This window comes from Vidua chalybeata, chromosome 3, assembly GCF_026979565.1.
Source record: "Vidua chalybeata isolate OUT-0048 chromosome 3, bVidCha1 merged haplotype, whole genome shotgun sequence".
Lineage (NCBI taxonomy): Eukaryota > Metazoa > Chordata > Aves > Passeriformes > Viduidae > Vidua > Vidua chalybeata.
The window spans coordinates 46,510,237-46,632,132 of record NC_071532.1 but is presented as its reverse complement, the minus strand read 5'-3'; the positions used below and the strand labels follow the sequence as shown (position 1 = coordinate 46,632,132).

General features: G+C 38.3%; 2 protein-coding genes across 6 annotated transcripts; one reads left to right on the top strand and one right to left on the bottom strand.

Moving 5' to 3' along the window:
• Positions 1 to 676: 676 nt before the first annotated feature.
• On the bottom strand, positions 677 to 67,413 carry WDR64 (WD repeat domain 64). Of its 5 annotated transcripts, none has more exons than XM_053938654.1 (30): positions 66,845 to 66,928; positions 59,073 to 59,228; positions 57,926 to 58,074; positions 57,121 to 57,251; positions 54,179 to 54,278; positions 53,456 to 53,559; positions 50,901 to 50,930; positions 48,562 to 48,669; positions 46,741 to 46,955; positions 46,088 to 46,222; positions 43,893 to 43,972; positions 37,445 to 37,584; positions 24,238 to 24,364; positions 22,094 to 22,242; positions 20,970 to 21,093; positions 19,456 to 19,625; positions 17,461 to 17,637; positions 16,428 to 16,558; positions 15,106 to 15,183; positions 13,312 to 13,402; positions 11,829 to 11,871; positions 10,421 to 10,554; positions 8,870 to 8,975; positions 7,162 to 7,223; positions 6,652 to 6,761; positions 5,673 to 5,858; positions 2,454 to 2,553; positions 1,803 to 1,877; positions 1,588 to 1,621; positions 677 to 871 (listed from the first exon to the last, which is right to left on the bottom strand). In XM_053938654.1, exons 3-30 carry the CDS (start codon positions 58,071 to 58,073, stop codon positions 783 to 785), a joined length of 3,177 nt encoding a protein of 1,058 aa, XP_053794629.1. In that variant the 5' UTR covers position 58,074; positions 59,073 to 59,228; positions 66,845 to 66,928; the 3' UTR covers positions 677 to 782. The 5 variants fall into 5 exon arrangements, with proteins under 5 accessions (XP_053794629.1, XP_053794630.1, XP_053794628.1 ...); XM_053938655.1 differs by having other exon boundaries at positions 10,421 to 10,551; XM_053938653.1 differs by lacking the exons at positions 677 to 871; positions 66,845 to 66,928 and adding exons at positions 65,981 to 66,037; positions 67,324 to 67,387 and having other exon boundaries at positions 914 to 1,621; positions 10,421 to 10,551.
• OPN3 (opsin 3) lies at positions 66,996 to 82,675 on the top strand. The gene is made up of 4 exons (XM_053938656.1): positions 66,996 to 67,403; positions 78,030 to 78,349; positions 79,270 to 79,521; positions 82,086 to 82,675. Exons 1-4 carry the CDS (start codon positions 67,052 to 67,054, stop codon positions 82,353 to 82,355), a joined length of 1,194 nt encoding a protein of 397 aa, XP_053794631.1. The 5' UTR covers positions 66,996 to 67,051; the 3' UTR covers positions 82,356 to 82,675.
• The last annotated feature ends 39,221 nt before the right edge of the window (positions 82,676 to 121,896 follow it).

Sequence of the window (121,896 nt, the reverse complement as noted above, 5' to 3'; positions counted from 1 at the left end):
TATTCAGTTCTTGAGAAGAATGTCTTTTCAAGAAAGCCAGCAGGTCAAACACCATTCAATACCAGTGATATAGAAAACCTGCTATTTTCCCCAAAATAATAGGAAATAATATCACTAGTTATATGCATTATCACTAGATATACACATTATTATATGCATATGCAATTACCTTTTTTCTCACTAAGGTGAGATACTTGGCACCTTTTGTATGCTTAGCCAAAGGATGAAAATGTGTTCTGTGTTCTGATGTTATGACAGTGTTATGACTTTGTCCTAGAATGCTGAAATGCAAGAAAAGATTTGTGGAATCGTGATGGATAATGAATTGAATATGAGTTCAGCAGGCACTTTTCTGGCTTAGAGGATGAATACAGTCTTTGAAAGCATAAGCAAGGAACAAACAGGCAGAAACAGCAGGGCATATTAGCTCTTTGTTGACTTTATGATTAATCTGGCAGGAAAAACAGCAGTGTAATATTCAATATTCAGAAGTTCAAACTGGACAAATTAAAGCAGAGAGGAAATCAGTAGTTTTCACATAGAGAGTAACTGTCAGCAAATATACATAAAGTCAAATGGGCTTTTCAATATCTAGTTATAATCATACACTGGCTTTCTTGGAATTTATTCTTTGCATGAAGGATTGGAATAGAAGTAAAGATCTGTTTTCTATATGTTCTACTTAATAATGAAATATATTTAAAAGTAATTGAAAAGAAAAACAGAGAAAAAATAACAAAAGAAATCTGCTAATCCACTTAAATGAAGAATTGAAACTACATTTATGTGTCTTGTCTCAAGTCTTCAATGGAATCTGGATCCTTTTCCCGTCCCTTGTGACCGGACTTCTCAGCTTTGATCCTTTGAAGACCTTTAAAAAATTTCAAGAACTAATTAACACACTAAGGTGAATAGACCAGATTGATAGCATTTTGTAACAGGACAGACAAAAAATATTTTTTTATGCACATAGCTTACAGAAAAGTCTGATTTAATTTTGTTGTAAATCCACTGCAATGCCATTGGCTTCAGAGTATTTTATTTTCTTTTTCAGGAAGAAAATGAAACACAGATTTCCAAAGTACATTAACGGTCAGAAAAGTAGCGTATGTGCCAACCATTTGAACACTGTGCTCCTGAGTTTTTTCTGACATGCTGTAATGCTGCATGTACAAGGTTTAGGTCATATGTATTGGACTGCAGAGCTGGAATGCAAAGTATCCTATTATCCCATCTAACGGGTCATGTAGGATCTAACTCTGATCCAAGTCAGTTCTCTAGGCACCCTCAACAGAAAGGTATCAGCACCTTTGCTAGGGGTGATTAATTTCATCCTATGATATGTGGGATAGACAAGCCTGTGGAATATTCTGATCTTGCTCCATAGAAGAAAAATCTAAGAAGCTTTGCTAGTCAACTTGCAATAGATCAGATCATTAATACCCATAAAATAGTACTACCTTAAAATACTCAAAGCTTTGGACAGATGGGTATCAGTAGGTTTGGGGCTGGTTAAAAGAATCCAGTCTGAGCAAAACATTACTGACATGAGGTTGAACAGGAGGAATAAACATCTGCAATACTCACTGTTTGGCATGCTCACTTCAATTGGATTCTCAAGCTTCCACCAAAGTTGGAGTTGGAGTTGGATAGGTAGTAATGCAAATCATGTTAGAAAATTAAATTGAAAAGCAGACAATTAACAGCAGAATGTCAGAGTATGTCACTGTAATAAAGTACAAGTGCTAATGGCTTCTGAGGTATGAACACCACCACAAAAGGTAAAAAACACTTGTGCTTACCTCATAGATCGGAAGAAACCCAAACACTGCACCAGCCTCTTTGCTTACAAACTCAAAAGTTTCCAAAGGTTGGAGCTGACCAAGGGAAGCCAAAGTCAGTGCATTAGTAGCTGAAGACAAAAGGTAATGAAGACATTCTTACTACAACTGCAAGAAAAGTTTTATATTCCCATGACTTTTAAGGTTAAAGCCAGGTAAAGACGGAAGAGCTTCCCTGATATTCAATTACAGTTGTAGAAAGTATATGTAATGAAATCTAACTCTCCTGGCTTCTGATTTCGTAGGAACCCTGAAAGAACTATTGTATGCAACAAGGAATTCACTGTTATTCTATTATTTTCACACATCCTTAGAGTAAACTTAAGATATTTAGGTTTTCTGATGAACCAAGGAAGGTTCTAGGGTTTCTTTTATATGTTTAAACCAGTTAATCAGTTTGTGCTACCTTCTAAACTGAAATTTGGAAATGTGAAAAATGAGAATGAAAACCACAGAGATTTCTTAGATCCTTCTGTTTTTGCATTTTTGTCTAGCTTGTCCATTGAATGAGAAAGATATGTAGGGTTATTTATGGATAATTTTAAAATGAGAAATACAGTTTAATTTCCTATATGTTGCACAGAACATAAATTTGTCATATAAATTAGCTACCTTTTCAGGAGCCAGAGCTCTGAAAAACTTGAAGCCATGAACTGCTTCCTCATGTCCAGCATTTTCTAAATCTGAAGGTGATCCGGTCAGTGACTTCAACCTGTATGTACAAGACAGAAAAAATCTGATGTTCCTATCAAAATGACAGTTATGAACACAATATTCATATATGACTCCAAAATGAAATTATTTTGAACTAGGCTCCAAAATGAAATTATTTTGAAGTATAAGTGATTTCATATATCTTCAAAATATAATTTATATTAGGACCTTCATAGGTGTCATGGAGTGCTTCACTAATATTTTGTCAATCCATATATGGCTGTCACCTGTAGAAGGCAGGAAATCTTAATATAAACACCATTTACAAGAGTCATGTGCTAACTCTCTGGTAATGGCTTTTCAGCATTTCTTTAAGTTCTGACCAGAACACCTAAATGTGACTTTCACAACAAAGGTGTCCTCTGCCACCATGGCCAGGTGCACTGTTTGCTGGGTAAAAAATGACTGGATGGCCAGGCCCAGAGAGTGGTGGTGAATGGAGTTAAATCCAGCTGGCACTCAGTCACAAGTGGTGCTCTCCAGGGCTTACTGATGGGCCCAGTTCTGTTTAATATCTTTATTAATGATCTGGAGGAGGTAAGTTCGCAGATCACAGGAAGTTGGATGGGAACGCTGATCTGCTGGACAGTGGAAAACCTCTGCAGAGGGACCTGGACAGGCTGGACTAATGGGCCAAGGCCAATGGTATGAGGTTCAACAAGGCCAGGTGCCAGGTCCTGCCCTTGGGTCACAACAACCCCTGATAGTGCTGCAGGCTGGGGCAGAGTGGCTGGAAATCTGCCTCGTGGAAAAGGGCCTGGAGGCACTGATCCACAGTGGCTGAACATGAGTCAGCTGTGCCCAGGTGGCCAAAAAGGACAATGGCACATAGTCACTAGCTCAGCTGGCTAAAGCATAGTGCTCATAATGCTAAAGCTGTGAGCTTGATCCCTGTAAAGGTCATTCACTTAAGAATTGGACTTGATGATCCTTGTGGGTCCCTTCCAACCCAGAATATTCTGGGATATTCAATCTGTGATATACAAATAGTGCAGCCAGCAGGACTATGGGTGATTGTCCTCCTATACTCGGCACTGGTAAGGGCACACTTCAAGTGCTGTGTCCAGTTCTGGGCACCTCAATTCAGGAAGAATGTTGAGGTACTGGAGTGAGTCCAGAGAAGGGCAACAGAAGTGGTGAAGGATTGAGAGGATAAGTCCTATGAGGAGCAGATGGGAGAGCTGAAGTTGTCTAGCCTGGAGAAAAGGAGGCTCAGGGGAGACCTTATTGAGATCTACAACTGCCTGAAAGGAGGCTGTAGCCAGGTGGGGGTTGGCCTCTTTTCCCAGATGACAACAGGACAAGAGTCTCAAGTTCCACCAGAGGATATTTAGATTAGATATCAGGAAAAGTTTGTTTGCTGAAAGGGTAATCAGGCATGGGAACAGGCTGCCCAGGGAGATGGTGGAGTTACTGTTTCTGAAAGTGTTCAAAAGGCATCTGGATGTAGCACTTGAGTGATATGGTTTAGAAGTGAATATGGTGGTCCTTGGTTAATGGTTGGACGCAATGATCTTAGAAATATTTTCCAACCTTAATGGTTCTATGATTCAATGAATATATATCTGTAAATAACACTTATAACATGATTTGTTAATTGAGATCCTAAACTGTTATCTTGTGATGAATATCATATGAGTTATCCAATAAATTAATTATACTAGCATGACAAAGATAAGTGACTTATCCCAAGACAATTGTCTGCATCCTGCAAAGTACAAAGCCTAGCATCCATAAGTAACACAGCCTTTTGGATGATGGTTGGCTAGCTCTCCATTACAATATTTTGTACAGTTAATCCAGAGGAACCAAGTCACTCTTAAGGTGACAGCACACAAAGTTTGTAGAAGGATAAGACTGAAACTTTCTATTGCACAGAGTGTGGCTGCTTTTTTTCTCCAGTTCTCTACACAGTTAAGAATTTCCTATTTTCTTGCTCTTTGTTTAGTTAATGTGTTTAAATATATGATAACCATTCTCCTTTACTGAAATATTTGAAGAAACCTCAAAAAGTTGTCATAGTTTGACACAGGCATGTAATTTATGGAAAGTTTCTTTCAGGTTAGCTGACTCAATGATAGTATCTTTGGTTCCAGAGGTTTCAAACTGGCTACTGACTATTCAGAGGAACTACAGGGGTCCTTCAAACACAGCCAAGCACTTCTCTGTATTGATGAGTTACTGTTCTAACTGCAGTGACACCACTCATATTAGTAAAAACTCCACAGAATAATAATTATTAGCAGGATACCAAATTAAATGGGGTAACAGTAAAGCATCTTAGATATTTTCCACTGTCCCAAATTGCTTTGCTTGAAAGGCAGCCTAAGAATGGACATGGTATATGAAAACTTACCACTAAACAATGCATGACATTTTAAGTCCTAAATAATTTTTTTCCATATTTGGACTCCTTTGTTACTTAAGACACTGTGTGTATTACCTCTGAAGATGCCCTCTTTGATATTTCTGTTCACTTGGTTAATCCACTAATTAATGAACCAGAGTGTTCCAGGACTAGAAATATGTACTTAAACTAACAGGCCAAGGTGCTCTGACTGGACCTGTAATTAATCCATCTCCCTTAAGAATTCTACCTAGAAGAAAAGTTTAACACTGCTATTGAACACACATTTATGCCAGTTTCAGAATGCCATGATCTGTGATTCCTCTACCCATGTATGTGAATGTATCCATAACATCCCAGCAAGTTTAAGATGACCATTTCTTAAACTGAAAGATTAAATTTGGTTTATTCTTCTAGAAGGATTTGTGTTTTGCTCAGAACTATTCACATTAAGCTGTTCAGGCAATAGGCTGCTAACATGAACAGCATATATAATATACAACCTCTAATTAGACTAAAAGCTGAGACAATTATCTAGTCATCACTATTACTGAGTTCAAACCTTGAACGTCACCTAATCCTGACTGTCACGAAGTCATAAAAAGGAAAAGATTTATCCATACTGGGCCAAAAAACATCTTTAAAAAGATTTTTCTGAATAACAAATAGTACTTTTTTCCCCCCTGACTTTCAGATGAAAGATGTTTTTAAAGCATATTTTCAAAACTGTTCCCCCAGTCATACATGTATGTAAACATATGAGATCTTACTTGTCTCTGTCCAGCATGAGAGGATATATAACCTTCTTCTTTTCCATATGTTTGCTCTCCTCTTTAATTATAGCAGAAAAATCATTAACATCAGAAGGCAAAATCAACCGACTGGTATCTGTTAATTCAAACTTCTTGGCCTGTCCAAAGTAACCAAAATAATATCCAGTCCTGGCATGCCAAAGCCTATAGACATAGTAGAAGCAGTGCAAAAGGACAGAAAAGAAAAGTGGATATTTTTAGAAGTGCAACAGAAGTGAGATAGTATTTGTGTACATTATCAAATTCTGCAGCACTGTTCTACAGTTCAGTGTGCTAGTCATAAAAAACATCAGTGAGATTGTTTTTATAATTCAAATCATTTGAGAGTGAAAAAAATTCAGAAGGTTGTTGTAAAAAGCAGAAAAAAAACCACTTCCATGTTTGTATTTACGAAAATGAAGAGTAAATGTACCAAAATCCTGAGTTGTTCCTGCAGTAAAGTCCACCACCAGAGCAGGATCTACACAAAACTTCTGCATTTAATACTTCCAAAAAACCAAGAGAAACCCCTTCAAAGTCACTTGTTAGCTGAGAAGGAATTATAGTTGTCTATGAAGTATCTTCAAGCTTCCATGGTCTAATTGCATACACATTGATTAGATGCCATGCTTAGGATCCATGTCAATTTAACAAGTACTGAAAGCTAAAATAGGATTAAAACAGTAGATAATTTAAAAAATTATGTAGCCATTACCTATGTGTAAATGTAAAGCAAGGGCTGAAAGAAAATGACAGTCTGCAAAAGATCTAACTTCTGGAGAAGTGTTACGTTAAAACCAGCTCTTTTGGGTGCAGAACAGAAAATGCACGGAGGGCATTTTATTTAAGTGCACTTTATTTAAAGTTCTAGCCTATATACAAGTGCAGCAAGAAAAGGAACTTTGAAGATAGCTCAACTGATTTGCCACAGCAGTAAGAAGTATTAGTCATTTTATACCTGACTGAACCATCAATGGATGCTGTCACTACCACATTTTTCTCCTCTTCAATAAATAAGTCAACCACTTCAGCAGCATGTGCCCTCCAGCAGAGCTCCTCCTTTATTTCCTGAGGGGAAAAAGGCAACATAACCACATTTGAGGTAGTTCTGTACCCGACCATGGTTGCTAGCTTAGTGGATTTATCAGCATGTCTTTCTGAAAATTAGAAGAGATGAAAAAAATAATCCCTTCATGAAACAGCCTGCAAATGGCATAAGGTAGAAACATCACCCAGGGGACATGGATAAATTCATTCTTAATATACCTTCTTTGAACATAATGAAATAATGCTAACACCATTTTACTTATGGTTTTTTTTCCCCACAGCATCAAGTTATTATTTCAAGCACAAAACACCATCTTTATATGCAGAAAACATTTTTACCCCTGTAGAGCTCTGCATTATTTTTTTTTCTGATTGTCTGGGTATACCGTTCAAAAAGAAGGTCTTAAAGATAATTCCTTACATTTTTTCTATTTCGCGAATCTTCTAAGAATGAGGTCATGTTCCAGCGAAAAATATATCCCTCTGTTGCAGAAAGGAGAAAGCAAAACACCAGTAAGTTTCTTTAGTGCTATACCTTCACTTGCTCCTGCTGTTTACTCTCAGTAGACTCTGGGCAGAATGAAGCAGAGAACACAGTTCAGTTCATTTACAGTGAATATAACTATCTTATTGTCAAGCTCAGAGTAGAAATAATGGACTGTTCATTAATATGCAAAGAAACACATATGCAAGTTTTGAACAATGTGCCATTAACTGGATAGGTTTGAAATGGAAGATAAAGCTTTTTCTTTAAATTATGAGTGAAAAACAAAAGTTATCTTGTCAAGAGAGTTGTCTATTGCACAGCCGAGGTATGAGAGCTTCCTGGGGATTACACTGGTTTTCAATCCTGGTAAAATGGACAAAGCTTAATTAATTGTATACATAATGACTGCTTAATGTTTAACAATCTTTTAGTGCACTCATGTGAAACTAGAATCAAATAACCACTTTCCTTATCACCCACAACTTTTCTGTTTCCTGCCTAGGCTCCCCCTCTCCTGATGAAGTTGCCTCCTACTTCTCATTTCTACTACAAGACAAAGGAGTATTTTGCGTAATTCCAACTTTCATACCAGTCACATTTGATTTCTAGGGCTGTACATTTGCAAGCAAGGGAGGAGGCAGGCAGAGAAGCTGACCTTTTTATAACAAGGAGAAGTCTGTAGAGGGGAAGGGAAATTGGTAGCAGCACTGCAGATAAAAGAGAAGAGTGTGGAAAGCATGAAAAGCAAATACACAGTGACACAAACACAAAAAGGCAAAGGGAGAGTATCAAATGAGTAGGCAGTAGAGTGGATGCTTTTCCACAATTAATTGAAATCTTGTTCAGTACATGCTGCCTTTCTGAACTCATTTACCCATTTGAATCAGAGAGGAGTGGAAACTCATCATCATTTTCAGTATAAAAGTCAAATTATTGCTCAATTTTGAAACAAAAGGAGAAAAATCCCTTGCTCCATCCAATATCTGACCACATAGAAGCAGGAAGCTGGCAGAAAACTTTTTAATATGTATTTTAAAAGAAAAGTGACACATTATGACAGACACAGAAATGGAAAATTGCCAGGGTGATTCCAAAGGTTTGAAGAACAATCACACAGCAGATAAACTTTTGAACATTCTGCCAAATGAAAGCCAGACTTCATGTGCAATTAAAGGTCCAGCAATGAGCTGCTAGTATTGACAAGTGCTTTTCCTATATAGCTGTCTACTGCTGCAGCCATTACTATGCACTCCACATCAGTGTTTGAATCACAGCTCTTGGTACAGCCCAAGTTGCAACTTTTTATTTACTATTATTGCCATGGAACTGAAATTTTTGCTTGTAATCTTTGCTCTTGGGATCAATATCACAATTTAGATGGAAAGTATATTCAGGGCATGTGAATGAAGAAAATTTTAATGTCTTTTATGAAAACAATTCTACTGATAACATGATAATACTGAACTTTAATCTACTATCCTTTTATAAAACAAAACATTTTTACAATTATTTAATTATATCTTTGATGGAGAAAACCTGACAGCACTTGGATCATCACTTCCACATTTCTGGCACATTTACACTATGATATTTTCTTGTCCTACTGACTGTCCTGAACAAAATGACTAACATGTTTACTCACCTTTACTGCCTGTCAAAAGAATTTTAGTGAAGATGTCTGTACACAGTACTGTCAGAGGACCTGAGGGATGTCCTGAAAATGGCAGAAGTTCTTTCATCAAGTTTCCCTAAAACAAACAAACAAGCAAACAAACAAACAAACTCCCACATATTTATCTTATAATACCTACATTGAAAACATTAACTCATCAGAATCTGAGTGCCATTTATTTTATATATTCAATGTTACTGAGCTCATATCTTTTCAGAAAACTGCAAAGAAGGTAAATTCCTAAATCTACCAAATGAGGAAGATAGTTGTGTATCCTTCTGGATTGCTGTCTCTTGTATGTTGAAAGGACAAGCTCTTTGATTTTTCAGGCAAGTCAGTCTAGTTGTACCTACCCCTACTTCACCACTTACCCCTCATTTGCTATGGAATAACATTAGAATGCCCCTCATTTGCTACTGAAATGTTTTTTTGCTGCAAATGGGCCCATAATGTCTCCTTCACCAACTTGTTCTCTTTTTCAAGTTAGCACCAGCAGACTTTCTCCATTATTGCCTCTTCAGGACTAGGAGGGTGTGAGGGAGAATGTCTTGCTGACAAGGAGATTCTTATTTTATCATCCATGTAATGATGATGACAATCAGTCCAGTGATGACACCACTGGCATATGAATTTGGAGATTCCTGTAGGAATCTAAGCACACTAATATATCAACTGTGAAGAATACAAAACCCAACGAAGCTTGGATACATTTATCATCCTTTTCTATTTTGCATAAAACATATGCTAAGTTACCTCACTATCTTTCTGAAAAATTCTTCCCATGACTTGCTTTAGCTGGGATTCCTGTTAAAGCCTTACATGGCTGACTTTTTATGATCAGTGTCTGCTACAATGAGCAATATTACCAATCAACCAATCATATCATGGTACTTTCCCTTCTTGCTGTATTTACTCTGTGTATCTTATTTAGAGTAACATGATGCCTGGAAAAGTCTTATAGATCTGAGGTGATATGACAAATAAGCCTTTGCCATTTCAAGCCCATAACAGTAGTTATTTTACCTTCCACCTTGAATCCTTGTATACTCCTATTTGAAAGTCAGAATTACTAGTGATAAGTATCTGCCAAACACTTTGATGTTATGTTATGTGTTAGGACACTATTCTCTCCTGGTTTGTTACCCTCCTAGTGCTAGCTGACATGTACAATTTTCCAGACATATTTAGCCTCTTCTTAGAGTAGGACACTCTACCTTGCCTATCATCCTTTTTTAGAAGGTAAATGTTGTGGGTGAAAAATCAAATTCTAGACTTTCACATAAATTTAGAGTCAGTTTGTTATAATTACTTCAAATCATATTTCCTTGTTTTCCACTTGCCATTAAGCCCTGCTGCAATTACTAAAGCAGAACTCATTTGTGTCCATAGAAGAAACTGATAACCAAAAGATGCAATAAATATTTGCTTCTGCAATTGCTAGTTAAAGAGAAATCTTCCAAAGATTAGTGGCATTATCTTCTCAATGTTCCAGCTCCTTCCCAAACACATTCAGTTGGCTACCTGAATACTCCATAGGCGGATACAGCTACTTTCATGAGCAGAAGCCAGTAGAGGTGATAGTCCTGCTCTAGCCTTCAACAACTGTTCATTCATCTTTGGATTTTGGGTGTCCGTACACCTAGTTGTTTCTTCTGCTTTGGAACAGAAATGATAATATATTTTCTCAAAAGGTTTTAGTATTGCTTTTCAATGCACAGAAATTACATAACATGAGAAAAAGAATTACATTTGAAAATAAAACCCATCATCAAGGTGGTGTTACTCTAAAAACATTAGAGTTATAGATAAAGATAACTGAAAAGAAATGGGAACAATCTCCACTATCTTAGCTAAACCAGCCAGAACTATTGCTCAGTGATGTAGGGGAACATTATTTAGAAGAGAGCCATAGATTTTACAGGAATGGCAAGCACAAGTGAGAGTGGAGGAGGAGTGCAGGACAGTGGTCATCAGGACAGCTACCAGGCAAATGTGCAGCCTCTGCATGAGGCTTCTAGAGATAACAATGAATTCAGCAATGAAATTTAATAACGAGATGACACTTAAAAATTCTGGAATCATAGATTTCTATACTCACTTCTCCAATTGAAAACTTTTGCTAAGCGCAAGGAGATGGTCACAGAGACCCATTCTGAGTTTCTGCTGTGACTTTTCCAGAGCTGGAGATGCTGGCAGGACTTTCACAGACATTCAGTGGATGCAAGACCTAACATCAGTGTATATTTCACTGGGCAACTACAAGGTTTAGGAATATTCTGGTTTTAGGGCATGCTTTTTTCCCCAAATAAATGGATCTTAAATCCATATTGCAGATGATCAAATTTCTTATTATTGGGAAATTCTGCTTTCCAGCAGAGGATTTCTAAGGGATTCAGAAGAACCTCTAGAGGATTTATTTCTTGCAAATTCACCAACTCATTTGCACAGCTTTAACTCTTAGGACTAGGCTCTCCCTTGATTATGATTTTTTAAGGACAGACACCATAGTGAAGAATTTTCTTTCTAAAATTTCACCTAGTTTCAAAGCTTTTGTCTGTGAGGCCATTTACTGATGCTTGACTCAAGTTGGCTCTTGCTATACTATTTCAATAATTCATTGCTTGAATATTTATGTAGAAGAAAAGTGTGTATAGCTGACATTTCCAAACTCTGAAAGTGTTATCATGTCAACTTAGAGAAAAAAAAAACAATTTAGGGCTTGCATATCCCGCATCCTGGTCTGGATTTTGGGAAATAACTGCAAATCAGGAGAGAGAAGAAGATGATGAGATCTGTCATTCACATACCAAAGGTATCCCAATTATTCTAAACAAAGTTTGCCAGACAAGCTGACAAACTCAGTTTCTACAATAATCTGAGCAGAACTCGTGGATCAACATCAAAAAGAATGAAAAACATCTTTCTGTACCTGTTTTTATTTCAGTATTAATTTCATCATTTTCTGCATTTTTCTAAAAGAAAGGAATTAAATGTAAGAGAATTAGGAAATGGAATTTGATTGTAACGACAGAACAGTTCATTAGTTGAAATTATTGTAAGAACTTATTTTTTTAGTTGGATTATTCAAATATTCCTCCAATTTTCACTGAGTATAAACAAGAAACACTTTATTTGAAGAGAATAAACAGATGAACAAATCAAAACCAAAATTAATAGGAATTGAGGAGCATGTTAAATGTAAATTTAGCTGAATAGCCTTAGTTTCTTAAGATAAGCAAAGTCAGTCACAATCGTAAATGCAACCTTTGAGATCTCTCTGAGAATGTCATTCAGAACACACATATAGTCTTGTTACTGCCTTGAGCAAAAATTAACAAAGTTTATAAATACCTTTATACATATATAAACATTTAATCATGTCTGCATTTTCAGTCAGGGAATTTTCAGAAATCCTCATTTGTGCCTTGCCACACAGGCTTCTGAGGATCCCCAAGGCTGACAGTAATCAGTATACTGATGCCAGAAATTGCCAAGTCAAATAAGGCAGGGAAAACTCTGCGGCCTCAAGTGTTTGAGGTATCTCAGAAGAGGACAAGTCACTTAAAACTTATCCTATACATTTATATGTAAGGCTTGATGTATGTAGCTTTCAGGGATCTTTTTAAAGGCTGAAAATCACTTTTCATTTGTTATTCTAATGAGGACACAGCACAGTGTGTTGGATGCTTTAGTTTGTAGATGGCAATTAAGACAGAGTTTGCTTGGGAATCCATCTAAGTGCCATGTTCTGCTGAAACAACATGCTGGTAAGAATCTGAGAGGTAGAAGGATTTTCCTCTTTTTGCCTACTTACTTTTTATTGCTCTGCAAGTATGGCATGTCCTTCTGGCATAGAAGGCCAAAATGTGTCACAAAACCCATGACATTATCCTTAGCAAAAATATACAAATTGAGACACTAATACAGTGATGGTAAAAAAAAAAAAAAAAAAAAAAAAAAAAAAAAGCTTTCATTTGAAAGAATGTATCCAAGCAAGTGTGGCTGCAATGTTGAAGTGGTTCTGCTCTTATTCACGTACTTAATAATTTTTCTATTTTATCTTCCCCCTTGAATCCTTGTATACTCCTATTTGAAAGTCAGAACTGTTAGTGATAAGTATCTGCCAAACACTTTGACAGTTAGCTATTCCATGTGTCACAGAACCAGCTGGCTAACAAAGGATTCTTAATGCACCATGACAGTCAGTTTAACAAAGCTAAACAAAGCTTTGTTAATTCTTCATAATTCTTCATAATTCTTAATTCTTAATTTCTTCATAATTCTTGATATTGAGTTTTGTGGATGGTGTTAGGGAGGCATTTTAGTAAGTTACAGTATTTTAAAATCAAAACTAAAAAGAAAACAGAAATTTGTTTTGAATGCCACCAAATCCATCAAACCACCATACCTACCTCATGTAGGTCCAAAGAACTCCCGTTATGCTCTGCAATGGCACTGGCATCACTCCTCACAGAAGGAGTAGGGGACAGGGAACTTCTTTTCCTGTGTGAAAGAAATTATTGAAGATCACTGACATTCTTGAAGATACTATTTGATACCTGGAAATCAATATCACCCAGCATTAAAAAACATAATAAAATAGTACTTAAACTGATTAGACTGATTAGACTAAGAGTTATTTGTTTTATATATTTTTTAAAGTAACTAGGCAATACTTGCGTATTACACAGCCAACCTCTCCTGGCAGGAGTTCTGAGCTAATGAAATCCATAGTAATTGAAAAGTAACATTGGCATTCTTCCTTAAGGCATGAAATGGAAAAATTAACTGCCTGCCAATGGCTTTTTCCCTTTCATTTTACCCAGTACTTTCTCTGCAAATAGTTTTCAATAAATCACAAAAACTTACTTTAAAATTGTTATGAAAACTCTCAATAATGCGGTTTTGTGGAAAAAAATAATGGCAAAAAATGGATGTGATCTTCAATGGTTTTGTTTCTGAGTCATGAAAAATTCTTACTGTGTTAATAAGTGGTTCTTGCCACATAACACACTAATGTCACTGCTTCTCTGCTTTTGGCAAGAGTATCTGAATAATTGGGATAGTTAGAAAGTATGCAGCTGGGGTAATCCACTTAAATTATCAGGTGGCCATAACTTTGCAATTTTCACTGTTTGATTTTACAGATTTGCTATCATGTTTGAACATTTTTGTGTGTGTGTGTATGATCACAGTCAAATTTATCCAGGTATCTTCCCAGTAAATACAAAACATCCTAAGACTGTATGATTTTCCAAGTTATTTTAGGATTCTCCTGTTTAATAATAGTAAATCCTGTAAATAATAGTAAAAGCTTATCTTAATTTATAAAAAAAATCTATTCATGAATTTTAATCACTCCTTTTTTTTTAAATTTAGCTAGGATTTCTTAAACTAATCATTAAGTTATCATGTAGTTATAAAAAGAGAATTTATCTTCAATTAAGTAGCGCTGATATCAAGTAGCATAAGCTACTTGAAGATTTTAAAGCAACATAAGACCATAAACCAGCTTTATGGTTCACATGAGCAAAAACACTGTCTAATTGCTTAATTGCCTAATTGCTAAAAACTTAAAGCTGCGTAAGTACTTAAGCCATACTGAATCCTTTTGGCTACCATTGCCTTTGCATATCCATTGGAACACAAGTGTTTCTGAAGTGATGTACAGGTGCAATGCCTTTCTTTCAAAATGAGCTTATTTGGCTAAAATTCTCTTATTCTTCCAACACGACCAACCTGTGGAAGCATCTAGCTTGTTTTAAGAGGAATCTTGTGGCTACACGCTTTGATGTGCTTTCCTCTTTGCTGAGAGTATCTAAATGCAGGAGGATTTTATCAGGTTTAAAATAAAGAAAAAGCCTGCTGCCACACAATTATCTCATAGAGATAGAAGTTATGGTACACTGGAAAACTGATACTGGGCAAAAGCTACCTTCTGTTGAATTCTTCAACATATTTGAGACTTAGGAGACCATTTAGAGGAAAAAGGGAGAGCTGACTGGAAAAAAATACGTATATTGTTTGACAAACATTATGGAAGTTTAAGACTGGGAAAGTTAATTAATTGTATGGACCTGAATTGATTAAATACAAACACAATCTCAATTCAAATAATCTATCTTGGAGAAACATTACATAATTTTACTACAACAAAATTCCAAGTGACTGTGCCTATCCCCAGGAAAGATAAAATGCACAGTTACCTGGAAGAGGAAACACTATGTACAAGAAATAATATGGCATTGACTCCAGAGCCCTGGTTGTCTTCAGTAGTTTTATGCCTGAAAACAAAGATATTTGTACAGGATATGTCAGATAGGTTGTGTATTTTTCCAGAAAATGTTTCACATTTAACTTGTAATTAAAAAAATTTAAACTTTTAATTTCCCAGAATGCATGCCACCTGAAGTTTTAGACAGTTTTTCAGAATCTGTTAATCAGTTATGATGGTTTAATGTCAGTGGTCAAGACATACAGAATGTGCAGGAAAAACAGGTACCTAATGGAATGATGAAAATTTCATTCAGCCAAGTATTTTCTTGAGGATTAGTATTTAAGAGGAAAGTGAAGTAACTTAATTAACTAAGTTAATGTTAGCAATGTTCCTTCTTCCTGGCACTCAAACAGAAATGTCAACCCTGTGTAAAGCACTCTACTATCATTGCCTTTCCTGTCTTCCATGCATCAATATGAATTAGCTGACTCATATATGGGGAAGCAAATATAAAGAAAGAGCCACTGTCTGAACTGCAGTAAAGTTTTGATTATTTTCCATGGTGCAGAAAACTCATCTCACTTTCTCACAAACCTGCCAATTTTACACATGAAGGATGAAGTGAAACGCTTGATTAGGATAGTTAAATACTGATTTTGTATGGTCCTAAAAGACACGTATTCCTTCACTAACAGAGGAATACTGCTATGCTGCTCCAGTCAGTCTAACCAGACATATTGTCATGGTTCAGTTTACTGAGGTAGCAGCTTAATGGGGATAAGAATATCTGGAAGAATATCTATGAACACTCTTTATCTCTTTCTCTGAAAGATCTTTACTTTCAAACCTCCAAAATCGCATCAGGTTTCTCCTCATTGAATGTGACTTTTAGTCTTCTAGGTATGGACAGTGATTGAGATACTGATAATGTAGAATTTCTGCAATTATCATCTGAAGTAATATTACTTCCAAATGTCCTCCCAAATACAAAACTTCCAAAATAAGGATGATTCTACAGCTCTGTAGCAGCCTCTAGTCAATGACTAGAGTGATTTATATAGTGAGTTTCCTTCAGTAGCAGTGCTGAGTTACGTTAAAACATTATTTTTAATTACATCATCCCTTCTCCAAGTCACTCTCCTATCACTTCTCCTACCTGCAACGTCAGGACTAGCTAGCAAAGTAATTTGAAGTGGGAGGGAGGAGGGCCCACATAAATTGCTACTTTTATATTTGGGCATATTTCTACTATGCCATTTGAAAAGTTTGTATGACATACTGGAGATCAAAAGGCATGAAAGTAATACTTACAGGCATTTCACAGAGGCAGATTCAAAATCCCACAAATTTATTTCACCATTTGCATTTCCTGTAGCTATCAATCCGCCTCCTTCTACTTTTAAAACATCAAAACACCTAATATCCACAGATGATAAAAAAGTCTACAAAGAAGATTAAAAGAAAAAATTGAGTAGGAGTAGACTGTGAAATATTTTAACTGTTAATCTAACAAAATGCCTAAAATGACAGCGTCTAGTGCATATGGGATGCTATTTTAATACGATTGTATTTGAACTACATAGAACACCAGAGGAAACAGGCAGTGAAAGTATTGGGAAACTCCCTGCTGCAGAGGACAGGGGCATCCAACCTGACCTGCTTTTTACAGCACAGTTGCAATTTGAGCATGTGAAAATAGATGTAAGGGCTGAAGATTAATCAAAAGTGGGTATCTGTGGAGATATTCTAATCAAGTTAAAGGAAGAAGTCTGAACAGAGATGTAATGACCTTTCCATAAACATCATCCACACCTGTTAGTGAAATTTTACAAGACAGAACTTAAGTGTTGTGGACTATTCCAGGTAAATTGAAACATAAATTTGTCATTTTATTTTACAGAAGCAGTAAGAGGAGAAAATGGAATCACTGTGATGATGAATCACTGTGATACTGAGCTTGATCTTTACATGCCACTAGCTATAAGAGGAAAGACACCTCATTTCTAGAGGTGTTTATGTGAGAACCTCAACTTACTATATTGTACAGGAATGTGAAGTTTATGTTCAGAGCAACTCCTTAATTATGGTGATAACCATGCAATTGACTTCTAGGAAGATACAGCCCTTAGAAACAGTCACTTTCTTACATGATTTATTCTGTGTATTTATTTCAGTGTACAGTAAAGTTTAGAATCAGAGAATGTGTAAGTTTGTAAGGGACCACAGTGTGGAATAATTATTTGGTTGTTTTCCTGTTGCTAAAACATGAAATCTTTGTGAGCACAGTAAACATTTTACTTTCTAATCTTCTATAAATGTTGTGAAACTTTGAAGTGTTTCTCACCTCTGTATCATTTTTCATGCAACTGGTATTACATAGAAGCCGAATCTCTGGGAAAAAATCTTGTGTTTTTAAGGAGGCAGGCTTCAGAGACAGATACACAACTGGATTCCTTCGTGGAAATGGCACTATCTCAGGAAGCACCCATGTGACATATAGATCTCTTTGAGCTGAGTCACCCTATTAAAATAACTGACTTAATGAAAGAGGAAGGAAAGGATTTCTCTATTCATAAAGAATTATAGCAAGTGTGTATCAAAATCTTGTTTTCTTTGACAAATTACAAAAACTGTTACAGGTATTAACTAGCATATGCCTAAACTGCAAACTGAAGTTTCATCTACACATATTCCAGCTCCCCTTAAATTACCTGCTGTTACATTAGAAGCTGCGCAGCTGTGGAATTCAGAGCTATTGATTTTACTAATTTTAACTACCTCTTTAAAGGAAGTTGTCTCCTTAGATTTAGCTGCTTATTTCACAAATGTTGTTACTCTCAATTTCATATCTACCAAAACATTCACCAAAATGATGGTTGTTCCAGTTGTGTGAGAAGAGAAGCTACAGCTCAGCTAAAGCCCTGAATCTCTGATTCCTCCCCATAACGCCTAGAGGCAGCTGGGAGTTACTTTGATGCTTTTCCATCTATAACAAATTCACTCCAGTATCTAGTTCCTGCTCTAACATTGACATTTCTGTCCATTTTGAGGAGTGTTACTGAAATCAGCTCCTTAGGTTTGCTACTGTTTTCACAGATGTATAGAGCTGAAGAATGAAGCAATAATTAAGATTTTAGTAAATCTTATGCTATTGAGTTAATCAAACAAGAAATACCTTTAGGAAAGGACTAAAAATTGAGAGATCTATAGTAGAGTCCTACAAAGGATGAACTGTTTTAGGCTGCTACTCCCATTTACCTTGCAAACTACTATATTTAAAGCCTTTAAAAAAGCTAATAACAAAACAACCTGTATTTCTCATTATCACAAAAATGTTTGTGGAAAAATGTAGTTCTGCAAGTTTGTGAAACAGTATTAATCTACTTAGCTTCATAAAGACTTGGAGGAGATTCAACTCCTCACCAATCTGTCTGTCAAGGGATACATTTACATCATTTACACTTAATGGATTGTTGAACTCAGTAATAACACTGAGGAGCAAGTAGTGTCATGTAGCATTTAAAAAAATTCTGAATAACAGAAGAAAATTCTGAATAACAGAAGAAAACCCTGTATAAAGCATCTTTTCATTAGCAGGCTTAAAAGAATGTATTATTTACTGAGATGAGAGCCTGTATATTTCTTTTATTTCTCAAATATATCATCTGTCTAAACTCACATTTTCTACCTTGCACACAGCAGCTTTAAAGTTTCAGAAGAATGTTGTTCCAAGTTAAACATTCCAACTTGAGGAAATTAATTCCACAGAAACATGGTTTGTCTGAGAAGTTAAGCCATAATTATTGAAAGCTGTGAATGCATTCTGTAGTTTTAGCTGAAGGGACCACAGAGTAGATGCTCAAAATCAAGCCAAGCAAGTCAATCTGATTTATTACTGCCTTGTTTCTTGGTATCAGTTCCTAAGAATCCAATGCCTTAATCTACTAATTTTAAACAAAAATAAAATAAAATAATCTTTTCATCAAAATATCATCTTAAGAAGCTCTTTAAATAGAATAAACACTATCTGTAGTAACAACACCAGTATTTTAAAGCCACTACCTCAAAGGATCTGTAACGACTGAAACCTCAATCACAAATGAAAAAACAAACTCGAGGAAAAAATTATGAGAATGCTGAAAACCAGTGATGGACTAATAAACATTTTAACACTATACAGAAGGTCAAAAAGCGAAGTTTATTATATTGAAAAAGCAGATTGTTCCTTGACAGTTTATAAAAGATTATCTACTAATTAATAAAAAAGTTCTTTTTTACCTCAGAAATGAGTGGCTACCAAATGAAATTAGTGGGGGAAAAGGAAGCATATTTGAAAAACCTGAATGATTTTTATCTTCCCTCTCTGCTCCAAAACAATAACTGCATGTTGACCTTCATCAGCCTTCAGATATACTATCTTCAGCACATGATGCTCATCATCGCCGTGTTGCGCTAAAGACAAGGCTTTAACTTCTTGCCCGCTTTCAAACTCCCAGATTTTCACTGTTCCTACACAGGGATGACAAAAATCAATTTCAATAGAAAAGGGAATGATTTTTAAGCAATAACCTGTGCTGCAAATCCAGAATCTTGAATAGAACCTAACAGGGAAAAGAGAAAGAGAAAATCCAATTTGAGGTCAAGAGCTAGGTCACTGGTCTTTCAAAAATTTTAACTGTGTGTTTCTTAGCAAAGCAGCTGTAGGGCCAGAAAAACTTAACAAAAAATATCACTACGCTCTCAATTTTTCCATCTTTTCTTTCACGTCTATTTTTTTTTTGTACAGCCCAAGATAAAAGATCTCTGCTTAGCTTACTTCTTATGGTTTCTGAATAACACTATCAGAGAGCAATCAGAGTGTGGGCTATCCAGCAGAAGACTTTGGGTTCTGAGCAACAGCAATGAGCTGAGGGACCTGATTTATCCCAGAGAGCTACAGGGGAGGAGGAGCTATGGAATTTTCTTAAGTAAAGCAATTAATTACGTGTGACTTTTCTTTTGTAAGACTTGACAACATTCACCTTTTGTTGTGGTCTTAAGATCCATAAAGGGTGCTGCTCCCAGGTAGGAACAAGAAATATTAGCCAATATATTGCATGGGAAAGGCCATCATTTCCTCTTCATGTGAAGTAATTTTCATAAGTGTCACATATTTTAGAAATTCAGGTGTGTATTTTTGAACATTTTAAGGTAAGAATTATTCTTTCATGTTAACAGATTATAAAATTATTAAAGCTTCTTTCACAATTTGATGTGCACTTGTGTATTGGAGAGGTCTTGTCATATTACCTAAAACTCATGTGCCCTTAATAACAGACATGAAAAATACAGGAAACATATATATGTATATTTATATCTATATTTATATCTCTATCTCTATCATCTCTATCTTTATCTCTATCTCTATCTATATCTATCTATCTGTCTATCTATATCTTCTAGTATTCAATGACTTCCAAAACTATAAAATTGAGCTTAGAGACTAGAAAATTTAAAAACTACCATTCTTCATCTGCAAACATTTAGTTATACATCTAGGTCCTAGGTATTACAAGGAAACAACTTTTCAGACCAAGATCTTTGAAGACAGTCTTTCAAAGAGTAATAGGCTAAAAAAGAACCAGAGCCCAAGCAGCCCAAAGTCATGTTTCTGTGAACCGCCTATAAAAAGAACCCAACCAAGACCCAACCCTGCCCTTCTACAGACTGACAGCTGTGCAATCAAAATTAATTCTGTCACTGAGGCAGTCAAGTCAAAGAGTTCTGTCTGCCAATGTAATATGCCATTTAAAAAATGGTAATAAAAAGTAGTAAAGGTAAAAAAAAAAGGTAGTAATGATTTAGTTGCTTTACCATCACATGCCCCAGTAGCAAGATAAACCCCATTTCTTTCAATGGCTGCACAGGTCACCTCAGTATTCAGCCCATGTGCATCTTCTATTTGATATATTTGAGATCCTGTTTCAAGGTCCCAGACCTACAAAAATAATATTAGTTATTTTTAATACATCCTCTAAAACTGGTTACACAATGTGTTCTACTGTAATAGGAGAAATTATAGCCAAAAGCAAAATTTTTTATTGAAACACCAGTATATTTTCTCTGAAAATGTCCCTTTCTCTGGGGAAGCCACCCAGGCAAGAGGAGACTCTATTTTTCATGTATGCTATGATAAAGACCCTAGTTAATTCAGAGAGACTGACATAAAATATAAAGTGTTTTTACAGTTTGAAAACAAAGAAATTTATCTGGAAAGAATAGTTTGAGTTGTAGTTTCTGTGCAGAATATACAAATGAGACTTTTCATAAACATTTGGGCCAAAAACATAGAAACAACTATCTCTGGTCATTATTGAATCCTTTTAGAAATTTAAGCAACACCTTTTAATGAAACACCGATACAAAACTTGGTCACTATAGTGGGATAGCTCAGATGCAACTGGATTTATCAAGTAGCCACTGTTTTCATATGCACTGGAATCTGATTTTCTGTAGCACCAAGTGCTCCAATTATCTTGTGATTGTAATAGTGTTGCAGCCATTGTGGTCTAAGGAAGGCAGGGTTTACAGTGACAAATAACATCTTTAGAGAGAGCATAAACTGAACAAACCATTACACAAGCCTTTCTCCCCAGGAATGCCATGCATCACCAACTGACCAAAAAAGATGCTACCTCTCCCTACAAATTTTGCCATCTAATGTACCAGCAGCTGGTGAAAAACTACACGTTCTCAGTACCTCTTCTGATTATTGTAGATTATTGTAGATTATTGTATTTATGTTAAAAAGTAAAAGTTGGATCTTCTGAACCCAAATGGGGTTCATGGCTACCACTTCTTTGGACCCCAAAATAGCCACAAAAACAACACTTTGAATAAAAAATATTAGTAACTTATCAAATTTCCTGATAACTTGTTCTGAATACAAAAGCTGAGACTTGTATTTTTCAGTATAAAGGGTGACAACTTACACTCACCTTTAGTATTGACTCAGTGCAAATGCTGAGAATCTGGTGAAAAGCCCTGTTGTAAAGCAGAACATTGAGGCTCTTCTCATGTGTCTGAGGTAACACTTTTGAATCTTGTATCACATTAGCTAGGGGATAAATATCAATGACATCTGAACCTGCATAAGGTGAGAGAAGTGAGAATACATACATTTTGTGCATAATTACTTTTCCTGGAAATGAAAAGATTTCACATAAACTTGTACATTGGTACAAGTTCTTCTGAAGAGGATACGGAATATTGTCTGTTTTCTGAAGACATATTCTCTGATGCAGAAAACATTCTCACACAGTCCCTGAAAAGTACCAATCAAACAATGGCCAAGCATTTACCTGCCTTACACAGTCCTCTGCCCACCTTTGATGAGATTGACATCCTGACTGCAAATTAGTAGAAGCCATAAATCCCCCAGTCACAGAGTTGGTTGGCATGAAATGGAATGTACCCAAATACATAAAACTCTAACTGGGAGATCTATCACTCAAATAAATTCTGGTTTCTGCTTTCTTAGAGATAAAGCAATTCTATCTGCAGGCAATGATTATGTCTTTCCAGTACCTTCTCTATACAGCACTGGAGCTCTGAATGGCGTTTTCCAAACACCTTCCAGTGCTCTCAGTTCAGGGGTTGCAAAGACAGAGGCAGACGGGACAAGGACAAGGTCAAGGACAAGAAAGGACAAGGTCTATACAGTGCTCTCAAGCCAGAGTGCATATGCAGTTTCCCATTGCAGCTCCAGTATCCCTGCCCCAGTATCCCTGCTGATCTACCAGTAGAGGAGCAGCAGTGAGCCCAGAGCAAAGGAGGAAATTGCCTAATCCTTGAAATAAATCCAGGTGCAGAGGCCAGCAGCTTGGAAACAGGCACAGAAGGAAAGCTATGGCAAAATTCAAATGAAGCATGAAGGTGAGCTGTGATTTATGAATGTTAGTGAATTACTAAGTGAAAATCTCCTCTGTGAAGCCAGGTACATAGCAATGAGGATGAATTCACTCATATACAGCCTCACTCTCTTGCCCTCTTCAGAGGCAAGGAAACATTCACTTAGGTTTTTAATGGAATCATTAACAGAATCTAGGACTAGCCTTTTACAAAGAACCATTGTTTATAAGGGTAAATTACCTAATTTTGTCAAGGAGTGACCTGTACTATTTCCCGACATTGCTAAGCCTTGAAAATCTCACCAGCATAAATTTGAAATGAAGACAGTATCTGTATCCTTCAGTGATTAAAAAATTCATTAGAAACTATCTGGTCACTGAAAACAAAATGTTTCACATTAATCTTCTCAGATCTGACAAACTTTGCAAGCTTTGTGCCTTGTTCCTAATCCAAGGACAGAAAAAGCTGTCTCCAAAGACAATTACTTTATTTGCCTGGTACATGTCAGGCCTCATAGCCTCAGAACATGTTCAAAGCTGTCTTTTTTGTGACTACATCTCTGGGGCAGATAAACTCTGCCAATTTCAAGAGTCTCTGCCTTAGATAAAAAAGGCTAACATCCTTTGTGACAAATGCAAAGTTCTGGTCCCTCAGAGGTGCCAGGCTCGCTGCTACAAAGTCAGGAAACAGAGCCCACAAATCCCAGGTTGAGTTCCCACAATAATTTATTCCTACTCATTTGGGAACTGTGACTGTTGATACCTCAGGTTGTAGGGCTGTCTTTACTACTGAGTTAAATAAAGAGTTTGAATATACTTGTGAGGGCTCCACAGAGATTGTATGCTCCTGACCCCAGGAGGTGGGTCCTAGAGGAATAGTTAGGGGGAGATAAATAACATAATAGCTTTCAAGAAATGACAAGTCTATGTAACAATCTGTGTAGTTTAATTTTGCTGTGGGAGGCTCACCTTGCCTTCAGAGAAGCCTTTTTCATTTCCTTTGGTTCCTGCTGTTAATTCCCATGCTGCATATTTTCATGCCATTTTCAATATTGAAATTATCACCATATATAACCCACTTCAAGACAATCTTAATGGGCAATACCCTCATCTCCCAGTATTCTGTATAGTCTCACGTATCTTACTCCTGTACTCCAGCTGTATGTAATCATAAAGAAAATTGGATTCTAGGAGAAAGGGCATGCTCTCACACACCAACTGCAATAACATACCTGTGAAAAGCAGGCCATGATCATTGTCAAATACCATAGGAAAGGCATTCATCTCTTCCGGAGTCCCATGATCTTCATAGAAGACCTGCAGCGGTGAAAGAGTCTGTATATCCCACACTCTAAAAACCTAGTGGGAGAGAGAGAGAAAGGAGAAAATCTAGTGCTGTATCCTGACTGGATTTTCAACTATTTTGTTTCTACGACAATACTATAGCCTCCAATGAAAATCACATTGATAAAAATGGTACTTCCCAAAATAAGCAAGAAAAATATCAAAGGTATCTTTATCCCCATTTTACTACGAATAAAATGCACAGAAAGGCTGAATTTTGTAGTCTTAACCTGAGAAGTCCACAGCAGAACCAGATCTCATAAAAACTGGTTCTACCCCTGAATGACAAGATGTCTCAATTGTGTGCCATACTTTTCTGTAACATACAGATAAATGCCACTTGTTTAAAGACTTGTATTTGAACTGGAGTATGAAATGATGTGCAACAGTACAAAGATAAATTTCAGGGAGCACTGGATAAAGAAATTCCTGAAGTCTTTGACTGACAGCAGATGTTGGACCAAATCAGGATCAGAACACACTGTAGGACACACTGTTTATTGTTATGCATATAAAGTTCTTGTGCTCTCCATAAGGAAATGCCATTGACCACAGTCAGGGTATTATCCTGTAAATAGCATTAGATGTTTTTAGATGTATTTGTTCTTACTTTCAGGTTCAATGGAAAACACAGCATCTGCTTCGAACTCTAGAATAATTGTTAGCAGCACTTTTCATCCTGCCTGATCAAAAGCTGTGTTGAACTTACTGCTATCGCATGCAAACTATTTTTAATACTTCAAGAAATCATGATTTAATTTCTCAGATCCCATGGCCTTTAGTGTGGTGCATTTCTCTGCAAGATACTTTTACTGTGCTCTCAAAAGTTATTCTGTCATCACATCTGCCTGCAATTCTTATTCAGCTGCCATAACTGGTGAGTCATATGTAGGCATTTGTGTAAGCTATTTTCATTCATTCAATTGTGCTATTATTATGGCTTCACTTTTAATTGGGATTTTAACACAAAGACACATGTCGGTACAACATCAACGCTCTCATCAGTACTCTGAGGGTTGTGGGCTTGACAAAACTCACAGCCTGATTTTAAAGGATGTTACAGTGGATCTGCCAGAATTCTGAAAAGGAAAGGAAGAAATGGAACAGACACATCAATCAGTGTTTAATCAAACCACCTCTGGCACTAGAGAGAAATTCATGCATGAGTGTTTCAGAATGTTAAGTAAAAGAAAGTTTCTCCTTAATATTTTGTTTGCTTTCAGGAAAACTCAAAAAGAAAGGACTCTAGTACTGAGAATAAATTTTCCCTGAGACAGTACTGATTCAAAAGAACCATGTCTATTACATTCCTGATTGACTTCTGATTACATTTCAGAGTTTACTCAAACATGCAATTTCTAAAGCCTATAAAGAGCAAACCAGTCATTGAGAAGCCTTGAAACAGGAAATCCATTTGAATAGGAAAAAAAATCATGAAGACCTTCATCCAACTGAACAGTAGACCAGCAAAAATTGAAAGAAGGATCGATGATGAGAACTGAGAAAGTTAGGACAATAACGTAGGTGGATCTCCAGGCTCAATTCTTGTACACTCACTATTAGAGCATGTAAAACAGGGGTAAGAACAGAAAATTAAATAAAAGTAGGTATCTGTGGAGATACTAGTCAGGTAAAATAATATGTCACTGAACAAAGATAAACCTTCCCATAAACATCACCCCAATCTGTTACAGTGTTAGTGTAATTACACAAAACAAAAATGAAGAAAGACAATTCTAATAGTCTAATGGACTATTCAATTGGTCAAAATGTGTGACATAGGTTTGACATAATATCAAGGCAATAAAAGGAGATGTTTTTATAGCACAAGAGAATATAAGTAAGGCCTTCCTGTGCTATTTCTTGCTGCTTTTTCAGCTGCTAAGTCCAGCAGCACATTCAGAAAATGCAGTCACTTAAAGTGACAGCAAAAACCTAGATACATCACAGCATTCATAAATCTCTTCCCTGCCTTATGGCTGCCTTCTTTTCCCAGCCTGCGGGCAGGGATGAGGAGATTACATAAACCACTGTTCCACATGAGTAACTCCCACACACGGCATCACCAGCGTGGCCACAAGACACAATGTCAGTGCTGCTCATCTGCATCAGCACACAGACTGTGCATGAATCCATGCATGAAGAGAGGCAACAAAAGGCATGCTTATTTAGAAATTAGGAAGAGGCTAGGGGGAGTTGCCTTAGGAGTGTTGCTTTAATACTAACTTTACTGTCCTACTTAGTTATTGAAGAATTTCCCACAGCAGCCTGAGAAATACCAGGAATCCCTGAAAACCTCTGACAGCATATTCTTTATGGCAAAGTGCTTTTGGACAATGTCTTCTGAAATGCAAAACACAGACTACATACAGGCAAACAAAACATACTAGGGAGGAGAAGGAATGTGGAAAGAAGGTGCTTCAAGAGCTGTTGGAAACAACTCACTGTTGCAACTTTATAGGGAAAGCTGAACTGTACTTCCATCAACATTATTGCTACAATAGTAGCTTACATTAATGAGAAACTTTGGTTTAGTTGTTGACAGAATTGGCTTTGACCCACAGAGAGACATTTTTAAGAGTTAGCAGAGCAGGGATACTTGACTGAGCTCCCATACTGTGACCAGCCTTCTCCACACAGCTGGTATCTGGGGCACAGGGGCATTCAAGGAATGCACACTGCATCTCTTTCCTCTATCTTGGCTGCAACAGCTCCAGAAAACTACCTTGTTATCCTCTCCAGGACTGCAATATGGAGCAGTTCTCTCTGTTCTGGGGGCTCTTCTTGCGTCATTCATTTTTCAACCCAATGGCAAAATCACATAGTTGCAGATGGAATTTCCACAGACACTGATAAAAAATTGGGAACCAAATCCCCCCAGAATTCAGTGGGACTTCTTGCCACTGAGACTCACCCCGAGCCTTCTGACATCCTCTGAAATTTTTAAATGTTTATATTTGCATTCATAAACATATTCCTCTTGAGCACGACCTTCCTTCAAGCCCTAAAACTCAGAACATAGAAAAAAGTCTGAACAATCTTTTCCATTGGCTCTGAAGCCTTTGCTTTATGAACACATAAAGCTAGCAATACACCTCTCTTCTATTTTACTCAATACACTCAAAGACAGACAGAAGGCAAAAGATTCATCTTAACAACTAAAATGTGGAGAGCAGAGGGAAATAGAAAAAAGATGGGAAATAAGGCCAGAAAAATGGTAAATAAATTTTTTGCTCTCAGTACAACAAAGTACAGACTTGGGAACACTTATCTCTTGCCAGGTTTCTATGAAGACACTACTGTGGAAACACGCTTTGACTTTGGAAGAAGCAAATCCTCTTCTCTTTTCTGTCTGTAAATAACTGAGACAGATAAGGACTAAAGAAGTTCAGGTTTTGCCCCTCCCCCTTCCCCCACCAAAACATAATCCCTTCCAATTTCTGCTAGTTAAGAATAAGTGACTTTAAAACCCTGTTCTATGGGAAATATCTCAATAACTCTCTAGAGAAAACAGTAACTTTCTTTTAGTTCTTCCAAACTCTCACATTCTGCCGATACTTTTTGAAAGTTAAAGAATATTTGTTTTTTGAAGAAGTCAACTTTCCTCAGTTTTACAGAATGATGATATTGCAAGTCTTTAAAAGGGCTTATGCAGGAAAATCCAAAATCCAACCACTCGTGGAGCAGAAAGAAGTTGTGCTAGCCACTGTAGGCATAGACAGGAAGAGTAAGGAACAATTGAGGTGGGTTTTTTTGTTGAAGCGTTTAGTTTATCTGCTCCTCTTTGCTACCCTGTTCACTTGTTTGAGAAGGTCATTTAAGACTCCATAGTCTAAATGAAAAAATTCACAAATTCATACAGAATGTCTGAGGCCTCAAAGACAAAAATCACCAAGCATGAATGTCTAACTGCAGTTCTGCTTACTGCATTACTTAAGTTACCTGCAGAGTGCCTATATGTGTCTTGTGATCCCTGAAGGTGATCCTGCAAAGTACTACAACCCCCAGTCACAGTAAGAAGACTTAGGAACAAATGGATGTCAATGGGATTACTTGTGAGGTTAAGGCAAGGAGGATTTAGTTCTAATCATATTAATGCAATGTGGTGCAGCAACCAGTATTATAGCCTTATTGACATAGCAACTTGACAAAGTTCAAAATTACGAGCATTTCAAATCACTTCCTCAGATAATACCAAGTGGTAGTATATAAAATTACCTACTTTTCCGAAACCCGAAGGGATGCTGGAAAGAAATCAAACTGTTGTATGCAGTAGTGAGTCTAATTACATAGTAATGAACCTGAAGGCTATTTACTGGGTGCTGTTATTGAGAGGGTGTAAATGCTCTGTAAATGCTCTTGTCTCTGTACTGTGTGCAGGATGTACTGACAATAGACATACCTGATCCCTGCTGCAAAGAGAAAATAACACTCGACACTTCTGGAGAACAGCTTCAGTGGACATGTAGATGGTGTAGGGGTCAGAAACAGGAAACTAGAGGTATAGAACAGAGATGGCTGCCCATGGATACCTGAATCAGAAGAGTTAAAAACCAGTCAGGTTCCTCCGGTCAATCTTCAACCAATCTTAGAATGATTCTCTCACCTTAGACAAAGTTTTTGAAGTAATTTTACTTTTCCATGGAATAACAACAGTTGTGGTTGGAATAGACCTTTGGAGATCACCTTGTCTTATATCATGGTTCAAGTTAGGCCACATAGAGCAGGGCCATGCCCAGATGGATTTGAAATATCTCCAAGGACAGAGATTCCACAGCCCCTCTGGGTGCCCTGTGTCTGTGCTTGGTCTCATTCACAGTGAAGAAATGTTTCCTGATGTTCACACAGAATCTCCTGTTTCAGTTCTCATTGTCTTTGTTCTGGTCACTGGGAGCCACTGAAAAGATCCTAGTACCATCTTTTTTACACTCTCCTTTCTAATATTTATCTACATGGATGAGATCTCCCTTGAGACTTCTGTAGGCTTTTGTACTGGTTTTTTTTTTTTTTTATTTGATATTTTTTTAGACTATCTAAGGCACAGAGTGATTTGAATATTAGAAAATGGGACAGGAAATTACAGAAAATTGAGTATCTTACATGAAAAGTCTGAAGAATATTCAATGTTATTGAAGGATTATGCAATATAAGAGGAGAATAAAATTCTTAATATCTGGGAGAAACAAACAAACCAAAGAGAATAAAGGCACCGCAGTAAGAGAACTTTGGTTTCAAAGCTGTAAACAAAAAATGTGTCTGATATAGATGTGGCCACATAATTTTTTTGAAGGATGACTGGAACAGATTTCCCAAATGTCTCTTTTGCAAATTATCTAGATTAAATTTAATATTGTTATACAGTACATTCCAGTAACGGCTCTGGTTAGCAATGGTTTGACATAAATTAAGCAGTGTGTTTCCAGCCGAGTTGCTCTCATTTTTCAGGAGGACAAATGACTGTATTATATCTTTATAACAATATCATGTGCTTTCAAAGCTGGTTAGACAGACTTTCACACTAACAGGCAGTGATACAATCACCTGCTCAGTTCCAGACTGACAAAGACACTTATGACTTCCCACAGGGATATTGCCCAGCTGATATTAGGCAGATCAGGAGAGAGAGGACAGGAGACTGATAACATCAAGGGTTGAGTAAATTTGCAAAAGTCAGAAAATGAAAAAACTAATAACATATCTTACCTCTCTTTATCTTCTCTGAAATGCTAAAAATCTACCCGTAGGTTGTGTAAAAGTAAAGCTAACATATGTAAAACAGAGTTACTTTAGGGTAGGCAAATTTTAGCAAGGAAATGTTTATGTGGTTGCATCATGTTGGCTGCATTAGATTTTGAAGAAGTTATGAATGGAATGAAACTCTCCCATGCCCCAGAAGGAACATATGAGAAATTCCTGCTTATTGCACTACTCTCCTGCCATGTGTAAATGTGTGTATTGCTCTTTAGTTACCAAAAATGAAATTACTTTTAAAATGAAAAAAACAAAAGAACAGTGACTTCACTTGTTTAAAACAAGGGGTTGTGTTTACAAATGATACTGTACAGTGGTTTAAAGACTGGGAATGTAGTCCTTATATTAGCCCTACTGATCATCAAACAAAACTTTATGAATTGAAGCCTGTAGGCTCAAATATTGTTCTGACTCACTCAGGCGGTCTAATTCAACCAAACCCACCATTGAGATGTTCTAGTAAATTCAATGAGACACCTGGTGAAGTAAATTTTGGGTTTCTGGTTTCCATTGACAACTCAGTTAAGCAAGACATGAAGTCGTAGCCTCCACTGTTCAAGTTGTGAATCACCACTCTGCACTGAGAGAGAGTGGCTGTCACTGCTCCACAGCCTTTCAGTACAAGAGGAATAGCTCTTGTCAGTCTGGAACAGCCAGTCAGGTCTGGTCTCTGCCATTAGCCTTAACCTCCTTGTTTCCACAGAGTGTAAGGTCATCTTTCAGATAATGGCTGGCTTCCAGCCACATCTCCAGGCTTAATAGGCCCTGTGCCTACAAGTGGACTTTTTCCCCTTGATTCTTCCTGAATGGATTAAATCAGTCCTGTAATATGAAAAAAAAAAAGTAATAAATGCTTCTTGATGCAGGATGAAAATAAGAATGGGCAAACTACAGAGAGACAGGAGCAACGAAGGACTGAGTCACATGAATGAGAGGAAAATAATAAACACTGCAGAGATTTCCAATGCAGTATTCGTCTATCTGTGCTGAAGCATCAAGTCAGTTTTCCATTATTTCTTTACCCCACAGACTGTTCTCACATTACCATACACTCTGTACAAGTAATTCTTCTGTTTATTGGGCCCAACAGGAAAAAAACCCCAAGCAATGATAGCAATTTCTATTAACTTATAGTACTGGTATTTATTGAAAAATGCATTAGTGGCAGACCAAATAACTTTACACAGGACAATCTTGCCTTGGCTGCTTGAAACATCAAACTGATGCAATAATTCATTGTCTATTGAGTGTATCTTGAAGCATCTGAGGATGCTGCTTAGCTGTAATTCCAAGTCCAAAGCTGGCTTTTTTTAAAGGACTGAAAGTATTCTACCAGCATTTTTTGTCAATAAAAAAGATATTGCTTCAGTGCTTGAATAAGCCATATTGTTTTATTTTGCAGAGAAAAGGTGTAAAACAGTTCTAACAGTAGAAAATAATCACTCATTCTTCTTTTTAGAGCTTCCAAATGATAAATATCAATGGTATTACAATCATAAATCTAGAGATAGGCTTTGGCAGTCATCTTGGAAAAAATGTTTCCTGAAAATTGCTTTAGTGGCTTCTGCAGAATGCTTCCAATCAAAGAGTTTTATACATTTGCATTTACAGTCATACATATGTTTTTACTTTTATGCCAGTAATCTAATCTATGCCTATAACATGCTGACACTTTAGCAGAGAGTCCATGTATTATATGAAAACCTGAGTTCATATTTTGGTACAATGACACAAGGGGTAAGTTAATATCTTCAGACAAATTTAACAGTAATTACTTTTCGGAAGTATTTTCAACCAAAATTAAGTAAAGACAGACACACTCTAAGTGTAACTGTGATGAATGTAGCTCATGTTGGTCTGTGGTATATAATTCAACATACAATTGTGTTTGTGGGAAATCTCAACATGAGATTCAGAGAATGTTCCTATTAGGAACACACAGATCATGTTAATATTTCAGATCTTCTTGTAAATTCATGTAACTGAATTGCTGAAGAAAAAGACATGTCTGTGGACTACAGCTGTAAGTGTACCTATGCAAATTGTTATCTCCAAGGTATTCACAAACTGGAAGATCAGGAACAAACTTGTTTCCATGAATATTATACTCCAGAGCAAGTTCAGCAACACAGAAATATGAAAATTCCTGCCTTGGCCCTCCCCTTTACCTCAATATCACTAATATGGAAATATTAATCCATATGACTAAAAGTCATACTGAAATTATATACAATTCAATGTGTCTGCCTAATTTGTAGGTATTCTTATGTTATAAACCCAAAAAACTAAGTTAAATTTTTGTGATAGAAGAATTAGAAAATTTTTATTAGCTGCCTGACAACTTTTTACTAATAATTAGTTCTATCAAGAAATCCTTATAATGTTGGCGAAAACAAAATGCTTATGTGTTGGAACAGTTAAAGAAATCTTCATTTTCTCAAATAGAACAATTGTTTGAATTCAAATTCCAAAATAGTTTCTTAATTGTTGTGGTAATTTTTTGTTATTACTGGTTCAGGACAACTTGTTTTCAGTTAGATTAAATATCACTGAGGTTTCTTGAATGTTTTCCAGAAAACTGTATTGCATAATGCCCAAAATGCCACAGAGTAAATCCAGAAGTCTGCTCCAAGAAGAAGACAGCACTGCTCAGATGTTTCTTCTGCTGACAAAAGCAGAACTGATCTCATGAGTTGTACTAGTTCTGACTGGGGTAGAGTTAATTTTCTTCCCAGTGGCTGGTATGGGGCTGTGTTTTGGATATGTGCTGAACACAGGTTGATAATACAGTGGTGTTTTTGTTATTGCTGAGCTGGGCTTGCACAGAGGCAAGGTCTGCTGAGTGATCTGTATTTTTGGAATCTACCTCACAAAGTTAACACAGTGATGCCTCCCTCCCCTTCTCCTGGGATCTACTCTCTTTTTCATGCTCTGGTATGTTCATACTGTTAGAGTTAAGAATCTTCTAAACTAGCTCTTCCACTATAATACAAATCTCCTATGATCTCTAATTTTTTTTCACTAGTGCTGTGAAACCACGGTTTCAGATTTGTTAAATTTTACATTTTTGTATAAACCACAATATATATTTGTGTTCTATAGTATGGAACTAAGGCTAATAACCAAATAAATCCCCTGGTACTCTTGTAATAGATATGTAAGATTTGTGGTCTCTTTAAACCATTCACTGCAGGTTTTGAGCCCTTAATTCAGCCAATACTTCTTTAGACCACAACGTGTTGCTGCAGCACAAATGTGAGACCAAAAGCCAATGTGATCCCTTACTTTTGAACTCCGTAGTATGAATCAGTTGCATACAGGCTGCAGAGTCATTCTTGTGAACACATTTTACATTGCACAAAAGTATCTTTACAATGACGAGGAACTTTTCAATATAGTTCAAGAAAAATAGCCATAAAGTTCAAAATCCATCTGAATCTTCAAATGTTACAATTATGTAACAAAGATAACACTTGCAAATCTTAATTTAAAAAAATTACTCCCTACTTTTCTCCTTGTTTTGCAACTTTAGTTTAAAATGGCACAATAAAAAAGCTTTTCTTTTAATATGGATAGCTGATATGGTTTAGGTTAAATTTAATTTTGGGAAGGTTTTGAAAAAGTGTTAATTTAATTTTTCTAAGCTTTTCCTCTAGTTCTGCTATTCTGTCAAACATTTATTGTGAAATCTATATACAGAGATTTTGTTTCACTAGGATACAATGCTTCTATGAGATCATTGATATGTCTCTAACTTTTTCTCAGTAAAGATACATAGGCTGTCCTGATTTTGCTTCTCCTTTGCTTCCTATATGACAGTCACTGAAAGACAGAAACAAAACAGAGAAAACTATTTTGATTTTTTTATGCTAGGCAGATTGAAATGCAAGTTGGTCTTTGTTTTTTAGGTGGAAACAAATTAAATGCTAAAGTATTGTTATAAGATCCCTGAGAAGTTGCACACCTTTATATAATTCCTGGTTCTTGACTGTCAAACACAAATGTGCTTTAAGCAGGTTAGAAGCAATCCTGTTATAGCTGACCTTCTTCTGCTATTTGGTATACCATATATCTTCTATAGATTGCATATTTGAGGCACAGGGTGATAAGCACTTTATCTGAAAGTCTAAGTTTAGTCTCCTCTGTGTGGGATTCCTTCTTTCTTGATATGGTTTTTACTGTGACCACAAGATTTATCTGACACTTGAAAGTCTAGGAATTAATGTCTATTTTTTTTTTGAGAACTGTAATTTCAGCCTTATAACTCATTGCACTATTTAAACACACATGGCTTTTAATTAAAACAAACTTTCATATATTCATTTGCACCTAAAAGTGGTCTTACTGATGTCATTGGCACTACTTAGCTATATTTAGTTAAGATCACATGTCCACATACTTAGACTTTTAAAATAGATTTTGCTTTCTCATAAATCATCATATTGAATCATAGAAAAGCCCAGAAGGGCTCTCAAAAGATCTTCTACATTTACTGCCCCAGGGGTTTCATTCTCAGTTGCTTTTTCATAAATATCTTAATGTTCATTCATTCCCCTTAAGTCATGTCTTGCATCTTACTCCATTTTTCCTACATGTATAGCTTGAGGCTATCTGCCAAAACCCTCCTTAATTCACAGTAATGTATACCTGTAGCAAAACTACAGAGTTACCTACAGAACAGACAGATGTAGATTCATAGAAGTGAGGAAGGGGGAAAGGTTATGGCTCCAGGATTATGTGAAGATGGGAAATTTTGATAATTTATTTTCAGCTAATATTACTTTTAGAAATGTGTGGGGTTTTTTAAGAATAAGATTAAAGAAGTGAAAATGTGGTATTTACTGCCACCAGAATGAGCAATGGTAAGCAATCATAGCAGAGGAGTGGCATGGGCAGGACAAATAGTTCAGCAATATTTCCTACATAACCAGATAAAAATCTGGAAACCTTTGAGATAGAAGGATATCTCAGCAGACTAATTACATTAGGTCCTCACTGATTTATAGGAGCTATTTTTCATAATCATACCTTCAATTTTAATGACCATTCTGAATTCTGCTACTTCTGCTCAAGGCCTGCAGCTTTAACCAGTCTGGTGTAACTGGGTAATTTAGTATCTATCCTCCCCACTCCATCATTGTAGATGCTACTAAGGATATGGAATAGTGTTAAGTATCGAAAATATTACATTGGACCACCTTGAAAGAGTTCTATAGCCATTCAAAACTACTCCTTCAGGGGCTTCTCTCTTTTTTTTGGCACATATTTATAGAAGTTTTTATTCTCTCCTGAGAAGTCTCATTCTGACAAATCATGTAAATAACCAACACCATGATTCCACCAATCACTTCTTGTATACACATCTCTTTCCAGCAGAATCTTGTAATATTTGGTGGAATAAGTGTTATTACTGATTTTATTAGCATTCTTGTTTATGGTCAATGCCTGGAACAGTAAGCCTTGTAAAAGACACTGGTTAGAAAGAGATCAATAGTTGAACATGATATATAGAGACACCAGAAAAACTCCACCTATGGATTTAGTAGGCTGGTAGGAAGAGAGAAGTGCAAAAGAACTGCAGGAATTTTTTGCAAGTGATTACTACTGAATGAAGCATTTGAGTACAGGTTCTGTCTTAAATCTGTCAGTTAAGTAACACAGAAATTATCAGAATGTTAATATCTACTATTGTAAGCGGAATGTAACATTCTGTAAGCAGAATGTTCATATCTACTATTGTAGTACTATTGTATTCTTTTGTCACATTCGTGAAGATAATTTGTCAAATAGTTCCATTCTACTCTTGCTTCTCAACATAAAATATTTTGGAAATTTTAAGCTAAACCCTTTTTATTAAAATAAATGATGTGATAATCAATTACTATCAGAAGTACTTAATCAAAAATAGATTCCTACTTGAATTTATAGCATTGGTTTCACAGAATCACAGAACCATTTAGGTTGGAAAGACCCCCAAGATCGCCAAGTCCCACCTCTGACCCAGCACTGCCTTGTCAACCAGATCATGGCACCAAGTGCCACGTCCAGTTGTTTCTTAACACTTCTGGTGATGGTGATTCCACCACCTCCTGGGGTAACCCATTCCAATGTTTACCAACTCTTTCTGTGGATAAATTCTTCCTGGTGTTAAATCTAAACCTCCCCTGGCACAGTGTAAGGCCATTTCCTCTTGTCCTATTTCTAGTTGCCTGGGAGAAGAGGCTGACTGACCCCCACCTGGCTACAGCCTCCTTTCAGGCAGTTGTAGAGATTGATAAGGTCTCCCCTCAGCCTCCTTTTTTTTCCAGGCTAAACACCCCCAGCTCTCTCAGCTGCTCCTCATAGGACTTGCACTCCAGACCCTTCACCAGCCTCATTGCCCTTCTCTGGACATGCTCCAACACCTCAGTGCCCTTCCTAAAGTGAGGGGCCCAACACTGAACACAGGATTTGAGGTGTGTCCTCACCAATGCTGAGTACAGGGACAATCACTGCCCTGGTCTTGCTGGCCACACTATTGCTGATCCAGACCAGGATGCCATTGGCCTTCTTGGCCACGTTGGCATATTCCTAGCTCAAGTTTGGCTGCTGTTGACCAGTAACCCCAGGTCCTTTTCTGCCAGGCAGCTTTCAGCCACTCGTTTCCAAGCATGTAATGCTGCCTGGGGTTATAGTGGCTGAAGTGCAGGACTTGACACTTGGCCTTATTGAACCTTATACTGTTGGCCTTGGCCCATCAATCCAGTCTCTCCAGATGCCTCTGCAGAGCCCTCCTCCCCTCCAGCAGATCAACACTCTCCTAACTTGGTGCTGTCTGTGAATTTACTAAGGGTGCACTTGGTCCCCTCATCCTGATCATCAATAGGGATATTGAACAGGTCTAGACCCAACACTAATCCCTGGGGTGACCTCTAGAGACTGGTCACCAATCAGATGTGGCACCGTTCACCACCGCTCTCTGGGCCTGGCCATCCAACTAGTTCTTAACGCAGCAAAGGTGCACCTGTGCAAGCTGTGGGCACAGCTTTTCCAGGAGAATGTCATGGGAGAAAGTACCAAAGGCTTTGCTGAAGTCCAGGCAGACAACATCCACAGCCTTACCCTCACCCACCAGGTGGGTCACCTGCTCATAAAAGGAGACCAGGTTAGTCAGGCAGGACCTGCCTTTCCTAAGCCTGTGCTGCCTGGGCCTGATTCCTTGGTTGTCCTGTTTGTGCTGTGTGATTGCACTCCAGATCCTCTGTTCCATAACTTTGTGGGCCACAGAGGTTAGGCTGACAGGCCTGGACTTCTCTGGATCCTTCTTCCAGCCCTGTTTCCTTGAGGTTGAGAAAAGTGTTTTACCTTTGCACAGGAAAGGCTGATAACATGTTGATCTTTTTCATTTGTCACAATTTCCACAATACTATGTTTGTGTCCTAATAGTTTCCCCGTAGGACTAAAATTAACAACAGGATTCCACAAACGAAGGATTCTGTCATTACCTAAAAGAAAAAAAAATATTATATATAGTCAGAAAGATTGAATAGTCACTTGTATTACAAATAAGCTTTGTAGTTGAGAGCTTAGTGTTCATAAGTCTGTTCTTTCATTTGGGTAGACTACTCCCACATAAGGATGTGAATTTTTCATTCTAAGGGCTGGATTGCAGCTTATGTTTCATTGCTTAACCACAAACACATATTAAAAATGCAGAACTGATTAGCTTTTCAAAGCCTTTTTATTTTGCTAAAGGAATGGCAGGGACACTGAATGAGACTATGTGGACTAGTCCCAGAGGAGCAGAGTACTTTAACAGAAATACAACTGGGGCTCATATTTTGTTTCCTTCAATGATGTAATTTAGAAAAATATAAAAAAAATTTTGTGCCCAGTTAGCCAGGACACAAAAGGATAACTTCCTTTATGGACGAAGGTGAACATGAAGAAAGAAGTGGGCATGAAAGTTGAGGGCAGACAGAAAAAAGTAACTGCTGATGATTGGGTTTGTAGTAAAGTAAATAAGAATTAGGTATTTATACTTATTTGTATGTTCAAACTTTGAATTTGCCTACAATTTAAGCAATAATCTTTGATTGTGTTTTAGGTGAATGTTTGGTACTATTTTGCTAATAGTTTCCATAAATATTTCAAAACACAAGGATGTCAAAAATGTATTTTAACTTTCAATTCCTGGCAAATATTGCAATTGAACAAATTGTATGCATCTAGCTGATCACTTTATTTTGACATGCAATAAATGAAACAGCCACATTTTGTCTAAACTTCTGCTTGAGTTCTACTTTTCACTCAGCTTAAATTGAAGAGCAAAAAGCAAAAAAACCCCATAGACTAGGAAGTATATGTCCCAAGAGAACCAGCTCAATTATGTTAAACGCTCAGCTCAATTATGTTAATAATCTTCCTTAAGCTTGTTCAACCTACTCTCATTAGTCAGTCCCTCCATTTCTCTCTACAGAAATCTATTCCTTTCCTTCTTAATGCAGCAAGATGTGATTTGTTTAGGAGCATCCCATCTCCCTTTTCCTCCATTAAACAATATTGTTCTCTCAGTTAAATTGATTCCACTGTTTATGTGGCTTCTCTCTAAATGAGAGAAGCTCACTGAAGGAATGATCTACTCTTAAAATAGCTACAACAGAAAGCCATTTTGATTTATGCCAGCTCATTTCACAAGTGTGATTGAGAATTCAACCATGCAAACAGCTGTACCAGCACAATGGAGGAAGAAGTTCTGCACAGAAAAGGAAGGTCATGTGTAAGTAGCTGACTGGCTTGAAACTTCAAGGGGAAGAGATTATTTTTTAGGCAAAACTACCCTAGACAATCTGTATATGCTATAAGCATGGCAGGAAGTAGCCTAAACGGGTTATAACTGCACAAATGGTTTATGAAGCCCTTTTGGATGGGGAAACCTCGGAATGTGGTCGATCTCCCTGCTCACTTCCTCAGAGTTTGTGTTAGGCTGTCCTAGACATGTCCTGCAAGTTAACAGAACCCGTGTGACCAGGTCAGGGTTTAGGGTGAAACAAGTCCATGGGAGTAAAACTCAGCTTGCAGATCTCCCATGAAGGAGGACATGAAATACAGTTGACAGAAACCTCCAGTGAGACTGGTGAGATTGGTTTTAATATCAGAGGGAACAGACATTGCTTCAACAGTATACCCCTTACCAGCCCCAGATAGAAACTGTCATGTCTTAAGATGATGGAAACTGGGAAGAAGCTGTTGACAATATCTGATCAACTTGACTACCTGCTTGCTGCACTTTTGGGGAACAGAACCTTTATTGGTTTTCCTAAGTGCTCTGTTCTTTATATTCCTGAAATGACAGCAGTGATTGAAGGGGAGGATAGTGCTCTTTAATTCTGGCACAGAGTTTCTTTTAAGAGTAGAATCACTAGTACATGTAATTTACTTCAGATATTAACAGGAAGATGAAGTGACATTTGGGAAGAAAACCTTTCCCTACATTAAAAAATACTGTTTGTTTTATATGTGAAGTAGTGGATTCATTTTAGTTCCTTTTACTGATGGTAGATTTTATTATAGTAGATGTGCTCTCTTCTCTCTTTCTGGACTAATGCCAGATTGGCCCTAACATTCACTACTACACTGGAACATTTCCTAGAACATTTGTTCCCTCCATGCTCCAAATATGCCTCCAGGGTTCAGAATCCTGGACAGAAAGTCTGGGTACCAAGCACATTCAAGAAAAGCTTGACGAAGATGATCTATTCAACAGCAATTTTTAAAGATTTTTGAAATCGGTGATTTGAATCAAAACAGATTCAGTTGTGCATGGTCCTTTTCATGATAAATAATTATAAAACCAGATGTTTAGGGGTTTTTTAGAAGTCAGATTCTACAGCCACAGCTCTATTCTGCCTAGATGTTATGGACTCAAATACCATCTTTGAATATGCGATGCTTTGTCAAACTATCTCTCTTGCTGACGCAGTTTTGCAATTTGTGTGGTATTACATGCCTGCTGTCTGCATTTCAGTGGTGTTGAAATCCACTTGAGAACAGTACCATATTTGAATGGAGAAATACTAGGCTTAGCCTGGCATCCTCAAAAGACTGTAAATGAAAATTATACCTCCTGGTTTCTTTCTAGGCTGCTACTCCACACAGAAACCTCCTTACCCTTTAAAAGAACTTGTCTTTCCTTCAAATCTGTCTTTTAAATAATCTTGCCTGATAATGTCTGCAAAATCTCTTCAAAAAAGTCAGACATCTGGGGAACTAGTTTGTCATACTGACAAATGTCTGTTTTATTTTTTTCTTCTTTGCGCTTCCTTGTCTGTCTTTGTATGCTCTTCTTAAATTTAGATGGCATCATAGAAAAGAGTTTGCTATGCTTCTGACAGCAAATGCTAGAGGAGTTCTGGTGATTTCTATCACTGGAATTCCTGGGAATTTCTGAAAATGTGCTTCACTCATTCCAGGAATTCACAAAAGAAACTGAACAAGCACAGAGGAGCTCCTTTTCTCAGTCTTAATCTCTTACTGTTAGATTTAGAAATCACTAATAGTTTTTCCTCTGTTTCACTGCTCACAGGAAAACAACAGCCAGATTTGAAGAACTAATAGGGTTAGAAGTTGATGTATCATTTAAAACTGATCATCTCCTGCTTTTATATGCATTCCTAATTTGATTTTAACTGCAGTCATTCCCTGAAGTGATGATTAAGACATAGCTGGAATTGAAATTAATACAGAATGAGAAGAAAAACATGTAAATTTACCAGTCAGTGTAATATTAATGCAAAATGCTATACAGAGAAGTTATTTTAAACTTCTTTGGAGTCTATATTTTAGGCCGCTATCAGACTTTTATAATTTTACTAGTTGAAATCTAGCCTTAAGCATGAAAAACAAACTCAGTACCAGGTTTGTTTTTATCTTATTCATTTTTATAAATTTCAAATATCTAGAAGACAAAATTAGGTTGTATCCCAGTACTGACAAACTCATGAGCATAATCAAATACAAATAAATGACGGAAGACTGTGTTAAAATCCGACTTTTTAAATAGTCACAGTGATAATTCATCACAGTGTGTAACATTCCATTTGTGGTATAAACACCTGCCCAAATAACATTAAGCTGGGACTGACTAAAATATTTAGCAAATTTACTCCTGCTGAATACTTTAGAAGCTAGCCTGCAATCAAAGGTTGGATTTTTCTTTTATGTTAATTGCTAAATCAGACAAATAAACATAGCTTTTACAAATGTTTGAAAATGTCACTAAGAAATCTGTATATTATGATTCCTGAATTATTTACCTGTTATGGTCTCTCATTTTTAGGTTATATTACAGGTAAAATTGCAGGCTCCCTAATTTATAGGACTAGCTTATGTTCATTTTGAATAGTTTAAATCTGTCATTAACTGGATCATCAACATGTGTTTCTCAATTAGTCAAGAGTGAGATGACTTTTAAGATACAGAGGCAAACATAGTGTGCTCCAGCCTGATGGTATGCTGTGCCATTGTGAGCAGTGTATTCTATTAACAGAGCACAGAATTCTAAAGCTCAGCTTTTGAAGGTTTTAGTAGAGGGGTCTCTCAAGACCTGTAATATTATTCTAAATTCTGGGTGCAGCTTCACAGTAGGCCCTGACTGATCTAACTTCACAGAGAAATTGAAAGAGATAACCCCACCCTGTCTTTGTCTTTGGACAGGCATTCCCACTGTGCTCTGGGACTCTCAGTAATAGATCAGGAATAATTTCCTTTCATATTCAAGGAGAGCAGCAGGGCTAAGCTTTGGGAACGAGGGTGAGAGGCAGGAGGATGCCCTTCAATTACAAGATGAAGGATGGTGGGTGAACAAGCAAGGAAGTACTTTCAGTACTTTTGTGCAGTCAAAGTCAAACCAAATTAGAATTCAATGTTAAGAAAACTCATCTGCTTCTAAAATATCCTGATTAGGGATCTGTTTAGATGGGGTAGGAGCTCCTGCATTCTAAGTCTGTCCTCTGACCATCACAAACAAGTACGCAATCTAAACTTTTTAAAAATACAAGCTCCATTTAAAACTGAGAATATTTTTCTGCAACTGCCGCTATTCAGAAGACTCTTCCTGAATATCACTGCTCTAATTTTTGCTCTAATAGACATCAGTGGCATTGCTTGTTAATTGTAATTTTTCTAGGTTATAGAAAATATACTTTTTAAATCTCTGTGCAATGGTGCAGTTAGAGCTTAGGTCAGTTGGTTAGAGCCTGCTGCTACAAACACCAAGATTGTGAGTTCAATCACTTTATGGACCATTCACTTAAGAGTTGGACCTGATGATTGTTATGGGTCCCTTCCCCCACCCTTTTTCTATATTCTACATACTTTTCTATATTCAACTATTCTTTCTCAAATGTGGTTCATATCAGCAAAACAGAACCAGCACATGTACCTAGAGCAAGTCGTGCTGCATGATTGTCCTATTTCTTTTCTGTGCCACAAGTGTTTACTGCTGGTCATTGACAAAGTGGGCTGAGTTCATTAGGCAGACCTTTGGCCTGACCTACCACAGCTATGATAATTTTTTTAGAAAGTTTATCCAGATTTTTCTCTTCTGCTATTTCTGGAAGAAGAATTTTCAGTGTGTAAAATAAACTTTTTCTAGTTCCTGTGACATTCTTTCCTATTTAGACACTTTACCCTGGTTTTATTACTACAGCAAAATCCTCCTGTTGTACCTGTAGGAAATAGTGACAACATTTTGTTGAATAGGACCTCCCTACTTTATGTCATCAATAAATTTCTCCAGACTACTTTTTTTTGTGACAAGGTAATCAGTGTAAGCAGTATCTCCTCCAAGGCTACACTTCAAAATTTTCATTAATAACTCTTCTACAGCTTTTCCTTTAAATCTTTTGCCTAGAAAATCAAGAGAACTGCCTGATATTTATTTTGATATCTTTCACAGTTTTCCTGTTGGTAAACTGTTACAATTCAACATGTATTGCATTACGTCCCATATACTGCCATGTATATTAAACTGTCTTTGGACAGCAGAGTCTTGGCTATTTTTTAGTACTTCTTGTATACAGATGTAAGAATTCTTATGTTTGCTATTGCCATTTTAACAAAGTTTTAAGCAATAAAGACTTGAAGAAAAGCAGCATCAATGTCACTCAAGGGCACCACCCCATCAGACAGACTATATAAACAAGGTTGCTGCCAGACTCCAGCAGCTTTTCTGCAGCATCAAACACAATCACTGCAGTAGACAGGCACATACAATTATTGGCTAACAGGGAAGAAGTGGATGTAAGAGTGCCATTTCTGCAGTCTGCTTTGGGAGACAGAACCAACAGTGACACTTTGGGGAAACATTACCAGAGAGACCAATGGAAAGTAATAAGGTGGGCCAATGTGACTGCTTATGATATGAAAGGATGGTGGGAGAGTAATAGGGTGGAAGCTCTGCTGATACTGCAAGGAATAATGTGTATAACCTGGTCAAGGCCACGGTGACTTGGAAAGATACCTTAGAGTAGTTAAACATACTGTTTCTTCTGGTTTATTATATAAATGATACTTGAATCAAACCCAGATGGAGCCCTTGACAGATTCCTGTCATGAAGTATATCTCTTCAGACAAGGGCTGAGAGAAATTAAAAGCAAGGCCTCTGTTTCCTCTAATTGTTGTCAGAAGTCAGCCATTGTTGAAATTCTCAAGATGCTAATTCAGCTTTATTTGATATTATTTAACTTGAATAAAAAAAAAAATCACTATTTTTTTCCAAGAACAATCTCTTGGAAAAAAACCAGTACTTACCTCCAGTGACAATGACTTTTGCTTTTCCACAGTATGTGAAGGCATTTACTCCTTCAGGGACAGAAAATTCCTTTACAGGTCTGCAATAATTAATAAAATAAGTAAGAAATATTCAGAAAATACGGTCTACAGTCATTCTGCCTTATTTTTCTGCAGTATACAGAATAGCTGTTTGCATAATGTATGCAATCTCATGTTAAAAGCAAATTGATTTATAACAGAGACTTAGAGTGATACTGGCATCAATGAAACAGGAACAGAGTACACTTTCCATTAAAGAAACAATTGTCCAATCTGCACACCTGAATCTCTTAACAGGCAAACTCCAAAGAGACTCCTAAAATGGTAACTCTTGCCAAAGTAAGCTGCACATAAGCTTGTGTGCTTAAAGCAGTTTATTACTGAGGAAAACTACCAAAGAAACTGTGTTTGCTTGTTTCAGACATGAAGGTCTACTGTGATCTCAATGGTACATTAAGTAAGTGCAATTACTTTTCTGTTGCTTCTCTATAATGTACTGTACAATGAGTAGTCCTTATATGATCTATTTTGTGTTGTATGTCAACATGAAGAGATCACAAGTATCTGAAACTCAACAGTTATTCTACTACATTCACTGCTAAAGCATGGGAATTCAAACAGCCAACACAGACTGAAATTGACTCAGTGGCCCTTCTAAACCTTCTGCTTGTCTCTCCAAGTTTCATCCATTGCTACTAATGAGTGAATATTTTATTGCTTTTGGATGTAGCAATAGCAGGGTTAACACCTGTCATTTGCAGGAAACAATGACTGCCAGTGTAAATAAGCTGTACAGAACTAAATGAGAATACTTTTAATATTTTCCTTTGAAATTCAGATAAGTATTAGTTCATCTGCTCTGGGCTAAAGTAGTCATTAATATTGAAAACCATAAACGGGAGTGGCAGTAAATCTGCCATAAGACTCTGGAAACTTTGAGGAATTAATGAAAGAGCTTGTTATTTCTAGGCAGGTGTAAATAAAAGGCTGTTTGCTTCCTATTATTTAGAGGGAGAAAAGATTTCTTTCCAGAACTCTAACAGAGAAGTCTTAATTCTCTTGACAGGACAAAATAATAATTAATTGATTTAAATGTATGATTAACAGATTTCCTAAGGATTTTTACCTTTTATACTCCTATATAACTGTTCATTAGCTTTTTAATGGACAGTCTTGATACTATTCCAAGATCAATGGGAATAAGGGATTCTGGCACTATGAAGTCCTGCTCAAGCCATGGCCTTGCAACAGAAGCACCTTGTGATCATATCCATACCTCTCTTTTTTGGATGCTTTACAAGAAGATATTGTAGCTGTTCATCAGCCATTATTGACAAACAAACTTAAGTCCCATAAGAGAGAAGATTCATTGCATCCCTCTTTGAGTACAAAAACAATTCCTTGCTACAAAGTTAATTGGGAAAATTTCTTTTGTTAGAACCAGTAAATCATATTTTTAAACTAGTTATTTGTTAAATGGACATTTCCAAGTGATTTGATCTACAGATATTTTTAGGACTATTAATTTCATTTTAACAGCTGTGTAATTTTTCAGTTGTCTAAATGTAATTTCATCTATCTATTGTGCTATGAAATTTTCTAAATTCACAGACTAATTAGGCTTGGAATCAGTTAAATCAGCCAATAGCACTGATGAGCCATATAAATAAGGATTTGGCACAAATAAGGAGGCCATAACCTCTTTTCTGCTGCATAGTAGAACCACTTCACAGCCCTTAGAATGAATTGTGTTCTTGGTTTAATCTTGTATAACTCAAACTTGTGAAAAGAAAACTGTAAATGAAATTTAGTTGAGTTTATTTTTGACTGGCTATAAATTTTAAATGAATGGCTACATCATATATGTGCAACAAACCAATCAAATTTTTAACTAAAATTTGCTTGCTGAGGAGAAATTGAAGGAGACAACACTGTCAACATAACATATTTTAAGGGTTCTGAGTACTCAACATATATGGACAGTCCTCTCCTACATCAAAAGCTAGCACACAAAAATATCCAAGCATTTAAACAATTGTATTTTTGTTTTTATTAGCAATGCTAATAAAAAAGGCAGATTCAATATAACAAGATGACATCTTATGAGGCACTGATCTCCAACAGAGTTATAAAGCAGAAGATCTATTGTTTTCTAGAAGATGTCAGATACTTACAAATAGTCCTCTAATCGCTTTATGTCATCCAAAACAAATGAATTAGTACTGTCTGTGGAGCAGGATCCAAAACGTTTTAGGGCAGAAAAATACTTAATCCTCCCAACCCAGTCATCATGTAGCTTGCGTTTAGGACTAGGGATATAAACGGAGAAGTTATTAGGCTACAGTAGCAGCTACTGTGACATGTCCCAAGGTGGACAGGGATTTTGTCAGTGAGATTATACACAAAACCAATGCTAACATTTAATATCCAGGGCAGATACAGAACCACTTTTCCAGCTCAAATGCAAGCACAGAGAAAGTCAGGGTTGAACCATGCTCTTTTCTAATCACAATCATGCTTCCATCTCATTGGGCACAATAAAGCTGTTCCTTTGTCAAACTGGGTAACAGCAATTGTGAATTCTCCCCTTGAATTGTATTCTGCATCCTCACAGTTGTAAGATCTCTTGCAAAATCTTCTACTGAAAATGATGGTATTTCCTTCATGCAACAACAAGCAAATCATACCGCAGTTTGAAAAATTATTTCTTTGGTTAGGTGGGCTTAATTTAGAAACAGAAGCTAATCCTCCACTTAGGGCAAACAAAACCCAAATTAAAAACAAAACCTAATGCAAGACTGAAAATATTTTATTATAAGCAACTTACATGTCAAAAGATTCAGAGTCCAAGACTTTAAATTGTGATTCTTTTTCGGCTTTAGATTGTTTCATTATGAAGTCATCACTGGTGATAGTAAACAGATAAACATAACCCTTATCATCTCCCATTAAGATGGTATCCTTAGCCAGGTTATCTGCCACAGTCACCGTACAAACACAGAGCAGACAGTTTTTCATTGGTTTGATGACAAAGCCATCACTCTGTGGAATATGGTAGAAAGTTTATTAGATATTGCATGAGGGTCCTTAAATTGAAACTATCATGCTTATCTAGTTACATCAGTATTCAAATCTCGACTTTGTTTTTTCAAGCTTCCCCTGTGTTAAGTGTTTCCTGGTATCAGAAACTCATGGAAGACCATCATGAAGTGGAGTTAAAAGCAAATCCTAGACATTTCAGCAAGATTTTGTTTCATAGGTAGCTTTCTGCATTTCAGTGAAGAAGTATTAATTACAAATTCTAGGAAGGATCTCTGCATACAATGTGGAAGGTGTACTAGCTAAGACTGTACATGGTTTCCTGTTCAAAAATAAGATGCTCTCTACAAGAAAATTGGAAATAACTAAATTAAAGAATAATTCAAACCACAAAATTTAGCAGTAATACACAGGGATAATCTATATCAGAGTCCTAATTAATAATACAGCCTGGGAGTTTCAAGTGTACCAATATGGGCAGGTGTTTCAATTTTTGAAGCACAGAGATAGTGGGAATGAATACAGTTGCATGACACTGTGGTATTTTGCTAGAAGGCCCAGGAATGGGATTCAGGGTCATCTGCATTACATTGTTTATTGATTCTACTGCCTGACTCCATCTGTTATTTGATTAAAGCATCCTTGTCAACCTAAACTGGGAACTGTTCACATGGCATAGGAATTAACTGCATCAATGCTGTCTGTGTAGCACAGAAACATTGGAAACGTAATAGAGATAGGACTGTCCATATATTATTTCTGTGGTCTTAAAAGAGAGCTGCACCTATTCATCAACAGGATACCTGCATATCTCACTGATGTAATGAGTGGAGGGAACTTGGAGAATAATAGGTGAAGAGTAAATATTTGAGCCCTCCTCCAAGAAGTCGAATTGGACTGGCAAAATGATTTAAATTGATCTGTCTGAGCTTGGGAACCAACCTCTTAATACTGGAAAAAAAATCCTAAAAAATCTTATCCAAAAAAATAATTACTTTGCTTCTCATCATCTCAGCTAACTTGGAATTTCCAAGAAAAGTTCCAGGAACAGGAAAAAAAAGCTAAGCTTCAGGTCAGCAAAAATGCATAAGACATTAAAGAAAACTTTAACAATTTGGACATACATTATTAACATCAAAATGGTTTTTATCTTAGAAAGTCCTGAACAAAACACAGGATATGAAGAAATATTTTCTTTAAATCAGGAAGTTACCTCAAAAAGAATCTGTGTTATATTCCTTGTAAAACCTGTTCCTTGATTCTTAATAGATTCTGAGATATATGTATGCCCATGCACACGTTTTAGGTACACAGATGCACATGTATGCACTAGATACACATGGAAAATAAATTCTTTGTGGGTTTGTTTGCACCACAGTGTAAAAATTTTCTTTTTCTTCCAAACTTTTAATATACTTTAATATTCCCATTTGGCATGTAGAGAGTATCCCTCCTTTAGTGTGAATTCCACTGTTTCACTGAGTTCCTACAACAACAAAAGTGAAAAGCCTTCATCCTGTTAGACCAAAGGGATGTGAATGTACATTGGAAACAAAGACTGATCAGCTTTCAGGTTTCATTTTGGCATTTGTCTCATCCAACATAGTACCTTGCTCTCTTTTGATTTATAGTCCCAGAGAATGATTGTGCTTTCAGTTACAGCCACGACATATTTCAGATTAGGCAGGAAATCACATCCAGTGATCCAAGCAGTATCCTGATGAAAATAAAACGAGTAGCTAAAGAAGGATTTTCACTGTAAATTTATCAACTTTTCTATCACATAAGTACATATTTTAAACCATTTGCACATAAATCACATATACTCTGCACTAGCATATACAAGGTCTAGTTCCCCTGAGAGTTCTAACTCCAGGAATAGCTCATACATGAATTTACAGAGGTACCAGACTCAACCTCTGTTATCAATTACTCACCTGAGAGGCACAAATGTTGCACAGGAAAAGACACAATAAACATCTAATGTTAATCGAACTGTAATGACACTCTGGAAAAGCACTCTGAGCAGAGAAAGCTTAAGCTAAAACATCCATAGTAAAGCAGATTTAAGCTTTTACCTGAATACAATTTGGTTTGAAACAAAAGAAACAAAATTTCAGTTATAAAAATAAAACTGAAATGAATGTTTATGAAAATAAGTAACCTTATTAAATAATTTTAATTCTCCCAATAGGTAGATCAACTATTTACAAATATATACATCTGCCTATATTAAGCTATTGTTCAAGTATACCTCCTATTATATAGGTATTAATGTAAAACAATTTCTCTTGCAAAGTAGAGATCAGACTCCTGATGTTTCTACTTTTATTTTGATTGTCGTACACAATATTGATTTTGGTCTTAGTGTAAAGGGTCCAAAATCCTGACAGAGGATATCAACACTGTTGCAGGAGAAAGCTTCTCTCCTTCCTAATGATCTGTGGGCAAGTGGTAATACATTTACAAGGATTTTTTGGGCCCTTTATTACAGTAAACCTGTGGAAAATGTCAGTCCTGCAGAGGCCTTGTGGATTGTTTGGTAATTCTTATGGAAGACTTTGTTAACTCTGGCTTTTTGAGGTTCTTATAATAGCATCAGAAAACAATGACTAAATGGCTTGAAAAAGATGATTTTACATTTGTAGCTGTCACTAATTTGTTGTGTTGGCTTGTGATGATGAAAAGTAACAGGTTTCAGCTTCAGAGGAAGGGTTATAAGAATTTCTCTTGTTAGTGCTGCTATACTTGACAGACAAACTAGGCAGCTGCACTAGATCAACCTTTTCATTTTTTTCTTATTCCATCCTGTCACTCAAGAGCTCTTATCTTTCCTCCCTTCTTTCACACATTTTATGGCAAAGATGTCCTCCAATGGTGCCTAATACTGTTACAACTGCCAAATATCGTCCTACTTCCACAGCAAAGAACCCCTCACATTCATTGAGGAATCATTTTAAGACAAGTGCTTAGTGTTCAGAAAGGAAAGGGAACCTGCAGCCCACTGCAGCATCAGGCTAGCACTCCAGCTTCTTCCATCGTCTTTCCCTAGGCATCTCTGGGGGAGATCCTACCTTTGCATATTTGAACTGGAGAAAGTGGTTCCTACAAGCAAAGTCAGAATGACTAAAATTCACTCCTGTAGCACTTCTGTAGGAGAAGCTTAAATTCTAGTCAAAGTTTCCAAAAGTCTATTGGTCTCAAGAATATTTCTCACAGTTACCATTCTGCACTTATTCCACAGGTCAGGTTAGCCCTTGCAATAAATTAAGCACACTGAAGCCCTGTTTTCTGAGTTGGAGTAGTAGGGCCTCTGGTGTGGAGTACTTCTGTTGCATTTCAGAACTCCCACAATGTATAAGAGAGAACCAACAAAACACACTGCCTCCTGGCACAAGATACCCACATTGATTTCTAGGATGAGGGGTCACGTCACTTTGCTAAGACTGATGTCTCTTGTCTACAGGTCATCTGAAAGAAGCTCATTACCTAAAATCTGCAGTGATACCCCCAGGGCAAACACGAGGTTTTAATATATACACTGTGTAGCCAATCATTTATCTAGGAAAGTGTAGAACTGTTTTTCATTAACAAACTAAAAATTTTACTTATTTAAATTTTACAGTGACAATTGAAGCTCTGGATTTTAGAAGGAAAAGTTCTGGCGAGGTAAGGGGTAAAAGATAATTTGGCAGAAAAAGAAGCATTTATTTATCTGAGGTTTCATTTATCAGACGAAAGAAATCAAGTTACTCAATTGTTTCAACAACTGAAAGGAATAAATTTAAACTATTTGACCTACAGCACCATATGAAAAATCATGCAGAAGTCTCAAAGTTAGAATTGGCATTAGAACAATGCTCAGTTTCTACTTATTCCAATCGAGTACATACTGATTTTTACTTAAAATTCTTTAACAGGAAGGAGAAAAAAAAAAAAAGAACTTACTTCAATATTGATGGTTGTCAGAACCTTCCTCTGAAAAATCAAGAAAGATATTGTCATAATAACACGGTAGTTCTTAAATTAAAAGTCTAAACAGAGTCATCTCTTCACAGGCAGATCAGAACAATAACTGCTAACTGAAAGAGCTGGTGGTTAAGATCTGAGAAAGAGCCTTAACCTGCCTGCTGTCTGTTGCCCTTTATATTGTGAAGAATTTAAAACTTCTCTTTCCCTCACAATTGTTTCATAGTTTCTGGTTTGGTTTGGGGTTTCTACATTGAGATGTTGAAGTGAGGAAAATAAGTAAAAACTCCTCATTTTTACAACATATGGAGTACAGATCAGCTGGTCTTCTGATGGAATTGTGCTTTTAATGGTTTTTGACAGCTAAAACAGCACCAGCTCCTGTGAGAAATAGGATTTGTCATATAGAAACCCAAGCTAACGCTGGCCCAATGCCACGTCAACTAGTGCCGGCAAAATCCCTGGCAGAGGCAGCATTTCAGGCTGCAAACAGGAATAACCACATTGGTACAGCACCTTTCACCAAAGGTAACTACTGAGAGACAGTGTAACATGTGGCTGAAAACCTGAAGTGTTTGAAGTGTCACCATCGCCCAGCAGTTATCTTCTACGTCTTTTAACAAATCTACTAAGTTTTCAAAAGCAGTTTCAACCTTTTCCCTTCTGAAACACCCACAGATGGTTTTTCACCTCCTCTTGCCCCTGTCCCTGCCCCTCATCAGTAATTACTCAACGGCACCTCATATCCATCCCAGCAATTCCACATTTCATAAACCAAAAAACTAGGAGCAAGTCTTTCTTCCCATAGAAGTAAGATGCCAGGTGTCATCATGGACGACAACCTTTGAGCAGAGTTTAAGAGTATTGTTAACCAAGAGATGGATATCCATGCACTGTATCAGACTTGGCTTTATCTACAGTAACTAAAATGTGTCCTTAAGGCTGCCTACTCCTACAGGTTTTATGTGCAGGTCAAGGCAGTATCCATCTGAGAACCTGAGCAACGTAAGTGTCTCATATTCTGGAATAACCTGGAAGTAGCTGATGGTATAAAGCTGTATACAGGTGTTGAGTCATATTAGGCCCACATTCATTAAAGAAAGCAATGCTTAGCCCTCAAATAGAATCATAGAACCATATAATAATTAAGGCGGGAAAAGATCTTTAAGATGATCAAGTCCAACTGTAAAACTAACACTGCCAAGTCTACCGCTAGATCATGTCCCCAACAGACACTTCTTTTGAATACCTCCAGGGCTGGTGACTCAACCACTTCCCTAGGCAGTTCCAATGGTTGACAACTCTTTGGATAAATAAATTATTCCTAATATCCAATCCAATCCTCTCCTGGCACATCTTGGGGCTGTCACAATGCCTTAGTCATTTTCAGAACATAGTTTTATAAGTGGGAGTTGAGGTCCCTCATTCACTGTGTGAAGCAGCTGGGTGTAAAATAACATACTTTGCAGTCACTGATGTCAGATAACGTCAGTCCAGCCTATGAAGAGGCAGCAATTCAACTCGAAAATAGCAGGGGCAAGTAAAGAGCTATTTTTAATCTTACACTTTGGGAAATTATTTTTCATAGGTACATAAGAGGGATAATGTTCTGGAGGACAGGCTTTCAAATAAATTATTTCAGTGTTTACCAAAACTGCAGTACTGCTTTGTTATTTAATCATCCACAGGAGTCCTTTCTTGGTTTAAATGCTCCTGTCATAAGCGTTATGCACTAATTAGCTAAAACCCCTAGAAAGCATTAGCGCTGCTTTAAAGTTTTACTGCATTGCCTGAAGTAAATTTTAAGGAACTGGTTACATTAAAATTGTACAAGTGTAAAGCACCAATGAGCATAGATGCACGATAGCCTGGGTTTCTGTGTGACACATTCTATCTCATAGCCTCTATAGGTGCATACCACTAAACAGGAATATAATAATCTGGGAAATTAATGTACAAACTTTAGTTTAACAGCATCTTAAGCCTGAATTTCTACTTAAAATGGTACAGATCTCCTTATATTTTACTGATGAGGGAACTAACTGTTAGCCAGTGTCATGCAGACTGTTATAAAACTCATGACTTTCAAGCTTCTAGGTGTTGCTGTACTGAATAAATCTTATTTGCAAACAACTGTCTCTGTCCATTCTAGATATTTTCAGTAGCTGTAGAACAGTTAATTCTCTTATTTCCACTCTGTAGCTAAAAGTTAATTTCAATTGCATATTTTTTTTATTTAGGGCAACCTTTTCTAAACAGAAATGCAGATTATTTTATATTAAATGAACTTCTATGAACAATGTCTAATATGAGCCATCTCTATCTTCTATCAACTTGTGTGAACTGTCTAGTAGGTTTATAATTGAAAAGAACAATGTATATTTCCTGCTGTACTTAAAAATATAGAAAAAGTTAACTTTAATAAGAAAGTGATGTAGTTTTTTTAATGGGAAAATTTGAATGCTAGATCATAGTCTGCTCAGTTCCCCTATGTACTGCTAATGGAATAATAAAAGAGTTTGATTTAGAATTACCTGTTTGCTAAACACAGTTAGCACTCCTCTCTGAGAGGCTGTTACTGTGAGATGCAGAAGGGGCACCTTCACTATACCCTTGATCACATCTTTTCTCTTGACAACTGTCAATGACAAAATATTACTCTTCATATTACAGACACAGAAAGCATAAACAAATAGAACTATATTAGTAAGGAAAACATAAACAAATAGAACTATAATAGTAAGAACAGTGTCTCTTCCTGACATGGATTTTCATGCCATATGCAAGGCAGTGATGCAATATATCATAAATTATCCAACACTTGGTTAAATTAATCATGTTGAATTTTAAATATCATTAATATTGTAATTCTGGGTGTGCCAGTTCTTCCTCCATATTAAAAAAATACAGAAAGACAATATGTAACTGCATAAATAAATAGTCTGGTTCAGAAAAAAATAATAATTTCAAAATAATTTAGGAATATGGAGAAGTGGAGTGTTCAATGTTTAGTAATAACCCAAGTATTTTGGAATACAGGAGGAGGAGGAGGAGAAGGAGAAGAAGGGGAAGGAGAAGGAGAAGGAGAAGGAGAAGGAGAAGGAGAAGGAGAAGGAGAAGAAGAAGGAGAAGAAGAAGGAGAAGAAGAAGAAGCAGCAAAGACAGACATGGGATTTTATCATCCTACTTTCTAATGCAGTGAGCAGCATACTGCATTAGAAAAAATATAGTTTTTGATGTAAGGTGAAGTATGTCACCTGAATGAGTAATCTGCTGTTTTTCAGATACAAGCAAAACCATGCTTTCTTTCGATGGGGAAAACATGCCATCATTTTCTCCTCTGAAACAGCCAAAAATCTAAGCAAAACAAAATAGAACCGAACAAGTAATTTATTGCAAAACTACTTCTGGAAGATATATGTATAAAGTCAAATAGTTATCACACACTTTAATAATTGAATATACTTTGAGTAAGTACCTTAGTATTATTTCTTTTAACCGTTAGCTGTCAATATGACTTTCGACTGCTGAGATCTGATACTCAGGTACAATCTTTCTTTAATGTTTGTAAAGAAGTCAGCTTACACAGGGCTTCTAGGAATACAGCCCATCTATTTTTTCAAGTTGTTAGTACAGTTTTGCTTTGTAAATAACCATGTTCAATTTCCATTTTCCAGTTTTACCTACCTCAACTAGGGAAAAAAAAACCAAACAAAACTAGCAAAAGGCAGACAAAACAGACAACTCCATATTTATAAACAAAGATATTCAATGCAGCATAGTGGTTTAGCCAACAAAGAAGAGCTTTTCCATAAAGATATGTAGATTCTTATTTGCTTGAAAAGAATTGTAATATAAAGACAATTAAAAAAAAATCCTTTATTGGCCATCTCCCCAAGTCTGACAATGTTCCATTTGAACATTATAAAGATCTCTGCACAGGCTAGTCAGGTAAGCACCTTATTTCTGCTCCAGGGTGTGAAATTTTCAGCGGAAATGCTCTACAAATTTCAAGCTCTGTACCCAAAAGCAGTTTAGTAATTTCTTTAGGAAATTAGTCCCACTTAGCTGTACAGATTTTTTAAACTTCTTTCTCATATTATAGACATTATATATCCTTCCATTCATGAGTTCTAAAAGCAATACCCCTTTGGATGGGAGACAAAATGTTGTATTTTATTCTAGTTCAGTATTTTCCATGTCATACAATAGAACTCCCATTTTCATTCTTTGAGAGATTCAGATGTACATCTTTCAAAAAAAAAAAAATACTCTCACACAGAATTACTCTTCATCTTTCACTTCAAAGCTCCCTCCTTTCCATATACACAATTATTAGCTATCATACATTCATGCTTTTCAAGAAAGTTTATAGGCAAGCTATATTAAAAGACTGTCATCAGTCAGCTCAGACTTGGTAAAATTTGAGAAATGCTCATAGAAAGGGTTCTGGGGAATTTTATCCCAAGGAAATCGTGCACAGATTTCAAAAGGAAACTAAAGACATTTCACCAATTTCACTATACCCCATACTGTGCTTGCTTGTGTAATTATGTAGCTGAATTATTTACGTAATTATGTAATTTGGTAACTAGTCTGACTGCATTAAAAACTCAGTAAGGTTTTGGAGTAAATGATCCACACTCCAGCAAACACACAGAGCTTCCCTTATTTCTCTTATAAACTAATGAGCCTGAACTAAACTAATTTGCTACTGTTCTGCTAGCTTAAACAAAGGACAATCAGTCCTTCAGACTGTCAGCTATTTTCCAGATTTGCCCCAAGCCCTCCTTGAAGGAAATCTTTAATGGCTGACATGAGCAAAATCCATGATTAATGTGACACTGTAAGAAAAAGCAATGGTTAAGAAAGGTAGTAACCAGAAATGCTCCCACACAGAACTTTACTAAATAGAAATGGCTGAACACACTGCTTTTTAGGATGTTATTAGGAAATCATTTGATAGCAATTGTTGATAACACGTAAGGAGCAGATGGTTGGGTATATTCAAGGTTCCAATATTAGGATGATGTTCCAGAGTAACATAAAATGTAAATATGCTGATGAATTTGTAGTTCATGTCACCTGCTAATACCCTGCCATAAGACTTTAAGTCCAGCAAGGATTTGCCATGTATACAATGCCTCCTATGCTAGCGTTGGAAAGTCACTGTGTGCTGGGAGTTACATCCCTTCTGCATAATTCTGTCTTCGGGTAAGAAACAACCAAAAAAAGTCTTGTAGTAATATATGATGAAGGGTGCTCTTAATAAGGATTGGCTCTAACAATCTAAGAATCAGTAATTTTTATACAACAGTTACCTGAAACACTAGCCATGGTAAATACCTTAATAAAAGACATATTTCTAGAGCAAGTGTTCATTTCTCAAAGCATTTGCAAATAAAAAAGAGCGCCATGTTTAAAAAACCCGACAAAGTAGTTTTTCACAAAATGTAAAAAACTGGGTGCTATGGAGATAACCTTCTTAGGTGGATTCAGAAATAATTTACAAATGGATAGATTAAAAATCCAGGAAGGGATATTAAACACAGACTGCATTTGCAACTCTGGCAGAGGAAATCCTTAAGATAGGTGCAGACAGATGCAAAGAGGGTAAATCGGATCTACTGTTTCACATTACCTAATTCTTACATGATTTTTACAAAGGTTTGCTATTTACCACTATTACAGACTGAAAAAATTGATTACAAATATCTCATTAATCTACAGGACTAAATAATATATGCAGAATTCTGTGGTTCAAAAACTCTACTAAAATGCTGCCCTACCTTTAAGGCTCTGTATTCAAAGTAAGGGCCAGATTTATGCTGTGAACAGGGGAGGAGAAAGGCAAGGAAGCAGAAGTTAGAGAAAAGAGAGGAAAGGAGAAAAAGAGGGAAGCATTTCTGAATGTTGAGCTGAAGATAGACTTATCCTCAGAGAACAAATGTCATCATAAGAGATTTTGCATTTTGTCAAGAAGCCTGAGTGACAATGCACATCGCTGAGGTAGTTCACTGAAGACCTGAACACACCTAGGCTTTAGGCAGCAAGGATAAGTAACAAGAGAGTGCTTCATTCTGCCCTGAACCTCATGAACAACAGACTCATGAACAACACATAATTAACAGATAAATACTGTCACCATTTAAAATTCTAATTAGTTTTTCATATTTAAGAAAACTTTAGAAATTCTTACCTCAAGCCATTCTGGCCTTTCATCAAGGTTGCTCATAAGCTTCCTGAAAAAGGCCTGAATATCCTGATCCTTGACTGCTGAACCAAAAAGTGTTCGTGTTGTTGTATAGAACTTTTCATAATCTATCTCATCTGTATGGGAGGAACAATGTCCACACAATTTAAAACTAGTAAGCTATAGATTCCTTTCTTATCCACCCTACCCATGGTTTTACTTCTCCTTCAATACCAATACCATGCAAGTTCCAGCTTCTCACATTGTATTCACTACAGCATTTGAAAAGAAAAAAAATCAGTCGTAATATTTTCTCTTTTCAAAACTACCTAATTTGCAATGTATGACATGAAACAGATAAAAGAATAGATAAAAATGTCTCATTTCTTTTTTCTTCCTTTACTCACCATAATTCTGATTTGGTTTTTTGCACCTGAACGGTGTGTGGGATTATCTTTTCAAGCAGCAATAACCACTTGCATTGAGAAAAGCAAAATTTTACCCTCATTATTTACGATTAGTAACTGTATTTACATAATTTATCAAGTTTGTGCTTTTACGGAAACAAGTGCTAACTTCTTTATGTGGCAACTCCACCAATTATATTTTCTGAGTGATCACCATGGCCTTATAATTTGGCCAGAAATCCTAACAGAAGGAGAAAAGAACTTTCACAGTGCAATCTCTCTATTTCCTGTAAAAATCAAAAAGTTACAGTTAGAACACTAATTTGAAGGAAATTATCATCCCTCTGTGATATGTTCTCTCCATGTGAAAATTATACTTTACCATCCAAATTAGTATTTCTTACCATCATCTTTAGTATACAAGCCTGAACTCTCCTCGGTCTTTTGGATGATCATTTTTTCAACTAGATTCTGGAACTGCTCCAAAGCATTCTTGAAATCAATCAATTCAAGAGCAGAGCAACCCTCCTTATCACCCTTCTTTCCAGACATCCTTTATGAACAGAAGACAAGAGGGAGAGGTCTTCTTACAGCCATGTCCAAGCCTTGCTTTCTTCCTTTAACTCCCACATGAGTTCATGTGAGATGCAGCCGCATGACAGGTACAGCAAACATTACAAAATAAAAAAGAGGAAACCCTGGTTTAGCATCTCGAGCTGGCAAACAGCATAGTGAACTGTGGATGTCACAACATCCCATCACATCACAGAATCCTACTCACTGAGTGCCCCCAGGTCATGAACCAGGACCACTAAGTAACCTGGCATGTGACATTAATTCATTTTATCTCATGTAATTCATGACAGAAAGACTTTATGTTTTTTTCACAGAATAGTTAGGGTTGGAATGGATCTCTGAAGATCCAGCAGTCCAACCTCACTGCCAAGTCAGGGTCACTTAAAAGCAGGTGACACAGGAATGCATCCAGGTGATTTCTGAGTGTCTCCAGAGAGGTATTTCCCCCCAGGCTTTTAGTAACATTTTTCCAAATGTTTCTTTGGGGAGAGAGCTGAAGGGGTGGAGAGCATTGAGCATGTATTAATTGCATGAATAAATCTGACCTTTAGTTCTACTTTCACCTCCTTTATGTTACAGATCAATAAATATCAGCCATTTACCACTACACAGAGCACAAAACTTTGTTCTAAAGTATAACTTGTAGTAAGGTGTCAAGTGTTGATCTTCAGACATAAAAATATGGAGAATTGCTTCAAAGTGTAATTGCACAAACTGTTAAAATGTAAGCCTCTTTGTGTGGCTTTTGCTTCCTTTCAGCAGTTCTTGTAACATCTTCACTTATTTAGTTGGTACGTTCTCATACTAGGGGCCTTTTTACCTGGACTACTTCTCCTTTCCTTTAGGTTTCAATATAATTGCGATTCTTATGCACATTTTTCATATTTTCAATATCTTTAAAGGATATTGATGCCATGTTACTGAGCTATACCATAATAGGCAAATGGTAAATTTCAGACTATTTGCTAAACTCACTTTTCTGTAGACCACACTGATCAATTTCTTCGTATTGTTCTTTAGCTATTGATCTCCAGATCCACTTTGCTATTACTTCACCCAAGGTTGATGCCAGGTTTACCGGATAAGGCTTTCTTGAATTCCTGAGCGAGGGGTCTTAGCTCTGAGGAGATTCTGTAGTTGAAAAGGAGAAATTATTTTTCATATTTCCTCGTGGCAGTGTAGAGGATTGATATCAAACAGGCATGTTTCAAGAATATTCCAGTCACTTCTTCAAAAAACCAAAACAAATAAAGGCACACACTCAGCATATCAGCTAAATGACATTTTTTAATCATATAGGGAAAGCAACTAATTAGTATTAAACAGTTACTAAAAATAATGCATGGAAATGTCGCTGCATGAAATAGCTAGTTCTTCAGGGAAAGTGGTGTCTCATGGTATGCTACCTAACACAAGCAATCCAACAGCCTGGAATTCTATAATTTCAAGGGGAAGAACCCAGAAGTTTCTGGGTACTTCTGTTCTACCACAATGAGCATTTCTTTTGATTAGAATAAGGAAAAGACCTTGGCAGAGAAAAGCAGGAAATCAGAATGATGCCTGGAAAAGGGAGGGATAGCTTGAGGATACATTTTTTCTGTTCCAACAGTAATTCTCCAGGAAAATATTTCCTTTGTGTGTCAAGGTATTCAGTGGCTGGTCAGATATTATATCTTGGTCAGAGTTGTGGTATATTTTACATACTGCCTCCAGCTGAATTCTTGTTATGCAGTACTTCCTGTTGATTAATTTTTCCAGTCTCTCTCATCTAAGTTTGTACGACATCAGGTTATATTCTCATTTCTCAATTAATATCAGTGGTTAAAGGTTCATAAAGGGTATTTAGCATCTACCCTCAGAACAGAGAAGTTAAGAACAGAAATCTATGTTTTGTTCTCTTGTAAAAACCCATGTGGAAACTTCATGCTATGTAACATAATGAAAACACAAAGAAACCCCAAATGAGGAATCATTACTTTCAGTACCAGTTGATTCTTTTGTCTTCAATGTTTAAAAAACAAAACAAAACAAAACAAAAACAAACAAACAAACAAAAACGTACAGTAGAATTTAAAAATAAGATGTGATGACTGAGTAGAGTGGAAAAAAAAGTAGAGAAGATAGGAATTGCATTAGAAGATAAGCAAAGTCTAAAAGAAAAATTCAATATTTAATTGATGAGTCAGGAAGTCCTTGCATTAGTAGCCCTACATTAGTAGGGCTAATGCATTAGTGGCATTAACTGAATGAAAAGCATTTCCTTCACTGTCTCTCTTACTGATAGTGTGGAAAGCACTGGATATGGAATACAATATAATTGATGTGTATTCAGAAGTTCACTCTGTCAACTCTTCTCTTCTTACCACATAATCTTATTAGTCCCACTTATTGGAAATTCTCAGATACAAAGATAATGCTATGTCTATATGGGTGCAAAGAACAGCTGCAGCAAGTTCATTGTAGGATTGGCACCTCATTTGAAAAATCAATAATTTTCAATCTTTATCTCAATAACTGATTTATTAAAGAAATATGGATATTGCTCTAGTACTGATACCCAACTGTGACGGACAAAAACTCTCGACACAGTTTAAATTAGAAAGTGTATGCTTATTGCGATGCCGGGCAGCGTGCGGGATAGCTCCCAAATGCACACCGCACCTTTCAGATGATTACAGAGTCCTTTTATCCACACAAGAATTGAATACCCAAAATACAAATACTTATTCATCATTTTGATACATCCCATTCCTCACTTCGTATGCTAATCATTCCAAAAGCTATTAAGCATGCGTAGCTTGTTCCTTGAAATGGGTCAGTGGTCCCTTTCATGGGGAGGGGTCCCAAAATGAGGAAGTAAATGAAGTCTTCCTCATTCTGACCTTTCTACCTTTTCAATGCAAATATGACAAATGAACTCTTGGTAGAACTCCCATTCCCTCTCTTCAATTGGTTTCAGACCAGAGGAGGCCCACAATTGTCTTATTGTTCCTAAAAGCTATTTGTCAGTTTCTATATTCTTCATTATAAACCCAGCTAACTAAACATTGTGTTGACAAGCAATCAATTATTAGTTAACTACTAACTCTTAACTTCATCAAGGCCTACTCATTTATTTTAATTAACTCTAGTAAGGCTTACCTCTAACTAAAATCTTAGGTCCTCTAAAATCTCTAAATCCCTTAGTTTATGTTTCATAACTACCATAAGTCTATGAAATGCCATGGAAATTTTAAAATTCTGACCATGTAATTTGATGGCTCATAACAAATAACCCATACCTACTGAAGAAGACAAACAGCAGAGGCAATAGATCATTTTTCCTGCCTGTACCAGGCTGCCAGTCACACTTCCTGCTGGTCTTATGCAAAAGCAAATTCCCCCCAAGTAAAATGATGGTTCAGAACAGCCTGAAGTAGATCATACAGTGGATCTAAACTGGCCTTAGTTGTCCCTAAAGAGGCTCTGGGACATAAAAGACTGTTTCTGATTTTGGTCAAGTCCAGTCATTTAAAAAGGAAAAAAAATAATCAGTCCCTGAAGATACTTTCTTTGATAAGCTTACCCATCCTTTTCTATCTCATCCTTATAAATGTCCCATTAAACCTAGATGTGTTTAAGTTGAATTAGGATAGAGATACTTCAGTTCAGACTGACTGATCTCTCTGACCAGTATGGGGCTGGGCAAGTAATAAATTTTAGCATTGTGAAAATTAAATTTCTTCTATGAAACAGTGTTTAAGGGGCCTTATCATGTTGACATTTACATTAGCTCACTCTTTTTTTCTACTGGCTCAATTTTTCACTTTTCTTTCGATATTAACACCCCACAAGCAGTATTGCACTCCTTGCTATAAAGTGCATGTGCTCCCCTCTGTCACTAACAGCAGCTGAAATGACCGAGTGATAGTTTTAAAAACTGCATTTCCTATAAACTATATATTGATTTGTATGTTGTGCTCTGGAAAATGACAACAAGGCGGTGAGCTTCTAAAAACGTCCACTTTATGTTCGTCACACTAACAAGAAGCTGCAGCATAAGTATAAACTCCTATGCAAGGTTATTTCTTAAAAGAACCCAGTTTATATGACAAATGAATTTAAAAGTGTTACTCTTGCAAACACTGGTGTTGCCAGTTTTATAATGGTTATGCTATGCCAGTGTTTAGAGTTCAGCCTGCCCTATGAGCTATGTCTGTACAACCAAGGGCATCAGGATGTCAGCAGGCACAAGCATATATCACCACCTCTTTTAATCTACTCTGCAGGAAGCAAGTGCCACAGAGGCATCAATATGCATCTGCCACCTGAGCACATAGCACAGTCCCACACAGGTTTCTCTAGCCAAGATGAAGCTCATCTCATCTAACTTAGGAATCTAAAAGTTAATTATTCATGTCATCTTATGTGCCAGTCAACATTGACTGGCACATAAGATGACTTGAAAAAGGGTGAGGGTGCTTCATCTTACTGGTCTTAAGTGCTTAACTTTCAAATGCATCATTTAGGTGGGATGCTCACTAGGGTGAGCTAGTACAGCTCTTTGTACACATGTCAGGTATACCAGAGATCACACATCACGGAACAGGCTGCAGCCAACTTCCAACAGCAGAACAGATGCTCTGACTGCTTGCCATCACCTCCCAGGACAGCCTGCTTGGGTCCCCTTCCCCTACTGAAAACACCCATGCTTGCTTCAGTGAACTGTGTCTGAGCCAAGCACTTCTCTCAGCCCAGAATATTCTCACAATCTTGCAACATTAACACTTTAACTGCTTTATGATTTAAAGTTCACATCTCAATATGGACTAGATTATACATATAGGATTACAAGTACTGCAAGACAAAGCACTAGCTTTAAACTTTTGCCATTAGGGATGTGCATTTTGGGTTTTTTTTACTTAAAAAATTGCATTATCAACAAGTGTAGCTCTATATTGAAAGCCTTATTTTAATGCCAAGAGGTTGGCAACAGATGAAAGCTTTCTTCTGTCCACACTCACACTTGCCCTGTGGATATACCTGGCAGCTATAACAGAGATAAAGCGAATAATCACTCTGCTTTCATCTGCCTCTAAGGCTAAAGAATAGCAAAAACAACACGTAAGAAAAGAAAATATGCCAGGAAAACACTGTAAAAAAAACCAAAAAAGCTGAAGCTAGGTAGCCAGAGTTTTTTGGGAAGTTTTGGTTTGGTTTGGTTTTGAGCGGTGTGCATCCTGACTCTATACCATGACCTTGGAAATAATAAGCTTACAAAGTTTAAAACAGGCATGAAATCCCCAGCATTACGTGCCTCCGAGAACAAATGTATTTAATACAGACAAAAGCTTGAGTTTCCTGCTCTCTCTTTGTCAGGAAAGATGGGAAAGAGCCTGTGACTTCAAAGGTACACTAGCAAAAGACAGAGAACAGAGAAAATGAGAGAAAGCAACACATAAGTCAGTGAACATAAAATGAAATAGGTCTCTTGAATGCCTTAAAACACTCTTTTTCCACCCCACAATGTTCTCACTGCAAAAGCCCAGACATTTTAATGGTGCAGTTACATCTGGAAGTCACATTTGTGGTTTGTATTTGTCCGAGATTGAAAATCAAGATGTTTTCCATTACCATCTGTGTAGTAGTTGTCTTCTGGGCAGTTTTCCTTATCTCCTATTAATGGGCCTATCAATGTCTTGCCACATGACTCAGAGATAACTCCCTCCAGGAGCCAGTTCTGTTTAACAGGTGATCAAGGACCCACCACATGACCCAGAATGACATCATCCCATTGTGAGATGCTTTGCCCAGTGGGGAGGAGCTAAGCATTCCCACCTAGATATATTCTGGGATTTTTGGGCAGAGAGGCAGCCTTTCCACAGGTTCTCAAGAGGACACAGCTGGAGTTTTCCACTGGCTCGACTACACCTTTTCTACAGGACCACTGCTCCAACAGAACCACATCTGCTACTCCAGGAGAACTGCAGCCACTCCAATTTGGACTGCTACCAACACTCTGGCCAAAGGGGTGTCAGGTTGTATTATGACTTTGTCAGTGGTCTTCCTTTTGTATTATTGCATGTGTTTTGTTTCTTTTCCCTTTTCTCAATAAATTGTATTTCTGACTTGGAGTCTCTCACTGGTTTTGCTTTCAAACCAGAACAGTATTTCTACCCAAGCTTAGAGAGTAGCAGTGACTTTGAAAGTTTATTTACTCTGCTTCAGCTTCTTCAGCTCCAACATGGGCTCTGGTGTGCTGAAACATTCCAAATTACTAAATACTATAACCTTTTGAAGACAGTCCCAGACATCTGCAAACTTTGTACTTGTGAATTATTAACTCCAAGGCTGGGTTTTAAGGTTTGTCTTGTGCATATGTAAGCATATGTTGGCCATCTGAAAATTTACAGCCATTTACCCATGTGAACTGTGCATAACAGACAACATATTAAAAGGACTGTTGCAGAAGAGATCTAGGAAGTCCTTGGGAATTTCAGAGACTGTTTTTGTAGTATAGTACTGGGGACCTTCTATTTCTGCTTCTTGTTGTACATTTTTAATTCCATGAGCTCAGCTACACACGTTTAGTACTTTGATGCACTTCCAGTAAGTCACATACATACACATTTAGGGTTCTGGTCTATCCTTTCATGCAATGGTAAAAGTAAAGCTAAAACCCTTTTTGCAATAGAAAAGGAATGACTAAAGAATTATTTAGGTTATTAAAACCATAGCTGCATTGGTTCTAGAGTGGGTTAGGTAAAACAGAATCTAGACTAGAACTGGGGTCAGGGTTCTGTTTCCAGCTTTGCCTTTGACCTGATTATACAATAAAACTGCATTTATTTTTGTTGTGCCTCATATGAAAAGTGACGCTGCATGGAAGACAAATGGAACTCTGCTCATGAAGTATCCAAGACCAATTGAATAACATTAGTAATTTGACAGTATTAATAAAGTGACCTTTGCAAATAAAGCATTGGAGAGATTGCACGTCTATGGCTCTACATAGTTTTGCTACAAAAAAAAGCCCAAACCAGGAATTCTGACATATGTTCTTTATGAAATGCGAGTTATGGGTTATAAATTCAAAGACATCTAGAGGCAGTATTTCTGACAGGTGCTGTAGTGAAACACCTCTTAGAAATCCTAAGTGTATAATGGAATCTGCCAATGGACACTATGTTGACTGGCATTTACTAATAACTACATTACATTTTTCCCGTTCTTCTTATCACCTTTTCTTGCTTTTCATTTTGCAGGCATAAAAAGATACACAATCTAAGATTTTCCTTTAGAGGTGGAAGATAGAGATGTCTTGTTCTCAATGAGGTGTAGTATTAATTTGGTACAGTCATGTAATTGTTAGACTTTTAAAACGCAGTGACTGTCCTAAACAAACTCATAACTGTACATTGACATAATAATTTTGCACATGGTCTGTCATGTGCAGGTAAATTTCTTTTGTGGATGGAGAAAGACAAAATTATGCCTTCCCTCAAACTGATGCTTAAGTACTGTGGTCTATTTCCAGAAATTTTGGAAGATCATGTGTTCTGTAAATACAGCTTTTATGGTAAAAAACATATAAGTGATTTTGAGAAAGGAAGCTGCTCTTTCCTTTGCAGTGAGAAAAGCCCTGTTGAAGAAACAGACTGAAATAGCTTTTAAAACTAAGTTTCAATGAATTATTACATCAGTATATGAGGGATTTAAAAACATGGATCATAAATAAAGTTAACATCAGTAAGAATAGATACTTTAACAAGTGTTTAATTTTTCTGACCTATCGCTTTATTCCTACTGCCTTGTATTACAGCAGTAATTTGTCATATAAAATTTACTGTTATGAGAAGCCCATAATTTGTACATAGGTTTCTTTTGAAAGACATCAAACCTACCTCAACCATCCATATTTTCAGTCTCAGTTCACCCTTAGTCTAGACCATTTAATACCACTGTGTATGAGAAGAAAAAAAACAGCTATTTTTTGACAAGACATGTATCCATTAAAACATTAAAATTCTTTTGCTTTCACACTTGATTTTTTTTTTAAACTAAAGTAAGAATAGATCTAAACTGAAAGTTTTCTCTGGGCCCTTAAGAAGGCTGTCACATATCAACACATATTAAAGCAAACAAACTCGGTCTTCCTGTGAGGGAAACCAATGCTTGGTCTGGCAAAGTGTTTTGGGTGTAGAACCATGGTGAGCAAAATTCCCTGTGAAACATGCCGGGGTGGGTTGGGTTTGGAGACAGGACAGCCACCCTAACAGAGCTGTGGCCCAGGACAACACAATGATTAACAGCAGCTAGAGCTGTACACAGGCAGCCACCATATTCCTGTACTACACACACCAGAGACAAAGGCATAAAATAGGCGACTTCACGGTGCAAACCGTGGTGCCTTGCTTGCCCCATGGCTGACAGAGTGCTCACTCACACCACAGGTTTGCACGGGCCATTGTGTTGTCGCGTCGCTTTGTGGTGCTCCAATTCCTAGAGCCAAGCTGAGAGCACTGCGGGAAACCTCCTGAGAAGATACTATTGCCATAATAGCAGTTTTCACTGGAAGGACATCTGGGGAAGAAGCCTAAATATCGGTTTTACCTCTTCCCGGAGCTGGCCGCAGAGCGGGTCTGCCCAGACGCGGTCCCCGTGAGGGAAGCGCTGCTCACGGCAGCCGTGGCCCAGCCAAAGCGCACAGAGGATTTTTAAGGAAGAGGAAACAACAGCCACATCCCAGCCACAACCGGGCTGCTTACCGTAGGAACAGGACCAGAAGACCTGTTTGCTTAGAAGGGGCCCTGCCGCGATCGAGCACGCCCCTGGGCAGGCGAGGGCGAAGCCACTCAAGGGCGCGCCCTCCGTGGGCGGGAAGGCAGCGGGGACTCCTCCTCCTGCGCGGAGCGTTGGTGTGCGATGAGGCCGGGAGCGAGCCGGGAGGCTTAACCCTGCTCCGGCCGGGAGCTATGCCCGCGGGGAACGGCACGGGCACCTCCAGCCGCCCGGCGCCCGCGGCGCCCGAGCAGGAGGTGCCGGGCGATCGGCCCCTCTTCAGCGCCGGTACCTACGAGCTGCTGGCGCTGCTGGTCGCAACCATCGGCATGCTGGGCTTGTGCAACAACTTGCTGGTACTGGTGCTCTACTACAAGTTCAAGCGGCTCCGCACGCCCACCAACCTCTTCCTCGTCAACATCAGCCTCAGCGACCTGCTGGTGTCCGTCTTCGGCGTGAGCCTTACCTTTATGTCCTGCTTGAGGAGCCGCTGGGTGTGGGACGCCGCCGGCTGCGTCTGGGACGGCTTTAGCAGCAGCCTCTTCGGTGGGTGCTGGGGCCGCGGGCGCCGCCTGTCCCTCCTTGTCCTGCTGGGTCCCTCCTCGCCAGCTTGTACCGGCGGTACCGCGCCCCGTCCCCGCTTCCCAACCGCCCCAACCGCTCCCTGCCAGCCCCAGCCGCTCCATCCCCGCTGCCCCAACCGCCTCATCCCTGCCGCTCTCGCGGGGCAGTCCGGCCCGGGGGGTTCAGTCGCCGCCCTGGCGAAGGGGTTGGGGGGCGCGGGGGTAGAGTCGACGCTTTTTGGTAAAAAAAGAGCGACAGTGCTGGAGAAAACGACCCGAAGCAAAAAAAGAAATTATTCGAGAATCAGTTTTTCGACCTCCTGCCTTTGCCTGTGTAAGGTGTAATAGGACAGTTAGAGAAAAGAGCAGCAGCGCTGTTAGAAGAGGTCTCGAGTTAACCAAGTGATGTGCAGAATTCATGAGCATAGACCACTGCATTTTATAGGAAGTGTTGCAGTCTGTGGATAAGGAGCATGTATAACTCTGGGTGTAGGGTCAGCAGTGTTCCACCTCTGTGGAACAGGTGGAAAGCTGCTCCCCAGCAGCCTTCTCAGTGTTGCGACTTGCCTGTTTATAAAGCTACACAGTGTGTGGCAGTGCCTTGAATTTCCTTATCCATATGTGAAATTCGGGTACCATCTTTCAGTCATAACAGTGTCACGGTTGGGCTTTGGGAAACCACTGAAATTTTAGCACTGCAGAAGGAGTACTTACACTACTTCTATTTTCAAAACCTTTAAGCTCTTGACTGCTTTCCTTCCTGAAATTAATATATACCCTTTGCAGAAGTCTGCAGAAGAATAGGTAGCAGTCCAGCTATGTAAATGCAACCTCTTAAGATGAATATTGCTTTTTCTTTACCAGTAAAGGATGCTGCAAAAGAAGAAACTCGTGTTTCTAATGGTAATAGTAAATGTTTAGCTAGCCAGTTATGAAATCTAAAGCTCATGTTAGATACTTCTTCTGGAAGAGGTGTATAAATTAGAGGTGGATCACAGTGCACCCACTGGACATATATACACTGAAAACTGACTCTCAGATGACACAGTAAAGTCTTCAATAAGCTTTGTAGCTTTCCTGCATACATAACCTTTGTTTCATATGGCTCTGTGGTCATTATGTATGTTCAAAGGTGCGTGGTTGCTCGTACTGGTTTGACTCCTGCTGCATAGTGCAGCAAAAATTTTATGTCTTGAAAGTTTTGATGGTTAATTAATTAATTAATTAACTATTAATTAATTAATAGTCAATTATTTGTGCAGTGTTTGGTACCAGATAATTTCTGCAGTGCACAGACCTCAGACATTTGTGTGGCTGTTGGTATCATAGAGCACCTCGATGGCATAAGGTTGTCTCCATCACTCAGCCTGTTCAAATTCTTGAGAAACTCAAGTACTTGTCTGCCAAACAGATGCTGCCAGACAACTGAATGTTAATCTTACACAGGGGATGTAAAGTACAGTTCTGTTCCTACCTTTATCTTTTATATATTATACTTATTATTTCTGATGGAGGCATTTTCCATATAGGTTCAAAAAATAAGATACATAGTTAGGGTAAAAAAACAGACTCTATTAATCTCGTACCATCTTCTGAAATAATAGAAATAGAAACAATGAGGTATATAAATCGGCAAGGAAATTGCTTGATCACATGTGACTTTTAATTTATTTATTTTGAGGTATGCTACATAATTTGTTACTATAAATATATTTAGTGTTGATGCTTTCCTGCATTCCTCTATTTAAGAATTTTTTTCCCAAAGAAATGTAGGCAAATTCATGCACCTTATCTAGAGAGTAGTCAAGTTAGCATCTATGGTTTGTAAAATTACATCTTCCTGTGGTTGGTCATGCTATGTTCCTCTTCCATAATGTGCTTCATCGGGAAGATTTTTTTTTTAATTACTATTATTATTGGAAAAGTGTGTGTTTGTGTGTAGTTGATCATATGTAAATGATCAACTTAATGTTCAGGAATGATGCCTTAGTTTACTTTTTTCAGCTGCCATGTAAAGCAATAGAAAATATTTAACTTGGCTATCATAGTTGAATGCTAATTTGATAAAGTGATGTCTAATTTTAACCTCCACAGCATTGTTTTCACATTCTCATCTGGAAATAGGAGGATTGTTCTTTCCTGTTTTTGAAAAGTGGTTCCCTATCTGCATAGGAAAGCAGGGCCATGACAATGCTGAGGAAAAAAAAATTACAAATGATGCCCCGCAGGTAGCATCATACTCTGTTTGCCATCTGGATTATCGCTACCATGGCTTCTGTGTTCATTTTGTAACGTGTTTATAGAAAAAATAGTAATTTTAAAGTATTTTGTTTGTTCCTGTTTGGTGATGTTTTGTTGTTGTTTTGGATTAGGTATATTGGTTGGGTTTTTTGCATTTTTTTTTGTTTTGGTTTGTTTTTTTCCTTTTTGTGTTTTCTTTTTTTTTTTTTTTGGGGGGGGGGGATTTTTTGGTGGGTTTTTTTCCCTGATTTTTATTTGGGTGGGATCTGTTTGTTTGTTTTTGTGTTTTGTTTTGTTTTTTTTTTTTTTTTTTTTTGCCTGGTAATGGTGAAGACACTGATTTAAGATTTCATTTAGAGTAACCAGGTATTATATTTATAAATACACTTCTGTATATAGCAGCCCAAGTCATCTCCTATCTTGAGGTGATGGTGTAGGGAAAGTAATGTAATTGAAGTCTTACATGTGTATTACTTACAAGTGTTTCTGAAAATATAACACTCTCCCCAGAAACTTCTGGGAATACAAAGTACATTCGTTGATCAGAAGACATACAAAATTGACAGCTTTGAAAAGTTAAATTCTTATTAACTAAGCAGAGTACTTACAGCTTTGCAGTGTTCAATTGCTCAGGAAGCCACAATGACACAATAAAGATGTTTCTAGAATAAAGTCGGGGTAGCTCTGATACCATGGATATGGATATGGAATGTATTAAACCATAAGGATCGTGTGAAGTTACTTTAGTGGTGTGGATATGCCTTGGGGTTGGACCCAGTCTGGCTCATTTTAGATGAGATGACCAAAACCTCTTTATTTACAACTTTGTGATTTCATTCTTGGATATGATCTTGGACATTGCTATGTGAGCTTTCTGTGCCAGCCTTTCAGGCCTGAAGGCTGTTCAGTTTTACTTTCCATCCTTATGCATCTTTTTTAATCAGAAGAACAGCCCCTAAGACCCAATACGTGGTGTAAGTTGTTCTCTGCATGTATTGACTTATAAATGAGAGGTTCCCCTGATAGTAAACAAGTTTGGGACAAATGATTAAATCTGCTTTTTTTTTTTTGGTTTTTTTTTTGTGTTTTTTTTTTTGTTGTTGTTTGTTTGTTTTGTTTTTTGTTGTCTTGCTTTTTGTTAAATAGAATTTTCACTTTAAATTCAGAGATAATGCTCAACCAATTTTAAAAATCAGATTCTTCCTAATTTCTGTAGTTAATCAGGGATCACATTGAAAAACATGATTCAGCAGCTTTATTTTAAATTTTCAGGTGCTGTTACAAGGTTTTTCCTCATACTGTTTTGAAAGCCGAGATCAAGTTATTTCTGTGTTCCTCTTAAGGATTTCAATATTATTAAATACATAGGTGGCATTTGTGCTTAAAATAAACTGGTAGCATCTGTATTTTCAGAAGCCTTCATTACAGAATAATGACAATTATTATTATTAAAATAAAGACAACTTCTTTTCCCCCTCACAGGTATGAGGGCACTCTCTATACTTCTAATAATTTTTCATTGAAGAACTGAGCATTTTCTTTGTAAGTGCTTCTCATTTTTCCAGCCAGTTGGAGGTGTGGTAAGATCCGGAACTTAGACACTGTAAGCAGATCACAGTCTGAAACTTTTAAGTTGAGAAGATGGCAGCATAACTAGAGATTGTCTGTCTAGGAATAAATATCTGGTTTTTGTGTTCCTCACAATAGTCTACTTCTGCATTATCATAACTTTGTCTTGAGACAAGCCCATGTAGGAACATCTGCTCTTGATTTGCACTGCACAGCTAAGAGACTGATGTTTGTGCTACTGCCTATGTTTTCTGTGACTTGAGAGATTTTCATTGAGCCTTTAGAAGGTGCAGAGACCTGCTTGCTACAGTGCAGAACTGATCATTTTGACTACTGAACATCTGTCCTTGTCACACAAATAAGAGTCCCTATTTTCTTTTACTCGTTAGAGTCTGAAGTCAATATACAGTTTAGGTACATGTCTTCATAGCAGAGGCCGCAAGAAGGGATTTTTTTCTCTACTACAAAGCCACTCCTAGCACCTCTTATATTAGTGTAGGGAAAATGACATAAATGATTACCTGACAAGTCTTAGTCTAAGCTTTCCTGACGCAGTTGTCTGTTTTAGACACTAATCCCCACTTAATTTTGTTTCACTGAATTCTAGTGTTTGTTACAGGTGGTGTATCCTGGTGATATGATAGTTGTGCATCAATTAAGTGATGTATTTATATCATGGGGGTCACCTTTCTATGGAGGGGTGCAGTCAGCTCTATGCAGGCCCTACTGCATCTGCCACCCTCTCTTTATGTAAAATGCTTCTAACTCTTTCCCTGTCTGTAGTCAACCAAGCTGTAAGTAGTAGAGATCTGTGTGATCTCTTTATCTGTTTTAGCAGTACAGCTGATATATGGGAGGTGTGCTATCACTGACAGCATAGCTTTTTGATTTCTAGAGAAGACCGTATGATTTCCCACATGATTTCTAGAGAAGACCCCTGACAGCTAAACATACCCAAAAGTCTTGGTTAGCAAACATAGATAATTTCTTTCTTCAGATAAGAGGGTAATTGTGAAATACATGGTCAGGGTGTCATGATCTTTGTGTTTATCTGCTGGGCTCTTACAGATATTTAAGGGTTTTTTTTTTTTTTTTTAATTACAGTGACTGTCAAAACTTGATGTGCATGAGAGAAATTTGTGTACTGCTCACCCCCAGGCAGTGGGTGTCTACTTTAATACTTTCTGTACATTGAAATAGGCCCTGAGGGTTTTGAGGTAAGCTAGTCTTATCACGTGGAGCATACACACATAACCCCTCAAGCATAAATCACTTCTGCTAAAAGTAATGGTAGCTAAACCATTGGCCAGTACTGGTGTTCTAACACCTTCTAAGTATAAATGTGCAATGGAAGAAAGGAGTGGAAAAACTGGTTAATAACAGGAATGATCTTGAGGAACAGGCACCAAAACTCTTTATCTGAGGCAGTCTCTTGATAGAAGATTGTGTAGTCAGGGTGTACTCTGGGGTAGGCTTTGTATCATAAAACCTTGTTTGCAAGTGAAAGGCTACTGTTACTGAAATGTGATTAGAGACCTCGGGCTTCCCTAACTGCAAGCTGGTTTTGTAAGGGTAAACAAACACTGCCAGCTTTTAATGTCAAATTAATTTAAAGTATTATGTCCCTTCCGGACAACTTACCATTGGTATGCAGCAGCTAGATCTCAATGAGCTACTAAATCAAGGTTGATATCTGGGTGTATATTCCATTCCAGTAATGTGAACTAGAGGATGGGAAAAACTGTAAGAATTTTACAGACTCTACTCTTCTGTGAAAAGCTACTGTGTGTACAGCTGAGGTTCTTTTATTTGTTTCAAGGTAAGGCTATACCACCACACCCACCAAATACTGAAGTAAGGATTAATTGCTTGAGTGTGTCTTGTGGACCTGGCTTCAGTTGCAGCCTGTTCATCTAAGACTCTTCCCTGCACAGTGACAGTGATGTCCTGCGCCACTCTCTTGCATTACCCATGTATGTTATATGCACTAATTTAATCTCACTAAAAGCATTTTCAATTGTTACTCAGCAGATAGTTTTAGGAACTTGTGTTACAAATAGCTGGAGGCTCAAATCAGCATGCTTTCAGCTTTAGTTTTTTTTTTTTTTTTCCCAGACTAAGTTAATCACTTGGAATATTGAATCTGGAAGAGGTGATTTATTTCACCGTAATTTTATAGGACAGCTACATATAAAATATATTTGATGTATGTTATGTCTAAGAGAAGTGATTTTTCACCTACCTAGATTTGAATGCAGATGTTGAAATTACGTGTAAAATTAGAAGTGATACATAGCTGGTGCCTAAATTGTATTGTAATGCCTAATTGCTGAATTCAGATAGACTGGTTATATATTTTGTAGTACAAAACTAGAGAGTGCAACAACACCTTTTCTTGCCATGGACAGGAAATTGCTTCTACTCAATTGCTGTTGTCTAGCCTTTCAGATGTGGAAGGGGAGAGGAGGAATTGCAGAAGGATGGCTTTCTTCTGTGATTAGGCATGCAAAATAGTCATTCAGCACTTGAATGTAGGGCAAGGATTAATTGATATACAAAATAATATGCCTTTTTGTCATAGTTGAGATGGACATTATACAAAGCAACACACTCCATTTTCAGAAGGCTTCAAACTTTATTGTAGCATGCATGCTTTTTTTTTTTATACATTCTTACAAAACTCGTAAGTTTACACTTTACTCATTGGTCACAAAGGACAAACAAAGTGCTTATTGGAATAGACAGTTGCAGGTTTCTCTTATTTATCCTTCTTTCTTTCTTGGTTTTTATGTCAATGACCTTGGTAGAAAATCCTTTCAAGGGTAAGCATGGATCCTCTTATCAAACTTCTCTCTGGCTCACAGAAGTCGCTGTAAAACCTCTTCCACACCCTTTGACAGAAGCCATGGTCTGTCTCAGAAATTAATCTTACTTGCTGCAGTTGCTCTGTAGAGATGGTCAGACTATGGGAATGTTTGTTATCACCTCTGACCAAATTATAGGCCATGCTTGGGGCAGGGGCTCAATATGAAAATAAGGTGTATCTTGCTTGGAGAGGGCAGAAGCTGTTGTGATTGTTCAAACTCATTGAAAGTAACACTTCAGTTATGAAGGCACTGCAATATGTTTCTTCTAATTAAGGATTATAAAGTCAGAATATACACATTGTATGGTATAATGCAGTACAGCTTAGCTGTGTTTTGCAGTCTTCTCTGTAATGACCTACACTATGCAGATTGAAGTATTTAATGATGTATCCATAACTGCCTCCTGGAAAAGCCCAGAATACAGAAGAGATAATTAGCACATATGATACATAATAAAATCTACACTGAATGCAGTATTTCAGTAGGAAAACAATACAAAATGGCAAAAATGAGAATTTTCTTCATAAACATGCAAATAACAAAAAGTAGCTTGTCGCTGCTCCCTGATTCTGTGTGGCTGGCTGCTGGAGAAGAAGAGGAGTTGCAACATAGAAATTGCAAACTAGTGCCTTAAACAAGAAAACACTTCAGTTTTGCTACATTTATCTGCAGCTTCAATGGGAATGACCCCATTTGTGCTAGGGTAATTGCCCAGGCTTAAATCAGAGCTAAAACTAGTGGCAGTTCCTAAACACAAAGAGTGTTTATGTTTATAATCAGCATATACAGACAGGGGTATTATCTGAAATGGAAATCTTATATCAGACATGCAGTCTCTGTAAACACTGGACAGTAAAGTCTTTCTGAAAGAGTTAGAAAATCTTAGAGTAGAAATTGCTGGTAGAGTAAATAAACTCAGAATCTTGGGTCTTAGCCTTGATCAAAATATGTAGATCTCCAGTACCTCAAGAAGAATAACAGAATTTGTTTCAGATAAAAGGTAGAAATTGGTTTGAAATGTGTATTTTTGCTAAGAGGAGGCTAATAGCCAAACAATAACCATAATGGCTTTCTGTAATAGATTTGGTTTTTTAATCAGCATGCACTTCATCCTATTAAAATATGCAACTCAGGCTAATTTCCAGAAGAGCTCCTGTGGAGGAGTGGGAGCAGGGAGGAAAGTAAAATTCAGCGCTTTCCTTTGCACTAGACTACAGAAACTGAATGAAACATAGAAAATGGAGCCATAGGCATGCATAAATCATACACATCTTGTGCTGCATTTCCTACCTCAGTATCTGTGTGCTAACAGACACTCCTTGAATACCAACAGAACAGGGATTTGCATTTTGGTGCATACTATCCAACAGGCTGTCCAAGGTCCCATTTACAGTTCAGGGAGGAAAATTCAAGTATGTCTTTGAAGAGCAGTGGTTTTATACTGAAAGGGGCTTGATAGAACATTTTTCAAATGTCCACATACTGATTTTTAGAGATACTGAGCATTCAATGACTTCCTTGAGAATGTCAAGGACTTAGGAATTTACTGCTTGTGAACATCCGAACTTTCAGCCAAGCATGTGTGCTTTTGATTACTATATCATGGCTAGAATTCAGCACTCATAAAAGGGATGGGGAAGTATTAAGACCACACAGGGACATTAGTCATTGAATACCCTTCAATGAAGGAAGGTGGTAAGGAGCAAAAGGTTAATTTAGGTATTCTGACTCATCATCCTGAGGAGCTGTTCTTTTTCTCCACTGATCAGACAAAGCTGCAGTGCACTATATAATCAAACAGAGCCTTTAATTGAGTGATGTGATTTTTCTCCATAAACATGTCTGTGGATGACTATCATGACTGTCAGGTAAACTTTTGTAATTCCTAATCTTTGGGTAAGAGAAATGGAAGGGGAACTTGTTGCCTTACCTTGTGTTCAAGAAGTAGACTGCATTTGATTGAATAAAGCACTTACCTGAGCCAGCGTAAGTGTAGAATAGTACCTATGAAATCCTGTAGTTATTTTCTAATGCCTACAATATTTTGCTTAGGTACATATTGTGCAATGTATTTTCTGCATGTTAGGTCACAAAAAAAGGCATGAAGGACTTTTCAGCTTTTCAACTTCATTTTAAAAAAGCCCGAAAAAACCCAACAACAAACCCAGCCTTAGGTCTTTGGAAACCTTCTTGTCCATATTTGCTAGTCCAATTTCAAGCTTTGAAAGTGAAATTCTACAGCAATATTTATACAAGGAAAAAAAACCTACAAAACTAAATGTGAAGGGTTACTGCATGGCCAACAATGTCTACATCTTTTTGTGATGAAGGTTTAAAGATAACTAGAAAAAAAGCACATTAAAAATTTATTTCATTTTAAAGAGATCTATGAAAGAGCGTGGCACATTTTCTATTAGAGTGGAAATCCTTTTAATCAAGAAAGATTTCTAAGCTCACCTCTTATAAAAAGGGAATAGTTTAATAGCTACAGCATAAAGTAACTTTCTTAGAATCCTAAAGGATATCCTACTGTGAGATACTTGGTTAATAATAAACTGCTTTTGCTGTTGAATACCTTTACAGATAGGCTATGTATTGCTCTAGATTTTGTTATTCTTAGTTGCCTTCCTAAAATCCATGTTGCTGGTCCTTCTGTGCTGTTGTTAATTTATCTTCCAGAAATGTTTATCATTTTCCAAAGTGAGATCAGGTTCTTGCTGAGTATAAAATGGTTCTCTCTTTGGTAGTGAAATCTGCACAATTAACCTTCTTAGAGCTTATGGCATATATGAATGTACTTGGAGAAATTAAGTGCTGTGCATATGCCTGAAAAAATACTTGTGCTTTGTATTAGATAAAATCTATACAGATTTAGACACAGATATATGTATAATCTCACAGAATGCTGTGAAATACACCCTTTTGTTGTTTAAGAGCCTATGTTTATGAACTTGATGACTGAATCATAACAGATTTCAGATGTCTGGCAGTTGCCTGATGGGCAATTTGGTTTTTGATCGTCAAGTGTTAACAGACCATTGAAGTAGAAATCCTTATATTCTAATCAAGACAGAAATGCCTTGGCTTCATGAAATTTTAAAAGTGTCTGGATAGGGTAATACTGAGAGCTGAAGATAACGTGTGATTTCTGTCATAACATGTTAATAATTGTGTACTGGATTTGAGGTGGACAGAAAAGGAAAATCGTGCATAAATAAACAAGGACTGATATTTTTATGAAAGTGGCAAGATAGGAAAGGACACTCAAAATAACTGAATGTCTTTCAGATGGGACACTTTCAGCAATGTAATGCTTTGCCTTCCTGGTTCTTCTTGGAATGCAAACACTTCCAGGATATCTTGAAATAAATTGGAATTTGTTCACAGTAAAGGTGCACATCTCTGCTTTCAGTTGCTGAAGGCTTTCTTTAATTTCGGTCTCAACTCTCAATTCACTAAGTTTTGAAAAGATCTTTTATTGCTGATTATCTCTGTTTTATATGATAGCTTTTTCTTTTAAAAAGCCTAAACAGCCAAAGGAAACCACAAACCCCAAAAGAACACATAACAACAAGAAACCCTACAACAACTATCAGCAGGAAAACCCCCAAACCTTGGACCATGATACCTCACTGAATGAAGTAATGTTTAGGAAGAGGTGTTGGCTTAGTCTCTTCTTTCCTTGTCCTACTTCTCAGCCATTGTACATCCTGGACCAGATGTCAGTGTCCTACTCTGAGTAGTTTGAAGTTGGTGATTCTGTTTGGCTTAGTAGGTAGTGAGCAATGCACAAAAAAATCTTAGTGGTATTAGATTCATAATGCAATCTAGGTAATTTTGAGTTAACCTGCTAGCAAAGGAAACATTTATCAAGAGGAGTGCAGTCCAGTTTACAGTATTTGTGAATAATTTAATTGATTTTTTTTTTTCAGGAATTGTTTCAATTATGACTCTCACTGCTCTTGCCTATGAACGCTACATTCGGGTGGTCCATGCAAAAGTGATTGACTTCTCTTGGTCTTGGCGCGCTATCACGTACATCTGGCTGTACTCACTGGCCTGGACTGGAGCACCTCTTTTGGGCTGGAACAGATACACACTGGAAATTCATGGATTAGGTTGCTCAGTGGACTGGAAGTCAAAAGACCCCAATGATACCTCGTTTGTGCTCCTTTTTTTCCTTGGCTGTCTAGTAGCACCTGTTGGGATCATGGCCTATTGCTATGGCCATATTCTGCATGCAGTAAGAATGGTAAGTTAGTTCAAATAAGACTTCCCTTAAAGTAATGTTATCAATGAAAAATGTTGAAGATATATATTAAGGTTGGATCCAAGCCAAATTTGCACTCTCACTTCCCTTTTAAACTTTTGAATGTTTGTTGATGAATGTTCATCTATGTCAGGTAGCACTAGATAGGTTGTAGGATTGGGAGAGAACCAGTCTAGAGCTACCGAGGTCTATTTGTTGTGTGGTTTTACTGGGAGGAAGTAAATGGGAATGGCTTATGCTTACTAATCCACATCAGATCCTCACCTGAAAATTCAGTCCAAATCCTTAGTATGAGAAATGGACCCACTCAAGTTTATGGTCAACAGTATTGGCAGAATGGATAATTTGTGGAGTATCTTCATGTTCATGTCCCATGTTTTCCTTATTTTATGACTTAGGTAACATGGGGACCTGCTGTCTAGTGTTCTGCTTTAGAGATTTCATGATTGTAGGGTAACATACTATGTGACAAAGCAGTACAGAGAAATCTATGAATTTTTTTTTCTCTAAAGATTTTTTCCATGTATCTACAGGACTGTCTAACAAGTCAGACAAAGGACCACTAATGTAAACTGAATTTGCTTATGCAATAGCTGAGGGCAAGTTATTTTTCTAAAGTACTTATAACTGCAGCATGCTTTGTTACATCTCTGGATTTGTTGCTTTCTAGTAGATTAGCTATTCTATTTTTTCTCAGCTGGTATTTTTACACTTAAGGTAGGGGATAAAATCTAAGAAACATGATGCAAGCTTCCAGAAGAATTGTGGTTTAAAAGATAAGGTGTATGGTGTTTGTGCCTTAAACTAAGAGAGTGAGTCAGTTACTTACAAATAAATGTAAAACTATTCAGGTTCAAGTAAAACATAAAGCTATTTTATTTTACGATTTTTTTTCTCTACAGCTTCGTTGTGTAGAAGATTTCCAGACAGTTCAAGTGATCAAACTTCTAAGATATGAAAAGAAGGTGGCTAAAATGTGTTTTTTGATGATCTCTACATTCCTTATTTGTTGGATGCCCTATGCAGTGGTCTCCCTCTTGATAACATATGGCTACAGCAACCTTGTAACTCCAACAGTAGCTATCATCCCATCTTTCTTTGCCAAGTCAAGTACTGCTTATAACCCAGTTATCTATATCTTCATGAGTAGAAAGGTAGGTACACTAAAGGTTTTCTTGTTTGAATTATTAGTAGCCAGTATCACACTTGTGAAGTGTAGGTCTGATATGCTTTAATCTGAAAAAAAAATTAAAATTTCAACAGCTAGGATAAATGGTAACAATCTAGAAGAAATAAAATCCCTGATTGCTTAAATCCCTGGTGCTTAAATACCACCAGATCATAAATTTAATTTGCTTATATGTGGATTCAAACATTTAACTCACAAAAGGGACAGAAAAGAGTGTCAGAATTTAAATTTCTAGTTTTGACAGTTTATCTGTGAAATGGATTGCTACTAGAAGACCTCATCTGAATCACTCCCTTACCACAGCAGAATTCCATCAGAGGAAGTTCAGAATAATCCATGTCTATTTTTTAAGAATAAAACCACTTGCCTCTGACTTCTGTGTTATAGCAACACAAGGACTGATACTGGAAGTGTACCATGCATATTCTGAAACTTCTGAAATCAAGATTGTATAAAGATATCTGGAGTTTAAAAGAATCCCTTGACGAAGGGTAAAAACCCATGAGTGATTGCTGGAGGGGTTTTCCTGAGTTTTCCTTACCTTTAAACCCATTATAGAGATGGAATTTTCTGTGATTTCCTACACTGGCTTGCAGTTGCCAGGCAGCAGCCTGGGCCAGCCAGCAGCCTGTGGGGATGAGGAGGCCAAGTCAGTGGGTCCGATCAGCCAAGCGGGCAGCCAAGCAGAGGCTAAGTGCAGCTCAGGTCAGGACCCAGGGCAAGGGGGAGCTTAAATGCTTTCCTGAGTAAAAGCAAGAGGCTTCCAATGTGGCATCTTGTTCTTCCCCCACAGCTCATTTCACAGCAGGCTGATCCACAGTTACACAATATCAGAGTTATCCTGGATACTGGAAGCTAACAACAGTCACGTTCAAAAAGGCTTTTTCAACAGAGTGACTTTTTAAATACACTGGCACTGACTCTGTACCTAGTTGTCAGGCTGAGAATCTTTTCTGAAAAACATTTTGTGGGTTCTGATACCCAGCAGCAAATCAAACTTGTACCAGGTATAATGCCAGTGAAGACACAGCCAGGATAAGTATCAACCATCTGAACACGCTAATTGGAGATGCATTGTGAAGTTTCTTCTCTTGCCCCTGATTCCAGATTAGGACCAAAATTATAGTATTTTTGCTTAATGTTTTTTGATTATTTTACCCTCAAAAGGAATCCTAAAACAAGTTCTCTATAATAGCCTTCCTTTATCTGAACTCATTCTGATATCCTTGTACAGTCTAACTTCTTTGCTGCTCTGAGGTAGACCATTACCTCTGAAGTTGTCAAGGCTTTCCCATTACCATTCTTTCTCTGAGGTTATCCTTCTATGAGATCTTGTAATTAGCTAGGTTCCTTTCCCAACAGGACAGACCTATTGCCTTCTCTGTGTCAGAGTAGGATTAATTTTCCACAACAAAACCTTGTTCTAGCTTGGCATGTCAGATTACTTCTTGCATGATATCTGGGAAAACAGAGGCACTGGCCATGCAGGATAATACAGACTAATCCTTAACACAGCTAAAAGGAAGGCTGTTAAAAAGAGATGTCCTACCCCCTTTTCAGAGAAAAGATGCACCTGCTCCCAGATGTTTGTTGTGTTTGGGATTTTTGTTCTTTTTGTTTTGTGGTTTTTTGGTATTTTGGTTGGTTGATCGAAGTCTTCTTCATACATTTCAGGAAATTATTGTTACAGGTTATTAAGCAAAGGGGAAGTTGCCCTCTTATTTCTTGTAGAACCAGGGTTCTTCCCCAAAGGATCATGTTTGAACTTTAAATGTGTGCAGACATGGAGCTACTGAATGAATGCATCTTTAACTCTCATACCTGGGTCTTTGTTTTATTAAAGGGGAGACCATAACTAGAGAATTAATACAGTGCTACTACTCAAATTTCCATTCTGTGTGCTGGTGTGAGCTTTCACTGAATACCTCACATTATTTAGACACACAGTAGAACAGACTTCCTGTGTCACAGGTAGCTGCTGGTTATCTAAAAGACTTCTGTTCCATCCATATTCAATGGGAACACTTGACTTCTGTGTTACTAACCATTGAAATTTCATTTTACATCTATGACGTTAAATGCTTTTATTAAAATTCCAGACCCTGGAGTTACTTAAAAGGAAGAAAACATGCCTTTGTATCCTCTTCCTCCCCTTGTTCCTGCCCTCTGTATCCTCCTGTGAAGTGTTTGTGAGAATATTCTTTCCCTGTTGGATCTAATGTGTGATTTTTGCATATGGAAACAAAACCTATAGCACACTTTGGAACCTAGTCCTCTTGTCTTTCGCTTGTAGCTGGTAAAATATTCAGTTGCATTTCAGTGCCCTCTGTTGGCTTAGTGATCCTGTTCAGATGTAGAGAAAAAAAGTACCCACTACAAAGGCAGCATGTTTTGTTACTGAAACTAACTCAGAAGATATGCAGAAGTCTCTTATTTTGAGTCATTTACTGTACTGTGCCCTCCAGTTGCTTGTAGGTGACAGTGAATGTTTAGGAAGCTGAACATAATTCTGTTTATTCTCTCTTGCAGTTTCGACGCTGCCTTTTGCAACTCCTGTGCTTTCGCCTGATGAGGTTCCAGAGGACAATGAAAGAGACACCAGCAACAGGGAGTGACAAACCAATACGACCCATAGTTATGTCTCAGAAAGCAGGGGACAGGCCAAAGAAGAAAGTGACTTTCAGCTCTTCATCTGTCATTTTTATTATCACCAGTGATGACACTGAGCAAATAGATGACAGCAGTAAACACAATGAGACAAAAGTAAATGCCATCCAAGTAAAGCCATTGCAGGGATGAGCTGAAGACACATGAGAATTAGAATTTCAGCCACTAGACTGTTGAGGCTGGAGACTTGTTTCAGTGGCAGTGTCTGGGGGCTGCCAAAGGAAACCACATTCTTAAGCTGTGAAATACTGAAGGGATTCAGCCTCAGAAGCTCTCCAAGTAGTTCATTTTTGGTCACAGTATGGAAATCTCTGCTAAAATTGTTGATGGATGTCATTACTCGGAATTTCCTTAAAGCATATTTTAGGATTGCCATTCAGAACTTTTGGTATTTTAATGTTTTGTGTATATTGAGCCTTCAGTGAATAATTAAATGGATCTTATTTATATAATTTTGTTCTCAGAGAAATATTTTTTCCCCACCAACAAGGATGTGATCTGATATTGTAGCTTGTTGGATACAGCTTGAAGGGAAGTAGTAAGACCTGAGAAAACAATAGTATTTCAGTGTTTCAGTTGGCCTTTCTAAAGATCAAATAGAGCATTTGTAAAGAGAAATTACCCACTGTTCAGATTTATGAAAGTAAAATTTGAGTAATTAACAGTAAGTGTGTGATTCTTTATTAGTTGATAAAGAATTTACCACATATTTACCACACTGACAATCATGTAACAATATATGAAAACTGAACACTAGAGGTTGTGGTCAATTTCTTATTATAGGTGCTCTGTTTGAAGTGCATTGAAATGAGCTGAAACTTCATGACATGATTTTCATTGAAATAGCGAGATTTCATTTCCTTTCATGAAAGGAAATGAAACAAAAAATCAACAAATGAAGTTAAGGGAGAAGACAAAGAAAGGAAATATAAGGAAGTGAAATGAAATTGAAAAAAAATGAAAATTCTTAGGAGAAGGTAATTTTTTGAAATGGAATGAAGTACAGTGAAATGAACCAAAACTTCATGACTTCACTGAAATTTCGAGATTTCCTTTCATGAAATAAAGAAATTTCATCACAGCAGGGTACTGAGATTGCTCACTCTACACTTTTGGAATCTGGGCCAGCCACGGTGATGGGGATCACAGCAGCAGTGACAAGTTGCCATTAGGGTTCAGGTTGGGGTTCAGAGAGCTGCAGAGCATACAGCTCCAGGAAAACTGGGGCTGGAAAAGGCATGCCAGGGCAATCCTGGCAGGGCACCAACTTTCCTGCTTCTACATCTTTCTAATCTGTACCTCCCATGGTGATCAGAACCTCAGCCACAGCAACAAGATGCTATTATGCCTAGAATTGGGGTTAAGAGAGAAAAAGAGCCTAGAGCTCCAGGGACACTGGGGCTGGAAAATGCATGACAAGAGGATTATGGCAGGGGCACAACATTGCTGCTTTCACACCTCGCATTTTAGGGCCATAAATGGGGATGGACATTTCAGCTACAGCCCCAAGATTGCTAAAAGGTTAGTGTGAAAAAAAATTAAATTCTGAAATGAAGTGAAAACGGAATGGAATTGAATAGAATGACTGAAACTTCGTGAAATGATAATCATTGAAATTGCGAGATTTCATTTCCTTTCATGAAATGAAGAGTTTTCATTAAGAGATTAGAAAATGTGGAGCTGGCAATGTGGGCACCCTGCTGTGATGCCCTTGCAATGCCTTTTTGAGTGTCAGTGTCCCTGGGGCTGTAGGCTGAATTTGCAACCTTAAAGTAAGTTTTTTGAACTGTTGGTGGTAACTTTTTCTTGTAGCCTGTCATGGGCTTTGTAAGTGTGGCTCTGTGAAGTTAGTGTGCTGCAGTCCTATTTGCTCATCTTTTAAATATAACTATTTCCTATACTTACTGCAGCACTGTTTCAAAAATCACACCCTGCTACAGAATTTAAGTGTTGTAACTGTCAGTCTTTGAGTAGCATCAGGTTATTCACAGTTTCATCATCTTTTTAAAAAATTAAAAATCCATCTTTGGTGTATTCTGGTGTTGTCACAACAGGAAAATTTATAACAGTGTGGATAGAAACACTGATAGAAAACTGATGCTGGGCCTTTCTCTCCTATTACAGGCAATGGACAATGGTTAGAATTAGCATTTGAACAATTAGTTGTTTATTGAGTAACAGAACTGCAGACTAAGAAATAGGAGAAGGAGAAAGTGGGAAGGACAAAAGGATAAGAAGGGATAAGCAGTGTATATAATTAATGAAGATTTTAATAAACAAGTTGGTAAGAGCATTCATGATCCTGTCATGCAAAGGGAAATTATGGGTGTGGTGAGTACCATGATAACCTCAGAGCCAATTAATTTCTCTTAAGGATGTTTAATTGATTTTGTGCATTAATAGAAAAATACATATAATGATTTAGCTAAAATGCCATTTTTAATTTGCAAATGCAGAAGCCTCAGTTTACTTGCTGCCTCCCAGCACCTGGTGTGTCAGTACAGCTGGGACGCATTTCAGCATCTCCTTCATGCTGGGGAAGGGGTTCCCTCTCACCCTGTGTTTTGAGGCTGTCATGAATCCTGTGAAGCCATGCCCACTGGCTTACCTGGGGCTTCTGCTGCTGTGCTGGATCCCATGGAGTCAAGAAACTGTTGGATGGCAACAGATCTGCTCCACAACCATGTGACCTTCTTCCTTTTTCAGCTCCTGGAAGAAACTAGGTTTGTGCTGAATGTATCTAACTTCATGCAGAAGAGTGGGGCCTTATACTATTGACTTTTTTTTTTTTTATCACAGTGATTACCTCAGTCAGGAGATCAGTATTCACAAGCACACCCTTTTTGCTTGTGCCCTGCATAACAGTGGTCTCCTGCTGATGTTTCCTGCTAGAATACTGCATCAGCTAAGTGAAATGGATATGCAACCACTATACTGTGCTAAACCACCCAGAAAGAGCAGCTTTTAAGAATATTTATTCTTGACTTATATAAACAACCTTCAGCTCAATAACAGAATTTGCCTGTCTAATATCCAGAGGTAAGAGATGAGAAAAATCTGGCTATGATGGTGGACGATTTCATAAGCTCATATTTGATGTATGTGCAAACATCTCAGTTTGAAAATATCTGCATTCAGGTATTTTGTAAGTCTGTGTCACCACAGTTAAGGAGTGTTGTCGTTTCTCATGAAAGAAAAAAGGAGGAGGGTGAGGCTGGAACTGTCCCAGAGGATGGGAATGCCTGTTCCTGCTGCTACTTAGGATTGGCAGCAGGCGGCCCCTTGGGGTTAGCCTGGCACTTGCGTCCCTCTCTCTGTGGCAGCAAAACTGGGAAGACAAGCAGCAGGGAGAAGCCCACAACTGATCTCCATTTTCTTCTGCCTCAGGCAAGTGCTGCAGCCTTTGAGTTCCAATTGCCTGATGCCCAAGGTTGCCTTGCCTGCTGCTCTGACCTGGCTCTGCATTCCATCTATCCAGCTCAAACATAAAGAATGCTCTTTCTTGCTCTCCCCAGACCAGATTTATATAAAATAAAAACTTGTAACGTGTTAAATCTGAAGAAGAAATTAAATTAATATTTGGTACACATGAGAAGGCACGTTATTAGCACCGGACTTGGCATGAAGCAGGAAAGGGAATGAAATCTTGCGATTTCAATGAGGGTCAATTGGGCAAGCTTTGGGCCATATTCCTGCGCTTCAGGTCATCCCACTGGCTTTTCTTGTTTTCACCTATCAGGTGGTTTCTTTTTTTTTTTTTTTCTTTTGCAATTTCAATTCTTCTGTTTCTCTTCTGTCTCTTTGTTTTCCTTTCTTTCCTGATTTTAGGGATTTCAAGGTGATTAATTTGGGGAAGATTTGGTCCTTTTCCCTTCACCACATTTCAACTCAGTACAATTGGTTGTAGTTACTCCATTTCAGATTTTTGGGATTTTTCAATTTAATTTTTGATTGACCATATCTCCTTTCTGGAGTGTTTGTTCAATTCCGTCCTCTGATTTCAAGATTTCATTCCCTTTCTTGAAAGGAAGAATCTCTAAAAGACAATGAACAGAAACAGAAATTACGTTGAAGTTTTGAAGTATCATAAAGGTTGATAACCATGCCTTCCTTTCTTTTTCTAGATACTTATTTTTCTTAGAAATAGAATTTTCAGTGTAACTAAGCATTGTTGTTTTTCTGAGTGTTGTCCCTTCCCTATTTTTATTTTTTTCTGTGTATATTTTTAACCAGATTTTACATTCTTTCATCAATATTTTGTTCTTTTATGAAAGAAGGCCTCAAATGTGTGGACTCTGCTAAGTAAAGAGGGAAACATAACATATTTGAGATCTCTGTTGTATTGCAAAGAGATTTGTGAGGTCGTCATGGATTTAGCAGTGGGAAAGGGAACAGAACTGGCACATACAAAAATTTTTTGAGAGAATGATGTTTAAGTGAGACAGCACTTACTTTCAATCTAATACATAATACATTTATTTTGCACAAAACACACAGTTGCATCTGAACACAGGATTCACTGATCCTGAGAATTTGTCTTCCATTGGAAACAGCTTGAGATATACATCAGTTACATAGCAAGACCATTTTATATCCAGATGAGATGTGTCACCCTGCAGAGGGAGCCATTGTGTTATCAAGCCAAACAAGACTCTTGTATTTTTATTGCAGGAATTTGACTTATTTTGCATGTGTGTGCGTTAGGTCACTGGTTTTGTTTGTTTGTTTTATAGTGAGCTTGGATGAATGATTACAGATTTAATTTTCTTCAGGCTTTGCTACATTTTGCAGAAACTCATCACTTAAACCATTTGTCCTACCTAGAGATGACAATTACATGATTAGTGCTTTCTCTACAAAGGAAACAAGATAGGAAAAGAGGTTCATCCTGTTCCAGAGTAGCAAGGACAATTCTTAATTTGTATAAAATGCAGAATATCTCACAAGGGTACAAACTATCCAAGCATTATATCTGGGTTTAGACTGCTCTGTGCAGATGGGAACAGAATTCTGTTGAGGCAAAGAGAACAGAGTTTATTTTCATGGGAAAGAAGACTTACTTTCAGTGACAGTCTGATGTAATATGTACAGAAAAGGGATGGTCTTTACTGATCAGAATTTACTTTGTTGCTGATTCTAATTTTAATTATACTGTACTCCACCATTGCTAGATTTCCCTCAAATCAGGAAGTTGCATTCCTAGTTGTTCTTTGCCAGTCTCCTAAGGTGACTATGTCTGGCATTGCCTCAGATGTTGGCAGTAGACACATGCTGAATTACAATTATGTCAGACAGTTCCTCTTGGGAAGCTAAAGCTGTTCCATTTGTGTTATATGTGGGCTGAACTGGAAGAAATAGAGCTAAGAGATTTTTAATTCCAAACAAGTGATGTTTTATGCTGCAGCACCCCACTATTTGAAAGTTAACATTCTACGTTGTTCTGTGAGATTTTAGTGTTCAGTTAAAGCAGTTATTTTGCTTTCTTCCTAAGTAAATGTGCCACCAAATTAGGAACTCCACCCATTTCAGAACTATACAAGTCTGAAGAACACAGCAAGCAATTTTTGCCATGCCTTTGTTTGTGACATTTTTCCTTTATTTTGGAGCCATTCAGCACCTATGAGCAAAATGTATCTGTGATCTGCAAGACTTTCTGTGTTACAACATATGCATCTTTCTTGGAGTCAGTGTATGTCCAAGAAAGCTTCTATTCCTTTTACAAACATTATTTGCTCTAGTAAACTGTAAGGCTGTGGTGCCTAGAAATAGTTTTCCTACATTTTCTGGCTTATTCTTGCTCTTTACCCGTCCTCCTAAAGTTGTTTTTATAACCTTTTTGAAGTGGTCTCCACTGGCTCTTGTTTAGATAATACTGGATTGTTTAGATAATACCCCTGTTTAGATAACACTGGAGAGTTTTCTCCTCATTGCATTTGTCCCTTCTAAAGAAGAGAGAAGCATGCTTTAATTTTAAAACTCAATAATTTTTCCCAAACAGCTAGTGTTCTCAGACCAGAGTTTTCAAATGTGTCTAAATTTTGGTCAGGTCATAATGAGACTTACTGACTTATAATATCTTTCCCAGTTATACTTTCCAAATATAATATACTTGCCTAAAAATTAAGGAGAGGGATTTCTAATATTTTCTTACACTGAAGAATATATATTAAAGATTTGAGAAATATGCTGGGGGAAGAGTAAATACCAGCAGGATGGGGAGGCCAGGAATCAATATCACTGCTGCAAACTGTTCATCCTATTCTCTTCCTACCCAGTGAAACACATGCTTCTCCTGTTTCCCCTTCTCCACTCAGTCACTTTCTGGCCCAGCTAAAATTAATAATTGATAAGGCAGAATAAAGGTTTTTTTCCACATCCTTCTTGGACTGTACTTCAATTTACTGTATAAACATGGAAACCTCTTCACAGCAATTTCACATTCCTATGTAAAACCCTATACTAGTACTATAGTAAGTTTTGGCTTTATTTTCTCCTTAGCCCACAAATGTCTTTGTAGGTCAGTAATCTCAATGCTACTTTAAATGGCCTTGGGAAAATATGACCATGCAAGCAAAACTTCTTGGGTGCTTCAAGATGAGCTCATGATGATGCTCCTTCCCACTGCATGTCTGGAAGTCCTGGAAATAAAGGCAGTATTTTACTGACAGATCTTATAGATAGAAACTGCCTGCACTGATTTGAATGAAATTACAATGTTGTTCTATCAAACCTGTGGGTAAAGACAATGATTTTACTCAATCATTTGTTGCCCAAGTAGGCTGGTAGGAAGAACCAGCAAAGCTCTGGTCTCACCTAGTTCTCACAGGGAGGCTTAGGTATCGACCATCTACACAGTATTTTTGTAAAGTAGCAGTATTACTAAACGGAAGTATTGGCTCACTTTATCACTACAATTTCATTTAAAAAAAAAACAAACCAACCAAGCACAACTCCAGAGAGTTGTTCAGCTTATCTTGGAGCAGCTACATACATTTGATTAAATACCAGATTCTGAGAATTCCATTGCATGTATTGATTGAAAACTACTGATGGCAATGCTCATCAAAAATGCATGGCCTCAAGCTGTTCCATCAAGGTGCAGGTGTTCTGTAGGTCCTATATCAAATTTATCATACCTGTGGATGTCTTGAATATCCTAGAGCATCTCAACTGTCAACAGGCACCTTTATGGGTGCAAAAGTATGGTGAATTAGATCTCTGCTGACTTCAATGAAAACCTATATATTTGTCTCATACCTGAGCATTTAAATTTAATGTGTCCATATATAGGTGTCTGAATGTGGGCTTGAATTTTCCCCCACCTGGCTTTTAAAGCAATGAGTCAGTCATATCACTTCATGAGTTTTATTGAGGGCTTCTCTTTCCTTCCTCTTTCTTTCTTTCTTTCTTTCTTGAGCAGAATACTCTTGAGCTATTCTACTCAAGAATACTTGAGCAGAACTTCACCTGGACACTTTGGTTCCCAGGCAGGTAATCACCTACTATTCAGGCTATCACATGTAATAATGCTTAATCCAGATGCGTGATCTGGCCCAGTTTTTTACAATTATCAGGTGGCTACATATCTTGAGGCAAGCTGTTGTCTGGAATGTGCTCTGTGTGTGTATCGTGATTGCTGCTGGTTTCTCCTATGAGTTTGACACTATTGAATGCAATTCCACTAAATGGTGTAATTTCCTTGGAGTAATATTCTCTGACTGAAAAGCATTGCATTGAAATATTTTTGGCTAGCACTACTTGAGAAGAATGAGACAAACAGAGGTCTTTCAGTCTTTTTTATAAATAAAAAGTTTTTAAACATGTTTATGCCATCCCAAGTCAGTAGGGATTTTTTTTTTCATTTCAAAGTGAGCAGCTGCTGAAGTATTATGGGCTTCAACAGGAGATATTTAATGCTACTATAAAAGTAGCATGAGTGATGGAAGGAAACCGTTGAGAATATTACTCCTGAAAATTATGTTCTAACTGAAATAGCTTTCCTTAAGAACACATAATTAACTTGAAAAAAAACAATTCTGATTTCTCCACAATGAGTAAAGCACTGTCAATTGAAAAATTTTGTTCCTGAGAATCTTTCAAGTCCAGTGCTGTTTGTTCCTTCATACTTGTGGTAGTGTTCTGAATGTTAAACAGTTTTCAACATGGTTTTATCACTTTGTTGGCAACTGGTGAAAAGGAGATGCAGGATACTGCCAAATCAAGATTGCAGTAATTTGCATGTATTTAGCATTCTGGGAATCTAACTGCATGAGATGCAAGGCAAAAGGAGCCCCAACACAAAGCTTCTCCAGTAAAATCTACTTTGCATCCCAAAACATTTGGTATCTCCATATGGCTTCTCCATCACTGTACTACCTGATCACCCCAAATTATCCTCACATTTCTGTACAGCAGGACAGTACAATATCTCATACAAGTAACCAAGCTGAAGACAGGCCTCACAGGAAAGTCAGTAGCAGCAGGAGTATATTTCTGTAGTTTAGTGATCTGTTAACCCTCCTACTCATGAAAAGACAATCACTACAATAGAGATCTGAACCACTTCTCTTACGAGGTAAGAAGATATTCTTACTGCTGCTAACAAAGAAGAAAAAATCAGTTCTTGATCAGAGCACCAGAGGGGGGTGATTTTTCTGATGTAGTAAGTTATTGTCTTCCATTAAATAGCTTGTAATCCCAAACTTCAACATTGCTTTCCTTAGCAGCTATTTTAGGCTTCAAGAACATTTGAAAGTTACATTTAATTCCAGTGTCTAATTATTTCTTTAATCTTCATTTTAAAAAGCTGTTGAGATAAAGGTCACAAAATGCTAACTATAAAATTTCCCAGGTCACTGCCTTTCTAGAATTCCTTTGCTGTTACTAGAATGAGCAAAAATATTATGACTGCAAAATGGATTAAATATGCTAAAATATGTTTTTACTCCTACTATCCTAGCAAACATGAAGATCACAAGACATAATGATTTAGCAGACATTTTTCCATGGTTTGATCAACTACTGAGTTAACAAATTATTCCCTTTCAAATACAATGTAATAGGAATGTTGAACATTTCTTTATATCAGCTAATGATTTAGTTTCAGGGGACACTGGTAAACATAATGGTTATCTTTTTTCCACAGTGCAGCACAAAACAAGCCATTACCAAAATTCAAACCTTGAAAATGCTGAACATATAAAAGCTAGCTTTGTCTGTCTTGGAGACAGGCATTTCCTTAATTCTGTGAAAACAGGGGTTGAGTGCCTTCCCAGCTTGTTGTCTTAGTCAGACTTCATCATCTGTCAGATTTCCCTACAAGCACCCTTACACTTGGCTTTCAGTATTACACTATACCGCTAAGAGCAGCGAGATTTGGCAACTCATTAGTAAGAGGACAAATGTAAGTGCTTTGGGAGTGAATGTTTTGGTTTGTTTTTGTATTGTACCCACTAATCATTAACATGGTTAATGTTGACCCTAAGTATTGGACAGCTGACATTACAAACCATGACATCTCCTATGGAAAGGAACAGTATTGGCATGCTCATTCATTATGCAAGAAATCTAGCTGAAGGAAATTTTGGCACCTGCAGTCATACCTCCAAATGGAAAAGACAGATCCCCATGGAGACTGCTCAGACTGACCTTGGGTAATAAAATACCATATCATGTTCATAGACATAAATCCATCATGGAATTGTCTTGCTGGCAATGCTAGTAGCACTGCTTCAGCTCAAGCAGGCTTGATAAGCAGAAATGGTAAGTGGGAAAATAAATGTAGCATAAAACAATGTGTTGCAAGTACTTGGATAAATCAACAGCCAGACAAAATCAACTAAGAGAGCAAAATCTGTCTGTAGCTGTAAGAAAGGTTTTGGCCTGGGCAAGGCCACAGTGAATTATGAAGTATCAGAGCCATAGCTATGGCAGGGCAGATGGCATGTGGCAATAAAGGTGCTACCTAGGAATTAGGGAGGCAGGTCTGTGGCAGAGAGCTGGGCAGGAGGTGAAAGCAGGGCAAGCTTAGAGAATCTCGCAGGAATCTAAACCCACAGAAGAAGCTTTCTTTTCCTGCCTCAGACTATCTTTCTGAAAATGGGCTAGCTGCTGATAGCGTAGATCCTTTGCCGATGATATAGAGAACCTATGTTTTAGCTGCTAATTTGTCAGAGATATCACTCAGAAAACCCTGAAATCTGTACCAAAATTAAATAAAGAACTCTATTTAACATGAGCTGAATGGTGATTAGTTGCTACTGTTCAGTTTGCTGAGTCAGAGGAGAATACGTCTCATAGGTCATTTGGTTGATATCAACAGTGCTTGCTCACCACAGAAGAAGCTAAAGTCAGTGGGAGATGGGTGCAGGCAGTACCTACACAATTATTTAACAGATTAAATTTCTTTGACCATCTTTGGAATTTTTTTTAAATCCAGTTAAACTTTTCCTCCTCCCTCTCTTTTGCATTGGTTTTGTCAGCTGCTGTTGTTTACATGACGCATTAGGAGAGAAGCAAAGCTATAGACCCAGCAGAGTTCCTCAAGGTCAGCTATTATGAGGCTGTTGTCTACAAACAGCATTGTGCACATGCTGTCAAGGTCCACAGGCTTTTCATTCCCAGCAACTGCAATTTTCTGTTAGTGGTAATTGGGAGGTAAATCAGGGCCTTACGACATTCAGCCACTGAATCTCTGTTTCACTTCTATTCTCTTTGGTTTGCATAAGCACTGAAAAGCAGTTAGTATGATTTTCCTATTAGCTAATCTTAATGCTTAAGAGTGCTTGGGTATCACAAAGGATCACTGGAATTCAAGGATAGAAAAACTACACCACGGACAAAGAAATGCATGCTTTTGAGGCTTTAAACACAGTAACAATAAAACCAAACAAGAGAAAATTATATGAAATACTGTGGCCTGTTGGTGACCCTTTCAAGAGAAAAAATTAACAGAGATTAAACTCAAAGTTACTTGTAATAGCAAGCTCAGACCCATGATGGTATCATTTTGCAATAACATTATGGAGAAGTAGGGCTGCTCTTTCCTGTACTCTAGAGATGAGAAGAGCTGGCCACAGAGCAACACGAGGCTTAACTTCGATGCAACAATCTCACTTGGAAACGCTAAATTGGTGCCTGACTATGATGATACAGGAGACAGAATAAAAACCACAAGTGTCAACAGATGTCCATCTGTCTGGGTCTCTAAGCATGCTTAGTGTGTAAGTAACCCACAAAGAAAGCAATGAGTGCTCTGTACTAGCTTCTGGCTCTGCAGATGGGCCTTTGCTTTTCTTTCACCATCACAGTCCTTTGGCAATATGTGACCTGTGACTAGCAATGACAACACTTTGCTGGCATATGCTATCTGTAACATATAGAACACATAGCTGTTTTTGGCTTTTGGCTGTTTTCCCAGCTCATTCCAGTACCTCCATTCCTATCTGCATTTATATTCAGGTCAGTACTTCCTCTTTGACACTAGCAGAAGTGCATACTGTCCTGGATTTCTTTCCCAAACTGCAAAATGTCAGAACAGACTTGACTCTCAAACCATAGTTACCATGAGCAGACACAAAGCAACCATGGAAAGTTTAAGCTTTCCATATATTCCAAGGAATATAATAAGTGAGGCATGTCTTCAGTTAAGAAGACTTTTTCCAGTCTTGATTGCCTCTTGATACACCCAAAAGCCATGATGAAACAGTTGTGTTCAAAGCCAGATTTGTGTTCTGAACTCATGCTGGGAGTTCAGCTTGTTAGATATGAGAAGATATTCTTCCAAAAGAATTACAGATTTTGCAGAGGTAAAAACTGGGACAGGTTCACATCTGATATAAATCCTTAAATACACACCAATGCTAAACCCAGCGTTTAAAAAGTGCCCACTGGAAGATCAATAAAAAATTTGATTTTACATTGCCTTTCATATCAGTGTCAACCTATGGGTAGTCTGCATTGTGCCCTATAGGGTTGTCTTCAGCTACAAAAGACTAATGAAGATGCCTGCTTTAGTTCAGAAAAAACATCTTTCAATTTCAGTGACAAAGCAGCTAAAAATTTAACCCATTTCTTCTGTCCTCACTGTGAAAGTATTTTGTAGGAGAGAGCTCCTGGCTTGGGGCTACAGTATTGAGAAACAGTGTTTTTTCCACTTTTTAATATTTTAAACGTGTGGTGGAGTAGTATCCCTCAACTCATTTCAGTCAAGTAGAGGTGGCAGCTAAACCAAGAGGAATGGGCTGGCAGCTGTCAGCAGAGATGTTATACATAGGGCCTTCACAGGTAGCATTTTGTGTCAGCAGCACCAGAGGTGTCATGAATTGAAGTGGCCTCCAGAGTGAAGTTTCCTCCCTAAGCTAACTGGGCTGCTCAGCAGCATGGCTAAAATAAAATTAGCCATGTAGAGACCTACCTGGTTGCTCATGTTGTGAGAAGCAAAGGTGTCAGAAAGGAAAGAAATGGGACCCAGAGCTGGAGGAAGGGTCTGGAGAGACCATTTTGCCCCTCTTGTTACTGCTGAGTGATCAGAAGGCAACTCAACAGCAACTGGTGGGTCTTGGGTTCCATCTCTCTTCCATGTTAAAAATAGACTGTTTTTCCAAAGTGTCTGATACTTTGCAGTATTTCTTAGGGTAGAACCTCCTCTGCAGCATTTGTGCATCAATTGGTGATTGCCTTAATGATGCAAAGGTTTAGTCAGAAATGTCACCTTGGAAATACAGTCACTGGCCTATTACAATCAGGTCCTACCTTATTTTGCGGGGCTGAGGTAACTTAAACCCACCTGAAAACTGCAGTGAAAGTATCCTGCTTCACTAATTAAAACATAGGTGAAAGACAAATAGTATATTTTTGAGGACATTGGAAGTTCTTAATGCTATTCTCAGTTTAACAGCATTTGTAAACATGATTTGCAACATGGGTGGCTACTCAGTCACTGCCATACTTTGCTCTCTTCTTTCCTCTGAAACAAGAAAAACTCTATAAAAACTGGGTTTATGGCCACTTTTGTGGGCAGTCTTGGTGTGTTAGGAAAACATGTTCCAGTGAAAAAGGTAGAGAGGTTTTGGACTTGCACTTTTGTCCTCTGTAATTAAGTGTGGTGGGAGGCACAGAGCTGTCCAAGGGCATGAGAGGCCAAATATAGTGACAGGTTTTTAAATATGTCTTAGCAAAAAAAAAAATCCACTATTATTATCAAAACAGCTCTGTCTCTTGGAAATAATAAAGTCCATAACAGCTGCAAGCTTACAAGTGCAATGTTTAGGAAGGGGAGAAAAGGAAATGTTGCTTGAAAGTTTCGTTAATGTGCAGAGCTGTTTAATTAATCAATGCTGGTATCTATTTATCAGCCTGACAGCTGCTTCCCTCATCTCCATCCCACTGTTTGTTGACACCCCATTTGCTTCTTCATTTTTGGAGAATGGAACATTAAGGCAGTAAAAACTGGTGTAAAGTGTGACTGGTATGGGGATAGTGTAAATTAAATCTTTCATTGATTTTTCTTGAAAGTGAAGGTGACCCTACTCCGTGTGAAGCTGTAACCATGGCAGCAGATCTAGTCACTGGGAAAAAAATGATGCTGCTTTTACAGTGGGAGGTGGAAATGGACATTCTGAACTGAATGTTTTCTAGCCCATGACTGGGAGCTGGAGACCTTTTCATTTAATAGGCTTTGACTTTGAAAATATATTATGCTACTCTGTTTCTTGCAGAAAATATGTCAGTGGGAAGAGACCAAATTTAGTAATTGGGCTACACCAACGCACAGAACTGAGGGACCCTTGCATCAGAAGAAAGCCAAATCCCTGACGATAGTTTCCAGTAACAGGTGTCAGGGACACAACATTTGATATGTAGGGATCAACTGTTACTTAGATAAAGGATCTTTACATCATTTAAAGGCACCTTTAAGCATTGATAAATGACTGTTTGTAACTAGGAATTCAGGCCATAGCAGCTATGGGGCCCTGTAAATCTCTCAAGTCCTTTACAAAGAGGTAATTGTCCTTATTTCCTGGGAAAGGGGGCAGCAGGGATACTGAGCCAGCAAGGCCAGCTTGCTTGCCTAAAGCTGAAGAGAAAAGTCTGTGCCAAATCTAGTGCTGAGAAACATGGTCTTCAAGTCTGTGCTCAGAGCATTCCTGATCCTACACCACTTGCCCCTACAGCTGCCAGAGTGCTGTCCCAGGCTGTGCATTATGTGGTTAATTAGAAATCTCTGTCCCTCTTTCTAGTTACATAAAGAAAAGTTGGCTTGGACTCTAGAAACAGAAACTTGTTCCACAGCAGCATTTTGACTCAAAACTAGTTTTGTAATCCCTCCTGTGCTACAGAACCATGGTAAAATTAAAACCACTTGTTCTTCTAATGCCAGTTAAGAGAGAGACAGAGAGAGAGAGACTTACGTACAAACTGCTGCTTCTGCTTTTTTTTTTTGGATGGCTGTTGCTCTATAGACAAATTCTCTGCAGTATTACACATCCAATTGGAACTCAGAGGAAATAAGAGAAAACAATAAGCAACTTCAAATGTAGCATTGAAAATCTACCAGTATCAGGAATTCTGCCCACTGATAGAGCTGAGCATGCTGCATGCTTTACCCAGTATGCTTTTTGTATACAATATCTAAGGATAAAATCCAAACATCTGATCCCAAACTTCCTTATCAGTTGTACAAAAGGCTGTGGCCTTGTTTGGAGACACAGAGGCCAGTCACATTTCCAGTGGAGCCATTAAGAAATCTGTTCCTCAGGTAGTGAATCTTTTTGCTCCAGTAGAGACATCCCCCCGGGTTTACATCTACAGCACTGTCCCCCTGGCCAAGCTAAGTGGGAAAGTGACGGTAAGCAGGCAATAAGGGGAAAGGGAATTTGCTTCAGTAGGCACAGAGAAATGTAAGAGTCTTCAAAAAAGATTGGTTTGAGGATAATGATCAAAGGAGAGAAGCAGAGGTCAGGAAAAAAGGCAAGTGTGAAGGCTAGAGAATCAAAGGGTGGGAGAAAAAGGAATTAAAAAATATAGGAAACACTTTAATGATCTTGCTTGAAGATTTCAAAGGAGGAGAAGGATCAGACTTCCTTCAGCATTGGGTCATTGCTGAAAGACTTCACTCAGATCCTCAGAAGATGCATTTTCCATCTTGACAGCTAACAAATGATTGTTCAGGCTGACTGGCAAATCTCTTTTTCAATAAACAACTCTGCTGTTGGACTTTCTCTGACACCATTTTTTTTGAGTAGAAATTGGAAGAGAAATGGAAAGAGACAAAATACCAGATCTCTCTGCTTCCCTTTCATATGAATCCCTGCTTTTCCCACCTCATAACTAATTCTGATGCTGTGTAAGAAGAGAAAAAAAAAAATATCCGTAATAGTACATGGGAAAGGCTAAAGGGAGAATTGGCCACAGAAAGACAGCAAAAGAGAAAATAATAGAACAGAATATTCAGTGGCAGGAGAACACCACACAATACAGCACATTAGAAGACATGAGAAGAAAATTAAAACAATGGTTTTTAAGGGAAAAATGCTGATGCAGATGGACAGATTTAGGGTAGAAAATAGTAGATACAAATATAAGCAGTTAGTGGATGCATAAGGTGAAGAAAGATTTTGTCCCAAACTTCTATTGGGGCAGTAGATAAAACTTCAAATATTGTCTCAGTTTTAGCAAATAGTTTATAAAAACCTCTGTAACAAATGCCTTTCAAATAAAAGCTTTAATGAATATCTGTTGGTTATTTTTGCATAACCTAAGCAAAACTAGCAAAGCATATTTCTAAATTACTAAAGAAAAGATTGTTAAAAGCCTTTTGCAAGATCAACTTTGTGTGACTCAGATTAACATATTGAAAAGGCATAATCATACTCCCAGCAGGAGATGAAAATGTCCATTTTTGCAGAAATATTTGATTTTTGCTGTATTGTGATCAGTTGCATATTGTAGCCACATTATGTTGGGTGTTTTTTAATTGGGAAGCCACATAATATGAAATACCTTCTAGTGGCATATGGTACCTGCATATTATTTATAAAATCCTCATTTTGCTTGGGAAAGGTGATATTAGTAACACACTGAAGGAGTTGCTTCAATGCTGAGAGCTCAGAGTAGTCCACAAAATGACAAAATGCTCTAATGTGCACTGTTCTGGATAACCATACTATTAAAACATTCTTTAGGTTTTGATATAGCTCAGTTTCAACACGGAAGGTAAATATCAGTGCATATGCACATCTGAATGTCTGTTTATGTGCAGGACAAAAGGAGAAACACAGGTACACGCACTGAAGGCAAAGGAAAACTGGTGGTGTTGGAATATAGGCTTTCATTAAAGAGTTAGCTGGTATTGTATTATTTATATAAAAACTACTGTTTTGGATCCTGAAAATGCTCATTACTGCTTCTGATAACATACACATGTTCTTTGGATCAAAAACGCATTGAACTCCTAAAAGCTCTTAGGAGATGCCTGCAGCTCCCTCCCTGACAGCAGTGTGGCCAAAACTGAGCCAACAGGGGATGAACAAACTAATGAGGAAGGCTTTTGATGGAGGTGACAGAGCTGAACATCATGTAGGCAGAACCTGAGGCAGGTCCCTGTTAGGCTGAGTTTACAGAAAGCACCTGCTTCAAAGACAAAGCATACCAACAGTGAGAATAACAATTAAGTTATTCGAAAATGGCCTTTGTTTTCTTTTCCTTTTCTCCTTGCCTTTTTTCTCCTTCTCTTCTCCACCACCCTATGTGTTATATTTATTTGGATAGGGGATGCATCTCAGTGCTTGAGCAGCGGTTTCGCTTCGCCACAGTGAGTAAGAAATCAAATCACAGGGAGCAGAGACTTTTCCTAATGTTAATTAACAGGTACGCTGCTTTCATGCTTGTGATTCATGTTGAAGATCTCAGATGCTGACTTGTAGTACAGAAAACCAAATCCTGCCCTGTCTAAACTAGAAGGTGAAGAATCCATCAATATGGGTAAGTGCTTGAAGAGATCCATGGGTTCAGCTTTTTGGGGGTGTGAGCCACCTGTTGATTGGTTAGGCTAACTGAATTAAACTAGATTAATATTAAAATACAAGTGTCAGGATAACAAATAAGATTGCATTATCAAAACGGCCACCACCTTGGTCACCACCAATGTCTTGCTTGTGTAGATATGTGACTTGAATGTTGACAATCTTTTCTTGTCATTACCTTTATTCTTGTTCAGTGTAGAAAAGCATGCAAATGTCAGAGACATAAAATCACTTCCAAACAAGAAGCTAAGCAGTGAGCATTGTTCAGGGTCTGCTGTTTTCCTTCAGCAATGTCTTTCACCTCACAGTGAAGCCTCAAAAATAGAGGGCTGCTCCTAGAGATATCATGCATAGGAAAAGGAAGGCTTCACTTAGTGATGGGGTAGTGATAAAAGTACCCAACTGACATAATGCAACATGTATTTCTAAAATGCTGAGGAGGTCTAGTTCATGTTTTTCTTATGCTTGAAAATTCATGTCTGTTGACACTTTGTTACTTGTACTGTGTTAAATATCACTCTATCACTAGTAAACATACCAAACATTGCAAGGGGTCTGACACCAGGTCTGACACCCTTTGTTTTGTATAATCTTTAAAGGCGAATTGTGCAGTTTTTCAGCATTTCTCTTTTCAGAGAGACATGGCTTCCATGTCATGCTTACAGGCTACATAAGCCATCACACTGTATTGTTTCATGGACTGAAGAAGAGGATGTAATTGAATAAATACTCTCAAAGATTTGTGTCCATCAGCATGTATTTAAAATTATATAATAAGAGTGTAACTGTGCAGGGGAGTCCACCAGTGTGACACCCTGCCTGCTTTTCTGTGGGTCAGAGGAACACCTTGGAATAAGGAAGATAGAAAAGCTCAAGAAGGGGGCTGAACCAGAGACTGACAATGATTTTTCATTCTTGCGTCATCTTCAGCAGCCTGATCAATTTCTATTTACATGAGTTTCCTTTAAATTTTATCCCTGGAGGAACAACCTGCATGAAGAAGCCTTCATGAAAAAAGAGCTTCCTTGTGTCCAAGAGTTAACATGATGATAGACTCCCAGTGTAACCCTCCAGGATGTCCCTTGTGCTGGGACTGGGCCCTTCAAGACAGTGACTCCTCCAGTGGAACATGTGGAGTGCTGACATCACCAGCCACCTTATCCCTCCTCCAGCATCTAATTTAGGGTACCTTGCAGCTCTAACACAGAAACATTGCATTCCCCACTTCTGTATTGACAGAAGGGCAAGATCATGAAAGGTAAAGAAGGCCAATGTTATTTGGAAACATTCTCAGATTTTTCCCTAAATTCAGCTATTCTGGGATCACTGAATCAGTGTGCATAAAAGCCACCCAGCACCTAAGTCAGGAGGCTTACTTGCTGCTTTCCTCGAAAACATTGATGCAGCTGAAAATCTGTGTCCCCCCCTCCTTAATCCTGCATTCCCCTTTCTTTTCTGCTTCAGTGTTAGGGTATCAAAATGCCAGGCAGAATATTCAGCAGCTAATAGGTGCAAGGATGAGCAAAATGAAATAACTAGGATCAGTGGGAGCAAGCTAACCTTATTCTGTCAGGAAAGATGTGAGTAGATGTACTGGTAGACAAGATAACATTCGTTTTGGATTAGGTGTACTTCCCTGAACTCACTGCAGTTATTTAAGTGAAAAACAATATAAAAGTAAAAAAACAGGCAGAAGGGAGGTTTTGTTTTTCCCCAGGGCAAACTAGAAAATTCACATATACATTCCTATAACTTATTCTGTAAGTTCTATAACTTCCTTTCTGTGACTGGGAGAACATCCAAATGGAAATGTTTTCATGGCAAGTATAATAAAAAAGTGGCTACTACCAAAGTTTCATCTGACGCCTCTGGGTACCAGTGGAAATCAATCAATAAAAATTACTTGTTCAAAGACAAGTCATAAATTAATTAGATCATCCTACTGGATGTCTGTCGCCCTTGATTAAAAAAGTACACCCCTCAAGATGTCATAGCTGAAAAGTGGGAACCACCCAAAAATTTCACTATGCAACGAAATATCTTGGGATCCATTCTATGAAGTCAGTAAAAATGACCTCATTAATTTCCTTTTGAAGCAAATACATATTTCAGCAATTAAACTGATAGACATCTCTAGTTCTGTTGGCTCAGAAAGGATGTTTACTTTCCTACCTGCATCTGGCCTCCTACATTAGACAAGACAGATGACTACAGTGTATAAGCTTTTTCCTGCACAGTCTCTGGAACAGATTGGGATCTCTAGACAGTGATGCACATTGGGAACCAGAGGAGCTGCCCAACAGATGGCTTGGGAGACTTCAAGATAGTTCAAAAACAGTTTAGGAATTAAGGAGCCGATGGGACTTGTGTTTACTTCAGAAATGGAATTTCAAAATCTCCTGGATTACCACACTGCTTCCAAATGTTGGCCTCAAACCTAGTTTTATCGAGGATACAGGGTGAGCTAAGAATATTCAGTGGAACTGTGTGGGTGTAAAACCATTTCCAGTTTTTACAGCTATTTAGATTACTGGAGAAGGTGTTGTATGTCTGACTGACTTGTACATAGAGCTCATGGATTTCAAGTCAAGTACAGCATTTTGAGGCCAGAGCTGCTGAACCAAATAAGCAGAAGGAATTGGTGACAGAAAAAAGCCTGTAAAGACATTGCAAAGCAAACTATTTTGGTAAAAATGCAGAGAGGTTTTAGAAGAAAATCTTCAGAAATTTTCAGGAGTTTTCAGATTACTCTGAAAAAGCATTAGCTGGAACCCCAATTACTTTTATTTGAAATTTTATTTCCACGCACAGGAAGACCAGAATACTAGATGAGAAGATTAAAAGATGAACTCTGAGGAAAAAAAGGCAGGATCCATCTGAACCAGAGCAAAACATCTAAGCCGAAATGCTGACAGCAGTTAGTTGTCTTTGAGCTGGAGACAGAGTACATGTGAACCACAGCCACTTGACATGAATAGAAAGAATCTTGTAGCTAGAGAAATTTTTTTAAAAGTATCTTTCTGTCCTGGAAGGTATGTAAGATTTATCACTAAACAGGAATGGAGTCAAACTAACAACTCAGACAATTTTCAGGTAATACTTCAGTGAGGACAGTCCCTTCCTGGTGGGGAGCAGCAGCATGCCAGAGGCATCCACGGAAACATTGCCAAGGTCAACACACAGACAAATGTGCTCAGAAATGCCACAGGAGCAGCAGCACCATACTGCTGACCATCCCAGCAGGGCAGTGATGCTGAGGCCACACTGCTGGGGAATTGTGGCTATTCCTCAGAGGAACAGGCAGCTTTGCTAGGCTGTTTGCTGGGGATGTCTGAGGAAGGGATGGTGATGCTGCTGGGGATGGAGAGTAAGTCCTGAATTCATGTGGCAGAGGCTATATAGGTCCAGAATTGGATGGTTCCTTTGTAGCATTATCTGGCTTGTCTTCTCATCCAGGAAATGAAGCACTCTCATTTCCAGAAGAATTTGTGCCTACAGCAAAGTACCTTGCTTAGAAGTTGACCCCACATTAACCAAAAAAAGGTCTGGAGGACACATAGGTAGGTAGCCTGAAATATTATCAGCAAGAAGCTTCCTTGAATCACAGTAAGCTTGTCATTCTGTAAATTATTAAGCACTGGAGAAACATAACCCCCCCACACTTTATAATTTTATCATTTTTCTACTACTTCAAATCTAAGTAATAAAAATAAGTTCAAGGATTTTTCACATGCCATTGCTGCAGGTGATGCTGTATCTGTTTGAAAACAGTTACATCTGTTTCTAATTTACACTTAAGCTGCTTTATACAGGAGAGTAGAGGGGCCTTAAAGGGTGTAATTTATACTCACACACACTTCAAAGGCCCTTTACATTGCCAGTGTACCAAACAAAGCCATGGCAGCTCCATGAAAGTGGAAATTTGGCATGATTCCTCTAAAAATGAACTTCATGGCAGATCAGCAGCTAGCACTGAGAGGTAGAAGGGCACCTGGACAGTTGAGGATTAGGAGTACTGTGTAGAGCAATGCCCATGAAGCTTTGTCCTTTAGCACATACCTGTCCTCTCCTTCCCTCTCTCCTCTCCTTTCCTGCTCATACATCTGTTGCAGCACACAGATCTCACAGAAAGTAAAAGAAAGAGAAGAAGGAAAAATGATTTTATCATGATTTCATGTGATGCCCTTGGTAGGTAAAAATAAAGTTGTTAAACTGGTGACCAAGCATGAATCTCAGAGAAGTGACAGCACCAACTCCTCTGTGCTTTTCTTATATAGCAGAGCTAAAAACAGACAACATCATATTGGCATGAGATTTCCTAAGACTGTGTTCCCCTGATAACAAAAAAATGACCTGGTGCCACCCATCCTAGTGCCAGATCAGGATACGGCATAGAAGAAAGTACATCAAGAACAACAAGAAATGATGGGGAGCCTTTCAACAAAATCTTTTGAGGGGATTTCACTGGGGAGAGCAGAAGACTGAGTGGTTAGTGTGAGGCTAGGAGCAGCAGGAGACAAGATACAATCAGTGTTCTATAGTGAGAGCAGGCATGCCCCCTTCTCCCCCCACTTCTTCGCCTCCACAGACAGAGCCAAGGTATTTCTTTCAAAATCTGAAATCCAAGAGACTGCTCTGGTTTCAATGTCAGTGACTGTACTCAAGACAGCACTAATGATCACTCTCACTATCTTGCCTTTCTTCCTGCTCCCCCACAACACTCCAAACATATCTTGAGACATATCTTTTCTTCTGGTTTCACTCTAGAATCAAAATCTCTGCATTTGTCATCAAACAGAATCACATTGTGACAAGTGAGATTGAAAATGTGGTGAACAAGATCTGTGTAACCTCAGTGTAAAATTATTTTTCAACAAACACTTCAGTAGTATGAGGACTGAGAGAGGTAGTAAAAATCACTCACAGTCAAGAAAGACTTCTCCTCTCTGAGCAGAATTACATCTCTGCACCCTTTTTGCCTTCAGAAGAGTTTCACAAGATGGGCTGGGAGAAGTTCTGACCCAAGCAGACTTTCCATAAGTGAAATCTGCTAACAGAAGTGTCTAATAGATCAATCATGCAAAAGAACTTCATGATTGCTATTGCTTTTCTAGCCCACAGTCATGAGTAATTTCTCATTTCCTTCCTCCTTTCTTCCACAGGATGCTACAAGGCAGAGCAGATTGCCAAGAAAGCAAATGAAGGGATGGCAACATAAGCAGCTGTCAAGCTTGGATTCTTAGATAAGAACAGTCTGATCACCAGCAAAGCCCACAGAAATATTTGGCTTTGAGTCTTTTTCTCAAGCACCATGGGGAACAGAGAAAGGGAGGGGGATAGTAGTGAAGGAGATTATTTTACTCCGTTTAATTTTGCTGTACATGGACATCTTAAATTTGGAGTCGAGTTTTCCATGCACATAACATAAAGAAGTCTAATATGATAAATATGAACCAGATATTTCCCAAATACTCCAAGGATATTGTTCAATTTGAGAAGATCACTGCATCATGACAAAGCTGTAACTATCTTTTGTAGTTTGAATGCACAGTTAACTCAAAAGGAGAGTTATTCCCATGCCAGATTAAGGCATGGGCATACAAAGACTCAAGCAGCTTGTTCATTATGGAACTTCTGCTACTCGGGTCAGGACTGCCTTTCTACTTTATTTCTGTGAGCTTCACCTATATGATTTGTTAATTTCTTTCAGCTTTTATCTTTGATATCTGTTTTGAATTTCCAAAGGATTTCAAAAGATCAGTATGGTCTCATGGTTGCTGTTGTTGGTTGCACACACAGTCAAGTACAGACAGAAGAGACATTTTCAATGATCTTTCTAACAGCGACAAAAGTTGTTTCAATGCTGGTATGATACCAAGCATGTGGAGGGGCAACTTTCCAGTTTTTGTAGGAGCTGGCAGCTATTATAGCTCCTTAATAGAACAGCAACATATTTCTCTTTCAGATTTACTGTTTCTAAATGTCACTCTTGTATTGTTGATTTATAGAGATCTTTTCTCATCAGACCCAACCAGAGCAGTAGATATATATAAAATAGATATTATATACTCCAAAAATAATGCTTTTCCCTTTGATTGAATCAAAAATTATGGGAAAACCTTGTAAAATTTATCTCCTTTAGGCCATTTTATAAAGTAAATCAAATGGCTGGATCTAATTTTATGCAGAACATTGCACAGTGCACTGAAGAATAAGGACAAATGGTTGCTAATTTACAAACACTCTTGACCATATATTCAATTCCTGTAAGAGATTGTCACTTTATTGGCTAATTTGATAAATTTGAATGAATAATGCATCTGTACTGTTCACTGAAAGGTATGTTCAGATTTCTCTTCTAATATTTCACTTGAGCACTCTAATACCCTCCAAACCTACATAAAGTGGGAAAAATCTAATAATAAAAGTACAGCAAATGAGATTTTAATTGGACAGAGCCAGGAAAGACAGTCAGTCGCTCAGCAGTCTTACCCCTGTTATCTCTCATGAAGAAAGAGACAGAGATTGGTGGTCATTCTTAAAAAAACAGTATTTGAGGGGCAAAGTTCCAATTCAGAGAAAAGCAATATTATGGTTTCTGCATGTTTAACACAGAAGTGGCCCCTAATATTGGTGCAAACATACAGCATTTTGGAGTCTTCTTAAGCTCCTGGGCTGTAGGTGAGAAATCTCCAGGGCTGCATGAGTCACTGTGGTCAGTGTCACTCATTTTGCACTGGGCTGTGCTATAAATAACTCCCAGTTCTCTGCTTGGCTTGTTCAGTTAAAATAGCTGCCAGTGATGCTCAGCAGATTTGTAGCTTTCATGATCTTTCAGGTCCCAGTTGACCTGACAACTTCACCTTTGCCCCAACACCATCTGCCCACTCGTGGGATTTCAGCTCCTGAGGTGAACAGAAAGCTGAGTTTGTTGCAGTTAAAATTTTTGCTGTCTCCTGACTTGACCTACGTGGAAAATTGAGAAAAAAAAATATCCCTTAGTGCAGGTGTAAAGACTAAGCCATGGGAATTGCAGCGGCATCTGAACTTTGCTGCCTTGATAGAAACATGCCCAGAAGGGCTGTTAGGACACGTGTAAGACTGCTGTGTCTTACAGGCACAACAGTCCTGCACAAATGTAATTTGGTCATTCACAGATAGATATCATCCTCATGCAATGGACAGACTTGGCTGTAGTTTGAGATTATCTTGATTGAAATGAACTCATTACAAAGAATTCTTTAGACAAATGTTTTTCTTTTCCCATCAAGGAAAGCTGGTTTCTTTTTCTGTATTGAAGAAGAAGTTTGAATTTTTCAGAGAAGAATTGTGTGGAAATGGCTGTGAAGTTGCTCAGCTTGGCTCAATTGTCTTGCAACATTTCGGACAACAGCTTTGAGCTTTAATGCACTGTGTGCCCATTCTGTGCACAGCAGCCTTGGATGCAAGCAGAGAAAATGGCCACTTAGACATTTGTGCCCCCAGACTTTGTTCCACAGACAGAGATCTTGTCCACAGCTGAACCTGGCTCCTTTCCAAGCAAAAGGGGTTCCTCTCATGATGTAACCCATAATTTGTGTCCAACATGTTGAAGAGTATTTTTACTTTCTACAGAATATCTACATCAAAAGATTAGAATACGAGGCTTTCACTGAATGACCGTATGATAAATACACCAAATATTTATTGCAGCGTATTAAATGGCTTTGTAAGGCCAGAAAAATGTTTTTACAAGCATCATATCTTTTAGCTGCAATTCAGACCATTGAACAATTCTTGGATAAAATTCTGTAGGTAGTATGGAAGTTTAGCAATAAGTGATACAATTTAAAGGAAGCAGAATGGTTGCTGAGGCCTGAAGATGATTAATTTAGATGCAGAGCTTAGTCCAAGTACAAGGTTGAATTTACAGGTCAATGGCCAGTGTGACATAAACCCATGTACAATTAATAGATACGATATTTTAAGATGGACTTGTGGATAATGTTTTCAGAAAAGCAGCAATACAGAGCAGCAGTGAATGTCTTTCCACTCTGGTGCACTACAATGCTATTATAAATTCCTGCAGTTTTTTAAATGAAGTTCAACTGCATTATCTACAGTAACTATTTGTGTGTGTTTGATTAACTTTATAAATAGACCATCAGAAAATAAAATTATGGGATATAACGGGGAACACAACAAAACTGAAAAGATGAAGGATCTTTTAGAATGAATAAGAATGCATTTTAGTGGATGAAGTAAAAATAAAAGTGAAAACAAGGAATTGGTAAAACTCCTCCTCAGAGGCACTTGATTACTCTTTCTCTTTCTAAATGGCTGCTGAGTAAAAAGGCTCAAATTATGGTTTTGCCATATCACAGGTTTGTTTATTTTTCTCTGTATTCTAGTTAGTTGTAATACTTGTAATCAAATTTATTCTGGCAATAACAATGTATTCAGTGGGCTTTTTCAGATGGGAACCTCTATCCCTTGTTAGCTTTTGTGTTCTGTGGCCAACTGGCAACAGAAGCAGCGACATGACCACTGTTCCACTGCAATCAGAAAGGAGAGTCAGGGACTAATAAGATGTTGCTCCATCCCCAGTTCTTGTGACAAGCTGCTATTTATCTGTGTGCATTTTAGGTAGAACACACTAATAGGAAGAAATGAAACTTCTTGAATATGTTAACAAAAAGTAACTCTGTAATTAAATTAAATGAAAAGAAATGTAGCAGCTTGCCAGAAGATTGTCAGAAGCAGATTGGATCAGATGTTTTTGTTTTAATCCAGAAAAAAGGCTTTCAAAAATATTTTATGCTTTTGTTTTCTGAGTTGGATGTTTTTCTTTCTTTTTTTCTTACATAATTTTTGCTCATGTCAAGTGGCCAATCCAGGAAAGCCTAATACAAAACTGAAATGGAAACATCAGAAAATATACTTTGTTTCAAGAAGGAAAAAAAAGGAATTGAGATCTTTGACTAATTGCCAGAATTACTGTGTCTACTATTGATTTCATGTTTTCTTTGTTTTGTTTTGGTTTTTTTTGGTTTTTTGTTGTTTTTTTTTTTTTTTTTTTTAATTGATGAAAATCTCAAGGCTCAGCCATATTTTCTGTCTAATTTTTCTGGTAATGGATATTCAACTGGAAACACAAATTTGTCAAAATGTAACCACTAGAGTTTTCTTGATCCAGCTGCAATTTGTCCATATTGAACAGTCATGTTCCTGCTAGTGGGAAAAATGAAGTTCACCTTCACACTGAGACACAGCAAAAAATCCTGACAAAGCTCCAGTGTATTTGCACTCTGTGATGCAAACCAGCACACAGTAGAGTGGGGACAGCTGGGGAACTCTCTTCCCTACTGCTCTGAACTAAATTACAAATGATAGCATGCTTTAACAACTTCACTGAGGTCTGCTCTCACCTTGTCATGGAATTTCTGTTCACGGCAGCTTTTTCTGCAGCCTTCAGTAGGAGACAAACCACAAACACAGCATTTATCATCTGTTTTGGGTGATAACCTATGTTGCTATCAATTCTTTCTCATCTTCTCTAGCAACATAAAAGGCATTTTAGTGGCTGTAACGCTTTTGGAAGGTGTTTGGTGAGCAGTGCTAGAGTCTGGGTTCTCCCAGGTCTCAGGATGGTTTGCACATTACACATGTTACTGGTAAGTCCCTGAAGATAGAAGGATCATTTCTTGTGAAAAGGGATAGTTCACATTTCTGGTGCATCAAACTGTGACTTGTCAACACTGTGTAAAAAACATGTTTAATTTATCACAAGAATCTTACTATATATTTTTGTGTTTGTTTGGGAAATGAATGCACACATTATTTGTATCAACTACTGAAAAGCTACCATATTAAAATTACCTGCTGTCCCATGCAACTGACTGATACTGATGATCTAGGTGTGACAGCTTCTAGATACCAACCTCTTTGCCATCTGGTCTCCCAGAAAAGAAAAAAAAATTGCATTTGCTTTGAAAACAGTCATGCCATATGGTAGTACAGTACCTATTTAAATTCTGATGGCTGAAGTATATCCTTTAGTTTACATTAGTATTCTTGAAACTGCTTTGCAGACATCTGTCATTGGAATAACATCTGGAATACCCATGTAAAAGCATGTCATTTTTTTTTTCAATATTCTGATCCTCCTCTTCTCTAACAGATACCTTTTTCTTATTCATTCATCAAACACACATAAGATTATATGTTCTCATGAATATATTTTACCTTTAAGCTGCTAAACACTATGCAGATTCAGTCACTAATGCATCATGGTTCCCTTGTAAAGTGTTTTGATTTGGCCTGCAGTCAGAGCACTGGAAATAATTCTAGCACCTTAGCTTGATGAGAAGTAATTGTGTTAGTTTTAGTAATTTTGTCAGTTTCTGAAAATATACTTCAATTTAGGTCCAAGTAATGCTCAAATTTGAAGCAGCTAAGTCCCCAGCTGACACCTATTTAGACAGAATGCCAGCTAATAATTAACACTAAAGATCAAATTGTAATTTTCCATACTGCTAAATTAATATGGTTTTAGCCTTGATGAATTGTAACAAAAACATATTTTTGCATGAACTGTAAATTGTCTGTAATGCATCTGTAAGAAAACTTTCTGTATAGGCATAGGCAAAGACAAAAGTTTGTGAGTGTGAAGCAAGGAGAAAAAAGAGCAGCAAATCTCAGTGTTAACTAGTGGCTTTAAAGAAGGCATTTCCAAACATCTTGTGGCAACATTTACCTTTGATGTCTCTTGCTGGGCGTCTAACATCAATGTAAAAAACAGGTTGAGGTGGCTCTCAGAAGTGCAGAACAATCTCTGCTCCCATTGTGATGAAAGAGTCCAGTGTGGCACGCAGTCTCTTGTTGCATCCTGGGGTTTGGATTTAGATTAGGGGTTTTTAATTTATGTTAGATAGCCAAGTTCTGTAATCCCGCGCACCCCCCGTGTTTCCCCTCCCCGCGGTTGTTCGCTCCTACCTGCGTGCTATTGGAGCTTACCCCAATCACTCTGGCAGACACTCCCCATCCTTGCCAGAGAGTTCCCCGCCAATCTCCCTGATGCTGTATCCCCACTAGCCCTGGGACCCAGGAACTGCCCCAGCACCATCTTGGTTGGTCGCTGTTGCTGGCGTCACTGCCACGGCAGCCGCCCCTATTGGGCGGCAGGCCGTGGATCCTCTTGCCCCGCCCCTCCATAAAATCCTACCCCACCGGCACCCAGGCACCATTTTCTCCCATGCGAGTGCCGGGAGCGGTTGCATCTTTTCATCGAACCCGCCACGTGACCAATAAACCATTCCAGCCCAGCACAGAGTAAATGGACAAATTCCTTACTTCTTTGCTGGATCCCTAGCGCACGGTAACAGAGGCTGGCCAGCCCACACGCCTGGGACACGGTAGCCGTGTCTGGGAACCCGCAGCAGCAAACCCCGGCAGCACGTGGAAGCTACGCCACAGCCGGGCTCCCAAGAGCCGCGTGCGGCCGGGGAGAACAAAAGCAAACGACGCAGTCTCTGTCAAGAGATAGCCTGTCTGCAGGCAAATGACAGAAAATGTGCTACTGTTAAAAACAGGCGAATCAGAGCCGGAATATGTTAAAAAAATTTGGGCCTGTTTATTAAAATCACAGACAACCGAGGACGAGGTCCCAGGATAAGCCCAGGACCTCAGCAGCAAGCCAGAGAGTAACAATTCGCAACAGTAACTGTGCACAGGCACAGGGTGTTTCCTTGGCTACAAAGTCCGCGGAAAGACCCCGGGTGGCCAGCACCCGGAGTTGTTAAAGTCTCTGGAGACTGCTGATTGGTGCGTTCTTGATCCTCTGGTTGATTGGCTCCTTTTCTGGTCTTTGATTGGTTTATAAGATGGTGCATTTCTGGCCAATCATTCCTGAACTTCGAGGCACCATTGGTTGGTCTGTTTCTCCAATAGCAGGTTGGACTGATGATATCACTCTCCGATGCACCTGGCCTCCTCCCCCTGATTGGCAACTATGCACAACCACTTAACTAATAGTACATATTAAACTTTGTGACAACTATGCGCATTTACTTAACTAACAGTAACTCACAACCAGTCACTACATTAACAATTTAACAATTCATTATATTAACAATTGGTTACATCAACTGGCAATTACCTACAACCCACCCAACACAATTTACCCATCACCACTCCCACCTATTAAAACAAGTTTATTTGTAACAACTCCCCCCTCTAAATCTTTGATCGGGCTTTAGCCCGCATCGATCCTTTAATTTAAACAGGAGTATCATAAACTTGGTAAATTTTTCTTAATTTCTGGTACTTTTCATAGGTCTTCTTGGCAGTTTCGGAGTTCCTTCTCAGTTTATCTTCTTGTATGATCATGATCTTCTCGATCTTCTCTCTGCTTAAGCTCTCTAGGGAATTCTGCACAATGTTAGTTATCAACCGAATTAAACAAGGTATTACACAAGGAAGTAGAATAAGACTTATTAAGGCACCTCCTGCAATCAATAAAACCTTCTTCCACCATTCTCCCCCTAAGAGGTTATCCCACCAATTTAGTTTTATTAGAGGGCTCCATCTCTGGACTGGGACATGTGCCAATTTCCTAATCCTGGTTGTAATGTTTTTTATAAGATCTCCATAATCATCAATTTCAATACAACACTCTGATGAATTAAATTTACCACAGACCCCTCCTTCTTCTGCCAGTAAATAATCTAATGCTAATCGATTTTGGTAGATAGCCGTTCTCATTTGGCGGTTTTGGTAGAAATTAGATCCAAGACCATGGCTGTTTCATTGCTTATGATTTCCAACACTGCCTGTAATCTAATAATTCTATTTAACATATAAATGGGAGTTTGGTACCCCCATGACCCATCTTGGGCCCAAGTGGCTGGGCCATATGTCTCGATTATTCTTTCTGGAGGCCACTCTTCTTCCCCCCACTTTTGAGAACCACCAATTAAGTCTCTTCTCTTACGCTTTAATTCATCATATAAGGGGATTCCTAGATGTTGACTTTCGTCTCTGGCCAGTAAAAAGAAAAAAGGTTTTATAATACCTAGTGTACAACTTCCTGTCCAATCTCTAGGCAACATTACATACGCCATTCTACCACAAAGCCAAAATAACTCATTTGGGGCTCTCCAGAATTTATGATGTTCTACAGAAGTGACCCCATTTTTACTCCAAAACTTGTACATTTGGGGATCATCATGGAAAGGGTTGGGATCTCTGGTAATACATTCATATAACTTTTCCCTTTGAATATAAGAACATCCCTGTTTTTGTTTTCTGGACCAATAAAGGTGGGAAGCCCCAGGAATCCACCATTGGTGGGTGTCGTTGGTAACTAGATATCGTTTACAGGATAACTCACCCACATATGAAATGAACTTAGAGGATCCTTTCCTCCACAGACATTCTTCACCAACTACCTCAGATTTTAAATTCCATACTTCTTCATCGTTCCTTTTATCTTGCACAGGTGATGACCTTTGGATTCTCATTTTATTCTTCATTAACTTTAAGATCTCTTTTGGACTCAGTGCAATTCCTTCCCACGGCCAGATTTCTGCTGTTCTAGTGTCTCCGCAAATCCAACAGTTAGTTATATTAAATTCATGGCTTATCTTTTTAACTAGGTCTAAAAACAGATTTTTCCCACCTAGAATCTTGAGTCCTGCTCCTTTTCTTATCACCCCTTTCACTTCCTTTTCCTTTATAAAGTCAGGTTCGTGAACCTCTTTTGCTTTCTCCTTTTTCTCTGGCTTCTTCTCCAAACATATCCATTTTTTCCTTGTAGGGCATTCTCCCAACAGTTTTTGTTTATGATTTCCTATGTTTTCGGAGAGCCAATAGGTTGTACCGTCCTCTACACATGTTGTTAATTGTAAAAAGTCAATACAGTTGGGACTCGGATTTGTATGAATTCTTAGGACGGCACTCCGAGAGTCTCCTGCATAAAGTGGATAGTAACATCTATCACAGGGGTCTATCTGACTTCCCTGGATGTTTGTTATTGTTAGCAGTGCTAACAGCAACAAGGGTCCGGTACAGGGCACTCTCCCAACCTCCATATTATTACCCCCCCTTTGGGAAGGCCTGTGATGTATCTGCCTTGTGGCAAGAGTGTATCCTGACCCGGTCTTGCCCCTTGTAATGTGATCTTACCGTTACCTCCTCCTGCAGTGACTTACTTCCCTCCTTGTATTGACTTGAGTGTTTCTTTTTAGGGCCTGATTACTAAATGAGTGGGAGGATGCTCTATTCTTTGGGATCTGCAATAAAAAATACCAGAAATTTTGACTTGAGTCATAATAAATACTTCAATACAAACAATTTTAACTTTTAATACTAATAACAAGTTAGAATAATTATTTAAATAATAGGTAACAATTAATAAATAACATCTGAACAGTTCATAATAGATTAAAACCCTGCTCTTCTTCTTATTTCACTTCTCTTGAGGTTTCCTCTTTAAAGTCAGTTTTGTGTCGGATGTATTGACCACTGTCCATTCGGTGGGAGCTTGTACCGGACCTTTAACTCTTGTGATATGTGTCCATCCTCTTTCTTGTGTCCTTACTGCAGTTTCAGTAGTTAAGAGAACCTGGAAGGGACCCTCCTCATGGGAGATAATGGCTGTTCTCTCCACACCTTTATTAAAACCCAGTCTCCCGGCTGAAACGAATGAATTTTAAAGTCAATTGGGGTGCTTTGGGGAAGATATCCATTTTTCCTTAACTCTTCTAAGGTATTTGCGATCACTTGTACATACTTCTTTGTGCTCTGTTCTCCCTCTTCGTAAGTCCCTGTGTGGTCTGAGACAGTTAGGAATGGCAACCCAAACATCATTTCATAAGGAGAAATGCCAATATCGGCTCTTGGTTTTGTCCTTATTCTCATTAGTGCTAATGGAAGACATTTTAACCAGTTCATTTTTGTTTCCTCCACCAATTTGGTGAGTGTTATTTTTAAGGTTTGGTTCATTCTCTCCACTCTTCCTGAGCTTTGAGGTCTCCACGGGGTGTGAAGTCTCCATACTATTCCTAAAGCCTCTGTTATCTGATGTAGGACCTTGGCTGTGAAATGTGGCCCTCTGTCTGAATCAATAATGTTTACAATACCATATCTCGGTATAACTTGTTCCAGTAAGATCTTACTAACCACTCCCGCTGTAGCTCTTGTAGTTGGAAATGCTTCAACCCAATGAGTCAGACTGTGGTGTGTTTTGTATGAAGTTCATGTCTGCCCCCTGTTCTCCTCCTTAATCCCCTCCTCTCCCAAGCTGCCAATCTTCCCCAAGTCCTCCCTAACCCCCTCCATTTCAAGTTGTCAGTCCTCCCTTTCCCCACCCCTCTTCTCCAGAATGTTCCTTGTCAATCCTCCCTATCCTTACCCTTCTTTCCAGAGTGTTCCTTGTCTATTTTGTTATACTCGACACCCTATTTGTTACTTTGTGTTATTCCACTCCCCTAGTTCTCCTGATAGGTTTATAATAGTTTAGTCCCACCTTAGACCACTCCTCAGCTTTACCCTCATTGGTTAATGTTCCTGCACCCCTCCTCCTGAGTTACTGTATAAAATTTCTGTTCACCCCCCAAGTCTTGTCTTGGGGCTCCATCTCGTCCATCCCATAAATACACTCTGGTTTCCCCCAAGACCCGTGTCTTCGTTATCTGTCCCTGCGCCGAACCTGCCGATAGCTGGGATTGCAGAACTCGCAGGGGAACGGTCGCACCCTTGCTCTCGCCGCCCAGCGCGCCCCATGACGGCGCGCTGCAACAAATGGTAGCAGAGGATGGTTCCCTTCTTCGTCCTCTAAAATAAACAGGCCAATCTGTGGGGGCACCCGCCTCACTAAGGAGGAAGAGGGGAAGAAGAACATCAGCGACCGGAACCATCAACGAGTTCTGCCGAAGGCCCTAAGAGGAGCCGAGCGGAGAAGATTGAGGCTCCAGGACTCTCTCTATCGTCCTTGCCGGCGTGCTCTCCACCCCAGGCTGTGCCTTGACGGGGTGGACTTACCCCAGGCACGAAGAGAGGCGGCTTGATGGACGGCTCACGTCGGGCTGAGCCGAGGCAAGGCGCTCGCACCGGGACGAGCGCACCAGGGACCGATAGTGGCCGCGCCCAAGGCTCCGGGGACGGGCCTTGAAGCACCGGGAACACCCAGGTCCCTGGAGGTGCCAAGCCGGGAAGGAAAAGGTCCCCAGTTTATCGGCTTTACATCAGTTCGGCGCACCCTAACAGGAATCTCCAAATCCTCCATCACCTGGGCTCAGAGGGTAAGCGAACCAAAGCAGGGTATACCCCTGAGGGGCGGGTGGTTTTGGTTTCCAAAAGCTGTGGCCGAGCTTGCGGAAACCACAGGGTACCCTCCTGAGTTTTTCTCCACGGAGTTTTTACAAAAGGAATTGGGACATCCTGGGAGGATTCATTTTTCTTATTAGGAGAGTGTTTTTTCTGCCCTCTCTTCCTAATTCTGGGCTCTCCCCCAAGAAATTGGGGCATCCCATGAGGGTGGAGGGGACAGAAAAAACAAAAATGGGACAGAAATTCAACAACAAACGGAGACACGTTAGTAACTATGGGAGATACTGTAAGAGAGGCCCCCAACCCTCATTCACCTCGTCGAGTTCCAGCTGCATCGGGCCCCTCTCCTGTAGATTCCCCTGTAGCTTCTGTGAAGCACCCTATGCCCTTTGTCCCTCGGACTTCCCAAAACCCTACCCTATCCTCCCTTGGGAATGGTGTTGGCCACACCACCCCAAGTGCCCCGCCGGACACTGTTCAGACCTTTCGAGGGAACTGCAGTGTACCCGGCATCCCTTTCCAAGATGGCAATGGCCGCGCCTCTTGGAGTCCACTTTCCCGCCTTAACCCTTCTTTTCCGGCCCCGATTTTCCCGCCAGCCCCACCCCTTCCGCAGAGGCCACTACACGCATTTCGTGTAGTAGGTCAGTCCCCTCTGTTGGGAGCTGGGGTTGGACCATTCCCTAATCCTTCTTCTGGCTCCTCCTCTGGGGGGAGGATCGCCTATGGGACCTCCCGTCAGAGGACCGCCCTTCTTAGGAGACCACTCCCCCTTCTGGAGGGACCTCCTTTGGAGGAAGGTGGAGCCAGAAACCTGGACCGGGAACCCGCCATCTTGTTTCCCCCTAAGATGGCGGCGCCCAGGTCCATCCCTTCACCGATACCCCATTATACTTGGAGCAGTCCTTAATATAATTATAATTTGCTTGTGAATTGAACCAATTTCAAATTCGATTGGAATTCAATTTTTGGTGAGATCTCCCTAAGGGTCTCGATCCTTCGAGGCCTTTACGGAGACCTTTCCAGATCATAGATTTGCAAAAAATTATTTTCATCAGAATGAAATTAAAAATAAACAATTAAATGTAAATAAAAATAAAATTATGCAGAAGTGACTGCCCAAGTTCCCTATCCATTTCCCTAGTCTAACCATACCCAATGTTCCTTTTGATTTCCAAATTATTAATGAATTTTGTAATTTTTATAGTTCAGTTGATTTCATACACTCCCCCATGCTCTGGATATTGCCCCTTTTTTGCGAAGGGCCCCGCAAAGGGACAATATTCACAGTGGTCACAATGAGGGGTGTTGTTTTTATATATTTGACTTTTAAAGTATTTTGATTGGTACTCAATAATTTAAAATATGGTTTTTATTTAGGGAAGGAATCAGTAAATTAAATTTTATTCCTTTGTCCCTGCCTTAGATCTTTCGTAAGCGTCAAGTTTAATAACTTGTTTATTGAGTCATATATTATAGAAAGAAGAGTCATTCTCTTTAGTTAATAACTACTGATCCAGGCCCAACGGTCATGACTGCACGTCAGACAGGAAATAAAGTTGGGAAGACCACCTCCCCATTTGCAGAACGCGCCTCACAAGATGAATGACCTCCAGAGTCACTCTTCGTCACGCAAAATTTAAAATTAATCTTATTCGGACAGTCATCAAACCCCCGAAAATCAGATTCTGTGGATCTCCAGATAAGTCAAGCTTCAAGCCCAGCTCCCGCTCAAAATGATGTACCCCCAAGTTCCACTTCAGTTCTTAATACTGATCCTTCCTATGTATATGATTTTGTTCATTTTATACTAAGTTTTTTACGTGAAGAAGATTCTTACCAAATACGTTATAATTGTGATTAGCTTATCTTTTTATGATCATTTTTAATTTGTTATTATAATGATTTGTATGAATCTTGTTGTATTAGTTACATGAGGAATTTTGTTGTATTTGATACATGAATTCTGTACTGTTCATTTATTAATTTATTTTAACTCTATTTTAACTCTAGAGCTCTCCTCCACTTTTATAAAAGAAAAGGGGGAGATGTGGTGTGTTTTGTATGAAGTTCATGTCTGCCCCCGTTCTCCTCCTTAATCCCCTCCTCTCCCAAGCTGCCAATCTTCCCCAAGTCCTCCCTAACCCCCTCCATTTCAAGTTGTCAGTCCTCCCTTTCCCCACCCCTCTTCTCCAGAATGTTCCTTGTCAATCCTCCCTATCCTTACCCTTCTTTCCAGAGTGTTCCTTGTCTATTTTGTTATACTCGACACCCTATTTGTTACTTTGTGTTATTCCACTCCCCTAGTTCTCCTGATAGGTTTATAATAGTTTAGTCCCACCTTAGACCACTCCTCAGCTTTACCCTCATTGGTTAATGTTCCTGCACCCCTCCTCCTGAGTTACTGTATAAAATTTCTGTTCACCCCCCAAGTCTTGTCTTGGGGCTCCATCTCGTCCATCCCATAAATACACTCTGGTTTCCCCCAAGACCCGTGTCTTCGTTATCTGTCCCTGCGCCGAACCTGCCGATAGCTGGGATTGCAGAACTCGCAGGGGGACGGTCGCACCCTTGCTCTCGCCGCCCAGCGCGCCCCGTGATGGCGCGCTGCAATATCAGATGATCTATTATCACTAATAAATACTTAAACCTTTGGGCTGGGGGAAGTTCAGTAAAATCGACTTGGACATTTTGGAAAGGTCTCTGGGCCAATTCTCTTCCACCCAGTGGGGCTTTTCTCATTACTTTTCTATTTACTCTCTGACAAATCATACAATCTCTTGTGATTATCTTAGCTACTTCAAATATTCCAATGCATACATAAGTTCACAGAAAATGGTCGCACAAGGCCTGTGTTCCCCAGTGGGTTGAAGCATGCAAATTTTCCAAAATTTTCCTGGCTAGCGCTTTGTTTAATACCTGTCTCCCATCTGGCATTATCCACTTCCCTTTTTCATCTTTAATTCCCCCATGTTTTAGCAACTCCTTTTGTTCTTGCTCACTAAAAATTGGGTTTTCTTCATTATCTCTGTCCCCCAGATTGACTAACTGCAGGATTTTCTCTTCTTTTTCTAAGGCAGCCTCTTTAGCTGCTCTGTCTGCTAAATTGTTGCCCTGCACCTCTTTAGAAGTTCCTTTCTGGTGACCTTTTATATGTACCACTGCAATTTCCAAAGGGTCTTTGAGAACCTCCAATGTTTCCTTGATTAGCTTTTCATGGACTAGGGTCTTGCCTTTAGAGTTTATAAGCCCCCTTTCTCCCCAGATTTTACCAAACTTATGTACTACCCCATAGGCATATTTGGAGTCAGTGTAAACAGTTCCTTTCTTGTATTTTAACCACTGCAGCCCTTTTAATAGAGCATAAACCTCACAACACTGTGCAGACCATTTTGCTGGAAGTCTCCCTTTTTCTATTATTTCCATACTCTTACCATCTATTACTGCATATCCTGACATTCTCTTCCCCTCATTTACCCTGGAAGAACCATCCACAAACAACACTTCTCCTTCTGGTAATGGCTGCTCTTGCAAATCTTCCCTTACTTTGGTCTGCAAATCTATGACTTCTATACAACAATGTTCTAAATTTTCTTGTGGCTCTCCATACAAAAATTGGGCTGGATTTTGAACATTCGTTGTGGCTAATTCTAAATTCTCAGTATTGGTTAGCATCAATTCATATTGTAACAGCCTGCTGTCTGTAATCCACTGACTTGCTCTCTTACTCAATATAGTTTTCAAATCATGAGGTGTATACACTTTGATTTTGCTCCCAAATGTTAGTTTGTATCCCTCCTCTACCAGAGCTACAGTAGCAGCCACTGATTGTAAACATGTAGGCCATCCTCTAACCACCGGGTCTAATAACTTGGACACATAAGCTACTGGTTTTCTATCTCCACACCACTTTTGGACCAATACTCCATATGCAATACCTTCTTCTACATTTATAAACAACTCAAAGGGTCTGTCTAAATCAGGTAAACTTAAAACTGGGGCTGTCACTAACTTTTCTTTCAACTCTTGTAACTTCTGCTCATCTTCCTCATTCCAATCTAGAGGTTCTTCTTCAACTAATTTATCATACAGGAACTTGACTAGTTTAGTATGCCCATCAATCCACAATTTACAATATCCAATTAACCCCAACAATTTCCTTACATCCCTTTTTGTTTTCGGTGCAGGTAGGGAGAGGATCCCTTGAATTCGCTCAGCTTCTAATTTCTTATATCCCTTCCCAATTAGATGACCTAAATATTTCACTTCCTGTTCTACAAATTGGAGTTTCTTTTTTGACACTTTTAAACCCTTTTCCCCAAAAAAGTTTAATAATTTCACTGTTGTTGCTTGAATCTGTCCCCTCTGTTCCCCTGACACCAACAAATCATCAACATATTGCAGAATTTGGGTATCTCCCACTGGTTGAAACTGTCTTAATAATTCTTCCAAAGCTTGGCCAAACAAATTTGGGGATTCTGTAAAACCTTGGGGTAGCCGGGTCCATTGGAGTTGTTGTTTCCTACCTGTTTCCTCATCCTGCCACTCAAAGGCAAACCAACTTCTACTTTCTTCAGCTAGAGGGCAAGCCCAGAAGGTATCTTTCAAATCTATCACACTGAACCGTGCATGTTTCGGTGGTACCTTACTTAGAAGTGTATACGGGTTGGTTACTACAGGGTACCGTGAAATCGTCTGTTTATTCACCTCCCTCAGATCTTGGACTAATCGGTAAGTACCATCTGATTTCTTTACCAGTAATATTGGCGTGTTATGGGGAGACATGCATGGTTCTAGTATTCCATCTTTAATAAATTCTTTTATAACTGGAGCTAGTCCTTGTTTCCCTTCGGCTGAAATAGGATATTGCTTTACTTGGATTGGTGAAGTTCCTGGTTTCATTTTTACTTCTATGGGGGGTATATCGAGTAGGCTGCGGCCTCCCCCCTCTGCCCAGACTCCGCTATTGATTTCACTTTCATCCTCCAACTTGAGAACCAGCATCTCTGCTACCATCTTTCCCTCTTTAGGGATTACCCCTATTCCTAATTGCACCTGTAGGCCTCTACCTAATAAATTACATTCCAATTTAGGTATATATAACAAATCTACATATCCTTCTCTTGAATTTCCTTTAACCACAACTTGCTCTATTACCGATACTTCAAAAGGCTCATTACTAGCACCTCTCACTTTACACACCCTTTGACTCAATTTACAACCTTTTGGGAACCGTGAAACACATGACCTATCAGCCCCAGTGTCAACTAAAAATTCAAATTCTTCCCCCTGGGGACCTATTTCCAAATTTATCAAGGGCTCCAACTTATGCTCACCCATCTTCCCCAGGGGATAGAGCCCCTGACACCCCTAATCATCATTTTCTCCAATCTCCGTTTCTTTGTACAGCCTCCTGTCTTTTCTCCATTTCTTACACGCCTTCCTAAAGTGACCTTTTTCACCACAATAAAAACATTTCCCCTCCCAGGAGTCTGCGTCCTGCCCTCGAATCTCCTCCTTCCTTGATTTTTCCCTTCCCTTCGGCTCTTCCCTTTCTCTGTCCTGACTCTCCCTAGCTATTGCAACCATAATTCTAGCCTTCGATTTCATCTTTTCTTCCTCTCTCCTCAAATAAACTCTCTGTGCCTCCCTTAACAATTCATTCATGCCTTTTTCCTGCCATTCTTCTATCTTCTCTAACTTCCTTCTAATACCTGGCCATGCTCTAGTTACAAATTGCACCTTTACCAACACTTTCCCTTCTGTGCTCTCTGGATCCACACTGGAATATAATTGGAAATTTTGCCTTAGCCTATCTAACCAGGCATTTGGGGTTTCATCTTTCTCCTGCTGGCTATCAAAGGCCAACTTTGCATTACTAGTCCGGGGGACCGCTCCCTGGATACCTTTAATAACCAAAGATTTATAACAATTCATATTTCTACGGCCTTCTTCCCTATTTGGATTCCAATCAGGTGGAGTGAGAGGCATCTTTTCTTCACCCCGTGGCCCGGCCCTATTTTCTTTCTCCCATGCTTTTATGCCTGCAACCCGAATAAAGTGCATTTCCTCTGAAGAAAAAAGAATACCTAAAATAGAATTCATTTCTTCCCAAGTGTATGTACTTGAACCTAAAAACTGATCAACTTGATCAGCAACTCCTATAGGATCTTCCAATAGGGGTTTAAGTTCTTTCTTAAAACTTCTCACCTCTGAGCCCGTCAAAGGTGCATTTATAAAACCAATTCCCCCCTGGACACCTCCCATCGGAACCTCTCTTAAAGGTAATAACCTTTCTCCTGCTTCCCCCTTTTGGAAGCTCCTCTCAGCTTGTGATCTAG

Excerpts from the sequence above, each read along its gene's own strand:
- WDR64 (XM_053938652.1), bottom strand. The coding sequence starts at position 58,073 with ATGTCTGGAAAGAAGGGTGATAAGGAGGGTTGCTCTGCTCTTGAATTG. Across the intron at positions 19,626-20,969 it reads TGCTACTGGGGCATGTGATG|GAACAGTGAAAATCTGGGAG; the intron begins GTAAAGCAACTA and ends ATCCCTGTGTAG. Across the intron at positions 8,976-10,420 it reads TCCGCCTATGGAGTATTCAG|GGAAACTTGATGAAAGAACT; the intron begins GTAGCCAACTGA and ends TGTTTGTTTTAG.
- OPN3 (XM_053938656.1), top strand. The coding sequence starts at position 67,052 with ATGCCCGCGGGGAACGGCACGGGCACCTCCAGCCGCCCGGCGCCCGCG. Across the intron at positions 78,350-79,269 it reads TTCTGCATGCAGTAAGAATG|CTTCGTTGTGTAGAAGATTT; the intron begins GTAAGTTAGTTC and ends TTTTCTCTACAG. Across the intron at positions 79,522-82,085 it reads ATATCTTCATGAGTAGAAAG|TTTCGACGCTGCCTTTTGCA; the intron begins GTAGGTACACTA and ends TCTCTCTTGCAG.